A 121,896-nucleotide genomic window follows, 5' to 3' on the forward strand; every position below is an offset into this window, starting at 1 on the left:
GAAATGTAAGCACCGTTTTTTACTTAGTAACTTCTGCAGCAGGCATCTTGCTCTACGCCCATCATAACTCTTCCTATGGGTCACTTTGGAGTAGCATGTTACATTGTCTTCTTTCAACACAGACACACTTTATTCTCTTTTTAACTTTCCCTTTTCTTGGCCATGCTACCTAGCTTGCAGGATCTTAGTTCCCCTACCAGGGATCAAACCAGGGGCCCCAGCAGAGAAAGTGCCATCCTAAACACTGGACCGCCAGGGATTTCCTGACTCTACACATGTGTGCTCAGCTTCTCCATTCGTGTCCAACTCTGTATGACCCTATGGATTGTAGCCCACCAGGCTTCTCCGTTCATGGGATTCTCCAGACAAGAATGCTGGAGTGGGCTGCCATTTCCTCCTCCAGGGGATCTTCCCAACCCAAGGGTCAAACCCGCCTCTTCTGTCTCCTGCATTGGCAGGCAGGTTCTTTACCACAGTGCCGCCTTGGGAGTCCTGACTATATACATAGTTTACAAATTCAACATTTAGACTTCTCTTCCACAAAGAGCACAACTCTTTCATAATTGTCCTTAAATATACAGCTCTCATATATTTAATTATCCCATTTCTGTGGGATATACACTCACAGATAGTTCACTTTCCTCTTAGGTATAAGAAAATGACTACGCAAGAGTGATGTCAAGTGGCAACTGACATTCAGCTGCATCATCAGGTTTTCCTTCAGGAAATGATGAGGACTGGGGTGAAATAGAGAGTGCGTGCCCACCCACGCACCATTCCTCAGCTCTCAACAATTACTGCCATTTAGGAATTCAAGCCCCCCAAAATTCAGATTCATCATATAAAAATTCCCAATGTTTAAGTGTCACTAACATGGCTCAGAGGTTAAAGCGTCTGCCTCCAATGTGGGAGACCCAGGTTCAATCCCTGTGTCAGGAAGATACCCTGGAGAAGGAAATGTCAACCCACTCCAGTATTCTTGCCTGGAGAATCCCATGGACGGAGGAGCCTGGTCAAGGCTACAATCCACGGGGTCGCAGAGTCGGACACGACTGAGCGACTTCACTTCACTTCACCTCAACCATATTAGGATAGATTAAGTTATGCTGTAGTACAAACAAACCCGCAAATGTCACTGGCTCAGCACAAACTCAGACGCAGGTCAAGAGGATTCTCTTATCTGGGGACTCAGGGAGCCAGGATCCCTTGATCTTGTGATCCTGCCACCTCCATAGATGGTTTCCAAGACTACCACTGCCCGGAGAAAGAGATGCAAAATGCACACCAGCTCCTAAGTGCCTTGGTCAGGCAATGACGCACATCATTTCAATTCACAGTTCATTGATCATATAGAGTTGCTTGAGTCCAATGAAGACAGGGAAATTAAGGGGAGCAGTTGGATATTTGATGACCACTCATTGCCCCTACCATAGCAATTAGTTCAAAGCAAATGAACAAACAAGAAAAATCCCTGGGCATATCAAACAAAATACAAATGCAGTCTAGGATCCAATCCAGGGACTAATAATTATTTCGCAGTTGTAAACAACTAGGGCTTGGGACTTCCCTGGTGGTCCAGTGGCTAAGACTCCATGTTCCCAGTACAGGGGGCCTGGATTCAATCCCTGGTCGGGGAACTAGATCCCACATGCCACAGCTAAAGATCCTACACACTGCAACTAACACCCAAGACAGTCAAATAAATGAATAAATTTTTTTTTTTTAAAAAAACGAACTATGGTGGGAATGCAAACTAATACAGCCACTATGGAGAACAGTGTGGAGATTCCTTAAAAAACTTGAAACAGAACTGCCATATGACCCAGCAATCCCACTCCTGGGCATACACACCGAGGAAACCAGATCTGAAAGAGGCATGTGCACCCCAATGTTCATCGCAGCACTGTTTATAATAGCCAGGACATGGAAGCAACCTAGATGCCCATCAGCAGACGAATGGATAAGGAAGCTGTGGTACATATACACCATGGAATATTACTCAGCTGTTAAAAATAATTCATTTGAATCAGTTCTAATGAGATGGATGAAACTGGAGCCCATTATACAGAGTGAAGTAAGCCAGAAAGATAAAGACCAATATAGTATACTAACGCATATATATAGAATTTTAAAAGATGGTAATGATAACCCTATATGCAAAACAGAAAAAGAGACACAGATATACATAACAGACTTTTAGACTCTGTGGGAGAAGGCGAGGGTGGGATGTTCAGAGAGAACAGCATTGAAACAAGTATACTATCAAGGGTGAAAGAGATCACCAGCCCAGGTTGGATGCATGAGACAAGTGCTCAGGGCTGGTGCACTGGGAAGACCCAGAGGGATCGGATGGGGAGGGAGATGGGCGGGGGATCGGGATGAGGAACACATGTAAATCCATAGCTGATTCATGTCAATGTATGGCAAAAACCACTACAATAAAAAAAAAAAATTAAAAAAAAAAAACTAACTAGGGCTCAAAGAGATCATGTCTTGCCCAAACTACATAGCTAATAAATGGCTGAAAGTGAAAGAAGTGAAGTCGCCCAGTCATGTCCGACTCTTTGCGACCCCATGGACTGTAGCCTTCCAGGCTCCTCTGTCCATGGAATTTTCCAGGCAAGAGTACTGGAGTGGGTTGCCATTTCCTTCTCCAAATAAATGGCTGAACTAAGTCCATATTCTTTTTCCACACCATGCTACTATTATTGATTGAATAGTATAGATAGACATCCAGGCTTCCTAAATAACCCTTAAAACTCCTCTCTCTGGCACTAAATAGAATTTCACAATTAACAAGAACCTTATTGACTCTAACACGTGATTTGTATGTAGGCTTTGCATAGTCCAGTGGTTTCCACCCCTGAGTGAGCAGGAGAACAGCCTGGAGAGCCTGTTCAGACACAGAGTGCTGAGCCCCAGCCCAGAGTTTCTGACTCAGGAGGTCTACATTATATACTTTAAAAAAATCTTTTGACAACTTATTTCTTTATTTATTTTTGGCTGTGCTGGGTCCTCACTGCTGTGTGGGCTTTCTCTAGTTGCGGTGAGCAGGGACTACCCTCTAGATGTGGTGTGTGGCCTTCTCATCACGATGGGCTCTCTGGTTGTGGAGCATGGGCTTAGTTGCCCCATGCATGTGGGATCTTAGTTCCTGGACCAGGGATCAAGCCCATGTCCCCTGCAATGGCAGGTGGATTCTTCACCGCTGGACTACCAGGGAAGTCCCACATTAGACACTTTAATATATGTAGGCTGGCCTCAGTAAAAAGGTCTACAACATACTTCTTGCCAAAAAAAAAAATTTAATGGTTTTATAGTAATTCTAATTTTTATTTTTAGTGGGATACAGCTACCATAATTGTTTTATTACCTTGCATAAAAAATATCCACCAAAATAACCAAAAGTGATGGAAAATAAAGTTTCAACATGCACAGGTTTGTGCATGTAGGGGATACTAAAGTTGCTGCCAGAGACTTCCCTGGCAGTCCAGTGGTTAGGACTCCATGCTTTCACTGCAGAAGGCATGGGTTCAATCCCTGGTCAGGGACCTAAGATCTTGAAAGCTGCAAAGCACAGCCAATAAATAAATAAATACTACTTCCTGGTGGTGTGACATTGGGCACATTGCTCAACCTCTCTGAATCTGAGTTCTCTCCTCTATAAATGAATGGGTTGAACAGGGCTCATAGGGCTATTGAGGATTAAATAAAACTAAGTATGTATAGGGGACTCCTTAGATAGAAAGCATAAAACAAAGAACTACTATCATTCATCAGTGTAATCTGGAAAATACTTCTAAGAGGGACTTCCCCGGCGGTCCAGTGGCTAAGACTGCGGTTCAATGCAAGGGGGCCTGAGTTCAATTCCTGCGCAAGGACCTAGATCCTGCATGCCTCAACTAAAGATTCCCCATGCTGCAAGGAAGATCGAAGGGCCTGCGTACCAGAGCTAAGACCCAGAGCAGCCAAATAAATAAATAAATAATATTAAAAATAAGTATATAAAAGACATAAGTTTTTCATAAAAGAAGTCTGGACATATACAACATATGATAAAGTATATGATACTATATCAGTATATCCAAGCTGATACAGTAATTACACTATATCTTCTAGGAAACACTAGTAGTAAAGAATTCACCTGGCAATGCAGGAGATGCAAGGACGCAGGTTTGATCCCTGGGTTGGGAAGATCCCCTGGAGTAGGAAATGGCATCCCACTCCAGTATTCTTACCCAGAGAATTCCATGGACAGAGGAGCCTGGCGGGCTACAGTCCAGCGAGCTGCAAAGAATCAGACGTGACCGAGCACATCAACCCTAGGGCATAAGCTTTCATCTTTCTGTTCCACCATTCTTAGCCTGTGACCTCCCTTCTCAAGGTCACCTCATGTCCCAAGATGACTTCTAAAGGCCAATCATGATGTCCATGTCACAGACACCAGTTTGGAGGAAAGAGGAAAGAAGGATATACCACCTGGTTTTCAGAGACCTCCCTTTAGTCCCAAAGACATTTCTACCTACATGTCATTGGTGAGAATCTCCTACATGTCATTTATGAGACTCTCACAGCCTCTCCTAGCTACAAGGATACTTGGGAAATGTGGTCTTTCAGGCAGGTGTATTGTTCCCCAAGTAAAATTACAGTCTGTTATCAAGAAGGCAAGGAAGGGACTTTCAAGATGTTCCAGTGGATAAGAATCTGCGCTCCCAATGCAGGGGGCCCAGGTTCAATCCCTGGTCAGGGAACTAGAACATACATGTTGCAACTAACAGTTCGCATGCCACAACTAAGACCCAACACAGCCAAATAAATAAATAAGAAAAAAGGAAGGCAAGGGAAAGGATGTTGGGGCAGGCATTTCTGCTGCAGCAGCTAAATTATTATCATTAGGCAGCTGAATGAATGAACAAAGAGAGCTAGATTTATGATTCATGATTTAAGATAACAGTTAAGGCTGAGCTTCCAAACTTCAATGTGTATTGAATTACCAGGGATCTTGTGAACATGCAGATTCTTATTCAGAATCTCAGAGGTCAGGATGGAAATTTTATATTTCCAACAAGCTCCCAGATGATGGTCTATGGACCACACTTTGAGTGAAAGTGAAAGTTACTCAGTCATGTCTGACTCTTTGCGACCCCAGGGACTATAGCCTGCCAGGCTCCTCTGTCCACGGAATTCTCCAGGCAAGAATACTGGCATGGGTAGCCGTTTCCTTCTCCAGGGTATCTTCCCAACCCAGTGATTGAACCCAGGCCTCCCACATTGCAGGCAGATTCTTTACTGTCTGAGCCACCAGGGCAGGGCCTAAAGCATCATTCCTAACATTATTGGCACTCTCTCCAACAACTGGACGTAAACAGCTGACACAGTCAGAGCATTACATGCGGACCCGAGGGCTAGGGGTGTTTTGGCGCCTGGATTTGGAGTGAGTAGAAACTGGCTAAAGCAGAATGCAGTTTGCTTCAACTGAACCTACTATGGCAACTTTTCCCATAGAGTTTCTGCTCTGTCTGCAGACAGACTGAAATTCCCTTCAGCTCTGGGTTCCTAGGACACTGTGATAGGCTTGAATGATCTACCTCTGAACTTCTCGATACATGAGAAAAGTCAGTCTTTATTTGGGACTTACAGTCACTTCCCATGGAGGTGTTGGGCTGGGCTGGTGCCCCAGTCACAATAAACAGCAGTGACATTGGTATAATCCTCACTGAAGAAGCTCTCCGTGTAAATTGAGTTGTAATCGTGTGTGGCCTCAGTGGCTTCTTCCAGGAAGCTTGGAGTGTTTGACGCCACTGGAAAGCCTGTGTCTTCTCCAAGGACCAGTCAGGGGTGGAGTTTAAAGCAGTAGTGAATTCTACAGCAGTGGTCAAGTCGAGGGCTGGTGTGGGGAAGGTCATAGCCAGGGTGGCAAGGCAGAAAGGATCAGGGCTTTCCTGGGCATGGTGCAGAGGGTGAGTGTGGAGCGCTCTCCAAGGTAAGCAGGAACTCAGGCAGGCCCTCAGTGTGCTCCCCTTGCCAATCCTCTCTTCATTTTCCCCACTCTTCACCCCTTTCTTTCCCTCCTTGCATGGATCCCCATGTGTCCTCTTGCATTACCTTGAAAGCCCATCCCAGAGCAGTGATCTGCTTTGCCAAGCAGAAGACAGCACCAACTCATTGCATAATCCCCTCTGACGTTTTGAGCAGCTACTCTGGAGGTAGATGAAAATAAACCCCCTCCTTTTCAGTTTTTATAACCCATTCAGGAGTGAGAATGCTATTTTTAGGGCACAATCATCTTCAGAGCTCTTGCTGGCCTGGAAGGAGATGTCTCCAATGCTTTAGGGAAATGAAGTAGGTTCTCTTTTTCTCTTCCAGCCAGTGTCCAGAATGGGTTCTTTCTTTGTAGCAACAGGAAACAATTCATTGTTCATATCCGGCTGAGAGAGTTTCAAATCACTGGAAGTTAGGGTACTTTCCTGCTTTATGGCCTATACAGTAAATGAACTTGATCTCCCCAATTCCACCTTGGTGTGGGAGGGTAAAGGTGATGTATTTTGTTCCAAATGACTCAGCGTGTTGTCAGGTATGCACGGAGTGAGGTTCTCATAGCGAGGCAAGGGTTTTGGTGCATGAGGTTTATTAAGGATCAGAAGGCGAGAGTGGAGAAGAGAGGATGAGGAGACAGCGGAGCAGATGCTCATCGGCAGGTCTCTATTGTGGCTCCCGGGGCTTCATCCTCTGAGAACTCTGGAGGTCTGCTGGAACGTGTCTCAAAGACATCCCACTGAGGGCTGTGCATACACTCACTCCCATCCCTCAGGGACTTAGGGCTTAGCCTGGGGTACTAACCATCTGATGCCCCTGGCCTGCCCTAGAGTGGACTAAGCGCCCCACTTCCCAGGATCAGAGACCGTCTCAGCCAGAGAGATGAGGAAGCCCTCTAGGAAGGCAAAGGATGTGTGGATGGGACCCTGACGGCCCCTACGACGAGGGTCAGAGTCTGAGTCATAAAGGAACCACGTGACCCACATTTAAAACATACAGTACGGGGGTACTTCTCAGTGGTCCAGTGGCTAAGGTTCCACATTCCCAATGCAGGGACCTCAGTTCCATCCCTGGCCAGGGAACTAGATGCCACATGCTACTAAGAGTTCCCACGCCGTAACTAAAGATTTGCACACCACAACTAGATCTCACGTGCAGCAACCAAGACCTGGCATATCCAAATAAATAAATAATTGGTATATATACATACATATATATATACATGTATATACATACACACAGAATGGGAACTTCCCCGGTGGTCCAGTGTTTGGGACTCGGCACTTTCACTGCTGAGGGCCTGGGTTTAATCCCTGGTTGGGGCACTAAGACCCTGCAAACCTCTTGACCAAAATTAAAAACATGCACACACACACACACACACACACACACACACACACACAGTTTGAACTTCTGAATGACCATTTTTGCCTTGCAAGGCCTATTTGCTTTTGAGTAAAGAAACAGAGAATCTAGCTGTAGGTATAGGCTATGCAGCAAAAGCACATTGGAACTGAAACCTTCACCACATGCAGTTCCCAGCCCCCTTCTCCGGCTCCACCCAAAGTAAATGAGGTCACCCTCGCCCTGTGGAGTCAGCACAAGTCTGGGCAGAAGGCGACGACTGGTCGACACTCAGCTGAAAACCGAGACAGCAGCATTTGCAAGAGACAGGAAAGAACGAGGGCCTGGACTCCATCATCGCTACCTAGACAATTCAGGGAAGGATGCTCAGTACCTGAGATGGCCAGACAATGAAGCCCGGTGCGTCAAAGAGGTCCCGAGGATGTCTATGCCTACATCAGAGCTCTTGCAGACAAAGCAGAAGCCCCACAGACGCACTGTTTGAAATACGTCTGTTTTCTCTTGTTCATAAAAATAACACACACTTCTGGTAGTTGGAGAAAACTTAGAAAATATGAGATAGGGACTTCCCTAGTGGTTCAGTGGCTTAGACTCCGAACGCCCAATGCAGAGGGCTTTGGTTCAATCCAAGTATGGGAACTAGATCCCACATGCTGCAACTAAGACCCAGTGCAGCCAAATACATGAATATTAAAAAAGGAAATGCAGAATAAGGTAAAGAAGGGGAAAAAATCAACGGTAATTCATGTTCTGATCCTGTACAAATACATAAACAAAATAGATAAATTTATCAACAAATAAAGAAAATCAGATATTTTATAATATAATCATATATTAGAGCCATCTTTTTACATACACGGCTTTGTAGCCTGTTTTTCATGTAACATATCATGTTTTTCATGTAACATAACTGTGTGAATCTGAAAGTCACTGACAATTCCTCGCCATTTCTCTGCCATTTGAATCCTATTCCATCACCTGGATGGGCCATAAACCATTTGACTATTCTATGAATTCTGGGTGAAAACCTTTGTACTGGGGCTCTCCTGATGGCTCAGACGGTAAAGAATCTATCCACAATGTAGAAGACCCGGGTTTGATCCCTGTGTCTGGAAGATCCCCTGAAGAAGGGAATGGCAACCCACTCCAGTATTCTTGCCTGGAGAATCCCATGGACAGAGGAGGCTGGCGGGCTACAGTCCATGGGGCAGCAAAGAGTCAGACATGACTGAGCAACTAACACTTTCACACTTTTACCTTTGTGCCGACTGCCTCACCTCTGGGTATTTTGTCAGGATGTCCTCTCAGATGTGTGATGACAGAGTCAAAGGGAATGAGACCAAAAGTCTGCGGACTGAGCGAAGGGGCAGCCTCCACGCAGCCGTCCCCGGAGAAGATCTGTGATATACAGAGACAACTCCCCTGGCCATGGAGGTGCAGGCCAGGCAGGGTCCTCGAGCTTGCAGGTACCCTAGAGATGACCCCCTCCCACACCCTATTTCTTATTTTTCAGCCAGCAAACTGAGTCCCCAAGGGGTTAAGTCACTTGCAATTCTTGACCACTTTATAATGGCCAAGAATTGCAAGTGACTTAACCACTTCTGGCATTTCTGCCACTTCTGGCATATGTGTAAGCCCTCAATAAGCCTCTCTGAGAGCAGCCCAGATGGACCAGACTTGGCCAGGCCATCGGGCTCCGGACTTGGGTTGTTTATAGAAATTAAATTACATCATGACACGGAAGATGGAATGGCCAGGTGGCTGGCTGCCCAGCTAGAAGGAAGGCTATGTTCTTCCGGTGTTCAAGAGCCTGAAAGGGTACCTCCTTCCCCATCAGCTGACTACACATAATAGGATAAAATATCTCTGCCTTCATTTGGAAGAACCATGAGGTTTGGTGGAGTGCCTAGGAGCTAGAATAAATCAGAAGGAACACAAGGCACTGGATCAAACTGAGTCAGTGAAACCACGCTGGAAAGGCAAGTGCTTTCATGACCGCAGCTCATTCTTTCCTTGTTTGCTGAATGAAGACTTGAACTCCAGGTCTGGTGTGTATGGCAGACACTGTCAGAGACCTGCTCATATTCCCTCCACACACACAGTCCCCAAGTATGTTAACCACTTCCTACTACAAGCACCTGAGAAGTGTACCCAGAGGACTATATCTAGCTACAGGAGTCTGACTCAGACCCATCTGGACAGGCAGGATACAAGTGCAAGAAGTTGTCTCCCAGAGCAACTCTCAACCAATGACCAATGGGAGTTGGTGCTTCAAAACCCGTTTCCAGGACTTCCATGGCGGTCCAGTGGCTAAGACCTCATGTTCCTAATGCAGAAGGCTCAAGTTCAATCCCTGGTCAGGGAACTAGATCCTACATGATACAATTAAAGATCCCGCATGCCACAACTAAGATCCAGTGCAACCAAATACTTTTTATAAAACTGAATGAAGAAAGTGATGATGTTTGATTTCTGGAACTATACAATAAAAGGCACTAGGGTTTTCTCCTTCTCTAATGTCACACTTCCTGGGGGACATCAGCTGCCATGTTATAAGGATGCTGAAGGAAATCAATGGAGAGGTCTTTGTTTTGTGAAAATGAGGTTTCCTGTCAACAGCCAGCAAGGAATTAAGAACCTTCTGCTAAACAGCCATGCGAGTGACCCCTCTTGGAAGTGAATCCACCAGGAGCCCTACACAATGTCTTCATGCCACGTCATGAGAAACTTCAAGCCATAACTACCCATCTGAACCACTCTTGAATCTCTAACCAACAAAAATCGAGATAATAAATGCATGTGGTTTTAAGCTGCCAAATTTTGAAGAAATTTTCTACACAGCAATAGACAACTAATATAAACATTTCACCAACAGTGTGCAAACATATTTTTTTCCCTAAGATCCCAAATAATATCAATTCTTATTACTGTGTTGTAAATTTAGTAAGAAAAGTGGAATCTAAATAAACATGATTCCTGCTTTAAAAAAAACTGAAGAGACAAAACCCTAAAAAAAATTTTTTTTAAATCTCTGTTGCCTTGCAGGTAGGATATCTTTGTTCTGTACCATCTCACAAAGGTCCCAGTGGGAGTGGGTCCCAGACACCCACAGCAGTAACCTGCTCATTATCACATCCTACATTGGTTCACTTTCCTTCTGGTTTACTTTCCTAATCCCCTACCAGATCTCCTGTCATCACCTCCAACTCAAATCCTTGTGTCTGGAACTCCTGCTAGGGGAATCCAATCTAAGACAGTGTAGCCCTTTGAGAATTAACTATAGGAAACCTTGACATGAGAAACTTCAATCAGTGGAGTAGCCACAAACTGATACAGATGTTTAAATTGGCAGACAAGGACATTAAGATCATGATTATAACTGTATTCTGCATTTTCAAAAAGCTAGAGGAAAGATGGAACACAATAAGATCAGACATGGAAGATGTTTTAAAGCCCAATGGAACCTCTAGATATGAATGAGAGAGAGGAAGGTAACCCAAGATAAATATAGGTTATGAGCGAGGATCCCTGGGAGAGGTCAAATTATAATAGTAGGATTAGGTTCAGATACATAAAACAGGTGGAGAGTGGTAATTAGTAGCCCCTTAAGCAAGAGAGAAGCTTATTCCTCTCTCAACTAAAAGAAATCTGGAGGTAGGCACTGCATAGCTGAAAGGGGAGTTCCACTATGTGGCTGACTTTATTTTGGGGAGCTCCAAAATCACTGCAGATGGTGATTGCAGTCATGAAATTAAAAGACATTTACTCCTTGGAAGGAAAGTTATAACCAACCTAGACAGCATATGAAAAAGCAGAGACATTACTTTGTCAACAAAGGTCCGTCTAGTCAAGGCTATGGTTTTTCCAATAGTCATGTATAGATGTAAGAGTTGGACTATAAAGAAAGCTGAGCACCGAAGAATTGATGCTTTTGAACTGTGGTGTTGGAGAAGACTCTTGAGAGTCCCTTGGACTGCGAGGAGATCCAACCAGTCCATCCTAAAGGAGGTCAGTCCTGGGTGTTCATTGGAAGGACTGATGTTGAAGCTGAAACTCCAATATTTTGGTCACCTGATGCGAAGAACTGACTCATCTGAAAAGACCCTGATGCTGAGAAAGACTGAGGGAGGGAGGAGAAGGGGACGACAGAGGATGAGACGGTTGGACGGCATCACTGACTCAATGGACATGGGTCTGGGTGAACTCCAGGAGTTGGTGATGGACAGGGAGGCCTGGCGTGCTGCGGTTCACGGGGTCGCAAAGAGTCGGACACGACTGAGCAACTGAACTGAACTGAACTATGCCATCAGATTCAGTCTGGTCTGTCTTCCTTCCTTCCTTTGCTTTCTTTTGGCTGTGCCATGCAGCATGCAGGAACTTAGTTCCCTGATTGAACCTGTGCTCCCTGCACTGGGAACATGAAGTCTTAACTACTGGACTGTCAGGGAAGTCCCCATCAGCCTGGTCTTTCAACCCTACTATCCTGTGTGCATAGCTTTCATCCTCTCATGGCCCAAGGTGGTAACCAGAGCTCCTGCCACTACATCCACATTCTGGGCAGGAGAAGGAAGGAAGAGAAGATGAGCAAACAGGAACCTTTCCTAGTAGGTCAATTCCATTTAAGCAGTGTGTCTGGATATGACACAGAACTCTTCCATTTAGATCTCACTGTCTAGAACTTCTTCATGTGGCAGCCTCAAGTTGCAAGAGAACCTTACGATTATAAATCTTCGCTGCTAAAACCAAAGTTGTGTCACTAAGTAGAGAGGAAAGAACAGCTGTTGGGTCAGATAACCAGTATTCTCTGACTTACCAAGAAAGATCTGGACTTCCCTGGTGGTCTAGTGCTGGTTAACCCTATGCTTCTAATGCAGGGGCTACAGGTTCCATCCCTGTTCAGGGAACTAAGATCTCACATGCTGTATAGTATGGCCAATAAAAAACCTCCAAAAATCCAAGACTTAGAGATGTTTAATATAGACACCTGCGATGGGAAGGACAGAAAACAGAGGTTTGATGAATGTTTTAGAATAACCAAACCAGTTAGATCTCCACTTTGCATCTGCCGCATACATGTGGAACATAGGCAATCCAGACCAAAAATTGTTTAAAGCTCTCCATTAGCTATCATGGCTGAACACCAACCCAGAATGGCATAAAATAACAATCATTTACTATTTCTCACAATTTTATGGATTGGCTGCAGTCAGTTGGCAGCTAGCTCCCTGGGTCTGAGGAGGTCTAAGATGGCCTGGGGCCTTGGTTTGGCTGTTATTGTGACCCCTCTCCATATGGTCTGTCATCACTCAGTAGTCTAGCTCACACTTCCCCGAAAGGGAAGGTAAAAGCTGCAAGGCTTCTTGAGACGAAGATCCCAGAATGTGCAAAATATCACTTCCGTGGCATCAGTTAGCCAAAGCAACTCACGAGGCCAGACCAGGTCTAATAGGCAGAAAACAGACTTCATCTTTAGCTGGAGGAGCTGCAAAGCCATTGCTAACGGGGTACAGACACGAGGAGATTTGATTCATTGAGAACCAGCCTGTTAACAAGCTACTGTAGACTCTAAAGAAACTGAATAAACTGCCTGAAGGACTCTCAGAATGAAGCCATCCCCATTCTGGAATCTTGAGCTCTTATCACTTCAAGGCCTACTCCCTTCTTGCTCACTCTAGAGCAAAATCTACCACTAAACAAGTCCCTCCCACCTCACTTCTCAGCTGAGGATGAGGCCAAAAGTAAGAGCATGACATATACATCAGCAGACGGAATCAGTACCAACTACCTTGGAAAACCTATCCAGGTTCTTGGGTATGTACAGTTAACAAATGAAAAATAAAAAGACCAAGTCAAAGGAAGGATTAATCCCAGAGGAAATGGAGATAAATCAATAGAAAATAGAAGAAAGTGTAATCTAAAAAATAAACACAGGGAGCTCAAATCAGTGCTCTCTGATAACCTAGAGGGGTGGGATGGGGTGGGAGGTGGGAGGGAGGCCCAAGAGGGAGTGGACACATGTATACCCATGGCTGATTCATGTGGATGGATGGCAGAAACCAGCACAGTATTGTAAAGCAATTATCTTTCAATTAAAAACAAATTGAAAAAATATTTAAGAAACAAAAAAACGTAAGTGACTTCAAAGAGATTTGAGAAGCTATTATATTTACAAAACCAGAACACAGTACTGTGGGGAAAAGTAACAGTCAACAGCACAAGAAAAATCGTTGAAAGTATAATGGGAGATATAAAAAATTCAACAGAGAATCTGAAAGAAAAGGAAACATCCCAGGAAATGGAAGAAACAAATCAAAGAAATGAAAAATAGAAGAGATAATGAAGATAGAAAACCACCCTAGGAAGTTCAACATCTAAACAACAGGAAGTCAGTAAAGAGAGAAGATGGAAACCAAAGGAAGGAATTTATTAAAGAACTATGGAACAAAATTTCCTACAAAGATATACGCCCTTACTTTGAAAAAGCCTTCTGAGTTCCTGACATAGTAAGTTTAAAAAAAAAAAAAAGAAGTCTAGATACCAAAGGGAAACTTTAGAGGATCATGGAGTAAGAGAAGATACTAAATCCTCCTGGGAGGGTAAGAAACAGCAAGTCACCAATAAAGGAATAGTTGAAGCATCCAACTTATTACCAAATATGAAAGGTTTAGAGATTTTCTCTCTCAAGTATCCTTTCTGCCAAAGGAAAATGTGGTATATAGGACACAAGGGAACTCACCAAGGATTGCTATGAAAAGAAACTCCAGCTTATCAGCTGTTTAAGCATCCTGAAGACGAGTTCACCTCAGATCAAAGACAGCGAGCTCTCACAAGAATATTTTTAAGAAACATGGAATACATTTCAAACAACAGGAAAAGGAAGAAGCAGCTAAATGATATGTCATGTAGTAGAGAAAGCAAATGTTTGATCTTTCAATGGCAAAAGAGGACCAATTAGAAACACTAGAAAATAAATGTACAAGATGTATGAAGCAATGAAAACATCACAGCGTGATTCTGAAGAACTGGGAATGTAAGTGTAGTAGACATTGCACTAATGTTATTCCATTGTAGGAGTATATGTCTATACATTTTTCTGTTGATGGACTTTTGGTCTGTCTCCAGTTTGGGGCTATTGTGAATAAAGTTGCTGTGAAAATTCTTGCCTTTGTCCATGGTGCGGATCTCACTTCTCTGTATGTGTGTGTGAATCTCATTCTTAACTCAGGTCTTTTTCACTTGCTGTTTTCTCTGTCTGGACCACTTTACTTTTCGATGTTTACAAGATTGCCTCTTTGCCACAGTTAGCTGTCAGATGGTGGCAGGAGGGGACAGGCTAGCGGCTGGAACACTTGGGGGCTGGCTGAGCACTTCTTTCTCTTATAGTTCAGGGCCTTTCTGTGTGGTTTCTCTTTGTGTGCTGGTTTTATTAGGGGAGCCACTGGCTGAAGCCGCCAGCCCCGGCCAGGCACCACAGTAACCACTCGCATGAGTTATCTTAAACAGGAGGTCCTGGTAAGGAATCTGGAACTAACAAGCTACCACCAACTGGAAGAATTGAAGACAGGTCAAAAGGAGAGAGGAGACTCCAGTCCACATGTCCTACCAATCTCCCAGAATCCTTCTGTCTGGAATCTATCTTGGCTCAGTATGTGACACCAGGAAGGACCCTGAGTCACAGTGATTGGCCAGAGACAACCTGGAAACTAATCCCATCACCATAAAAGCTGCGACTGTGAGCCACATGGCAGAACATTTCTCCTGGGATCCCTTAACCTGCGGCTCTCCGCCCAGGGCACCCCTTCCCAATAAAGCCTCTTGCTTTGTTAGCACCTGCGTCTCCTTGGACAGCTCATTTCCAAGTGTTTGACAGGGGCCCACTCTTGGGCCCTGGAAAGGGTCCCCCTTCCTGCAACAGTTTGAGCTTCTTTCCAGCATGGCAGCCTCAGGGCAAATGGACTGCTTTTCCGTGGCAGCGTTATCACCTTTTATGATCTGGCCTTGGAATCACACAGCATTGTTTCTGCTATGTTCTTCTGGTTACAAGCAAATCACCCACCCACTCAGTGTAAGGGTAAGGAAAATACATTCTAGGTCTTGATAGATGAGTGATAAGAATCTAGGTATTGATAGATGAGCATGTGGAATGGGAGTTTTGTTTTGTTTTTGGTCTTGCAGCATTTAGGATCTTAGTTCCTGGACCAGGGATTGAACCTGCGCCTCCTGCAGGAAGCACAGAGTCTTAACCACTGGACCATCAGGGAGGTTCCGTGGAATGGGATGTATTACAGCCAATTTTTGGAAAATGCACTCAGCCACACTACCCATACTCTATGTGGTTTTTTCGTAGAACTTATCATTTTCAGATATTATTGTATTTCTTTCTTTGCGTGTGATCAACCATCTCCCTTTATCAAAATATATGCTCTAAAAGGTCAGGAACCCTCTCTTCATTATTCTCTATCCTCTCATCAGTCCCTGAATGGTGCCTGTAAAACTGAATCCTCCTAAAATCAAACTCTCCTGCTGAGTTTATAATTAATCTATCCAAAACTCCATTCCCTTTCTTGTCCTGACCCTGTTCCCCTCAGGATTAAAGCGCAGCAAACAAAGGGGAGGATTGAAACCAGGCAGGATCCTGTAGGGCCTTCCCATGCAAAAATGTCCCTCCATGGCTTCTGTTTCTTGTTTGGGGGGAAAAAAAAAAAAAGACTTTAGTCTCCTGGGCCTTCCCTGAGTTCCAAAGAGCAAGCTCAGGCAGTTAATGACTAGGACAAGAGTCACAGGACTCATAGTTCCTTCAGAAGGGATAGACACAGAAATCTGGTGCATATCTTACAGTTCTTCTGCAAAAGCTGACTCCCACAGAGGTGGACGGTGGTGACTGCATGCTGACCACAAGCACACAGACCCCAGAATAGTTGGAACCAGAAGACTGAGATTCCTGAAACATCACCCTGTTACCTCACCACAAACCAATCGGAAGGAGGTCCATGAGTTGCTCACACATCCTCCCGCCCTTAACACTGTCTTTAAAAACCCTCGCCTGGCGGGTGGAGAGGGAGGTGGGAGGGGGGATCGGGATGGGGAATACATGTAACTCCATGGCTGATTCATGTCAATGTATGACAAAACCCACTGCAATGTTGTGAAGTAATTAGCCTCCAACTAATAAAAATAAATGAAAAAAATAAAAATAAATAAATAAAAAGATTAAAAAAAAAAAAAAACCCTCGCCTGGGGTCTCCCCTGGTGGTTCAGTGGTCAGGGGTCTGCCTCGTGATGCAGGAGACACAGGTTCAATCACTGGTCCAGGAAAATTCCACATGCTGCAGAGCAACTACGTCCATGTGCTCCAGAGCCTGTGCTCCACAATGAAGAGTAGCCCCAGTCACCACGACTAGAGAAAGCCCACACACAGCACAGCCCCAAAATAAATAACTAAACAAATACAATTATCAAGAAAAAAAACCAAAACCTTGCCTGGAAGCCTTCGGGGAATCTGGGGTCTCTTGAGCACAAGCTCCCCCTTCTCCTTGATCAATGTCTGCAATAAACCCTCGCAAACAGTTTGCTGCAAACACTTGCTCATGTCTCAGCCACAGAAAAGCAGAGTGTGTCTTGGTCATTTACTGTTACACAACAAACTATCTGACTTAAAATTCACTGACTTAAAACGGTCACTTTTATCATTTTTCAAGAGTTCTGGGGGTCAGGGATTTGAGCAGACCCAACCCCATCACCTCTGCTCCGCCACCGTGACATCTGTTGGGACATAATGTCCACCACGTCCGATGTCTCAGCTCAGACTGCTCACGAGGCTGAGGGGTAGACAGGAATGGTTATGTTGGGATCGTGTGTCTGGGGCTTTAGCTTACTCTGGCTGATGAGTGACCGGCTTTTCTTCCACGTGGTCTCAGAGGTTTTCCCTCACATGGTCTCTCCAGCAGGGTGGTCACTCAGCTCGTGTGGCTGCACGGCTCCCAGGAACTTCTGCCTGGAACTCTGCCTGCGTCCTACTGGCTACAGCAAATCAGGGGCCCAGCCCAGATGCAAGGGGGAGGGGACACACCAGGCACGAACACCAGTAGGCATGGGTTATTGGTGGCCACCAATGAGTCAGCTGGATGGACATTCAAATTCTGGCTCCTCGGCTTGCTAGCTCTACATCCTTGGCCTAATTTCTACGCTTCTCTTAACCACCATTACCTTCCTTGTCTATAAAATAATCAGGATACAATTCCTTCTGGGCAGAATTACCCTAGGCATGAATGAGAAAAATGTGTATTATGCTGGACGTAATCACTGCATGGGGTTTCATAGGAAGAAGTGAAGCATTAGAAAGATGTGTAGGGGACTTTCCTGGTGGCCCAGTGGTTAGGACTCTGTCTTCCCAAAGCAGGAGGCACAGGTTCAATCCCTGGTCAGGGAACTAAGATCCTGCATGCCACGTGGCGAGGTAAAAAAAAAAATACAAGAAAGATGTACAAACCATAAACTTGACAGAACAGTAAGAATATAAGCTCTTGGTGACCTAAAGAAATCTTTGGGAGGACATTAGACTTCCAAGGAGCCAGAAGTTAGAATCTCAAGAAAATTAAAAAATACAGTGATTCCAGTATGGCTGCACTGGTGAAGAATTTCTTCTCTTTTGTCCTGAATTACTTTCTTCTCTTTGCCAACCTCTTGGCTGTATTTTAAATTTAGCTTTTCTCTTCTTAGCTCTCTTGTTGGCTAATTTCCTCTGCCTAGCAACCCCTTGTTCTATCCAAAAACCTGAAGCCTCACGAAGCCCCTCCCATGGTCATCCGCCTTCCCCTCTAGAAAAGAAATCTCTTTAAGCCTCGTCCCTATAACTAAGTCCTTTCTCCAGGCCTCCCGCCTTATCACTTCCACTGTGAGGCTCCTCCCCAAAGAGAGATTTCAGAGCAAATGACCTTTAACCCAATGAGAGGCCCCCTCCTGCAACCTACACTAATCTTCTTAGGTGTTAATATTTAGCCTTACCTGGTAATACCCAGGTGCCCACAGCCTCATCAGCAGAACCTTTTGAAATGTTTCCCTTGCTTCTTGCCTCTGCTCATTTGATGGGAGATTTCTATTCTGGCAAGAGGTCAATAGAAATGACAGCTCTTTTTCAGTAGAAAGAATACACTTTGTTTTTTGGCTTTTTTTTTTCTTTTTTTGGCTACACCACTTGGCATGTGGGATCTTAGTTCCCCAACCAGGGATTGAACCTGCCCGCCTTCTGCAGTGGAAGTGCAAGTCTTAACCACTGGACTGCCAAGAAGTCCTGAAAGGACACACTTTCAAAGTCAAAGATTTGATGACGGGGACAGAAACTGTTTCTCAGAAGTGCTCTGAGATAAGTCACAGGATAATTAGCACTTTATCAAAGGCATGTGATAAATGTACAGTGAGAAAGGTGATCAGTTCTCCCCCAACTTTACAGGACAGGTCTGGAGAGGAGCCTTAGTTCCTGCTTGTCTAAGACGCTTCCAGAAGATGGTGTTCCTGCTGATCTGGGGACCATGCTTAACCATCAAATGCTACTAAGTAGACAGGAAGGAGGGACAAGCTATGGACATCTTCCTACAACTCTAAGAGGCAGTAAGCCACCCTCCTTTTATCTCCAGGCATTTCCTTGCAACAAAAATTCTGGGCTTTGAGGACATATAGAGCTCTCTACCCACTGGGTAGTCTTCAGCGAATCACTTAACCTCTCTGAGACTCAGTTCCTCCTTTGTAAAGAAGGAGGTGGGGTTGGATAAACAATAAGGTCCTACTGTACAGCACAGGGAATTCTATTCAAAATCCTGTGGTAAACCATAATGGGAAAAAATATATTAAAAAAAGAAAGTCTATGGGGCTTCCCTGGTGGTCCAGCGGTTAAGAATCCGCCTTGCAAAGCAGGATACATAGGTTTGATCCCTGGTCAAGGAACTAAGATCCCTCATGGTGCTGCTGCTGCTGCTAAGTCGCTTCAGTCGTGTCCAACTCTGTGCGACCCCACAGACGGCAGCCCACCAGGCACCCCCGTCCCTGGGATTCTCCAGGCAAGAACACTGGAGTGGGTTGCCATTTCCTTCTCCAATGCATGACAGTGAAAAGTGAAAGTGAAGTCACTCAGTCGTGTCCGACTCTTTGCGACCCCATGGACGGCAGCCCACCAGGCTCTTCCATCCATGGGATTTTCCAGGCAAGAAGACTGGAGCGGGGGGCCACTGCCTTCTCCGCCTCATGGTGCAGGGACAACTAAACCCACACATGGCAACCAGAGAGGCCCCCACCCCTACACCACAATGAAGACCCAGGGCAGCTAAAACTAAAAACAATTTTTTAAAAAGAATGTTTATATGTGACTACGCTAAAACCTTTAACTGTGTGGATCATAGCAAACTGTGGAAAATTCTTAAAAAAATGGGAATACCAGACCACCTTACCTGGCTCCTGCAAAACCTGTATGCAAGTCAAGAAGCAACAGATACAACCGAACATGGAACAGACTGGTTCCAAATTGGGAAAGGAGTATGACAAGACTGTTTATGTTGTCACCTTGCTTATTTAACTTATATGCAGAGTATATCGTGTGAAATGCAGGGCTGGATGAAGCACAAGCTGAAATCAAGATTGCTGGGAGACTTATCAATAACCTTAAATATGCAGATGACACCACCCTTATGGCAGAAAGTGAAGAAGGACTAAAGAGCCTTTTGATGAAAGTGAAAGAGGAGAGTAAAAAAGCCGGCTTAAAATTCAACATTCAGAAAACTAAGATTATGGCATCCAGTCCCATCACTTCATGGCAAATAGATGGAGAAACAGTGGAAACAGTGACAGACTTTATTTTCTTGGGCTCCAAAATCACTGCAGATGGTGACTGCAGCCATGAAATTCAAAGATGCTTGCTCCTTGTAAGAAAAGCTATGACAAACCTACACAGCATATCAAAAAGTAGAGACATTACTTTGCCAACAAAGGTCCATCTAGTCAAAGCTATGGTTTTTCCAGTAGTCATATATGGATGTGAGAGTCAGACCATAAAGACGGCTGAGCACCAAAGAATTGATGCTTTTTGAACTGTGGCATTGGAGAAGACTCTTGAGAGTCCCTTGGACTGCAAGGATATCAAATCAGTCAATCCTAAAGGAAATCAATCCTGAATATTCATTGGAAGGACTGAGGTTGAGACTGATGCTCCAATACTTTGGCCATCTGACACGAAGACCCAATTCACTGGAGAAGACCCGGATGCTGGGAAAGACTGAAGGTAGGAGGAGAAGGGGACAACAGAGGATAAGATGGTTGGATGGTATCACCAACTCAATGGACATGAGTTTCAGCAAACTCCAGGAAATAGTGAAGGACAGGGAAGCCTGGCATGTTGCAGTCCATGAGGTCGCAAAGAGTCCAGACAGGACTGAGCAACTGAACAACAACATGTGTCCAGAGACATACATGTCACTTCGCTGCACGGCAGAGATCAGCACAACATTGTAAATCATCTGTGTTGGGCTCAGTCGCTAAGTTGTGTCTGACTCTAAGCGACCCCTTGGACTGTAGCCCACCAGGCTCCTTTTTCCATGAGATCTTGCAGGCAAGAATACTGGAGTGAGTAACCATTCCTTCCTCCTTCCCTACCCAGGGATTAGACTTGAATCTCATGCGTCTCCTTCATTGGTAGGCAGATTCTTTACCACTGAGCCCTACACGTCAATAAAAGTAAATAAAATGAAGACGTGGGTAGGGTTCATACCAGCCCCACTGAACTGTCTAGGGGATTTGAGACACAGCATGTAGGATGGCCCAGCAGAGTGTCTGGCACAGCTTGGTCCTCAGTGAATGGGGCCGAGCCTCACGACTGTAAGGGCAGAATCAAGAGACCTAAGCAAGAGCCTGACGTCTTCAGTTTTGCCATGTTCTTAGTGAGGATGTGGCTTTGTTTTCACACACCCCACATTAGTAAACAGCAGTGTTTGTGGGCGTGCCCCCGGTGCTGCACCGGCTGCTCTGCTTTGATGGGTGCCCTTGAGCCTCCTTCGGGCAAAATGAGGTAATGCTCTGGAGTCACGAATTGAAAGCCTCTTTCTCATGAGCTGTCACACCCTCTGATGGGAAGGTGTCTGTCATAAGACTGTTTTCCATTTACATTCACATGACACCTTTGCCATAGAGCCTTCTTCAGTGGCAGGAAATGAAAATATTTCACAGTTCTTATGGGTGCACGTCCATTTTCTTCTCCTGCACCCATAAAAGCATTTTGGGGGGAGAATATGCACTCCATTCCCAAGCCTCTGGCTTTCCCAGACGTCCTCAGCAAGCAGCAAGACCCGCAAATCCGTCAAAGGACTTATTCTGTTTGCGCAAACCTTCAAATTGCTTCGTGATAACCAGAGACTGCTCTGCTGACAAACAGGAGAGAGAGCCACCAGACTACTCTCTCGAGGTTTCTGCCTGTTTTGACTGTTGCATTTGACACCCACATGTTGTCTAACTTATACTGATGATTCAGCGGAAGCCACTACAAGCAAAACCAGTTGTTTCATGCCAGAGAACAGCCTTCGGCTGAGCTGACTTTCTATGATGAGGGCGGCAACTTGATTTCTGGAGGTGAAATTTCTAGCTTTCTCTCTCAACGGGCCTGGGAAGAGCATACAGTTGTATGGTTCATTCATTACTTTATATCCCCAAGTTTATTTCTCCTACTTATAGAGCTAATTTGTTTCACCCATGTAAAAAAAAAACTATATCATGAGCACATTTTCTCCTCATTTAAACAAAATTCTTAAACTGCAGTTGCTACACTTTCTAACGTAGATCAAAACTAGACAGTGGGAGGTGTAGAGTTGTTTAAAAAGAAAGGAAATCAATGGAGTAAGGCTGGATAGTGACTTGGGGACATCAAAGATACCAGGACTTCCCTGGTCATCCAGTGGTTAAGACTCCATCCTTCTAATACAGGGGTTGCAGGTTCCACCCCTGGTCACGGAACTAAGATCCCACATGCTAAATAGTGCAGCCAAAAAATAAAAAAGTAAAGATGATGCCCAAATAGTTCACTTCATTAGCTGGGAATATGTATTCACCAGCACAATATGTATTTCAGAAACCTCCTAAGTTCAAGTCGACTTAAGATTTTTACCTTAAAGCTATTTGATACTAATCAGTATATTAAATGTTTAATAAATAAAAATAGGCCATGAGATAGACTAATTAGTTGGGAGGACACTTTGATGAAGAAAAAAATATGAGCAGAAGCAAGAGGCAAGTAAATTCATTTTTCCTCCAGAGACCATACATATTCAAGAAAGTTGATAAAATCTCCCCATTTTCAAGCCTATGCTGTGCTATGGTTAGTTGCTCAGTTGTGTCCAACTCCTTTCAACCCCAAGAACTGTACCTGCAAGGATCCTCTTGTCCATGGGATTCTCCAGGCAAGAATACTGGAGTGGGTTGCCATGCCCTCCTCCAGGGGATCTTCCCATCCCAGGGATCAAACCCAGGTATCCTGCATTGCAGGAAGATTCTTTACCATCTGAGCCACCAGGGAAGCCCATATATTTACCCAAAGCATACAGAGAGATAGATAGATAGACAGACAGACTGCTGGATGGATGTTTGGACAGATAGATTCAAGGTTCTCTTCTTCCTACAGAGACCTGTTTGTTGAGGCAGCAAATATTTCTTGAGTGTCTAATCCATGCTGGGCTCTGAAGGTGCTGGAGGCTGTGAACAAGACAAACAAGTAACAGTTGTTCATTTCACGTGCTGACATAGGATAATATTAAGACTCTTCTGGTTACAAGAAACAGCGACTCTAGCAAATGTAAGCAAAAATGAGAATTTATTGGAAAGCTACTACTGGAAGACTTACACATGCAAGCCCTGGACAGGAGGCAGAAGCAGGAAATCATGGACCTTCCCCTTTGGGCAGTGATGTCATTACGGTGACTCAGCCCCAACAAGTCCCAACCGCTGTGTCTTTCAGTTCAAGTTTCTGAAGAGAGGAACTGATTGGCTCAGGTTGGGTGAGGCGTCTATCCCTGGTCCAATCAACCACGGCCAGAATGGCAGGTTCATGTGGTTTGAACCTGGCCCAACATACTTGAGTCTTCCCAGAAACTGAAAGATTCTATGAATAGAGCAGACACTCCAGTTAGCTTCTATATTTTGTAGCCCTAACATTTAAATAGGTTCAGGGTCATATTCAAAATATTTAACAACTGATAGGCAGATGTCACCTCCCTCATGGCAGAAAGCAAAGAAGAACTAAAGAGCCTCTTGATGAAAGTGAAAGAGGAGAGTGAAAAATTTGGCTTAAAGCTCAACATTCAGAAAACAAAGATCATGGCATCCGGTCCCATCATTCATGGCAAATAGATGGGGAAACAGTGGAAACAGTGAGAGACTTTATTTTCTTGGGCTTCAAAATCACTGCAGATGGTGACATGCAGATGGTGCAGCCAAGAAATTAAAAGACTCTTGCTCCTTGGGAGAAAAGCTATGACTAACTTAGAAGCATATTAAAAAGCAGAGACATTACTTTGCCAACAAAGGTCCATCTAGTCAAGGCTATGGATTTTCCAGTAGTCATGTATGGATGTGAGAGTTGGACTATAAAGAAAGCTGAGTGCTGAAGAACTGATGCTTTTGAACTGTTGGAGAAGACTTTTGAGAGTCCCTTGGACAGCAAGGAGATCCAACCAGTCCATCCTAAAGGAAATCAGTCCTGAATGTTCATTGGAAGGACTGATGCTGTAGTTGAAACTCCAATACTTTGGCCACCTGATACAAAGAACTGACTCCTTGGAAAAGACCCTGATGCTGGGAAAGATTGAAGGTGGGAGGAGACGGGGTTGACAGAGGATGAGATGGTTGGATGGCATCACCAGCTTAATGGACATGAGTTTGAGTAAACTCCAGGAGTTGGTGATGGATAGGGAGGCCTGGTGTGCTGCAGTCCATGAGGTTGCAAAGAGTCGGACATGACTGAGCAACTGAACTGAACTGAACTGATTTATTACGGATATGCTCCCAGGGAAGGCCATTAACAAAGTGGATGAGGACCTCCCTGGCAGTCAATGGTTAAGGAGGTATGCATTTGATCCCTGATCCAGGAAGGTTCCCTGGAGAAGAGCATGGCAACCCACTCCAGTATTCTTGCTTGAAAAATTCCATGAACCAAGGAGCCTGGCAGGCTACAGTCCATGGGGTTGAAAAAGAGTCAGACACGACTTTGCGACTAAACACCAACACATCACACAATCAGGGGTTGGGTGAATCCATAGATGTGGAACTGCAGGCTGACTACTGGACTTGAGCATCTGCAGCGTTTGGTATATGTGGGGGCTCTGTAGTATCAAGGAAGGAACAAATCATGCTTTCTTATTTTCTTAAAATTTTATTTATTTTTATTTTTGGCTGTGTTGACTCTTTGTTGCTTTGCTCGGGCTTTTCCCTAGTTGAGGCAAGCAGGGACTACCCTCTAGTTGCGGTTCACAGGCTTCTCCCTGCAGTGACTTCTCTTATTGCAGAACACGGGCTCTAAGCATGTGGGCTCAGCAATTGCAGCTCACAGGGTCTAGAGGCCAGTGGTTTTGGCACAAGGGCTTAGCTGTTCTGCAGCATATGGGATCTTGCCAAAACAGAGACTGAACCTTGAATCACAAGGCAGATTCCCAACCACTCGACCAACAGGGAAGCCCCCAAATCATGCTTTCATGATAATGAAAACTGAAATTCCCACTATCTGCTGCCTGCAAGCTGGAGATCCAGAAAAGCCAGTTGCAGTCAGAGTACCTGAGAACCAGAGGGATGGGTGGCATAAGTTCTAGTCAAAGGCCAAACGTCTGGAAACAAGGTATAAGGCCCGGTTCTTGGATAGAAGACTGACGGCCCAGCTGGAGCAATCCAACAGAAATGGAATTTTCCCTTCCTGTCTCTTTGTCTGCTTTTCTCTGTTCTATTCAGTTCCTCAACAGACTGAATGAGGCCCACTCACATTTGGGAGGGCATCTGCTTTGCTCTACCTACCTATTCAGATCCTAATCTCACCTGGATATATCCTCACAGACACACCCAGAATAATGTTCAATCAAATATACGTGAGAGTTGGACCATAAAGCCGAGCATCAAAGAATTGATGCTTCTGAGTTGTGGTGTTGGAGAAGATTCTTGAGAGTCCCTTGGACTGCAAGGAGATCCAACCAGTCAAGCCTAAAGGAAATCAGTCCTGAATATTCATTGGAAGAACTGATGCTTGAAGCTAAAGTTCCCGTACTTTGGCCACCTGATGAGAAGAGCCGACTCATTAGAAAAGACCCTGATGCCGGGAAAGATTGAAGGCAGAAGGGGATGACAGAGGACAAGATGATTGGATGGCATCACCAACTCAATGGACATGAGTCTGAGCAAGCTCCAGGAGACGGTAAGAACAGGGAAGCTTGGTGTGCTACAGTCCCTGGGGCTGCAAAGAGTCAGACACGCCTGAGTGACTGAACAAACAATAACAAATATCTGGGCCCCTTGTTTCTCCGTCAAGTTGACCCTTAAAATTAACCGTCACGATGCCCTCAGGGAAAGCTTGAGAGGGTAGTTTTACCCTGATCCCAGAAGGAACTCTGGGGTGTAAGCCACACTGCATAATTCTCCCCACCAGAGGCAAGGGAGCTGGCCTCTGATATCTCAGCACCTCACAGTCACTGTTTCACAGTCACGACAGACAGGGCTCTCCCCAGCGTGTCTGACTCTCTGTGCCTATGACTGAGCAGCTACAGGTGCTGGAAGTGAAACCACCTAGGAAGTCCAGTGCAGGATGGAGCCCTGACGTCATCCACACCAGTGGGATCCAAAGTGGTTCCAAAGTATTTCAACTTCCCTGGTGATCCAGTGGCTAAGACTCTCAATGCAGGGGGCCCGGGTTCAATCCCTGGTCAGGGAACGAGATCCCACACGCTGCAGCAAAGATTGAAGATCCTGCATGTCACAACTAAGACCGGTGCGGCCAAATAAATTTTTTTTTTTTTTCAAATAAATATTTTTTTAAATAATAATAATAAATAAATAAAAAGGGGGAACTCCCTGGCGGTCCAGTGGTTGGAACTTTTCACTTTCACTGCTGATGATTTCTTGGCTAGGACCCTGGTTGGGGAACTAGGATCTTGCAGGCTACGTGGTCCGGACAAAAAAAGAAAAATAAATAAAACAGTTGTAGTAGATGATTTTACCCCCAATCTTTTATAAATAATATCTACCCTAATAACATTAAGAAATGTGTTCGCTGTCTCTAGACTGTGCCTAGATTTTGAGATTCAAAGATAAATAATATATGCAGTGGATACTTGGGTTTTTTCCTCGGCTTCTAGACTCTAACCTCACTTTCCTATTTGCTGCCCCTACACCTGGGGTCTTAGTGGAAAGTTGTGGCAGCATCATAAAAGGAAGGTCCTTGCTGATCAGCTCCAACCCAGACCGAGGGCTTGAACCTCTGAGCTGGGGGGCGCCCTCTCCTAGAGTTTAATTGGGAGTGAGTAATACCTGGAGGAGATGGTCAGGAAGTCATTCCTTGCACGCAGCAGAGCTTGCTGACTACCCGCTTCTCGAGTGTGGGCTCTGCTGAGGTTCCTGACACGTGGCCTGGAACCCTCCTGCAGCCTAAGCACTACACCTTTTCCATGCCTGGCCACACACACTTGGTTCTCCATAGAATTAGCCATGTGATTTTTTTCAAAAACTCTCTTCCGAGATTTTATACACAAGTACCTGAACAAACAACTGTGTTTCTGCAAAGATTTTTTCCCCAAATATTGATGAAAAGATTCATCTATTAGGCCTGTTTCTCTGTCCAGCTCTTTATCTAATACCAGTTTGTTTACCTATGTGCCGTGACCTAGTTTCTAAGCATAAGGCTGAGTTACACAGGACTATTGTTTTAGGCAATGTTTATAGGCATTGTTTTCTTTTGTTCTTTGTGGATAAAATGTCTTAATAGCCATAAGATGAGAATCTGAAGCAGCAAAAATCAACAGCTTGAGTGATCTTCCCTCCATCTCCACTCTCAGCAGCACCCAACAAAAACATTCCAAACTGATTAGCTGATGCAAACTATTATACTCAGAATGGATAACCAACAAGGTCCTACTGTGTAACGCAGAGAACTATATTCAATCTCTCATGATAAACTATCACGGTTCAGAGAAATGAACATGAAACAGAATATATATATGTATAACTGAGTCAATTTGCCATGCAGCAGAAATTAACACAACATTGTCAATCAACTATACTGCAATAAATTTTAAAATCCCAAATAGATGAAAACCTATTTGCTTTGAAGACATGCAACAAAGGAACTGAAAGAAAAAGGAGTGAAATAGGTGTGCTAAGCAGGAGAGAGGCTTCCATTTTATACTTTTTTAAATCATAAAAGATGAACTCATTATTATCCTAAAATTTTTTGAGGCAGAAATTCAGGCACCTGATTATTCTATAAAATCAAAGTGACACCATCCTTGGAGAAACAGTTGCCTGGCAACTCGGAACAAAGGATTGTCTTAGATTCCTCTGGAATCTTGTGTATCTATTTTGGTTTTTCTGTTGAGCTCATTTCCCTCCCTACAACCCCCAGACTGAACAATTTTGGAGGAAAAATTCCACTCATAAGAAAGTCTTTTTTCCTCCAGAAGGTATTTTTAAGAAGTACAGCTATCTTTACGCAGTTGAATCACTCTATTTTCAGGACTGGTACATGAACACATAAGAAAAGAAAAAGAAAAATGCAGTAATACGTAAGAAAAAGGAAAATGCCAATTGAGAGGAGGTTTCAGCCAGAGATGTATGTTTTGAGGCTGAAAGCCAGACATCAGCTTTCTAACAGAAGGTATTAATTCAGAATCTCACCTAATACCAAAGTATAATTCAGCCAGTTGAGAGATGCTTTGCAAACTCCTACCTCTTTGTTGGAGCAAGAAGAGCTGTCTGGGTAAGCTCTTATTCACCAAACTCAGAAGCCCTACATCTCCCCTCTTCTGAATTAATGATGTAGTCCCAGATCTTTTTCCTCTCTTCAGTGAGATAAAGAGTAAGGTATCTGCATCCCTAATGATTCTTTTGCTTATAAGCAAGATAACCTGAGTGAGAGACCCTAGCAAAAGGGAAACTCCTGGAAGGATTAGGGTAACTCACAGAGGCCAACCAAATAGCTTGGGAGTGGGTAGGAACCAAGGTGCTAGAAGTTAAGAAGCAGGAACCACAGAAAGGTCGAGAAGGAGAAAAAGGCAAGCAGAAGCCCATGATGAAAACAGTGAACTTCACTTATCCTGGTAGTGCTCAATCAACATTCATAATCCCTGGCAGGGTTTAGATCAAAAGACCAAGCTTGCTGCCCCAAACCAGGGAGAGGAAGAATCTACTAGGAGGACCTTCCGCAAACCCCTTCAGCTTCTATGACGTAAGGGCATATAGATTTAATCACATACAGACAGTCCCCAGGGGCTTCCCTGGTGGTCCAGTGGCTAAGGCTCCAAGCTCCAGGGGGTCCAGGTTCAATTCTTGGTCAGGGAGCTAGATCCCACATGCCGCAACTAAGAGTTCACATACCCCCAGTAAAGATCCCGCCTGCTACAACTAAGATCTGGTGCAGCCACATAAACAAATATTTTTTTTTAAGTTAAAAAAAAATAAAAAGACTGGCCACAATAGGGTGATGGGAAGGTCATTTCCCAAAAAGAAACTCTGGTGCCATTTAGAAGGGAGAATGAATGCTAAGAAGCCAAAAAACCATTTATCATTGTCTTAGTTTTGTTCCCAGAAGCAGAAATGGAGGCAGGGATTCTTATACTCTTATTCTTCAAGAGACATCCTGAAGTTGTGCTTTCAGGAGAAACTTGTCAGAAAATAGGGGAAGCAGGATAGAGCAGGGAAAGAGGCTAAGCAAAGACGAAGTTTCAGGTGCGGTCTAATTGCAGCCTGACCACAGTTCTGGAATGTGAATGACGCCACAGACTTGTGCCCTTTGAGGCAAGGGGGTTCAGCTTTTATATCCTCATCTCAGTCACTGGCTGCACGATGCCCTGAGGCGAATTATTAATAGCACCTCCCAGGCATTTCCCAATAAGGTGGATCTCCCTGGCCAAGGATAATTCTCCAGAGAAGGGTATCAGCGAGAGCCATTAGCAGCATCACTGGAAACAGCTGGGCAAAGGGATGCTAACACAGCAAAGGACACAAGTGTCTACAACAATCACAAAAATAAAGGCAAGGTAGTTAGATTTGATTCACTACACCCACAGTCTCCCATCTGGAGACCTGGTGCAAGAATCCTGGGACTGCCATTTATTCAGATGAAAGGGATTGATTACTGTGGGACTGTCTCAGTGGGGATAATAATGTAATTAACAGAAAGATACCAGCAGAGTCCGAAGAGGTAAAAATTTCTTTACAAGAAAAAGATAATGACAATCCAATCAAAAAATAGGCAGAAGATCTAAATAGACATTTCTCCAAGAAGACATACAGATGGCCAAAAAGCACATGAAAAGATGCTCAGCATTCCTTATTATCAGGGAAAAGGAAATGAAAACTACTCAGAATGGCCATCATCCAAAAAAATCTACAAACAATAAAGGCTGGGGGGCTTCCCTGATAGCTCAGTGCTGAAGAGTCGATCTGCCAGTGCAGGAGACACAGGTTCGATCCCTGGTGCAGGAGGCTCCCACATGCTGCAGAGCCGCCGGGCCCGTGCACCACAAATGCTGAAGTCCATGCTCGAGAGCCTGGAAATCCCAACTACTGAGCCCAGATGCTGCAACCACCGAAGCCCTCATGCCCTAGAGCCCATGCTTGGCAATAAGAGAAGCCACCCCAACAAGAAGCCCTCTCAATACAACAAAGAGTAACCACCTCTCTCTCTGACCTCCACAACTAGAGAAAAGCCCTCGCAGCAACAAAGATCCAGCACAGCCAAACATAAATTAAATAAATAATTATTTTAAACAATATACTAGAGGGGGTTTTGGAGAAAAGGGAAGCCTCCTACACTAACGGTGAGAATGTAAGTTGGTAACAGGCACTATGAAGAACAGTGTGGAGGTGCCCTAAAAAATGAAAAATAGAGCTACCATATGATCCCTCTCCTGGGGGTATATCCGGAGAAAACCATAATTCAAAAAGATGCATGCACCCGGGACTTCCCTGGTGGCCCAGTGGATAAGACTCTGTGCTCATAACGCAGGGGGCACAGGTTCAATCCCTGATTAGGGAACTAGATCCCACATGCCACAACTGAGAGCTGGCTCAGCCTAAATAAGTAAATAAAATAGCCTAAATAAATAAATAAAATAGCCTAAATAAATAAATAAAATATATGTAAAAAAAAAAACAACAGATGCATGCACCCCAACAGTCATGCAGCACCGTCTATGACAGCCAAGACATGGAAGCAACCTAAACATCCACTGACAGACGAATGCATAAGGAAGATGTGGTACATACATATCACAAAATATTACTCAGCCATAAAAAGAACAAAATGATGCTATTTGCAGCAACACATATGGACCTAGACATCATCACACTAAGGGAAGCCAGACAGACAAAGACAAATGTCATATGATAGCACTCATATATGGAATCTAATTTTTTTAAAATGATATAAGTGAACTTATTTACTAAACACAAACAGACCCACATATTTCAAAAACAAACTTAGCGTTACCAAAGGGGAAATGTGTGTGGAGGGGATGATAAATGAGGAGTCTGGGATTAACATACAAACGCTACTATATATAAATTAGATAATCAACAAGGACCTACTAATACAGCAGAGCGAACTTTACACAACATTCAGTAATAACCAACATGGGGAAAGAATCTGAAAAAGAATGAACATATGCATATGTATAACTGAATCACTTTGCTCTATACTTGAAACTAACCCATTGTAAGCAAACACTGTAAATCAATTATCCTCAAATAAAATAAAATAAAAAAGTATCAGTCTTCACCAAGTAAATGGTGCAGCTAGCTACAAGATCCAGTGCATGAATTATTGGAATGAAACAGAAATCTACCTCAAGCCTCACTTTCCTACAAAAACATAACTCTTTGTCAATATAACTAGTTGTTATTAATTATGAGATAAAACAAGGTGGAAAAATATAGAACAATATTAGGAAAAATAAAAATGTCTGTCTTCAAATTGAGTAACTTTTCACCTTATCCTCTTAGGCCATTAATTGCCACTTTAACTTCACCTTGGTCTCCCTACTCATCTATAAGAATATTTAACTTTCTTCTGGTTTTTCAAGTTTCAAAAATGTTTTTAGCCTGCTATAGAGTTTTTACAGAAAATCACTTCTAACTCTTCTCCTGCTGATCCATCTAATAACCCTATTTAGGTTTTACTGGAGGAGGCAAAGTGTTAAGTGTTTCATCACCTCTCTAGTTCTAGACATTAATAACAGCTCCGTCAGAAAAATAAACCATTTTTTTTTAAAAAAGGAGAAAAAAAAAGATAAGCTTATGGACATAGTCAAAGGTCTAATACTAGTTCTAGACATTAATAACAGCTCCTTCAGAAAAATAAACCATTTTTTTTTTAAAGGAGAAAAAAAAAGATAAGCTTAGGGATATAGTCAAAGGTCTAATACTGAAGGAGAGTTAAAGGAACAAGATCACTGGAAAAAAGAAAAAAAGAAACTGACTTTCTAATGCACTGAACAAATGCATCAGAAAAAATATATAAAAGAAGTCTTACAGACCTAACAGAGAATTTGACAATAATTAGTGTTGTATGCATAGAAAACTAAGCGAACAAACAAAAACATGCTATTGTTAATTACAAGAAAAACAAAACTGTACAAGAAACATAACTATGATCAACAACATTTATAATACAAATAAACAACATTTCTCATTATGATTAACAACATTAATGAGCAAACATTTCTACATTCTCAGTGACCTAAATATAAATGTAAATAAAATGTCCCTGGAGGAACAGTGGATAAGAATCCATCTGCCAATGCAGGGGACATGAGTCCAATCCCCGGTCTGGGAAGATCCTACAGGGCATGGAGAAACTAGGCCCCGCGCACCACGATGGCTGAGCCAGCGCTCCAGAGCCCACAAGCTGCAACTACCGAGCCCAAGTGTCACAGCTACTGAAGCCTGGGCACCTAGGGCCTCTGCTCTGCAACAGGAGAAGCCAGTGCAGTGAGAAGCCCGTGCACCACAACGAAGAGCAGCCTCCACTCGCCACAACTAGAGAAAGGCCACGGAAAGCAACAGAAGATTCAGCGCAGCCAGGAATAAATGATTTTTTAAAGAAATCTTGGAGACACCCCTCTCTCTGTCCCTCTCTATTATGTATATTAATATATAATATACACCTTGTATTATATTATATATCACATAATATATATTTTATAGGTTATATATCATATATATTTGTTGTTCAGTCACATAGTTGTGTCTGACTCTTTGCGACCCCATGAATGGCAGCATGCCAGGATTCCCTGTCCTTCACTATCTCCCGACGCCATCCAACCATCTCATCCTCTGTCGTCCTCTTCTCCTCCCGCCTTCAATCTTTCCCAGCATCAGGGTGTTTTCCAAAGAATCGGCTCTTCACATCAGGTGGCAAAAATATTGGAGCTTCAGCTTCAGTGTCAGTCCTCCAAATGAAAGTTCAGGGTTGATTTCCTTTAGGATTGACTGGTTTGATCTCCCTGCAGTCCAAGGGACTCTCAAGAGTCTTCTCCAGCACCACAGTTGGAAAGTATCAATTCTTTGCTTCCCAGCCTTCTTATAGACACATACAAATACATATACATGTATAATATATATACACACACATATTTGGCCATTCATGTACATATATATGAGCTTTCCTAGTGGCTCAGATGGCAAAAATCTGCCTGCATTGTGGGAAACCCAGGCTCTATCCCTGAATCAGGAAGATCCCCTGAAGAAATGAATGGTTACCTATTTCGGTCTTCTTGCCTGGAGAATCCCATGGACAGAAGAGCCTAGCAGGCTACTGTCCATAGGGTCGCAAAGAGTCTGACACAGTTGAACAACTAACACTTTCACACACACACATATATATGTATGTATGTATATGCATGCATGCATGCATACACACACACACACACACAAGATAACAGTAGTCTTCACCCAGTTTTGGGAAAGAAAAAAAAAACATCTCCAAACATTGTCAGAATGTTGTCAGATGTTCCCTGAGGAGCAAAATCTGTTCTAACCCATTTATTACATTTTCTCTACTAGTGTGATGAGGATTTTATTTCTCTAACTTGAAACTGATTCAGAAAGCCATAAATTATGTCAAAATTCAATAAACAAAATATTAATATAATTATTTAGAAAGATACAACCAATAAAAGAAAAAACAAATTAAAGTATTAAATGCAATTGCTTCTAAAGAACAGAACTGAAGGACAAGGAGGGGTGATTTTGAACTTTTTAACATGCTTTTGTTGTCTTAATGTGTACATATATAGCTGACCAGGTAGCTGACCAGGTAGAAAGCTCCAGAGACAGACTCAAAATTCTTATTCTCATAAGAGATGAAAGAAGTGTTTATTCTGATATTTTTTCTAATCTCATCCAAACCATATTCTCTTGCATTTTGCCCAGAGGTAAGTGTGGCTGTCATCTAGCTTGAATTATATGCTTGTTTCTTTTCCAAGATGACTCTAATCTGCCTCCTCCCTAACTGGGTGGAGAACTGGTTTACCTAGTTGCAATTATGCAGCAGTCAGAGAAGACAGGAAAAAACACTCTGGTAAAGATTCTTATGAACACTGAAATAACATTAGAATCCCTAGATCTACATGGGTTGTCTCCTCTAAAACCGAGGTGGTGGAGGAGATGAGGGTGGTTGAGACTGCTTTGTGGATATGTGTCAATGCTACTTACTTTTCTAGATTCTTTCTCCAGTCTCCATCCACCCCATCTCCCTCACATTGTACCCCCAGTACTAGCTCTAACTCAGCCTTGCCTCCCCCCACCACAACAACTGAAGCAATCTTGGGACTGAATTTCTTATGTATTCTATGTTAAGTACATACTACATTTCGTTTATCCATGCATCTGTTGATGAACTTTGAATTGGTTCCACCTTTTGGCTATTATGAATAATGCTGTTATGAACTTGAGTGTACAAATAATTGTTCAAATCCCAGTTTTTAAATATTTGCGGTTCATGCCATAGAAATTGATGATACGGTCTGTGATTAACTTATTTTTATCTTTTTTTTATGATTAGCTGTTTGAGGAACAACCTACTGTTTTCCACAGCAGCTGTAACATTTTACATTCCCACCAGCAATGCACAAGGGTTCCAATTTCTTCATATTCTCACCAACACTTGCTATTTTCAGTCTGCTTTTTTTTTAATACTAGTCATTCCAAGGTGTACAAAGTAGTATGTTGTTGTTTCAATTTGCATTTATTTTCCCACTGGTAAGTGATATTGAGCATCTCTTCTTGTGCTTATTGGCCATTTTTGTATCTTCTTTAGAGAAATGTCTATTTGACTGCTTTGCCCGTTTTTAAAAAATTTTATCCATTTATTTGGCTGCAATGGCTCTTAGTTGTGTCATGCCAGGTCTTTTTTTGCAACTCTCTGGATGTGGTGCATGGGCTCAGCAGTTGCAGCTAGGGGCTTAGCTGCTTGGAGGCATGTGGGATCCCAGTTTCCCAAGCAGGGATTGAATTCGCGTCCCCTGCACTGCAGGGCAGATACTTAACCACTGGACCACCAGGGAAGTCCTCTTTGCCCACTCTTTTTTTTAATGCCAATATAAAGTGAAGCTTTATTCTTGATGATGTGGTCAGGTATCTTGGGTCAGATAACAAAGAAAAACATCCTCCTTCACCAATTTTTGAAATTATAAAATATTTTTTTGTTTGTTTGTTTTTTGTTAGCATTTTAAAAGTATATTTTTAATTGGAGGACTGCTCCCTTTTTAGTCAGGTTGTTTCTATGTTGCTGAGTTGTAGATACTCTTTCTATATTCTGGATATTAATCCCTTATCAGATATAATTTGCAAATATTTTTCCCATTCCATGACTTGCCTTTTCACTCTTTAACAACTGTCCTTTAATACATAAAAGTTTTAATTTTTTATAAACTACAATTTATCTATTTTTTTCTTTTGGTGTCCTAGCCATGAAATCATTGCCAAATCCACTGTTATATAGTCTTTCCACTATGTTTTCTTCTATGAGTCTTACAGTTTTAGCTCTTACATTTAGGTCACTGATCCATTTTGAGTTAATTTTTGTATATGGTATAAGAATAGGATCAAACTTTATTCTTCTGCATGTGGATATCCAGTTTTCCTCTTCTACCCTTCTGTTTCAGCTTTTTATATTTAACTCTGGCTTATTTCAAAATGATTTCGAAGTTTAATATTGATTAAAGGTCTAAATGAATTTTCTTTTCAAGTTATTATGCCATCTTCCAAAGCAATATCCTTGCCTTCCTCAGCCATTATTTTGTAAGCACTTTATTGAGATGTAATTCACCTACCATAAAATCTACACACTTAAAGTATACAATTCAATAGTTTTTAGTATATTCACAGAGTTGTACAACTATTACCACAATTTTAGAATATTTTCATCACCCCAAAAAGAAACTGTATACTTTAGCAGTCACCCTCATTTTCCCCGAACCCTTGCAGTCTTAGGCAACCATTCTCTATAGGCTTGCCTATTCTGAATATTTCATTATTATTTTGTAATAAAGAATAAGTTGTGGTTTTAGATAACTGACTAATTTCACTTAGCATAATGTTTTTAAGGGTCATCCATATTATAGCTTATATAATATTTCATTCCATTTTAAAAATAATTATTGTATTTATTATTATTCATTTTTGACTGCGCTGGATCTTAGTTGTGGAATGTGGGATCTAGCTCCCTGATCAGGGATGATCTAGGCCCCCTGCATTGGGAGCACGGAGTCTTAGCCACTGGACCACCAGGGATGTCCCTCAACACTTCATTCCTTTTTCTAGCCAAATAATATTCCACTGTAAAGATATACCACATTTCACGTATCCATTCATCAGTTGATAAGATATGTGTGTTGTTTTCACTTTTTGATGCTGCTGTGAACATTTGTGTATAAATTTTGTGTGCACATGTGTTTCAAGTTTTTTTGAGTATATACCCACCCAGGAGAGGAATTGCTAGGTCAAATGGTAACTCTATATTTAACCTTCTGAAGAACTGCCAGACTGTTTTCTGAAGAGGGTACACCATTCTACATTCCCACAGTGTTATTTCTCACATTTATTATTACTTTTATTATTATAGACCTGCTAATGGATGCAAAGTGGTATCTCATTGTGGTTTTGATTTTCCTGATGGCCAATAATGTTAACTATCTTTCCATGTGCTTATCAGTCATTTGTAAATTTTCTTTTACCCAATTATTTTTTATGTCTTCTTTATCATATCTATCTATTCTGTTCTTTTTACCTATCTATCCTTTCACCAGAACCATACCTTTCTTTCTTATCCTACATGTTTTAATATCTGATAGGACTATTCTCTGAACTCCACCCTCCTTCCATTTCCTTTACTTCTTCTGAATTGTGTTGGGTATTTTCTCTTATTAATTTAAGGGGGGACCTTTAGAAACTGACACATTACCATGCTAACAAAAGAGACAACTTTCTTAACAACCATTCTTTATATATTTCCTTACAGTATCCTGATGCCATTCATACGTGCTCTAAACATCCATGGTGACTTATACCAGAAATAGTGTATATGCAATTTGTGATTTTAATGAAATATTCCAATAGCTTTAGAAAAGCAAATGACACAAATGAGGTGTTAACTTGAGTCAATTGATACCAAGAGATAATGCTTGATTTGAAGAAAGAGGTTTCCTTGAAATATTTCTCCTAGTTGTCCCTTAGCAAAGGTAATTGCTTAGTAAGCGAGTCTCTGCATAAATTTCAATTCTCCAGCATTAGATTAAGCATGACAATTGGGATTCTCCATGGAAACAGTGGAGCAAGATGTTACACCTTCCAAAACACATAAAAATAATGCTCTCTTATTTGTTGCCTGGCAACAATGCTCCTTGCACTTATTCACAGGAAAATTTATTTTTGCTGATTGGTATAACTTTGGCAGGGAAAGGAAAGGAAAAAAATAGTTATTTCAAGAATCAAACATTGAGAGGACAGTTTAACCTTTCCCTTCTTTTAAAGACCCTTGTGAGGTCTTCATAACTTTAAATAACATAAAAGGCATATACCATACAAAAGCATAAAGCATAAAAATATAAAGGCAAAGTGAGCATGATCAGAGAGGAGCCTTCACTAAGAATCTTTGAGGGACTTCCCTGGTGGCACAGTGGATTAGGATTCACCTGCCAGTTTGATTCCTGGTCCAGGAAGATCCCACATGCCCAGGGCATCTAAGGCTTGCGCCACAACTCCACTGAAGCCCACACGCCCTAGAGCCCATGCTCAGAAATCAGAGGAGCTGCCGCAATGAGAAGCCCATGCACCGCAACTAGAGCGGGCCTGACTCGAGCAACTAGAGGAGGTCCACATGCAACAACAAAGACTCAGTGCAACCAGAAACTAATTAATTATAAAAAGAAAAAAAGAATCTTTGAGGACAAAAGGTCTTTGATTAAGGGACACACTAGATGAAGCCCTTGAGGCTCTCAAGCGGCGTGGGTTCAAGCTGCACTTCTAAGGCTTACTGACAATGGGGCTCAGTCTAAATTTCACTCACCTCCCATCCCAGTTGGTCCCGGTGGTAGACAGTAATTTTGTTCATGATTCTTTCTTCCCTCCCCATCCTCGCTATGGTTTATCATGGAAGAGAACTGGGGTGAGCAAAAAGTTTTGACCTTACATTTTTATACTACCTTAATATAACTGAAAAAAACTCCCAGTGAAAGATATGAAAGAATTAGTTAAGGGAAGCTGATGAAGATGGTGTGGAAACTGTAAGGTTCCACACTCCCAGATATTCCCTGGCCCAGACAATGTCTATATTAAGTGTATCTATAAATACACAGAGAAGGGCTGGAAGCACAGACACCAAAATGAATGAGAGTTACAAACAGAAAGTGGAATTTGAAAGAATCCTGATCTTCTTCTTTATATCTTTCTGTATTGGTTGAATCTTTTGCATTAAATGTATATTACTTCCCCCCAAACCAAGGAAGTTATTTTCCACACATAAAGGAAAAAGAATGCTACTGACCTCCACTTTTTCAACAACTGGTACCCCTGAATTCCCAAACTTCAGTTCTTCACTAATTCTTCCCCACTTTTTAGCTTCAGTCAGTCTGTGAAAACAACCAAGTGTAAAAGAAACAAGAGAACTTCCCTGGTGGTCCAGTGGTTAAGACTCTGTGCTTCCACTGCAGGGGGCCCAGAGTTCAATCCCTGGTTGGGGAACTAAGATCCCACAAGTCACGTGGTGCAGCCAGAAAGAAAAAAGTAAAGAAGGGGGAAAAAAAAAAAAAAGAGCTCTGCTCTGATTCCAGTTCCAGCCCTTCACCTCACTGTCAGGACCTCAGCCTCCAATCTGCAAAGGGAAGGGCTGGCCTAACTAGGAATTAGGAAGTTATATACCTAGAGAAGCCAAGGAGGGACCAATAACAGGAACCAACGGGGCTGTGCTGGACCCAGGAGCCGCCCAGCCTCAGGGAGGCACCACCGCAAGCCCCGAGGGGCCAGCTTTTCCGATTTATCCAGACACTGGAAATCAGGTTTTTATATGAAATCTCCCGATTTTTTAATACTAGCAGATACATTTTAAAACATTTTGGCGATTTCCTGCAGGCCAAATCAACCTGACCTATGACTCCATCTGGCACGTGGTGAGCTGACTCTGCGTCAGAAGCTCTTTAAGGCTCCTTCTTTCACGTTCATTCTGCTCGGGCGCCATCTAGGGACGGTGCCTGTCACAGTTCCCGGGAAAAGGACTTTTTTATTTTTGGCTACACCGTATGGCATGCAGGATCCTAGTTCCCCGACCAGGGATCAAACCCACTTCCCCTGCAGTGAAAGCACGGAGCCTTAACCACAGGACCCGCAGGGACGTCCTGAGAAACCTTTTTAAACAGATTGGTTAGAAGATCATTTATTTGTATGCCCGCCAAATTAATTTTTCTAAACGATTTCTTAAATGGCCTCTCAGGTATAATTAGAATATAATCAGATAGATCAAAATCATACATGACTTACACTTCATGGGGAACACAGGATTACACAAGTGAAGAACATTTATTTACCACATTCCAGGCGTTGTTCTGTTTTAAAGTATTTTATTTAATCCTCCCCATAATCCTATGAATTAAGTACTATTATTACCCTGATTTTTCAGATGGAGACACTGAAGCCCAGAGAGATTGTGCAGCTTACACGAAATCACACAGCCACTTATTGGTGAAGCTGGGATTAGAAAGCAAGCAGCCTTAGTCAAGAGGGTGTGTGCTTCTAGACTGAAGCTAGATTAGGGCATAACTGTTGTAATAGTCACTTTAGCTGCAGATGACAAAAACTAAAGCAAAAACAAGGCATGGTGGGGGTGGGAGGATTTCCGGCTATAGAAATATCTGGAGCCCAAACAATGGCATCTCTCCCCTCTCCCCCATGCAGTTCTGCCTTCTTCTGATTTGTCTAGTCTCAATAAGACACAGCACAAACATGCTACCTTCCGGCTCCACAAAACAATGGGGAAACAGTGGCTATTTAGTGAAAGGTCCTGGGGATAAACAGGCTCATGTTTTGGAAAACAAACAAACAAACTAGATCCTCACCTAACACCACATACAAAGATGAACTCCGACAGATTAAAGACCTACATGTGAAGATAAACATATAAATTTAAAATGAGAAAACGTGAGAGACTATGTTGAGAAGGACTTCGATGAAATTCAAACGCACAAGCCATAGGAAATGTTCAATGAAGAAGACTACAGAGAAAGCTAACATACAAATAACAAGAATAGAAGACAACTGTAATGTCTAAACCGATGGGTGACTAATATCTAGGATGTACAACAGACTCCTGTAAATCAACAACAAGAAGAGAAGGAATCCCACAGGAAAATGAGCAATTTATAGGAGACAAAGCAAAAAAGCTAACAAGCCTATGTTGGATGATCAAGCTCACTAGGAACTAGAGAAATACAAAAGGAAACAGCACTGAGAGTTCACTTTACATTTTTTTAGACTGGCAAAAGTTAGAAAGACGGATAATGCCACATGTTGGCTGGGACTGGGGGCAGAGGGTCCTGCAGGCCCTGCTGGCAGAAGGGGTACAGACGTTCTGGAGAACAGTTGGGCACTTTTTAGTGACTTAAGAATATACACACCTTGAAAGTGAAAGTGTTATTCGCTTAGTCCTGTCCAACTCTTTGTGACCCCATGGACTTTAACCCACCAGGCTACTTCATCCGTGGGATTCTCCAGGCAAGAATACTGGAGTGGATTGCCATTTCCTCCTCCAGGGGATCTTCCTGACCCAGGGATTGAACCCAGGTCTCCTGCGTTTCAGGCAGATTCTTTATCATCTGAGTCACCAGGGAAGCCATACACACACCTTGGGCTACAGCATATACACCCAGTTATATGTCCCAAAGGAATTTTCATCCTGGCCCATATGGAAACCAGGATGAGAGTATTTATCATAGTCGAGTTTGTGCTCACGGGACACGATGTGAGTGTTCAAGCTGCGGGAGTGAAAACACAAAACAGTCAAGGACTTCCCTGGTGGTCCACTGGCTAAGACTCCATCCTCCCAATGCAGGGGGCCCAGGTTCGATCCTTGGTCAGGGAACTAGATCCTTCACGCCACAACTAAAGAGCCTACAGCCACAACTGAGGATCCCGCCTGCTGCAACAAAGATCAAAGAGCCTACGTGCTACAACCAAGACCCAGCGCAGCCAAATAAATAAATATATTCGAACACACACACGCACAGCAGAGGCCCACCCAGCTGACCCCAGGGCAGAAAGCAAGAGAGACCCACAAGACAGGAGAAGTGCTATCAGGCCACACTTGTGGTGGCAACTGCTGGAAAGATGCGTGACAGCAGGATGGGGCAGCCACCATCTGGGGTTGCCAGACTTAACAAATTGAAGTCACCTTGTTTTTGCCTCTGAAAATGAACTCGGAGCTATGGATTTTTAAAACTTTTACTTACTTATTTATATCTGTGGTTGTATTACATGGCTTGTAGGATATTAGTTCCCCAACCAGGGACTGAACCTGGGTCCCCAGCAGTGAAAGCGTGAGTCCTAACCACTGGATCGCCAGTGAATTCCCTAAACCTTTTATTTTATTAAAAAAAATAAAAAGGACCAAGGAGCTCTATCCCCCTGCATGGAGAACCCACACAGAGGAATGATATATAATATCTGCACAGAGGTTCCCTCTTGGACAAGCTTTCCTAGGTGGTAATTGGATTCCCAGAATGCTAGGAGCCCAGCAAGGGCCTGGGCTGTGATGATCTTGCTCTTTAGGGACACTGGCGCTACCTTCCGTGTGTTTCTGGATATATAAATGAAAAGCATGAACTTGCCTGAGTTTGAACCGGCTCCACCCTTCACTATCTGTGAGCTCTCTGTGCCTGAGACATCGAGTCTCTAAGATGAAGATCAAAACACAACCTACATCATAGTTTTTTGGTGAAGAGTCATGAGTTGGTGGTGCTCTAAGTATTTAAACAGGGCCTGGTACCAGGTAAGGGCTATAAAAAAAAAGACTAGCCACTGTATCAAGACCACTTGGGATTTCTGCTTCTTGGCCCAGATTAAGCCAGATCTATTCTATATCTACCAACACCAGCTATCTCTGGTACTAATCTACTTTCATATTGTGCACACATACAATTCAGTCAAGCCAGCCTCCTTGGATGGGAGGGAAAACTAGTATGCAACCAGCTCCCGAGGGTTTAACAAAGCCAGAATCTGTTGTCTTTCTCAAATTCCCCCCAGGACAACATGTAATAAACACTATTATTAATATTATTCCTTTTTTAAAAATGGGGAAACTGATGAATCAAAGAATGATATACATAATGAAACCCAAAGCATTCTCTGACCTAAACCATTCCAATGTTTTCTTGGGTGAGTCTCCCAAGGCAATAGAAATAAAAGCAAAAGAAAAAAAAAAGAAAAAAAAAAAAGAAATAAAAGCAAAAATAAACAAATGGCACCTAATCAAACATACATGCTTTTGCACAGCAAAGGAAACTATTAAAAAAATGAAAAGCAAGCCTACAGAATGAGAGAAAATATCTGCAAATGATGCAACCAACAAGGGCTGACTATCCAAAATATACAAACAGCTCACACAACTCAACAGCAAAAAAACACAAACAACCCAATCAAATACATGGGCAAAAGACTTAAACAGAGATTTCTCAAAAGAAAACATACAGATAGTCAACAGGCACATGAAAAGATAATCCACATCACTAATTATTAGAGACATGCAAATCAAAACTAAAATTCTCACATCGGTCAGAATGGCATCATTAAAATGTCTACAAATAATAAATGCTAGAGAGGATGTGGGGAAAAAGGAGCCCATCTACACTGCTGACGGGAATGTAAGTTGGTTCAGCTACTATGGAACATAGTATGGAGGGTCCCCAGAACACTAGAATTACCATATGATCCAGCAATCCCATTCCTGGGCATATATTCAGACAAAACTATAATCTGAAAGATACATGCAACCCTATGTTCATAGCAACACTATTCACAAAAGTCAAGAGATGGAAGCAACCTAAATGTCTATCAACAGATGAATGGATAAAGATGATGTGGTACACACATACAATGGAATACTACTCAGCCATAAAAAAGAATGAATGCCATTTGCAGCAACATGGATCCAACTAAAGATTATCACACTAAGTGAAGTCAGGCAGAGACAAATGCCACATGATATCACTTATATGTAGAATCTAAAATACGACACAAATGAACCTATCTATGAAACAGAAACAGACTCACAGAGAGAACAGACTTATGGTTGCCAAGGAAGAGGGGGTGGGGGAAGGGTGGATTGAGAGTTTGGGGTTGGGAGATGCAAACTATTACATACAGGAAGGATAAACAACAAGGTCCTACTGGATAGCACAGAGTACTATGTTTATGCCTGGGATAAACCACACGGAAAAGAATACATATATAAAAATGGCCATGAATGTCTCTGGGGCTACTGGCTTCCCCAGTATCTGAACCCACAATCACCAGGACTACCATAAAAGGAAATCAAATGATGGGCTTACTAAGACATCGAAAGCATTATTTTCCATTTCCAAAGTTGTACTTGTTCCAGTCGGTGCTGAATGGGGAGGAAAAACTAGCATTAACCTCTTCATTAGTCAATCCTCCCCCGCCAGCCTGATTCAGCCCCCTAAACAATAGATATAATTACACTGAACAATTCTCTGTTTCCATGTCTAGACACAGAGCTTGCATTTGAAAACAACAGAGAACAGAAAAAGGAAAGCACCCCCTGTTTGTTAATTTTTTGTGTCAAACTTTTTCTCTGCTTGAATGCCTTTCTTGTGATCAGGAGATATATACTCAGAGTATCAGGCCTTTAAAAAAAAAAACAACACCACCTTTTTATAGAGGGATTAGTATCAATTTAGGATAAAAACAATATATTTAAACAGCCTCTAGTCTGAGTAGAAACAAGTCATTCTAAACCTTAGAAGATTCAGAAAATGATGAATGGGGACTTCCCTGGTGGTCCAGTGGGTAAGACTCCACAGTCCCAACGCAGGAGGCCTGGGTTCGATCCCTGGTCAGGGAAGTAGATTTCACATGCTGCAACAAAGATTTGGTGTAGCCAAATACAGAAAAGAGAGAGAACAAACCACCGGTTACCAGTGAGGAGAAGGAAGGGGGCGGGATAAGATATAGAGAGGGGATTAAGAGGTACAAACTACTATGTATAAAATAAAGCTTCAACAATTTATTGTATGGCCCAAGAATATAACCATTATTTTTATAACAACTATAAATGGAGCATAACCTTTAAAAACTGTGAATCGCTATGTTGTACACCTGAAACATATTTAATACTGTACATCAACTATGCCTGGGGGAACTCCCTGGCAGTCCAGTGGCTAGGATTCCACACGTTCACCGCTGTGGCCCGAGGTTCAGTCCTGGCCAAGGAACTAACATCCCACAAGTCTCAAGGCATAGTCAATGATCTTTTTCATTAAATTAAATTAAAAACAATTATGCCTCAATAAAAAAATTTTTTTAAAGAAAACGAAATGGAGGCCTAGATGAAAATAGCAGTTGTTATATTTGCCACAAACAAGGGCACCCATGTCTCAAGCACTGCTGGACCTGTGCTTTTGACCTTCTCATTGCCTCCTCCTGTCACTGTTTCCTTTATTTCTACATGAACTCTGACCCCTCCCACTGACCTGTTCCTTTTCATTTCCTAATATCATCAATTAACTAGCTTCCTTCTTACCCTGGGTCAGGGTGACAGTCTAGTTTACCTGGTGACTTCACATAGCCAAGCTCAGCCACTATCATTTTCATTGCTAACCTCTGGATAAAGCCAAAGCCTTATGTCATTTCTGCGTCGTGCAAATGAACTACTATCTGAAGATAAATCTGAGTTTTATGATCAGAAAACAAAAATTGTTTTTAATCCTACAAACCAGAAACGGGTGAGCCCTCAGTATCTTTTCCTGCCTTGCTGGTTTCTCACTTTCTATTTTCTCCCAAAATAAACAGAATACACACCAGCAGGGAACGCCCACAGTAGTTAGCTTGACTGCTATCTCTCACTGAAACTAACCTGTCTATCTTCCCCTCTCTTTTCCCTACTTTAAAATCCTCTGCCTTCTATAATATCCTTCTGGGGACAAAGTCCTTCCGAGTGTCCAGAGTCCAGTGCAGAGCCTTGACGCACACTGGAGGCTGAAAATGCTTTGAATGAAGAATGGCAGGGACAGGAAACACGAATCAAAACCACAGTGAGACAGCACCTCACCCCCGTCAGAGTGGCTATCATCAAAAAGGCCATAAATAACACGTGCTGGCGAGGATGTGAAGAGGGGAAATTCTTGTACACTGTTGCTGGGGATGTAAATTGGTGCGGCCACTGTGGAAAACAGCATGGAAGTTCTTCAAAAAGCTAATAATAGAACCACCATTACGATCCAGCAAAATTGCACTCCTGGGTATATATCCGAAGAAAATGAAAACACTAATTCAAACCCCAATGTTCATAGCAACGTTACAGCCAAGACATGGAAGCAAACTAAGTGCTCATTAAAAAAATGTAATGGATAAAGAAGATTTGTGTATATATATAATATATATGCATATATAATAGAAATATAAATTATATGATTCAGTTCAGTTCAGTTGCTCAGTCGTGTCTGACTCTTTGCGACCCCATGAATTGCAACACACCAGGCCTCCTATTAACAAATATAATAAATTAAATATTATATAATATAATATAAATTATATGTGCATATGTGCATTATATATTATGCATGTATTTTATATATATATATATATATATATATACACACACACACACACAATAGAATATGATCCAGCCATAAGGAAGAATGAAATTCTGCCATCTGCAACAATATGAATGGATGCAGAGGGCATTATTTTAAGTGAAATAAGTCAGACAAAGACATATACTGCATGTTACCACTTATGTGTGGAATGTAAAAAATAAAACAAACTAATGAATATAACAAAACAGAAACAGACTCTCAGATGTGGAGAACAAACTAGTGGCTACCAGCGGGGAGGGGAGAGCGGCGAGACAGGGGCTGGAGATTAAGAGATATGAGCTAAGATTATAAAATAAACAAGCCACAAGAATATACTGTATACCACAGGGAATATAGTCAATTAGTGTATAATAACTTTAAATGGAGTATAATCTATTAACATTTTAAATAACTATGTAGTCAACACCTGAAACTAACATAGTATTGTGAATTAGTGAAGCCCCTCAATCGTGTCCAATTCTTTGTGACAGAATGGACTGGGGCCTCTCAGGCTCCTTCGAAGGTCCACGGGATATTCCACGCGAGAATACTGGAGTGGGTTGCCCTTTCCTTCTCCAGGGGATCTTCCCAACCCAGGGATCAAACCTGGGTCTCCCACATTGCAGGCAGACCCCTTACCGTCTGAGCCACTAGGGAAGTCATTGTAAATCAACTATACTTCAATTTTAAAAAATTTCCTAAAAAAAAAAAAATAATAAAATAAAATAAACATTTCCTAATGGTAGGGATGTGAAATCAAGCAAGTCTTGTCTGTTTGCAAGTACACAGGACAAGCTACAGAGAGAGCTGGGTCTGATTTTCCAGCATTTGCTGCAACTGAGTGAAGTTCAACTGCTACAGTCACCATAGGAATTTAAACAGTAGCCAAGAGCCAGAACAATGAAAGTTACCCACAGGAGAAAATACCGACTTATCTGCATGTGCATGACTTACTATAGTAATAGCGCTGTCTTGGCCTCCTCGTACACGAAGTCCCCTACGTAGGAACCTTCAAGTTGCAAACTTTCAAAGATGCAAACATGCATCTGGTTCCAACAAGGAACCAGAACGCCTGCCAGTAACGTCAGGCATGAGTGAAACTGCAGCCTTCAGCTCTTCCATCTCCCACCGCCTCTCCCTCCTCCAGGCAGTAACTCTTCTTGCCTGTTCACTTGATGCCAGCCCCTGGATGCCAGGTATTATAGTGTCTTCCTGTACTTTTCAAGATATTATACTGTAAGGTTAAAATGTTTACTTATTTTTTTGTGTGTCTGTTATTTTTTATGTATTTTTGTGTGAAAAGTCTTGTAAAACTATTACAGTATAGTACTGTATAGTCAACTGTGTTAGTTGAGTACCTAGGTTAACTTTGTTGGACTTATGAACGCATTCTTTGAATGGAATCCATTCATAGGTAGGGGACTTACTGTACTGCCTAAACAAAAGGACTTGTGGTCCTATTGTTCTTCCCCCTTTTTATTGATAAACGAAAAGGCAAAGGTAGAAGGCATACTCCAGGTTGGCAAAGCTCTGAGACTGAACCACCTGGATTGAAGAGGAGAGACAGGAGGAGGAAACATGAGGTTGGCATGCACCAACCTGGCATGCACCAACCTCAATCTGGAGATTCAGAGAGAAACAAGTCACAGAAGAGACATTTCTACAGAAAGACAGTGGCTAATTCTTTCAACAAATACAGACTGAGAGAGCAGAGTGAGAGCCCACAACCAGACTCACTATGTAGCTACTCGTTTTTATCGTTCAGCCAAGCTCTTAAAATTCACATCGGAACTGGACCCACAATGTTTAAACCTGACACTCCAAGGGGAGGTATTATCTTGGTCAGACCAGTTCAGTTCAGTTCAGTCGCTCAGTCGTCTGACTCTTTGAGACCCCATGAACCTCAGCATGCCAGGCCTCCCTGTCCATCACCAACTCCCAGAGCCCACCCAAACCCATGTCCATCAAGTCAGTGATGCCATCCAGCCATCTCATGCTCTGTCATCCCCTTCTCCTTCTGCCCTCAATCTTTCCCAGCATCAGGGTCTTTGCCAATGAGTCAGCTCTTCACATCAGGTGGCCAAAATATTGGAGTTTCAGCTTCAGCATCAGTCCTTCCAATGAACATCCAGGACTGATCTCCTTTAGGATGGACTGGTTGGATCTCCTTGCAGTCCAAGGGACTCTCAAGAGTCTTCTCCAACACCACAGTTCAAAAGCATCAATTCTTCAGCACTCAGCTTTCTTCACAGTCCAACTCTCACATCCATACACGACCACTGGAAAAACCATAGCCTTGACTAGACGGACCTTTGTTGGCAAAGTAATGTCTCTGCTTTTTAATATGCTGTCTAGGTTGGTCATAACTTTCCTTCCAAGGAGTAAGTGTCTTTTAATTAGCCTCTTTTCATTTCATGTGGTCAGATAACACATTCTCAAAGCAACTGGGCTTAAAATGCTGAGCCGAAACATACAACAGTATAACTTGTGATGGGGTGCCACCTAGCGGTCAGTGGTAAATTTATGTTTTCAAGTCCGCTTATAGGCATGCGAAGTTGATTCAGTTTTGTCCGACCCTTTGCGACCCTATGGACTGTAGCCTGCCAGATTCCTCTGCCCAGGGGATTCTCCAGGCAAGAACACTGGGACGGGTTGCCATGCCCTCCTCCAAGGGATCTTCCTGACCCAGGGATTGAACCCACGTCTTTTACGTCTCCTGCACCGGCAGGCGGGTTCTTGACCACTAGCACCACCTGGGAAGCCCAAGATGTAGGTATGTAGGTATACACACCTGTCCCAAAGGTCTAAACTCACTCTGTCCAGTACATCTGTAATGAGAGCCACATATGTGGGAGGTGTATGGAGAGTCGGGGACCAGGTTCAAGGCCCATTCTGAGGTTTAGTGTGATAAGATCTTGGAATAGGTGCAGCAGTGGCTGTAGACATGGGCACAGGTTCCTCAAGAATGGACAGTGCAAGATGCGGCTAGGTTTTGAACCGGAAGGCCTGCACCCAGGCCGCTGATCAGGTCTAAGGATCTGGTGAATGATCCCCGAGACTGCGAGGCACTGAACCTTGGCTGCATCCACAGCTCTGAGTTCAGGAATGTCACGGACCAGGCTGTGTTTACTGAGGTTCGGCAGGGTGATGACCAGTCACGCTGAGGGTACCCCACAGCGAAATCCCATAGGATTTAGCTGCTGTGTTGGTGAGAGTCACCTGGCCTAGCACATCCCAGGCTGATACAAACACACAGAAGTCTAGGCCTAGGAGGCGCCGCTGACTTCCTGGAGGCTGACTATGACCCTGGATACCCAGACGTTCCATCTGCACCTCACTCCATCTCCAGCACACACATCTACGGTGAGATTGTTTAGGGTCTGAAGCTTGCACTTCTCTTCATCCCACAGAATGCTGCTGATCAACTAGCTTTTCTGACTGCTCGGTTCCTTCTGAATCCCCCAGGTAGGTAAAACACATTGGGTTGACCCAATGGATGACTGGGCTTGGCCTTCCTTCCCTTGGCGCCAACAACTAACATTTATCAATGCAGCCGACAAGTCCCAGGGAGGAAATGAGGCTGTCCTGTGTGGGTGGGGCAGAACAGCCTCCTCTCCATCACAGAAGGTCCAGGGACATTTAAAACAGCTGTTGACAGACTTCCCTGGCAGTCCAGTGGCTAGGACTCCTAGCTCCCAGTGCAGCGGGCCCAGGTTCGATCCCTGGTCAAGGAACTAGATCCCACACACTGCAACGAAGAGTCTGCATGCCACAGCTAAAGATCCCACATGATGCAAGAAAGATCGAAGATCCCCAGTGCCACGACTAAGACCCAGTGCAGCCAAATAAATAGCTATTTTAAATTAATCAATTAAAAAATAAAACAGCTGCTTAATGTTACCTCTTAATGGGCAATGGCCAAGCAGTCCTAAACACAAAGAAAGAACATGAAACAATTCATAACAGGGATTTACAGGTACTGACCTACCTAATAAATTGGGCATTCCTGAAGGAGGTTGACTGGAGTGACAGACAGCAGTTCTGGAAAGAAAAATGACCATGAGAGAGAAGTCTTGTTAATTTACCTAAAGAGTATCCGCATTTGGCTTTTCTTCCATTGGCCCCTTCTATTGACAAATTATGTCTGCACAGCTACTGTGCAATGGAAGACAAGGTTCATGTGTAAAGATGTTGTAAGACTGGTTGAAATACCAGAAAATTAGGAAATATCTCAATGATCATTGTGCAGGATTTACTAGATAAATCAGGACACACTTATACCATAGAATACTAAGTAACCATTGAGGAAAAGGTAGAGAAAACAACAAAAGGACAAAAATATATGAAAAAGAAGTTTTTAAAACACTCGATGAGCATGCGTGCTAAGTCGCTTCAGTCATGTTCGACTCTTTGCAACCCACCAGGCTCCTCTGTCCATGGAATTTTCCAGGAAAGAATACTGGGATGAGTTGCCATGTCCTCCTCCATGGGATCTTCCCAACCCAGGGATCAAACCCACGTCTCTTATGTCTCCTGTACTAGCGCCACCTGGGAAGCCCAAACACTGAACATCAGGCAATCCCTGCGGGACAGGAAACAAACAGAACTCTTAATATGGCCTGTCTGAAAGGAGTCATCCCCGCCCCTCATTCTCTCTGCTCAAGCCACAGTGAGTCTATGTTCATCTCTCACACTCAGTAGCATCCCTCCCATCACAGGCCTTTGCACCTGCTCTTCCCTATACCTTGTTCATTTCTACCTTTCAGATCTAGCTTCTTTAGGCTTTCTCTGAGTCTCCTGACTCCTGGACTAGGTCACATCCCCCAGAGAAGCACCCTTAGAACAGTATTTTTCTGCTCCTTCTGCTTCTCGTTTATTACAAAATATTATCTCATACACATGAATATACACATGAATACCAACATATTAACCCTGATGATATCACAATACCAACATTTCTAATATAAACTTACAGTTTTCATTCTATGTTCTTACAGGATTTAAGTAGGACTGTAAATAATGAAATAGTAACTTTAGATGACACAAGCAAAAATCAAATCAGATTTATCCCTTAGTTTCATTTAGAAACTGAAGCAGTTAGGATTAGTTTCAGCATTATGTGATAGAACATCCAAATTTACAATGAATAAATCTTGCATGCAACATATACATAAAGACAGTCTGGAACTGGTATGGAGTGTCTAAGATATCATTAGGAATGCAGGTTCTTTAAGCTTTACGCTCCTCCGCCCCAAAGACCTTGGCCTCAGGGTCTAAGATAGCTATTAGAGTTCCAGCCATCACATTTACAATCCAGACAGCAGGATGGAGAATTGGGAGAAAAGAGAAAAAGAAGACACGCAAACTACCTTTCAAAGCAGTAGTTATGTGGTTATACCTGGCTGCCAGGGAAAGCAGGAGAAGGGAGTGTTTGACAAGTGAAAATTACATACTGTATGACTTTGGGGTTTTTTGTTACAGTCAGTGTTTTCTTTTTTATTGGAGTATAGTCGATTTATAATGCTGTGTTAGTTTCCACTTACAGCAAAGCAAATCAGTTACACACATACCCACACTTTTTTAGATTCTTTTCCCATATAGGTCATGACAGAGTATTGAATAGAGTTCCCTGTGCTATACAGTAGGTCCTCATTAGTTATCTATTTTATACACAGTAGTGTGTATCTGTCAATCCCAATCTCACAATTCATCCATCCCACTCTCCCCTGACTGTATGACTTTGAAGATGAACGCATTTGGGGTAAGTGGCTAAGAGTCTCTACTTCAGACATGTTCACATTTTACATATTTTTACAGGTGGGGGGATGTGCGAGTCTCAGGAACTTAAGGCACTGATTATCAGGGGTAAGTGGTTGGAAAAGGGTAAAAAAGAGAGGACACGGGGGATGGGGCAGTGCACGTGAGATGAGGGCTACATCCTCAGGGTGGCTTCTTGTTCTAGAATCATGGTAATGTGGGTTGTGAATTGAGAATGGCTAGTAAAGGGTACAGGGCTTCTTTTGAATATGATGAAAATGTTCTAGAATTAGAATGCGGGGGTGATCGCACATCTTTGTGAATATATTAAAAACCACCAAACCGTGCACTTTAAATAGAATTGTGGGACTTCCCTGGTGGTCCAGTGGCTAAGACTCTGTGCTCCCAATGGAGGGGGCCTGAGTTCGATTCCTGGTCAAGGAACTAGATCCTACATGACAGAGCTAAGAGTTCACATGCCTCAAATAAAGATCGCATTGGCTGCAGTGAAGCTCGAACATCCCGCGTGCTATAACTAAGACCCAGCACAGTCAGATAAATACAAATAAATATTTAAAAAAAATAATAAATAAATAGGTGAGTTGTATGGTACATGAATTACATCTCAATAAAGATACTTAAAAAAATAAATAAATAGATGAGTTGTATGGTACATGAATTACATCTCAATAAAGATACTTAAAAAAAAAAGAAGCAAGGATAAGCAAAGAAACTGATGAACATCAGTTCAATTCAGTTCATTTCAGTCGCTCAGTCATATCTGACTCTTTGTGACCCCGTGAATCACAGCACGCCAGGCCTCCCTACCATCACCAACTCCCAGAGTTCACTCAAACCCATGTCTGTCGAGTCGGTGATGCCATCCAGCCATCTCATCCTCTGTCGTCCCCTTCTCCTCCTGCCCCCAACCCCTCCTAAGCTTCAGGGTCTGTTCCAATGAGTCAACTCTTCGCATGAGGTGGCCAAAGTATTGGAGTTTCAGCTTCAGCATCAGTCCTTCCAATGAACACCCAGGACGGATCTCCTTTAGGGTGGACTGGTTGGATCTCCTTGCAGTCCAAGGGACTCTCAAGAGTCTTCTCCAACACCACAGTTCAAAAGCATCAATCCTTTGGCACTCAGCTTTCTTCACAGTCCAGCTCTCACATCCATGCATGACCATTGGAAAAACCATTGCCTTGACTAGACGGACCTTTGTTGGCAAAGTAATGTCTTTAATATGCTGTCTAGGTTGGTCATAACTTTCCTTCCAAGGAGTAAGCATCTTTTAATTTCACGGCTGTAATCGCTATCTGCAGTGATTTTGTAGCCAGAAAAAATTAAGTCAGCCACTGCTTCCACTGTTTCCCATCTATTTCCCATGAAGTGATGAGACCAGATGCCATGATCTTAGTTTTCTGAATGTTGAGCTTTAAGCCAACTTTTTCACTCTCCTCTTTCACTTTCAACAAGAGGCTCTTTACTTCTTCTTCAGTTTCTGCTATAAGGGTGGTGTCATCTGCATATCTGAGGTTATTGATATTTCTCCCGGAAATCTTGATTCCAGCTTGTGCTTCATCCAGCCCAGCGCTTCTCATGATGTACTCTGCATATAAGTTAAATAAACAGGGTGACAATATACAGCCTCGACGTATTCCTTTCCCGATTTGGAACCAGTCTGTTGTTCCATGTCCAGTTCTAACTGTTGCTTCCTGACCTGCATAAAGGTTTCTCAAGAGGCAGGTCAGGTGGTCTGGTATTCCCATCTCTTGAAGAATTTTCCACAGTTTATTGTGATCCACACAGTCAAAGGCTTTGCCGTAGTTAATAAAGCAGAAATAGATGTTTTTCTGGAACTCTCTTGCTTTTTCAATGATCCAGAGGATGCTGGCAATTTGATCTCTGGTTCCTCTGCCTTTTCTAAAACCAGCTTGAACATCTGGAAGTTCACGGTTCACGTATTGCTGAAGCCTGCCTTGGAGAATTCTGAGCATTACTTTACTAGCATGTGAGATGAGTGCAATTGTGTGGTAGTCTCAGCATTCTTTGGCATTGCCTTTCTTTGGGACCGGAATGAAAACTGACCTTTTCCAGTCCTGTGGACACGGATGAGTTTTCCAAATTTGCTGGCATATTGAGTGCAGCACTTTCACAGCATCATCTTTCAGGATTTGAAATAGCTCAACTGGAATTCCATCACCTCTACTAGCTTTGTTCGTATTGATGCTTCCTAAGGCCCACTTGACTTCACCTTGCAGGATGTCTGGCTCTAGGTGAGTGATCACACCATCGTGATTATCTGGGTCGTGAAGATCTTTTTTGTACAGTTCTTCTGTGTATTCTTGCCACCTCTTCTTAATATCTCCCATGATATAATGAAGCCTTTAAAACTGATCTCGGGCCAGCTGTCAGGGCAGGTGACAGGTTCAGTCCTTGAACTGGGAAGATCCCACATGCCCCGGAGCAGCTCAGCCCGTGCACCACTATTGAGCCTATGCTCTAGAACTCAGGAGCCACAAACACTGAAGCCCAAGTGCCCTGGAGCCCACACTCCACAACAAGGGAAGCCACCGCAATGCCGCATCAGTCGTGTCCGACTCTGTGTGACCCCACGGATGGTAGTCCTCCAGGCTCCTCTGTCCATGGGATTCTCCGGGCAAGAACACTGGAGTGGGCTGCCATGCCCTCCTCCAGGGGATCTTCCCGACCCAAGGGTTGAAACAGCGCCTTTTATGTCTCCTGCATTGGCAAATGGGCTCTCTACCACTAGCGGCACCTGGAAAGCCCTGATGAGAAGCCTGCACACCACAATTAGAGAGTAGCCCCCGCTCGCCACAACCAGAGAAAAGCCTGAGCGGCAATGAAGGCCCAGCACAGCCAAAAATAAATAAATAAAAATCTAAAAATTACAAAAGTGATCTCTAGGGCACAGGAAATACTGACCATAAAGGAAGCAATACACCAGATCTCAAAGGAGGGATCTTCTATTGGACTCTAATTTCATCAACCAGTCAATGAAAGAAAAAATAAAAGGGGAGGAAACTGCTCTAAATTAAGAGGAACATAAGACTTAAAAGCCTTATAAGAAACACCAGAGACATAACTAAATAAAAGGGATCTTGTTTGATCCTGATTTTAAACAGAAATTATAAAGAGTATTTTTCTACAATAGAGGAAATTTGAGTACAGCTTGGTAATTGAATATTAAGGAATTATTTGAAATTTTGTTAGATGGGATAATGACATTGTGGTTAGGCAAGAAAGTATTTGGATATCCCTTTCGAGGTTGCATACTGAAGTGTTTAGAAGTGAATGGGTACGATGTCTGGGTCTTGCTTTAAAATATTCCAGCAGCAAAACATCAGAAGAGGAAAACAGTAGGCAAAACAAGTCCATGATGAGATGAAGCTGGGGGTGGACACACAGAATTTGTTACATTTTCAGCAAAACTCCATCTTATAGTGTGCAGCCCAGAGAAACTCTCATAATCGTGCACATGGGCAAGGGTGGGCTCTATGGCTATATTTGCAATTTTTTGTTCCACTTTTTGGGTTAGCCAAAAGGTTCATTCAGGTTCTCCCAATAAAATGAAAACTGGAAATGACTTAAGAGTCTTGTCCATAAGAGACAAATCAGCTAACGTGATGAGACGGTCCTGTCAGCAGTCACTTCCTGCTCCTCCTACTTGATGAAACCCCGATTTTATTGATCCCCCACATCAATCTTTTGTGGATGCATCACAATGAACCCAAGGCACACATTGGAATCTCTTTTGCCAGTAATTGATCCAGCGGTGGGCAGGCAACCGATTTGACCAAGGAGAACGAAGGGAAGATTTTGGTGAGAGGCTTCTGGGGACAATTCACTACTGCATTGATTTTGAGACACATTCTTTCATTTCTGAAATCGGCAGGCTTCTCACAATCAGTCTGTCAGAGGACTGCTATGGTGTGTCATTCCCCACGTGTGTGCAAACTTGATCCAAAAGCCTACTGGTTTGTGACATCTGGGAAGAGCCAGAAAGTGTCAGAACTAAAACCTACAGAATGGGACTCCTCGAGTTAACTGTGGTGATTCTGTGAGGAGATGGCTGTCCTGCCTGTATTCCTGGGAGCACAGAGAGTGATGTCTTGGGGAAGAAGACAGACAGGGAAGGCACTGAATTGAAAAGCAATTTAAAGTGGAACTCTGGTGGGAAGATGTTCTGAAAATGCCATAACTAACTTATATCACTTCTATTTTCTTGTTTTGTATGCTCAAGAGTAATATATAATATTTTTAAATTTTATGTCTTTGTCTCAAAGAGGTACCTTATAAGCATCAAATAAAAATTCTAAGGGATAAGAAAGGATTAAGTCAGGTTAATTGTTGGCGCTCTTTATTTTTAATAGTAAATTGATAGTATCTCGGGTTTGACGGAACGTGGTACCTACTTGATAGAGAATAAAGCTAGAAAAGGAAAATGCTTTGCCCTCTTTGTCTACTTCCTGCTTTGGGTACCAAGACAGGCAAGAGTATGATGCTCAGAGTTACGGCGGCTATCTTGGGACCACAAGAGGAAGACAGACAGAATCCCAGGGATGCCAAATTGCATCTTGACATTGTGAGTTACTGACCTACCACTGGAATAGTCTACCTACAGACTACTCATCAGTGAGATAATTAATGCCTTTTCCTGCTTTTTAAAAAAAATTTTGGCCACGCTGGGTAGCATGTATAATCCTAGTTCCCTGACCAGGTATCAAACCCACACCCCCTGCAGTCCCCCTGCAGTGGAAGCATGGAGTCTTAATCACAGGACCACCAGGAAAGCCCTTTATCATTTATGAGACTTTTATGTAGGGATCATACCACCAAACTATAAGCGATAATGATTTGGTGGAATACTGAACAGTAGTTAAAATAAATTATACATGTTGTTTAAGTATATATTACATGTTTATGATATATTTTGTATAAATATTATACATTATGAATATATATTTTTGCAGGTTCACTCCCTGGATCTGGAAGATCCTCTGGAAGAGGGCATGGCAACCCACTCCAGTATTCTTGCCTGGAGAATCCCATGGACAGAGGAGCCTGGCGTGCTGCAGTCCATGGGGTTGCAAAGAGTTGGACATGAGTGAGTGAACTGAACTGATGAATATATGTTTAAATCTTAAAAAATGCAGGGTTGGGTTAAAATAGTTTCATAATGGCCCTATCAGTGTGATGTTTATATAAAGTTGAATGAATGAAAATAAATTTTTTTATGCGTATATTATGTTTTAAACACGGACTTCAGGGACACATACCATCTTTAGAACAGTGGCTATCTCTGGGAAAGGAGTAAGGGAAATAAAATCAGGAAGGGAATATAAACTGAACTCATCTATACCAGTGATGATTTTCAAAAGAAAATGTGGCGAACATTGACACTGGCCAAATCTGAGTGGTAAATAAACATCATAGCATATTCTGTACTTCCCTATGTTCTAAAATCTCTCATCATCATGATAAAATTTTAATTACTCAATTTTCCCATATTTATAGTTGCAATAATCTTCCAGAATTCATGTTTCAGAGAGTAATAAAAATATGTTTAACATATTTTTTCTTCACTTGTAAATTGGAAATGTCCTTAAGGAAAAGAAACCACTGAGTCACTAAAAAAAAATTCTACCTAGGCAGTTTGACACAGAATCAGATATTGGTAATGTTTGTACAACTTTGTGAATATACTGCAAACCATGAAATTGTACATTTTATTGGGTTGGCCAAAAAGTTTGTTCAGTTAATAATGCATTGTTCAATAAGGGTCTTGGTGAAAATGAAAATGTGCCTTTCTTACTTAAAACTATGTGAACTTTTTGGCCAATCCAATAAAAGGGTAAATTGCATGGTATGTGCTTATATCTCAGTTTTAAAAATTAGATACCCAAAAACAATGACTTTTTATTTTTCACGCTTCTGGGGGTTGACTGAGCAGTTTTTCTGCTTCTTATAATGGGAGCTAGGATCACTCACCTGACTGCATTGACCTGGCAGCTGGTCTGGGTTGAAAGGTTCAAGAAGGCTTCACTGTTATGTCAGGAACCTCGGTGCTGGCTGTCAGTTGGGGCATCTTGGATCTCCTTCCCATAGTCTTTAGCAGGACAGTCTCACAGGATGGCAGGTGAGTATAAGAAAGGAAAAGTGGACGCTGCCATGCCTTTCAAGGGCTAGAACCAAAATTGGCTCAGGATCACTTCTGCATTCGGTTGGTCCAAGCAAGTCTCAGCTCATCTTCAAAGCGGGGAGAAGAGCAGTATGCGTCTATTGGGATGGGAGGAACTGCTGGCAACCATCCTTGGAGACAGGCTCCCACAAGTGACAAGGACCACATAGGTTTGAGGCACTGTGGGTACACAGTCAGACCATCACTCGCTGGACGTGAACTGACTCGTCATGGCTGGTGACACAGCAGAGGCCACCGACATTCTCCATCTCCCACTTCTGAATTAACTCTTCTCCCTCTCTGTAAATGAGGGAGAGCTGCCAATATTGAAAGATGAGAGAAGAGACCCGAGATGTCTTCAATACAGTCAAATTCCAGAAACTTTAAAGCTGAATACAGAGGTTAAGATAACAGTTGCTTATAGTCTTGTTACTTGGGAAAGTGGGTTAACATCTGGGCCTCATTTTCCTGATCTGTGAAATGGGTAAGGACCCACAGGGGGGACCACACATGAGCAAGTGAAAACTGGCTCTGCTGACAAGCCTGGAGACTAAGAAAGTGAGACACAATTCTGCTAGCAGAACACTCCCAGCTGGACATACAGAGCTCTCACAGGATACGAACATGTTCAGAGAAGCTTATGCCATGATTGTTGCGGCAACAAGACAGAAACAAAGCCCTCCACAAGAGCAACAATGATGGAACACCCTCTTCTTCTGACACAAGTGATGCTGCCCCTTGACCAAGGATAACTCCAGCCTTGCTCTAATCCTCCTGCCTCCTGGATAAAAACTAAGACTCTGGAACTCTGATTGTCTGCTTCCTGAATGCATCTAATTCCAAACTGCCAACTCACCAACTTCCCTAATCTCTCTTTAAAATCATCCAGCAAGTGCCCAAATTCTATCAATTTCCTGCCAATTCCGTTTTTATTGAGAGGCTCCTCACAGCAGCAAGATCAATAAACACTTCAGGTGTCTTTTTATGTGGGTTCTAACATACTCATCAAAAGACATACTAGAATATTCATATTGGCCTTATTGGGCATAGAAAAAATACCCAACTACTCAGCAATAAATGAATACCTCAATTATGATACATTTGTGTAATGGTACATTACGTAACAGTGAGAAACTAATGTCGCTCAACAACATGGTTGAATCTTGTAAGATGGAGCAAAAGAAGCCAAATTCTCAAGAAAATATGCTGTGATCCACTCTTATTAAGTTTTTTTTATTTTATTTTATTTTTTATTTTTTCTTATTAAGTTTGAAAACAGGTGAATAATCAATGGTGTTAGCCATCAGTTAGGAATCACCCTTGTGGGGGGGATGGGAGGAGGCACGAGGGGGCTTGCGCAGGTGGGTAGTGTCATCATTTCTCTGGGTGCTGGTTATGTGGATATGCTGAAATGATGAAAATTCAAAAAACAGTGTTTATGCTTTGTGTACTTCTCTGTGTATATGTTAATATGAATTAGAAGGGTTTTTTTTTTTAATGGGCAACCGTGTTAAAGGGACATGGAGTAAACCTGAAAAAGCTCCCAATTAACAAAGCTGAAACAATTTGAGCAACAAAATAATGTAGTATTTGGTTATAACCACAATATAAAATAAATGTCCATGTAAAGAGGATGTGGTTTACATAAGCAATGGAATACTATCCAGCCATTAAAAAGAATGAAATAACGCCATTTGCAGCAACATAAATGGTTAGTCACTTTCGTAATCTTTCTCCCTAAAACCTATTACCCTAGTCTCACCATGAAAAAAAATGTATAGACCCAAATCCAGGTCCATTCTTCAAAAGTCCTGACCAGTACTCTTCAAAGCTGTCAAAGTCATCAAGAACAAGGAAAATCTGAGAAGCGATCACAGTCAAGAACAGCCTAAGGAGGGAACTCCCTGGCGGTCCAGTGATTAGGAATCTGATGCCCGCCTAGGTTAGATACCTGGTGAGGGAAACTAACATCGCACAAGCCGCGGGGCATAGTAAAAAAAAAAAAAAGCCTAAGAATACATGAGTAAATTTAATCTGGCGTCTTGGACAAGATCCTGGAACAGAAAAGGGGCACTAGCTGAAAAAAAAAGTTTTTAAAAATTTTAAAACACTGAATTTAGTTAATAATAATATACCCACCGAGGTGGTTTCTCATATGTGACAGACGTACCTCCGTAGGGTATGTCTCGAATAATTATTCAAGCTCCTCACAACAAGATGAGGAGTACACAAGCTCCAAGTATCATCTGCAATTTTTATGTAAATCTAAAACTTCTAAAAGAAAATGTTTTATTTTGCTTTCAAACACGGACCTGCAACTGTGCCTGCTCACAAAGCTGTGAGAAATTATTACAGGTGTACAAGCCAAGTGCAAGGCTCAATGCTTAACACATAGATATGAGGTGTAGTTGTGGTTTCACGTGAAACAAGGGACAAGAATTCGCATACTCACCAATCGTGACCAGTATAAGCACAAGGGACCCTGTACAGCCCAGCCCGTCCCGCACACGCGCAGACGCGGGGGCGGGCGCACGCCGGCCGGCGCGCTCACGCCGTGGGGGCGGGGCACCGAGGACGCTGGCGTAGGGCGGGGCCAGGCGCAGTTCCCACGCCTGCCGCGGCGCCCGGAAGTAATGTGTCAGGGGACTCCGCGGGGCGGAAGCCGCGCGTAAGTGGAGGCGGTGGCGCCGCCGGGGCAGGGGACGCTGGTGTTGTTGTTGCTAGACGACGCGAACTAGCCTTCGTCACTTCCTTCGCCCGCCGTCTGCCCACTCCCCAGGCCGGAACCCAGGGGCCCGGAGCCGGGGTGGGCGCAGGCTCGTCCTCCGACGTCCAGGACAGCAGCCAGCTGGGCAGCTGGAGTGAAGGCCACGCCACCTGCAGGGAAGAATCCGAGCCGAGGCGGGAAGATGGCTGCAGACAAGCCTGCAGGTGAGGCGCCCGCGCCCGCGCGCTGGAGCGGCGGGAGCGGGCAAACCCTGCGCTGCTGCCGCGGGGCCCCAGGTGGGGACTTCGGGGCTACTCCCTTTGGGGCGTGCGTTTCTCTCCCTTAGATCCTCCCTCCGCCGCCGCTAATGTGAGTCTTTGGGCCCCAGGTTCAGTAGTTTCTTACCAAGTGCAACATGAAGCCGCTTCTGGTCGCCTTTGCCTTGCTCTGCCGAATATCTTTGGTTTAAAAAGCATGAATCCAGATGGCCGTTTCACAGACTTTTCGACTTCTCTCTGGGGAAGGCAGAGCAAGGAAACTTCAGCCCGGAGACGCAGCTGCCGTGATGCCCGTGGCTCAGGCTACGACGCTTAACCTGGGTGGCTTCGGCCACACCAGCCTGCCTGTGGTCAGTGACGTCCCGTGCAATTAACTTTGTGAAAATCACTTATTGAGATAGACATAACATTATCGTGTCTCACTTCGGTCTGTGCTCTCTGAAAGTGAAAGTGAAGTCGCTCAGTCGTGTCCGACTCTTTGCGAGCCCATGGACTAACGTAGCCCACCAGGCTCCTCCATCCATGGGATTCTCCAGGCAAGAATACTGGAGTGGGTTGCCGCTTACCTTCTCCAGGGGATCTTCCCGACCCAGGGATCGAACCCAGGTCTCCCGCATTGCGGGCAGACGCTTTAATCTCTGAGCCACCCGGGAAGCCCATGTGCTCTCTAGGGTCTTGTTATTTAGAACCTTTTTCTCCCTAGTTCATCAAGATTAACTAATCTCGACGGGTTTGTTTATGGATTACTACTCCACTCCTAGAATCTTCTCCATTGAGGAATATAAAATTCTTTCCTGCCTACCTCTGGGACGATCTTGGTACCTGTTTCCTGTAAGAAAATACTGTTCTCTGTGGCATCCATCCACGTTTTGTTGGAAGGCGCTTAAATTATAGGTTTTAGGAGTGGTCAACACAGACTTTTCACAATAAAATGTATATATTTTTTAAGAAGGAAAAGAAAATGTGCTGCAGGGTTTTTTAATTAGATCCTGATCTCAATAATTGACAAACTGGATTTGAAATTAAAGTGAGCCAATCCTGATACATGCATGTGTGATCAGGTGCTGATTCTTTTCAACCCCTTGGACTGTAGCCCGTCAGGCTCCTCTGTCCATGAAATTTTCCAGGCAAGAATAGTGGAGTGGGTTGCCATTTCCTACTTCAGGGAACCGTCCGGATCCTAATACAGGTACAGATAAGTAAAATCGTTAGAGCATCTCTTCAGTAATCTAAGAAAAACAAGAGAAAAGATCTAGAAAGTGGGGCTAAGCATTTAGAGCACGCTAGAGAACTTTAGGTAGGCTGGTCAGGAAAAGCCTCTCATGAGGTGATATTTGAGCCGACACCCCAGTGAAATGGAGTGAGCCTTATGGAATGGGGAGGGTTGGGTTGAGAGAAAGTTCCACGCAGGGAATAAGCTTGGCCTGTCCATGTCTGGACCAAGGGGACCAGCATGTTGTTGTTGATCAGTTGCTAAGTCACATCCTACTCTTTGTGATTCCATGGATGGTTGCCTGCCAGGCTCCTCTGTTCTTCACTCTCTCCCAGAGTTTGCTAAGATTCTTGTCCATTGACTCCATAATGCTGTCTAACCCTTTCATCCTCTGCTGCCCCCTTCTCCTTTTGCTTTCAATCTTTCCCAGCATCAGAGTCTTTTCCAGTGAGTCCACTCTTCACATCAGGTGGCCAAAGTATTAGAGTTTCAGCAACAGTTCACCAATGACTTTTCAGGCTTAATTTCCTTTAGTATTGACTGGTTTGAATTCTTTGCAGTCCGGGGGGCTCTCAAGAGTCTTCTCCAGCACCACAGTTTGAAAGCATGAATTCTTAAGCTCTCAGCCTTCTTTATGGTCCAACTGTCACATCCCTACTAGAAAAACCATGACTACTAGAAAAACCATAGCTTTGACTATACATACCAGTCTATCAATGCTTCCACTTTTTCCTCTTCTATTTCCTGTAAAGTGATGGGACCAGATGCCATGATCTTAGTTTTTTGAATGTTGAGTTTCAAGCCAGGTTTTTCACTCTCCTGTTTCACCCTCATCAGGAGGCTCTTTCATTCCTCTTTGCTTTCTGCCATTAGAGTGGCATCATCTGCGTATCTGAGGTTGTTGATACTTCTTCCAACAGTCTTGATTCCAGCTTGTTATTTCATCCAGCCCAGCATTTCACACGATGAACTTTGCATAGAAGTTAAATAACCAAGGTGACAATATACAGCCTTTTTTTACTCCTTTCCTAATTTTGCATGTCAGTTGCTCCACGTCCAGTTCTAACTGTTGCTTTCTGAGCCACATACAAGTTTCTCAGGAGACAGTTAAGGTGATCTGGTAATCCCATCTCTTTAAGAATTTTCCACAATTTGTTGTGATCCCCACAGTCAAGTACTTTATTGTAGTCAGTGAAGCAGAAGTTTTTCTGGAACTCCCTTGCTTCTTCCATGTTCCAAAGAACAATGACAATTCCATGTCTGGCTCCTCTGCCCCTTCGAAACCCAGCTTATACACCTGGAAGTTCTCAGTTCAGGTGCTGTTGAAGCCTAGCTTGAAGGATTTTGAGTATTACCTTACTTACATGAAATGAGTGCAATTGTACAGTAGTTTGAACATTCTTTGGCATTGCCTTTCTTTGGGATTGGAATGAAAACTGACCTTTTCCACTCCTGTGGCCACTGCTGAGTTTTCCAAATTTACTGGCATATTGAGTGCAGCACTTTCACAGCATCATCTTTCAGGATTTGAAATAGCTTAGCTGGAATTCCATCACCTCCACTAGCTTTGTTTGTAGTGATGCTTCCTTCCTAAGGCCCACTTAACTTCACATTCCAGGATGTGTGGCTCTAGGTGAGTGACCACACCATTGTGGTTATCTTAGTCATTATGACCTTTTTTGTATAGTTCTTCTATGTATTTTTGCCACCTCTTCTTAATCTCTTCTGCTTCTGTTAGGTCCATACCATTTCTGTCCTTTATCATGCCAGTCCTTGCATGAGATGTTCCCTTGATATCTCTAATTTTCTTAAAGAGATCTCTAGTCTTTCCCATTCTATTGTTTTCCTCTATTTCTTTGCATTGGTCACTTAAGAAGGCCTTCTTGTCCCTCCTTGCTATTCTCTGGAAGTCTGCATTCAGTTGGGTATATCTTTCCCTTTGTCCCTTGCCTTTGATTTCTCTTCTTTCCTCAGCCATTTAGAAAGCCTCCTCAGACAGCCACTTTGCCTTATTACATTTGTTTTTCTTTGGGTTGGTTTTGTTCACTGCCTTCTGTACAGTGTTACAAACCTCTGTCCGTAATTCTTCAGGCACTCCAGATCTAATCCCTTGAATCTATTCATTATCTCCACTGTATAAGGGGTTTGATTTAGGTTATACGTGAAAGGCCTGGTGGTTTTATCTGCTCTCTTCAGTTTAAGCCTGAATTTTGCAGTAAGGAGATCATGATCTGAACCACATTCAGCCCCAAGTCTTGTTTTTGCTGACTACATACAGAGTCTGCATCGTTGGCTGCAAAGAACATAATCAGTCTGATTTCGCCATTGATCATCTGGTGATGTCCATGTGTAGAGTCGTCTCCTGGGTTGTCGGAAAAGGGTGTTTGATATGACCAGCATGTTCTCTTGACAGAACTCTGTTAGCCTTTGCCCTTCTTCATTTTCACTCTGTGGCCAAACTTGCCTATTATTCTGGGTTTGTCTTGACTTCCTACTTTTGCATGCCAATCCCCTATGATGAAAAGGACATCTTTTTTTTTTTTTGGTGTTCGTTCTAGAAGCTCCTCTGTCCTTGGAATTCTCTTGGCAAGAATACTGGAGTGGGTAGCCATTCCCTTGTTCAGGGGATCCTCCTGACCCAGGGATCAGTCCTGGGTCTCCTGCATTGCAGGCAGATTCTCTACCATCTGAGCCACCTGGAAAGCCCATAGGTCTTCATAGAACTGGTCAGCTTCAGCTTCTTCAGCATCAATGGTTGGGGCATAGACTCTAGTTACTATGATGTTGGATGGTTTGCCTTGGAAACGAACTGATTACTTCGTTGTTTTTGAGATTGCACCCGAGTAATGCATTTTGGACTCTTGTTGACCATGAGGGCTTCTCAGTTTCTTCTGAGGGATTCTTGCCCACAGTGGTAGATGGTCATCTGGATTAAATTCACCCATTCCCATCCACTTTAGTTCACTGATTCCTAGAATGTTGATGTTCACTCTTGCCATCTCCTGCTTGACCACGTCCAATTTATTTTGATTAATGGACCTAACATTCCAGGTTCCTATGCAGACTTTACAACCACACACATCCATAGCTGAGTGTTGTTCCCATGTTGGCTCAGCCACTTCATTCTTTCTGGAGCTATTGGTAATTGCCCTCTGCTCTTCCCCAGTAGCATATGGGACCCCTTCCCACCTGGGGGGCTCATCTTCCAGTGTCATATCTTTTTGCCTTTCATACAGGTACTCATGTCCATGGGTTCTCCAGGCAAGAATACTGGAATGGATTGCCGTTTCCTCCTCCAATGGACCACATCTTGTCAGAACTCTTCACTGTAACTCATCGTCTTTGGTGGCCCTGCATGGCATGGCTTATAGCTTCATTGAGTTACAAAGCCCCTTCGCCACAGTAAGGCTGTGATCCATGAAGGGGAAAGCTGACCAGCATATCCCTTCTCCATTTAGGACATTGTCTCTCCCCAAGGTTTACCATTCCTACTTGTCCATATCAGTGCACTTGCCTGGAATGACCTTTTTAGCTCTGAAATCTATCTAGTTTTCAAGTCTTAACCTCCGTTATTCTTCTACGTAATCATTCTTTGGTTCACCAGAATTGAATGCCAAGCCCTGCCTTTGATGTTGAAGAAATGTATGTGACACAGTCCCTGCTTTTGACTATCTCCTCTTCAGTCTGTTAGAGACAGCCCTGAAATAGTGACACTCCTATTTGGGAAGAGCTATGTGATATGTGTCACAGAAAAATACTGTTTAGAATGATTTGGGACCTGTTGCTTTCATTGGTTTAAGCTTATAGCCCACCCTGTAGGAAGCTTCCTGCCTGGATAATGAGGTTGACTTTGTATTAAGTAAGTAAGGATAGATTTATATAAAACAACACTGGAAGCCCAGAAACTGAAACCAGATAATGTTGTGGTATTCAGTTCAGTTCAGTTGCTCAGTCGTGTCTGACTCCTTGTGACCCCATGAACTGCAGCATGCCAGGCCTCCCTGTCCATCACCAACTCCCAGAGTTTACTCAGACTCATGTCCATCGAGTCGGTGATGCCATCCAGCAATCTCATCCTCTGTCGTCCCCTTCTCCTCCTGCCCCCAACCCCTCCTAAGCTTCAGGGTCTTTTCCAATGAGTCAACTCTTCACATGAGGTGGCCAAAGTATTGGAGTTTCAGCTTCAGCATCAGTCCTTTCAATGAACACCCAGGACTGATCTCCTTTAGGGTGGACTGGTTGGATCTCCTTGCAGTCCAAGGGACTCTCAAGAGTCTTCTCCAACACCACAGTTCAAAAGCATCAATTTTTTGGCACTCAACTTTCTTCACAGTCCAGCTCTCACATCCGTACATGACCACTGGAAAAACCATAGCCTTGACCAGACGGACCTTTGTTGGCAAAGTAATATCTCTGCTTTTTAATATGCTATCTAGGTTGGTCATAACTTTCATTCCAAGGAGTAAGCGTCTTTTAATTTCTTGATTGCAGTCACCATCTGCAGTGATTTTGGAGCCCCCCAAAATAAAGCCTGACACTGTTTCCACTGTCTCCCCATCTGTTTCCCATGAGGTGATGGGACCAGATGCCATGATCTTAGTTTTCTGAATGTTGAGCTTTAAGCCAACTTTTTCACTCTCCTCTTTCACTTTCATCAAGAGGCTTTTTAGTTCCTCTTCACTTTCTGCCATAAGGGTGGTGTCATCTGCATATCTGAGGTTATTGATATTTCTCCTGGCAATCTTGATTCCAGCTTCTGTTTCACCCAGCCCAGCGTTTCTCATAATGTACTCTGCATAGAAGTTAAATCAACAGGGTGACAACATACAGCCTTGACGTACTCGTTTTCCTATTTGGAACCAGTCTGTTGTTTCATGTCCAGTTCTAACTGTTGCTTCCCGACCTGCATACAGGTTTCTCAAGAGGCAGGTCAGGTGGTCTGGATTCCCATCTCTTTCAGTAAATATTCACCAGTTTAGCCTACCCTGCCAGGCACTGCAAAGTCTCTGTCCTTAGTAATTAGGATTTCCAAGCTGTGAAAAATTGTGACGAGGGACTTGCCTAAGGATTCAGTGGTTAAGATTGCACGCTTCCTCTACAGGGAGTGTGGGTTCCATCCCTGGACAGGGAACTGAAATCTCACATGATGCATGGTGTGGCCCCCCCAAAAAAAAAATGTGAAGAGAAAATAAGAGGATAGAGGATAACTGTGAGCAGGGATCCTACTTTGAGTGGATTGATGAGAGGAGGAAGGGCTCTGTTAGAGACGACATTCGAACAAAGACCCTAAGATAAAGAGCCAGCCGACCGAATGGGGGAAGAAGGATACAGGTGGGAGGAGTATCTACTGTGCAGACCCCTTGGACAGCAGGAAGACCCCCTGGAGCATAAGCACCATGAGGACAAGCACATTTGTCTCTTTAGTCGTGTGCTACCTCCAGCTCCTAGACCAATAGCTGGTGTATCAAAGCACTCAACGTGTTCATAGCCTAGTAAGCGGAGGACGCATGGCAAGAGGCCAAGTTAGAATTGTGGCAGAGGCCAGCTTCTTCCAGCCTTATACAGGCCATGGAAGAAGGTGGAATTTCTTTCTAACTAAAGAGGAGCCTTAGAGATTTCAGCAGGGGCCTCCAGGATCTTTTAGTGGCAGCGTGTGAGATCTAGTTCCCTGACCGGAAAGAGAACCCGGGCACCCTGCCTTGAGAGTGCAAAGTCTCAGCCACTAGTCCATGAGTTCATGTTTTAAGTGATCCAGGTAAGAACTGATGAAGAGTTAGGAGCCTGGGGTGTGACATCAGACAGCCTAGGTTCATCCTGCTTGTGCCACTTATTTGTGTGACCTTGGGCAGATTTTAAGAAACCATTTTTTTAAGCCTCAGTTTTCCTGTGTGGCGAAAGAGAATGATAATATCTACTTCACAGTTTTGGAAAGAGGTTAAATGGGCTCAACGTAGGCCCTGGTTTTTAAAAATGCTGACCAGTGTTACTTTAGGGTAGGGGTTGATGGAGAAGAGAGGCAGGTGTGAGAATCGTTGAAGGAGTGAAATTGACAGAACTTGTGGATGATTGGGAATGCTTGGTGAGCATGAAGCCTTGCTACTTGAAAAAGGTTCTAAATTAAACCTGTTCTTCATTTGTAAAATGGGGTCCTAATAGTCTCTTAATTTATTCCTAGTAGCTTCCTGATTTATTTACCTCACCTGGTTATAGCTTGTGACGATCAGCTGAGGTAAGGTGTGTGTTTGCTGATTACGTGAAAAAGGGAAAGACGACCAGATGAGTAATTGGAAGTCAGGAGAAGAGTATTTAAAGATGGCTTTGAAATCTTGAGCCAGAATGACTGTAAAAATGTCAAGAAGACATGAATGGACCTGGTGACTGTCATATAGAGTGAAGTAAGTCAGAAGGAAAAAGACAGATATCATGTCTTAAAGCGTATATGTGCAATCTGAAAAAATGGTGGTATAGACGATCTTATTTACAAAGTAGAAATAGACACACAGACATAGAGAACCAAAATATGGACACCAAGGGGAAAGGAGGAATGTGGGATGAACTGGGAGACTGGGATTGACATATATATTCCTACTGATACTCTGTATAAGAAAATAACTAATGAGAACCTGCTGTCCAGCGCAGGGAACTCTGCTCTGCGGTGACCTGTATGGGGAGGCAGCCCAGAAAAGAGGGGGCGCATGTATACGTGGAGCTGATCCACTTTGCTGTACAGCAGAAACTAACAACATTGGAAAGCAGCTATACTCCAGGAAAGATTTTTTTTTTTTTAATGGTAGGAAGAACAAACGAAATGAGAGAACTTGAAGCCAAGGCTACTTTTATTTTATTTAAAACACCCCAACATTTTGATTGTTATTAAGTATATAAGGAAAAAAAGATGAAGTCCTCTATCACTTCTGCCAAGTCTCACTCTCCAGGTAACTGAGTTTGTGTGTTCTTCCAGACTATCCAAGCTCACATCAAATATATGTTCATACACACACACACACACACACACACACACACACGTGTCCGACTCTTTGCGACCCCATGGACTGTAGCCCTCCAGGCTCCTCTGTCCATGGAATTCTCCAGGCAAGAATACTGGAGTGGGTTGTCACCCCTTCTCCAGGAGATCTTCCCCACCCAGGGATTGAACCCCAGTCTCCCACATTGCAGGCAAATTCTTTACCACTTGAGCCACCAGGGAAAACCATGTATATGTGTATATGTATGCAAAAGAAGAAATAAACTGTGCAATGCTGTCTTGCCATTTGCTTTTTCCAAGGTCCAGTAAGGAATCTGTGTTTTTTTAAACCTTTTTATTTTTTAATCAAAGTGTAGTTAATGGAGTCTGTACATAGTTTTTAAGTGATCTACATAGGATATTTTAAGTGTTTTTAACATTTAAGAATTTAGTGTTATAATTCTGGAGAAGGAAATGGCAACCCACTCCAGTATTCTTGCCTGGAAAAGTCCATGGACAGAGGAGTCTGGCGGGCTGAAGTCCATGGGATTACATGACTGAGCATGTGTGCACGAGGGTGGAGGGAAATGGGTTGGTAGCAATAAAGTGGTAGAACTAAAAAAAAAAAAAAAGAATTTAGTGTTATAATTCCAACTTAAAATGTATAATTGAGTAAATAATTGACTTAGAGTTGTGATTGTAAATTTAAGCCGTTCTATATTATTGCATGCACATAATTAAAGAGTCACTGTTTTCATAAGCTTAATTTTTTAGATTTATAAGCTGTTTGAGTTCTTAGGAAATTTTGTATTTTCAAGTCAAAGGTTGTTCCTAAAATGGGTTATATTAAATTATTTAAAGTAGTTAAAATTTTATGTTTGAAAGGGTAAGTGAAATCAAACATTCATCACAGCCCTTTAAAATGAAAACTCCAAATAGGGTAAGATGTCTTAAGTTGAATGTGAAAGTTTGAGGAAAAATCTCAGCTTTTTGAATTCATAAATTAATAAGTATTAATATGTGAAAACTAGAGTAAATCTGTGCCCCCAGACTACTCTCAGGTATGAAAATAAAAATGCTTATCCGCGCTGGTGGTGTTCTGCTTTGCCTGTCTTCCCCAGTGTATGCTGATATTCCTGGTGCTTGCTATTCATTCTGTCCTTTATGTCTTCTGAGTTCAGGTCTGTGGCCTTGCTGGTCACCATGGTACTCCTCTGAGCTGTGGAGAAATCGGCCATCCCATGTAGGACTTTGCTAAGACACGTATACTGGTCCAGTGATAGAAAACCACATGTGAGGTTTGTGAACCTTAGCTGGATGGTGGCTTTGGTAAACCTGAATTATTTTTCTTTGAAATGGCATCCTTCTTACTTAAAATTTTCTTTCACAAAGGCATCAACACTGTTTTGCGAGTATAGCAGCAGACTTCGTTAGGCCTTCATTTCTTTTGTCTTGGCGGGAAACTTTTCTTTCTTGAACCTCATTGGAGCTCTATTTGGAAAAGTGTAACTTGTATGGAAGATGCTCCTCCAATCAGATTTGAATCATTAACATTCTGTACTAGAATCTGTCTGGGCTTTCAGTTAACTGACTTTTTTCAGTTTGGGGAAAGTGGTGTGTTTCTTTTCTACTTAGTTTAAACCTGATTGTTTGGTTAGAGATGAAGCCTGTTGGCTTAAAAAGCGTCAAGGTTTGTGTGCCAAAGAGCTCTGTACGCCTCCATGGTCAGCCCTGTTCATTAGGCCAGAGTAGAAGGAAGGTCAAGCTTATGGATGAACGGTCATATACTCTTTCAATTGGCAACGGAGACTATTTTTGGACAAATAAAGACACATTGTGGAACTATGTGCAGACTCTTTCTGGTAAGAAGTCAGTAAGTTACCTCCAAAATGAATGTTTTAAAGACTGTTCCTTGGAGATAACTTGAAAAGTGCATGAAGATAAGGAAAATAAAATTTGTAATCCCATTGAAATAGGATTTTTTTCCCTTAAGTTTTATCTTGAAGTAAAAGAATATAGGTAGAATAATGGCTGGTTAACATGTAAGAGGCTGTTTATGAGCTCAGTTCTCTAAAATGTCTGTTTCGGAGTCTCTTGTCAGCCTTTAAGTCTAGCTTATCAAAGTGCTTCTGTCCTTATTTAGAGGATTTTAGGAGATTTGCAGTTTCTAGGGGCTTCCCGGGTGGCTCAGTCTCCTGCCTGTAGTGCAGGAGACCTGGGTTTGAGCCCTGGGTAGGAGAGATTCCTTAGAGGAGGAGAGAGCAACCCACTCGAGTGTTCTTGCCTGGAGAATCCCATGGACAGAGGAGCCTGGTGGGCTCGTGGGCTCCAGTCCGTGGGGTCGCAGAATCAGACACGGCTGAAGTGACTACACCACCACCAGCACAGTTTCTGAAGGATAATGATAGCCGTAGCCACATGAACCAGTCTGCTTCTGGTGGAAAGTAGCGCTTGACTCGTCAGTGCCTTGGTGAATTGTCTTGTGTTTACCTCTGCCCTGTATTTATAAATCACAATTTATAAATGACGTTTGGACCCAGAAGCCCTGTTAAAGAATGCCATCTAATGTAGAGAGGCTGTATTTTAGAAAAAGCTGTGGAGATAACTTGATGGCAAACTAAGAATTTGGGGTATTTGGTTTCAACTTAGTGAACTTCTGTATGAGGGGAGATACATCAGGGTTCCTTTAAAAAATTTTTAAGTATTAATATTTATGTTCATTGTTAATATGATGACTATACCTAGAGTTGAGGTTCCATCTCGATCTAAACTCATACTTTGCTTTTTGGGGATCCTAAAATCCTGTGTCCTTATTTTTACACATTTTAAAGAAATTGGTTGGAGAAGGAAATGGCAACCCACTCCAGTATTCTTGCCTGGAAAAGTCCATGGACAGAGGAGCCTGGCGGGCTGCAGTCCATGGGGTTACATGACTGAGCTTGTGTGCACAAAGGTGGAGGGAGATGGGTTGGTAGCAATAAAGCTGTAGAACTAAAACAAACAAAGAAACAAAAAAAGAAATTGGTCTTTACTAATTGTGCACTTGAAAGTTTTGCCAGGCAGGCGTATTGTGTAAGCAGTTAACAGAAACTCACTGTTACTAGCTTTTTAAAGAAAAAGCTGTTTGACAGAGTCTTCTTAAACCAGTGAGCTCTCTTCATCAAACTATTAGTTTTTCCTTCCTGTTAGGACTCAGTTCTTATCTCTGTATGCAAAGTGAAAATGAAATACTAATTTATGTAACTAATTATCAGAAGTAACACTTCTTATAAACCCAAATACCAGAATACCTTTTTTTTTTTCCAAAGATTCTCGAGTATTCAGTTTAATAATAGGGGTTTCACAGTGATCTAAGGAGTTATTCACACTAAATCTAATTTCATTGTTTATTTGTATATTTAAAGTGCAGAAATAAGTATTTTGTTAAAGAAAAAAAGCCACAATGGAGTCCTTAGTTGTTCTGTGATAGGGAAAGTGGGAAGGAAGCTAATATTTAGTTACATCTCTAAGCAGAGAGACAGGTGGCCAAGGGGAGACTAGACTGGAAATGTGACTAATTCTGAGACATGTGTTTTCATTGTACCATGACGATAGGGAAACTGGGAGTCTTTACTGACTGCTGTTACCTGCCTGGCCAGGGCTTCCACACGCTCATCTCTCACACCAGCAAAGTAATGCTCAAAATTCTCCAAGCCAGGCTTCAACAGTGTGTGAACCGAGCACCTCCTAATGTTCAAGTCAGAGGGACCAGAGATCAAATTGCCGACATCCACTGGATCATCGAAAAAGCAAAAGAGTTCCAGAAAAACATCTACTTCTGCTTCATTGACTACACCAAAGCCTTTGACTGTGTGGATCACAACAAACTGTGGAAAATTCTTAAAGAGAGGGGAATACCAGATCACCTTACCTGCCTCCTGAGATCTGTATACAGATCAAGAAGCAACAGTTAGAACTAGATGTGGAACAATGGATCGGTTCCAAATTGAGAAAGAAGTACATCAAGGCTGTATATTGTCACCTTGCTTATTTGACTTATATGCAGAGTGCATCATGCAAAATGGCTGGATTGGATGAAACACAAGCTGGAATCAACATTGGAGGGAGAACTATCAATAACCTCAGATATGCAGATGACACCACCGTTATGGCAGAAAGCGAAGAAGAATTAAAGGGCCTTTTGATGAAAGAGGAGAGTGAGAAAGCTGGCTTAAAACTCAGTAAACGAAGATCATGGCATCTTCGTTCATGGCAAATCGATGGGGAAGCAATGGAAACAGTGACAGACTTTATTTTCTTGGGTTCCAAAATCACTGCAGATGGTGACTGCAGCCATGAAATTCAAAGACGCTTGCTCCTTGGAAGAAAAGCCATGACCAACTTAGACAGCATATTACAAAGCAGATACATTACATTACTGACACAGGTCCGTATAGTCAAAGCTATGATTTTTCCAGTAGTCATGTGTGGATGTGAGAGTTAGAGTATAAAGAAAGCAGAGCACTGAAGAATTGATGCCTTTGACCTGTGGTGTTGGAGAAGACTCTTGAGAGTCCCTTGGACAGCAAGGAGATCTAACCAGTCCATCCTAAAGGAAATCAGTCCTGGGTGTTCATTGGAAAGACTGATGCTGAGACTGAAACTCCAATACTTTGGCCACCTGATGTGAAGAACTGACTCAGCGGAAAAGACCCTGCTGCTGGGAAAGATTGAAGGCAGAAGGAGAAGGGGAATATAGAGGATGAGATGGTTAGATGGCATCACTGACTTGATGGACATGAGTTAGAGCAAGCTCCAGGAGTTGGTGATGGACAGGGAAGCCTGGTGTGCTGCAGTCCATGGGGTCGCAAAGAGTCTGACATGACTGAGCGGCTGAATTGAACTGAGGGCTTCCTAAAATCAGCTCTTTTGACACTGGGTTCTTTGATATGCTCCTGTTATCAAAATATACCAGGACTTCCCGTGTAGTCCAGGGTTAAGACTCCACACTTCTGCTGCAGGGGGCACAGGTTTGATCCATGGTCAGGGAAATAAGACCCCACATGCTGAACAGTGCAGCCCCACCAAAAAAGTACCTATGGTTTAATGAATTCTCACACATCCAGAAGCAACCCCCCCATCCCAGCCCTGCCACAGTCTCCATCTGATAGATCTTGCAGTCAGTCACTAGACCGCTTATCATACTTCTAAACCTTACATTAGTTTTAGACAGACACTTATTTATCTAATATTTGTTTTTATTTGTTTATTTGGCTACACTGGGCCTTAGTGGCAACATGAGAACTCTTGGTTGCAGCTTATGGAATCTAGTTCCTCCTCTGGGCTGGAAACCCAGCCTCCTGGATTGGGAGTGTGAAGCCTTAGCCACTGGAACACCAGGCAAGTCCCTAGGCAGGCATTTAAAAATAAAACAAACAGGCCGCGGCCACGCCTCCCCTGGCCGGGGCGGCTGGCAAGCTGGGAGTCGCTGGGCGCGGGGCTGCGGCGGCGCGCCTCTCACGGGCTCAGCTGGTGGACCGTCCTGGCGAGCAGCCACGAGCAGCAGAGCCCAGGGATGAGTGTGTCCAGGGAAGATGTGAGCGCCGCGCGGCTCCCGCCCGCCTGCCCCTGAAGCGCGCCCCCCGCCCCGGGCCCAGCATGCGCCTGTCCGTGCGGAGGGCGCTGCTGGCAGCCGGCCTGGCCCTGGCCCTGGTGCTGGCCGTCCACCTGGGGCAGCGGGTGCTGGAGTGCCGGGCGGTGCTGGGGGGCCTGCAGGGGCCCCGGCGGACCATGCGGCCCGAGCAGGAGGAGCTGGTGATGGTGGGCGCGGACCGCGTGGAGTACCGCTTGCCGCTCATCTTCGTCGGGGGCGTGCCCCGGATCGGCACCACGCTGATGCGCGCCATGCTGGACGCGCACCCCGAGGTGCGCTGCGGCGAGGAGACCCGCATCATCCCGCGCGTGCTGGCCATGCGCCAGGCCTGGTCCAAGTCGGGCCGGGAGAAGCTGCGGCTGGACGAGGCGGGCGTGACGGACGAGGTGCTGGACGCCGCCCTGCAGGCCTTCATCCTGGAGGTGATCGCCAAGCACGGGGAGCCGGCCCGCGTCCTCTGCAACAAGGACCCCTTCACGCTCGTCTTCCGTCTACCTGTCGCGCCCCTTCCCCAACTCCAAGTTCCTGCTCATGGTGCGCGCCGGCCGGGCCTCCGTGCACGCCATGATCACCCGCAAGATCACCACCGCTGGCTTCGACCTCAGCAGCTACCGCGACTGCCTCGCCAAGTGGAACAAGGCCATCGAGGTGATGGACGCGCAGTGCATGGAGGTGGGCAAGGACAGGTGCCTGCCCGTGTACTACGAGCAGCTGGTGCTGCTCCTCCGTCGCTCCCTCAAGCTCATCCTCGACTTCCTGGGCATCGCCTGGACTGACGCTGTCCTCCACCATGAGGACCTCATTGGCAAGCCGGGCAGCGTCTCTCTGTCCAAGATTGAACGATCCACAGACCAGGTCATCAAGCCCGTGAACCTGGAAGCTCTCTCCAAGTGGACTGGCCACATCCCTGGCGATGTGTTGAGGGACATGGCCCAGATCGCCCCCATGCTGGCCCGGCTCGGCTATGACCCCTATGCAAACCCGCCCAACTACGGCAACCCCGACCCTATTGTCATCAACAACACACACCGGGTCTTGAAAGGGGACTGTAAAACACCAGCCAATCTGAAAGGCTATTTTCAGGTGAACCCGAACAGCACCTCCTCCCACCTAGGAAGCTCGTGATTTCCAGATCTCGGCACATGGCTTTGTTTGCCAGAAGAGGAGAAACTGCATTTGAGTGGAAATCGGACCTCTAATCCAAGCATATTGCTTGCTATTAATCGCCAAAACAGGACTGCTCACGAGGAACGTCTTTGCATATATGTTTGCAAAAGCTGAGTCATTGGAAACTTAACCTTGAGATACTCTGTCTTAGGACAGTGCGGGGTAGAGAGCCAAGAGTGTGAAAGTAGTCCTGCTTTTGAAACTTAGGTTATTTTATATTCTTCCCCTCGAGAACTTTTTTTGTTTTTTAAGAAATGGACTTGCCGTCCTCCTCAATTCGCAGGACGGCTGTGGTGGCTTGTGTCTGGGTCAGGGCCTACCGCCTGTGCCTCTCCTGTTGACCCTTACTTTTGAAGTCAAAGAATCTATTTAAGAATTTTAATATATGAGGCTTTCTTTTATCCTTCCTTGGTTCTACTCAGTTTCACAGAGGAAAAAAAATTATATATATATATTATTTGAATAAACGGAACAAGGACTCAAAACAAACAAACAAAAAAAAAGTGATCAGTGATCATTATAAAAATTTAGACTGTTGTTGTCAAATGCAAGTTTGTGTGCCTGAGGCACAGTGAGGCCAAGCAAACCAAAGTGTCAGAATTTGGAGCAGAAAAAGGTTTATTGCAGGGCCAAGCAAGGAGAATGGGTAGGTTGCGCTAAAAAAACCCAAACTCCACCAACAGTTTGCAGCAAAAAGTTTTTGTAGGCAAAACCTGGGTTGAGAGCTGCAGGGTTTATGGCTTTCCTCTGATAGGCTGGTGGTGAGGTAACCAGAATCTTGTGCTTAGCCTGAAGTTACCATCCTCCATTTGGGTAGGGGCCTGAGTTCCTGCAGAAGAACTCAGAGATACCTATATTCATTGAGCAGGAACCAGGACCCTGCCCTGCTGTTTCTCGACTGCTCCATCTTCCCTGTTTACTGTTTGAATCTGCCCTTTGAACTTAAAGAAGATCTAGGAGTCTGAAGCTTTTTCTTACAAGCAAGAAATGGGACAGGATGTTGGGGGGGGGGGGGCGGGGGGAGGGGGCAGGATGAAGGGGAGGGGTCAGAAAGTTTTGTATCCAGAAAAGCACCATAGACAGAGCCCTCCTGGGTCTCACAGTTAAGAGCAATAGGAAGGAAAGGAAAATCTGTCTTCTGTTCTGCTCCCTGAAGGTAACCACTAAAAACTGGATGTTTATCCTTCCAAATTTTACTCTCTATATATTCAGAAATAAGTATCTGTGTATATATTTTTATAAAACATGGAGCTCTGTTGTATAAAACTGTTTGCAATCTGTTTCTTTTATTTAAGAAGATGTTGAGGATGTTTCTCCATGTCAACACATTGTAGGGACTCAGCTTTTAACAGTTGTTTAGTGTGACATTGTATTTCTATACCACGGTTTACTTAGCAGTTTTCTTAACTGAAGGGTGTTTATTTCTAGACATTCACTATTATAAACAGTGCTGCATTGAGCATCTTTGTGTATTTGTAGAGTGAATACCTGGAAGTGGGGTTGTTTGGTCAAGACGTTGTACATAGACAGGTATTGGTGATTACTTCCCAGGAGGTCTGACCAGTTTACACTCGGACTCAACAGGTGTTGTCCTTGAGTAGTTTAAAACTTGCACTAGCTGAGATTTTTGCATTTATTTGGGATTTTTTTTTTTAATAAAAAACTAATTTTTAAAACAGTAAATTGTAGGGCAGAAATAATTAATATATATGGAAACTTCTGTTAAGGAAGCTTTTTAAATGTATTAATCCTGGCTTTTCGATTTCTAAGCCTATGAAAGCCTTCATTGCCTGGTAATTACCTAATGAATTCTTATCAGTGTCATTTTCTCATTGTTAAATGTTACTACATTCTAACTGGATTATAAACTTCTTGAAGGCATCTCCCTTGTATTTATAATCTCTTTGTGTCTCTAGCGCCTAGCATAAGTTCTTAAATATGTGCGATTTGGGGTATATTGCTGTGGTGGGAGGCAGATCTGATTCTTTTTTTAAGACAAGAGTTATTTGTTTTTCTTTCTTTCTGGCTGTTCTGGGTCCTCATTGTTGCATGCAGGCTGTGTCTAGTGGCAGCCTGTGGACTCTAGAGCACTGGCTCAGTAATTGTGGTACACGGGCTTAGTTGCCCCGTGGCATGTGGATTCTTCCTGGACCAGAGATAGAACCTGTGTGTCCCCTGCATTGGTAGGCAGGGAAGTCCCAGATCTGATATTTTTAAGAGAGCACTTTATTCTCAGCCTGAATGTCCTGTAATCCTTATATAAGGATTTCCACAGCAAAGGGAGACATTTCTTAAGTTTTTGAAAGACTGCTTCATTCCTCACTTATAACGTTAGTTATCAAACTTCCCTGGTGGTTCAGTGGTTAAGAATCTGCACTTCCCATGCAGGGGGCAGGGTTTAATTCCTGGTCTGGGAACTAAGATCACACATGCCCCATGACCAAAAAATAGAAATAAATACAAAAAATACTAATTACTCATCGTAGTTGAGAAAGGTCTGACTTTGGCAACTTCAGTAGGAAGAAGACAATTAAGAGGAAGACTCGGGACACTCTCCCTGGACAGCTGTCACTTCTAAAGAACTGTCAAACTTGTGTATTTGCAGATCAGGGAGCAGAGAAGCATGAAGGGACAGGCCCGCCCTCTGGGGTCACTGATCAGGAGAAGGAGTTGGCCACCACTGCTTTCCAAGCTTTCGCAGTAAGAAATGGCTTCTCTTAATCTGTTCCATTTTCAGAATCTGTCAAGCACGAATATTTTCACCGTGAATTTATGATCTTTGTTCTCTACCAATTTAAGAGTTAGCTTCAGAGAGTAGGTTTAGGTTTAAATTTCTTTAATTTTAGAGTTTAAATATCGTGAAAGGAATGGGAATAATTTGAGCCATTACCAAGTTTTTGTGTTTCTCAAATAATATCACAATTTTTAAATTGATGTGACTATTACTTCATCTAGTGATTTTAGTGTTTTTAGGGAAATTATATCTTTGTAAAAGCTTTTAAATAAAGATGAATGAAATATATTTGGAAATGAATGTAAAGTTCTTAAAGTTGGTATGTGATTTTGTTTGTGTATTTTTGTTTTAGGCTGGAAATTACGATGTCTGTCTGCAGCATCTTGCCTGCCTACAAGATATAAACAAAGATGATTATAAAATAATTTTGAATACAGCAGTAGCTGAGTTTTTTAAAAGTAACCAGACAACAACAGATAGTTTGAGACAAACACTTAACCAGCTGAAGAATCAGGTAATACATACATGAATTTCATTATAAAATATTGTGGTGCTCTCTAAATTATGAAATAAAATTAGTTAAGTAAAATTAATGTGACTTTTTATTTGATATTAATAGCACAATTTCTAATATATTTGCAGCATTTGTATTAGTTTTATTTGTATACAATTCATTTTCTAGGAAATGAAGGTATGGTATGTGATTTTACTTTCTGTTGGGTTTCAAACTTGAATAGAATAAGCAAATATACAAAATCTGACTGAGCTTTGGAGTTTTGAGAAAGAATTAAAATAGAAATATATTGCCATATGACCCAGCAATCCCACTTCTGGGCATACACACCGAGGAAACCAGATCTGAAAGAGACACGTGCACCCCAATGTTCATCGCAGCACCATTTATAATAGCCAGGACATGGAAGCAACCTAGATGCCCATCAGCAGACGAATGGATAAGGAAGCTGTGGTACATATACACTATGGAATATTACTCAGCCATTAAAAAGAATTCATTTGAATCAGTTCTAATGAGATGGATGAAACTGGAGCCCATTATACAGAGTGAAGTAAGCCAGAAAGATAAAGACCAATACAGTATACTAATGCATATATATGGAATTTAAAAAGATGGTAACGATAACCCTATATGCAAAACAGAAAAAGAGACACAGATGTACAGAACAGACTTTTGGACTCTGTGGGAGAAGGCGAGGGTGGGATCTTCTGAGAGAATAGCATTGAAACAAGTATACTATCAAGGGTGAAACAGATCACCAGCCCAGGCTGGATGCATGAGACAAGTGCTTGGGCCTGGTGCACTGGCAAGACCCAGAGGGATGGGATGGGGAGGGAGGCAGGAGGGGGGATCGGGATGGGGAACACATGTAAATCCATGGCTGATTCATGTCAATGTATGACAAAAACCACTACAATATTGTAAAGTAATTAGCCTCCAACTAATAAAAATAAATGGGAAAAAAATAAAATAGAAATATATGAAAAATATTTCTCAGCATTTCTTATCATTCTTCTTTGAAGCTGGTAACTGTAAGCTAGTTAACAAAAGGCTAATTGTATTCTATAGGATCTACTCTGATTACCTACAAGAATGTAGGTAAGATGTGTTGCTGAGATATAATCTTACTTATAACTGAAAGATTTAATTAATAATAATAATGTTAAATTGTTTTAGCATTTTGGGTCAGGAAATGATTAATTGTTCAGATAGAAGCTATAATTTATATATGGTTTGGGACTTGCCCTGGTCATTGGTCTGGTCATGATAGCATCACACGGTTAGACCTTTGATATTGAAGGGGGCTGGTGGCAGACCTTCAGTGCTCACCGCACGGTGAGACCTTATGTAACTAAGAACTTCTGTCGGACAGCTCACTTATTCCTCCCAGCAGCCCGATGAAGTAGCTAGTACATTTTTTTTTCTCCTTTTGTAGACTTGAACGCTAAGGTCCAAATGACTTGTGTATTGTCCAAAGACACAAAGCTTTACGTAATAAGAGCCACGTGAACCCAGTTCTGTTTGGCTTTTGAGCCCCCGTGCTAAATTCATGAGTACCACCATGCTGGAGTGTGTGTGCGAGCCCACTCAGTCATGTCCCACTCTTTGAGACCCCACGGACTGTAGCCCACCAGGCTCCTCTGTCCATGGGATTTTTCCAGGGAAGAATACAGGAACAGGTTGCCGTTTGCCCCTCGAGGGGATCTTCCTGACCCAAGGATCGACCAGGGATCCAGCTACTAGAACTTGCGCCCCTAGAGCCCGTGCTCCACGATGAGAAGCGCCCGCTCCGTAACTGGGCAGTAAGCCCCGCTCTCTGCAACTGGAGAATGTCTGTGCGCAGCGGTGAAGACCCCGCACAGCCAGAAATTTACAACAAAACCTATAGGTCCTGTTGACAGTGAGGGAGATTTTAGATTAAAAATGTTGGCCTGTGTTCCTGCTTATTCATCAGCTTCTTGCACCTTTACTCTTTATTTTCTTACTGTTAGAACATAATCTCCTTTGATTGTTTCATAGGTACACTCGGCTGTTGAAGAAATGGATGGGTTGGATGATGTTGAAAACAGCATGTTGTATTACAATCAAGCAGTCATCCTGTATCATCTGCGGCAGTATACAGAGGCCATATCCGTTGGTGAAAAACTTTATCAGTTCATAGAACCTTTCGGTATGTCATCTGTCAAGAAATTTGCCTATCTCCTCATACTTGCAAAGGTCTGTGATACTTGTGTCTAGATAACCTAAATGAGAATCCTTTATGAGTGTTTAAAGAAAGAAAAAGCAGTGTCGGATTATCTTAATGGTTAGAAAAAATAATTCTATCACTTTTAGATGAATCTAGGTTTTTCTTGAACATCCTGCTGTTACCCCCACCCCACCCCAGTTTTTGAAGATAACTGTTGAAAATGCTGTTCCTGATTGGAAAGATTCACTGATTTTTTTTTTCTTTGTTCTTTTTTTTTCTTTACTCTTTAAACACTGCCTTAGCGTACCTGATCCTTTCTTTCTTGACTGCTGTATTAAGGAGGGAGTGTTTTGGAAGTGAGGAGGACAGGGTAGTATTTTATTTCATATATTGCCTAATTGAAATTCTTGTAGGTGATCATAGAGTAGATCCTACAGGATACAATTAGCCTTTGGTTAACTAGCTTACAGTTACCAACCTCACATAAGAATGCTGAGAAAAGTAAGGACCACTGCTCTGTGGTGGCCTGAATGGAACAGAAATCCAAAAAACAGGGGTATATGTTTAAGTGTAGCTGATTCACTTTACTATACAGCAGAAACTGACATGACATTGGAAAGCAGCTATACTCCGATAAAAATTAAAAGTAAAGTAAGGATACGGAAAGAAGAGGGAGTGAATAAAGCACCAGCAAAGCTGGACCTAAGAAATGTGTAGAGAGGGCGCTTGGCTTCTAGCCTGCGAGCAAGCAGATTTGAGGTGTCTTGTTCTCCACGGGGTCTTTCTTTTAAATTCAAAACACTAGTGTCTATTCTGGATTTATAAGTCCGTGACTGCTGTTACGGTCACGGTAGGACAGATGCTGCTTTGGGAAGATGCCAGGTCCCCGTGCCAACGGCTGGCTGGACAGCTCTCACCGTGGCTCCGGGGAGGCCTTTTCCAGGCTCTCTGCCGCCCCTCAACCCCGAGGACACTGTGCCTGGCAGACAAGGCATGAGTGGTGAAAGACCGTGTGGCCAGGGACCAGATATTTGCCCTGTAAAGCTGCAAATCACAGTTCTACTTCTGGGATGGCATGGATGTGTTTTCTCTCTGAAGCTGGTTTTTAGAATTTCCGAAACCGTTGTCGTCTGTACTGTGTGCTGTACTGTGAGCACAGAATAGCAGAAGGGGATGACACAAGCTAAGATGGTTGGACGGCATCACCAACTCAATGGACATGAGTTTGGGCAAGCTCCAGGAGAGGGCGAAGGACAGGAGAGCCTGGCGTGCTGCAGGCCATGGGGTCGCAAAGAGTCAAACACAACTTAGCAGCTGAACAACAAACACCAACTCCGTATTCAGATCCACTTTCCGTCTGTAAAAAATTTTTTTAACTTTATTACTTGACTCTTCATATAACATAAGTTTATTGAGCAGATGCTGTTTTGGAGTCGGAAGATAATAGTGAATGCAGTCAAGTCTTCACTTTCATTAAGCTTATCTTCTAATGGCAGAGAGAGCAATACAACAAATATGTATTGTGAGGTAGTTAAATCCTGGGAAGAAAGGCTAAAATGGGGTAGGAGGATTGACTGGGAATGTCGTTTTTCGATAAGGTAATTGAGGAAGGCCTGGAATAAGACAGTATTTGCAAAGTGGCTCGAGTGAAGAGGAGAGGTAAGCCTTAGCAATTGGCGGGGAAGCATCAGAGCCAGAGGTTGTAGTGTATGCAGAGGCCCTGCGGGGATGGTGGTTCCGGGGAGTGAGAAGACAGTGTCGCGGGGGCCCGGGGGAGCAGCACAGATGCGGCACTGTGGCCTGGGTGAGGACTGGCGGGTTCTCAGCTGAGGTGGGTAGCCCTTCTAGACCTGTGACCTTGGCACGTCAATGCATCACTTAGTCTTAAGTGGATTCCACCGTGGCCGCTGTGTAGGCGCAAGCCTGGCATCAGGAAGGCTTGTCAGGCCCAGGATCACACCCAGACCCCTTCACTGGAAGCATGGCGTCCTAACCCCTGACCACCAGGGGCTGCCCCTGAAATGTTCAGTTCTTGACCTTAGCAGCCTTTTTTTTGGCCTTTAATAAATTTTTGTTGGAGTACAACTAGTTGCTTTTCAGTGTGTTGGTTTCTGCGGTACAGCAGAGTGGATCAGCTGTACATGCATCCCCTCGTTTTCGCATTGCCCCCCATCTAGGTCCCCACAGAGCCCTGATAGAGTTCCCTGGGCCGCACACTGGCTTCTCATGGTTCTCTGTTTTAGGCATAGTACTGTATGCGTGTCAGTCCCAGGCTCCCAGCTCATTCCATCCTGCTGTTTTCCCCTCGGCGTCCATATATTTGTTCCCTATGCCCGTGCCTCTCTCTGGCTGCCTTCGTTTAGACCGTTGCCATTTATCTTCTCTTCAGAAAGGAAAGGAGAATGGTGTCCTGTCATATACCAGCTTATCCCTCCTTTCTTCACTGGTTCTTCTTCCTTGGAATTTTTGTCCTTACATTTTCCTATTGGCCGTTTCAACTTCTGGCATACTCCAGTCTACACCTTGTTCCTTTTGTATCTCTCATCACCTTGTTTATTTCCTCTATCTCAGTGCCTAGAAAGGAGGTCTGTTTTCCTAGAGTCACAGACCTTTTTAGGGTTAGAAGGAACAAGATCACCTAGTCCACCCCTGCCATCAGGCACGTGAAGTATTCCCTCCTCTTTTCAGGTCAGTCAGCTGAGTTTAAATAGTTCTGTGATGTGCAGAGGCTGTGCATCTGTTAAGTAACCAGGCTCTGGAATTAGGGTTTCCTTCTACCTAACATAATACTCCTCATTATAAGGGCTGATATTTGGTAGATACTTCATCAAAGGAATTTCAGGCACTAGAATCCCTGATATGTGAGGTCTTGAGAAGCCTAATGGGATGACATAGTTGATACTGCACTTGGCTTCCACACATGACTTTAGGGGATGAACACTCCTTTAAGTAAAAGACTCAGGCTTCGCTTTTTAGAGTTTTCCGTGGGGGAAATGGTCTGAAATATTATTTTGGATTGTGACTTTTCTTGTTTTTTTTCTTTTTTTACCCCCAGAAGAAAAATTTGCCCAAGCAGTGTGTTTTTTGCTCGTAGACCTGTATATATTAACCTACCAAGCTGAGAAAGCTTTACATCTTCTTGCTGTTCTGGAAAAAATGATTTCACAGGGAAACAATAACAAAAATGGAAAGAATGAGGTGAGTGTTCTGAGGTGATCAGACTAAAATGTAAAGTATGTTTAGTATTTGTGGTTACTAAGTATTATGTTAATAGGTTTATTGAAACATAATTCACGTACACAGAATTTATCCTTTTAAAGAGTACAGGTCAGTGGGTTTTAGTATACTCACATAATTGTGCAACCATTACCACTATCTGAATTCCAGAACATTGTCATCGCTCCAGAAAGAAACTCTGTACCTGTTAGCGGTCATCCCCATTCCCTCCTTCCCTCAGCCTCTGGTAACCACTGGTCTGCTTTCTTTTTTTTTTTTTTGATGATAGCCTTGCCATTACTTTTTGTTTTTTGGCTGCACTGGCTCTTAGTTGCCGTGTACAGGCTTTCTCTAGTTTCAGTGCTTGGACTTCTCACTGGTGGCTTCTCTTGTTGCAGAGCACAGGCTTTAGTATTTGTGGGGCATGGGTTTAGTTGTCCCACAGCATGAGGGATCTTCCCAGACTCTGGATCGAACTGGTATCCCTTGCATTGCAAGGCAAATTCTTAGCCCACCAGGAAGTCCCAAAGAAAGTTTTTTCTTTTTTTTTTTTTACAGAAGATTTCTTTATGTTATTTTTAGACTGTGGTGGGCCTCCATTGCTGTGTGCAGGCTTTGTGTAGTTGTGGGGAGTTGGCTTCAGTAGTTGCAGCACGCAGGCTCAGTAGTTGGGGTGGGCAGGCTTAGTTGCTCCAAGGCATGTGGGATCTTCCCAGACCAGGGATCAAACTGGCGTCCCTTGCATTGCAAGGCAGATTCTTCACCACTGAACCGCCCACAGAGGGAAGCCCACAGAGAAAGTTTTTAAAGAGGGAATGACATGCTCTGTTCTGTGTTTTAGGAAGATAATCAGTTTTGCCCAAGTAATATCCATGCTTTTTAAACCTAGCCCATCATTATACTCAACTGTGAGCTTCTTAAGAGTTTCCTGTCACGCACCCAAATGGGACCTGGGATTCAGAATCTTGAAAATGTTCTCTAGGTGATTCAGATTAGCTCACTTGTAAGTCAGTGATTTCAGTTATGGTCAAAAATATTTAATCTTGGTTAACTTTGTTTTACCACCCCACAGACCGGTAATAATACCAACAAAGACGGATCTAATCATAAAGCTGAAGGTGGAGCGCTAATAGAAGCTGCGAAGTCAAAGATACATCAGGTAGCGTAAAGTTTCAGAGAAGTTACACGTGACATGTATTTACTTGTAGTTATGAATGCTGAAGGATGTGATCACTGAAAACAATAAGTAATCAAAGACGTGTATGTTAATTCATTTTGAAGTAATAAAGTTTAGAACCACAGTTATCTAAGTATATTTTGCTTAAGGTGATAATGTAATATTATTTCGTTTAATTCTCTATAGAAAATTGAGAGAAATGGCCCAGGAACGTATTGGATGATAAAAATCAGTTTGTAGAATTTGAAAATTCATTGTTAGTTAGCCATATACAGTTTAAGGATTGGTAGGATTTTTGCTTGGAACTTAGATATAAATTTCATTCAACCATATTTTAGTTTTTAAAAGTGTATTCCAAGAGAGAAATTTTTTTAAAAAAATGTATATTCCAAGAGTACAGTAAAAATAGATTAAGATAATTTAAAAAAATTTTTTTAAACCCACTTTCACAAGTACCTGTTATAACTGTGTTGTGAATAGATTGGGTTTAGGTTTAATTTTCTTAACTAGAAAGTAAAACTTCCATGTCAATGTATGGCAAAAACTACTACAATATTGTAAAGTAATTAGCCTGCAACTAATAAAAATACATGAAAAAAAAAAAAAAGAAAGTAAAATTTCTTCAGCATGTGTAAATTCACCACAGTTCCTACATACTAGTGTTTTTCCTTTGACAGTATAAAGTAAGAGCATATATCCAAATGAAGTCCCTAAAGGCATGCAAAAGGGAAATCAAGTCTGTCATGAATACAGCTGGGAATGTAAGTTTCTTGACTTTTTTTTTTCAATTGGTAGCTTTTATGTCCCAAATTTTCTTATTTTCACCATAGTTATTTGTCAGTTTTAAGTAACTTACGTTCATTGTAGTGGATGGATATTGCCAGATAAAAGCCTTTATATTGAATTGTGAACTACTGATCATTCGGTGTGTATAATTTATTACAGTGTTTTTCTCACTTAAAACTGTAACAAACATTTCCCCCTTAGTATACTGCTGTCCAGAATTCTGTGAGCAATTTATCACAATTAACTTAAACATTTACTGTTATTAGATACTGTAGTATTTTTTTTAGACTATACTCAACACATTTATTAAAGGTAAATAATTTGGTTGTTGCCCAAACCTGCCCCTTCCAAATGATCTTTGGCTCGACATTACCTTCAGTTTGATTGGTGCTAAGAGTATTTGAGTTAAAAATACCCCTTCCTTTCCCTCCACCCCAACCCTGCACTGGTAAGTAGCCTTAAGACAGTAAAGAGACAGATACTTTTAGGAAAACTGTAAATTTAAAGTGTGAAGTCATAAAGAGGTACAGTTTATAGTAGGAAAAGTTCAGGAAAATTGACTCTAGAAATCTCAGGCAGGATCCAAATTAGCCACTGGGTCAGTTTCAAGGGATTTCAGAGAACATTGTAGCCGAGACCTGAGGGGTAGACTTGAGGCTATTATCAAGTCTTTTCGGGGAGAAAAGACATGAATCCCTTTCTTTAAGGGTGCCATCATCAGAGGGGAGAGATGAACAGGAAAGTAAATCATTGTTAGTCATACCCACAATCAGGGAAAACTTCAGGAGCGAATTTCAGGAGAAGCAAAAGCTGGTCTGTGATCCAAAACACAATTATTGTATTGTTGAAATAATCGCCGTTGAAAACAGGCATTCTGTTAGGAAATTTTTCCATTCATAAAATGACACCTTTTCCCCCCTACTTGGAAAAGCATTTAATTATTTGTATTTTGGGTTCCAATGAACGTGTATTTGTGTCCTAGAAGATAAGGGAGATCACCAGTCTATAATAATCATTAAGATGAAGGACCTAGTTCTGTTAAATTGGCTTTCAGTTAATAGTATAATAGATGAAGACAGTCATTGCTGTCTGCAAAGGATATGTTGCAGACTATATTCTTATTCATACATGTTGTATGTGTTTTTTTAGGTAGACATTTAATGATTCAGTTTGTAAAGTGCTGCCTGCCAGGTCTCATTGCTTCAGATTGTGAAAGCAACAGGAAAGTCAGAGACCATAGTTTTCACGACCTTGACTTAACGTGGTTCGGTTATGCCCTTGACCACGTTCTAGTGCAGTGGTGTGATTATGATTTCGCATTAGGTGTCTGAAAACAAACTGTAAGAAACTTGTGTTTTCTTTACAGTCTGCACCTTCCCTGTTTCTTAAGAGCAATTTTGAGTACTTAAGAGGCAATTATCGAAAAGCTGTGAAACTGTTGAATAGTTCAAACATTGCTGAGCATCCAGGATTCATGAAAACAGGTAAAAGAAAATTGTGAAATTTTGGTGTTTTCTTCCTGACTCTTCTACGCCTTGTTGCTTTTTGTTTTTCCTAGGCTGCTATTCAGAGTGACTTTTGCTCATTTTTTGAATGAAAATATTTTTTATTTCTGCTGCAGAAAATTCCTAGAATTTTCTGCTTCTTCTTTTTTTTTTTTTAAGAATTTTCTTTTATTACTTGTTTCCATTTTAAGAGATGCCTCACTTCTTCTCCTACATGTCTTTCACCTCAGATACTCTTTCGGTCGTTTTGGTTTTAATACCAGCTTAGAGATTGTGTCCAAGGCATAAGGACTTTGGGCTTTTGCTTTGGGAAATGAGAGACCTTTTAAGGAAATGAGATGACAGTGATTTTACTTTTTCCCTTCTCTCCCATAAAAGCAGTGATATTATGAAATATTTTTTAGACCATTATATTGAAAATATTTTTATAAATTAGGAATTTACTTACTGCTATCTATTCTTTCCTCTATTTAGAAAGCCTTAACAAATTGTTTAATATTAATAGTAAAATGAAAGGTAAAATTTGCAGCTCTCATTTAAGTTCGTGTCATTGCTGTTTTATGGAGAAGGAGGAAGAAAATCGGTTTATTCAAGAAATGAGGTTAAACTAGTGAAGATATTTTGGACTAAGTTCAGAATGCAAAAGATAAATAAATATTTGTTTCATCTGAGATTCTGTTTAGACCAGTGTACAAAACACACATGTAAACACACTCAGACCTTCCCCATTCACCCCTTTGGTCCAGTGGAGTCATAAAGGACAGAAAAAGGCAGTGTTTTCCATTATAATTCTCTCAAGTATTCTCCTTATTCTGAGTACCCATGTCTAATTCTGCTAAATTTTTATTTTTCATGTTTTTATTGTCATAATTTCCCCTCAGAGACCCTCTAACACCCAAACTGAAATGGTCTTTCAGACTAAAAAGATAATACACATTGCAGAAATTTTACCTAGGATTGTCTTGACGCTGATTTCAGAATTGATATTATCAGTCTTTAAAATGGAGCCAGACATGTAGTTGACTAGTCAACACTTATAATCTAATAGGAAGGATTTTATATATAGTTGTATACTTTATGTATTGATATTTTTCATCATATTTATTTTAAAATCTTTCATTTGCTTGCCATGTATAAAATTCAGTGTTTGCTGCTGATAAAGTAGGCCTGTTAGAGAAGATTTGGGAATAGTTTTTCTGAAATTGTTCATAATGCCACCCACAAGAAACAACCTCCTTTAAAACATATTTCTTACTCTTTTATTCTTCAGCCTAGATTTTTTTCTTTCTTAAATATTATCACTGCTTAATTTTAAGATAAAATTAAATTTAAATTAAAAATAAGTTAAATTTAAAGCAAAATGAAGCCAGCCTTTCATTTTTAGCATTAAGCATTGAATGAATATTCTGATTATTAATTTTATCAATCTAGTTTGGTGTTTTATATCATTGAGGAAAAGACAGACTGTCAGCAAATTGTTTAGGAATGTTTGGGAAACCATTTAGAAAAAGAAAACTAAAAAAAAAAAAAGAAAGAAAACTAAAGCTTGGATTGCTTTCATTACACCAAAATAAAATCCAGACACATGCAGGATTAAAAAGTAAAAATAAAATCATAAAGACAACAAAAGAAAACTTGGATGACTATCTTATTTTTGTGGTGAAGAAGCCTTGATTAAACATTATCCAAAATCTCAGAACCATACAGTTTAGAAAAGATGACTAAGTTTGACCACATAAAAATGTAAAACTTTTTATAATTAAAAACATAAGCATACACATACACACACTCTAACCAAGTCACAAGACAGATGACAAGCTGGCAGTGGGGGGGAATAATTGAAACACATGGGACAGAAGGTTTCTATAATGTACACACTAGCAGGTAACCAATAGGAAAACATCTGTAACCAGATCTTTTACATGGGTTAAGAACTAGGAAGAGGCAAGTGTACAGGATAAGAAATACAAATGCCCAACTCACACGGGAAGATAGATGCTCAGCCATCATCATAGTTAAAGGAGTGTGAATGGAAAGAAGAGTGGAGACAGAGTTGAACAAAACAAAGCAGGATTTTACACGTTCTATTTGCATGTTCTTTAATATACTTCTATCGCTTCTGTAACTTGCTTCTTTCCTCCCAGAACTGTTGTGTGGATGCAATTTGTACTTACTATGTTACTAATAAATACTTCTTGTCTTCTGCATTTTTGTATCATTTGCCTGTGGTTATTAAAAATGAAATCAGAAAAAGATAAAAAGGCTAACAAAATCAGTATGCTGAAAAAAAAAAATCAATATGCTGGATTTATTTATCACCTTTAATAAGAGATTCTAAGAGAACGGAGTTTACAGAATTTTCAGATGTTTTCCTAAATTTTGAATGCCTTGTAAACTGTTCTCTAGTGTCTGAGTGGCATTGAATAGAGAATTAACTCAAGCCCCAAAAGCCTGATTCTTGTAGGATGTGTATCAACAGTAAAATTAGCTTGTGGGCAAATTTGTTGTTTTTCTCAGGTGAATGCTTGCGGTGCATGTTCTGGAATAATCTTGGTTGTATCCACTTTGCCATGAGCAAGCACAATTTGGGGATTTTCTACTTTAAGAAGGCTCTACAAGAGAATGACAACGTCTGTGCCCAGCTCAGCACAGCCAGCACCGATCCAGGTAAGCCCACGGATGGCGGCAGTTTCTGTTTCACTGCTCGAGGAAAGCGTGATCTCAGGGAGCAAGTACCTGGTTAAAATGCATGTCATGTGTCCTTACATACACATGATCCTACCCCAGAAGTTGACTCTGGATTTTTAGTAGATATTGCTACTTTGTGTAGCAAGGTGTTAGGAATAATAAAGAAGTTCAAATTACATTCACTTTTTCATGGATTTGAAAAATCAGTAATCTCATGTGGTAATCTTATAAAGCAAAGTATTTTCCTAAGATTTCTTAACTCTGCCAAACTAGTTTGTTTTTTTTGTTTGTGCTTTTTTTTTTTAATTCATTTTGGCTGCGCCAGGTCTGACTTGCAGCACTCAGGATCTTCTTCATTGCCGCATGAGGTATCTCTTAGTTGAGGCATGCAGGATCTAGTTCCCTGACCAGGGATCAAACCCAGACCCTCCTACCTTGGGAGCGTGAGGTCTTAGCCACGAGACCACCAGGGAAATCCCTAAACTAGTTTTATTCTAGCCTTTTTTTTTTTCTTCAGGGGGTGTCATATGTGATATGGTTGGCAGCACCTGACAATCTTTAAGCAAATTTATGGAGTTTATCCCTTTATATTCTTGGTATGTGGATCCTTGATCTGAAGTCCTTAAAATCAGGCAATTGTGTAGTTTAAAGACTATTTAATTGATGAAAAATATATCCAAAAAATCACACACAGTCTCTCTCTCTCCTTTTTTTTGGCCACACCACATGGCTTGTGGGATCTTGGTTCCTCGACCAGGGATCAAACGGGCCCCAACAGTGAACGCGTCAAGTCCTAACCACTGGACTGCCAGGGAATCCCTCCTCTCATTTTATTATGGCCTATGAAAGAAAGGAGAAGAGGGAGGCAGAGGGGGAGATAGTTAGATAGCATCACCGCCTCAATAGATAGGAATTTAAACAAACTCCAGGAGATAGTGAAGGCCAGGGAAGCCTAGCATGCTGCAGTCCATGGGGTCACAAAGAATCAGACACAACTTAGTGATTGAACAGCTACAACAATGAAAATTAGAATAAGTGAATGAACACTAGTCATTGTAGGTATAGTAAATTTTTGTTTCCGTAGTAAAGTTCCCTAAAACCCTAACATTAGCTGAATACTTCTGGTTAAGAAAATACATGATGATCAAATGGCTGTGTTGTGCTTAGTCACTCAGTCTTGTCCGACTCTTTACAACCCCGTGGACTGTAGCCCACCAGGCTCCTCTGTCCATGGGATTCTCCAGGCAAGAATACCGGCGTAGCTTGCCACACACTCCAGAGGATCTTCCCAAGCCAGGGATCAAACCCAGGTCTCCCGCACCGTAGGGGGAGTCTTTAGCACCTGAACCACCAGGGAAGCCTCGCTGAACTGAAAGTGAAGAGGAGGGACATCTACTTACAGGCGCTAAGAGTTCAGAGAGGTAGTGTAAGGTTCATTGGAGTGAGAGAGGGTGCTACCTCTGTCTTTGCCTTCCTGGAACATCGTTGCCTGAGGAGTTGGCACACGAGAAGACACATCTCTGGCTCCTTGAGCACAGACAACTGAGATGCCTCTGGAGGATATGTGTTGGGTCGGGGGTGGAGATCATCATTGTGGTGGGAGGTGTTTACACCTTCAGATTGAGAATTGGGGTCCTAGGTGTCAGACAAGGTACTGGTTGAGTACTTAGTGAAGAAAGGTTTTCAGCGGAGCTGCTATTGTAAATGTAATGATTTGTTCTCATCTGCTTTTTATCATCAGGCAAAAAATTTTCAGGAAGACCTATGTGTACATTACTAACCAACAAGAGGTATGAGTTGCTCTATAACTGTGGGATTCAGCTGCTTCACATTGGAAGGCCGCTCGCTGCGTTTGAGTGTCTGATTGAAGCGGTTCAGGTTTATCACGCAAACCCCCGCCTCTGGCTGCGGCTGGCTGAATGCTGCATTGCTGCCAATAAGGGAGTGAGTCTCTATCTTTTTTGAACCCCCACCCCCACTTGCTGCCCCCTCCCCTTGCTGACTCCCAGGGAGTTTGTAAAGATAGTCTTCCGTTCCTTATCAGTTGGACAAAATTTAGTTTCGTAAAGTCATGTTTTCACTTTCTGGCTCTTGGTAAGAATGACCACATGTGTCAGCAGTCAACGTTGAAAAGTTGAAGCCATTCAGAAGGTCGTATCTGTTGCAGCAGTGGTCTGCTAGCTGCCGGGGCAGGGGCCACGCCGTCAGCTGGCGTGAAAGTGCTGTGTGTACCCGGTGATTAAACGCGGACTGCTGATAACACAGCAAGTGTGGAAAGAACCGTGTTAGGCTGTGTTTCCTCCAGTGCCCGCAGGTTTACTTCTGATTCGGTAGATGATGTGGAGTTAGTGGATTACCGGGCTTTTTCTCTCTGACACATGTCCATCCACAGTGGTTATGAGAAATAGACCAGTTTACACTAGCGTCCATGCCTAGATTATCGCCAAACAGTGGGTGACGAAAGCCTTTTGAATCTCAGGTTGGGGAGGGGTCAGTGGGCGGTGGGGGAACGACAGGTCGTATCAGATTCACCAGCTGTCTGTACCACCCCGTCTCTTAGCCACCCCCCGCCCTTGCTAGGCTCTAGGGTGTATGGCATCCAGAGGTTTTACCTGGCATGTCTGCCATGGGGAACAGCACTTCCTGAAAAGCACCTATAGGAACTAAAGGGATTAAAGAGGTGTGTCTGCCTGGCAGTTGTCACACTTGATACAAGCAATTTGATTTGAGTTTGCCACCACTGGGGGAAGAGGTGAATGTTGTCTTTGAAAGACTCTAGTGGGTTATTTCATTGTACTTTTCCTTCCTATCAAGAGATAGCTTTCTTAATGGGTAATTCTTAAATTAACTGATAAACAATTCTAGGTATAATTTATTATTATTTTTTTAAACAAAAGGGATCTCTAGAAATTGCTTATTCTCTTTAATGAGATGAATTTAATTAGTGTTGGAGGCTCTAGTGAGGTTTAATTATTTTAAAATGACTTATTTTTAGAAATGGTGCGTTTAGGATTGTCTGTCTTCTGTGGATTTCATGAGGTTTTTTTTTTTTCTGTCCTGTTTTCTTCTAGAAAATTGTAAATTTGTAAATTTTTAAAAAATGGCAAAAATGATTTGGTTGTGAAAACCTGGTAGATACCAGAACACTCACAATCCTGTGCTACTAACAGGAAATTTGCCATAAATAATTATATATCTTTGCACTTCTCCTCCTAGAACCTGAGGTAAAATCAGCCCCAAAATACTCTTGAGTAACATGAGAGAGGAAAATCCCAACAGGAGAAATTATAAACTCCAAATAAAATTGTGTAACGTTTCTTTTAATTTACTCAGGACAGAAGGGATGCTGGACAAAGTTTTACTTTCCGAAAATAAACTCATTTATCAATAAGCAGTAACTTGGTGATACCAAGGAGGTAATTTTGTCCTCATTATCTAATGCATGTTGTTTCAGACCTCTTTTGGCAGATGCAGGGTTTTTGTTTACCTTAGCAATGTATACTATATATAAGAAAATATTTACTAAATAAAAAATATAGACTCAGAGTATTTAAGAGAAGACTACTTAAAAAAATCACCACATACCATTTACTTTTCTGGATTTGTGCCATTTATTTTTCTGAGTTCTGAAAATTACTTCTTGAATGTGGTTACTGCCAAGCCACTATAAAATTATGAATATTTTAATCACATAATATTTTACATTAAGACTGTTCTGGCACGCTCTCTGGCTGTTGGTGTCCTATTGAATCTGTGGTCTGTTTTGTGGGTTTTTAGTCCCATCCAGATCTAGCCATCTGATCAGCTTCTGCAGCCTTAAGGATCAGGGAAGAGAGTATGGACAAACTGTTGAAAGGCCTTCTCTTCTGACCTGCTTCTAATCGTGGTTCAGAACACCTACCCTTTCTTTATTTTCCACTAGTATTCCTTAGCTGCCTCCTCAATAAAAAAATTAGTTCCAGTCACTTTTATTGTATTTTTTTATACGTCATGTAATTCTTTCTAAAATGAAGATACATGTAAATCCTTGCTTTGTTAAAAGTCACACGTATATGGAGGTAGAACCATGAGAAAGTTGTATTAGGGAGCAAGAAGTCACAGTGCAGAAACAACGCGTTGCGAGGTGGACTTTTTGCAGGGCAGAGTTATCTCTGCAAGTCCATGAGTTGTCTCCAGTTTGTCCCTGTGTGTGAGAATCTGCAGTACTTTATGAAATGCAGGTAAATCAGAGACTTAGCATGAAGGAGGGGACGATAAAGGAAGTTGGCACCACCAAGCTCCTATAGTGAGATTGTGTACTGTAGTGAAATATCCTAAAATATTTGTATATGTGCCAGTAGCTTTTACTATTTTCAGTTTAATGTTTACAGGGCTGTAGGATTTTAATTTCCTGGGAGGTGAGGATCGTGCCTATGATAAATGTTGACACATGTAGCTTGTTTGTGTATATGTTTTTGACACTGTAATTAATACTTTCAGTTAAGAAGGGAGAGATCTGTGTTTTAAGAAATGGAGCTACGTCCCTTCTCTCATTCACTGTGTTTCTGTGGCTCTTTGTTTCTTTAAGAAAGAAAATGCCCGAAGTGCCCCTCATATCCAGCATGGTGCCTAGGGCACAGACTGGTCCAAATAAATCATTCTGAATAAACACTTGAGTCATTTTTTTGTAATACATTCTTTTTTTATATTCTTTTCCATTATAGTTTTTCTTGGGATATTGAATATTGTTCTCTCTCCTGTACAGTAGCACCTTGTTGTTACTTGAGTCACTCTTGAATTGCTCTTTTGCCTCAGATTTATATCAGAGCTTATACTAATAAAGTGTAGTGTATGTCACTGACTTTTAGCCCCGTGTCCTCTCCTCTTCATTACCAAACATTTATCACCCAAAACACCACATTGGTGGATCTTAAGAAGGTTCTTAGAGTAATTGTGAAAGGTCCTGGGTTATTTTTCATACCTCATCTTACAATTCCATTAAATTAATTAGAAATTATTTGTGTTTTGTAGACTTCTGAACAAGAAACAAAAGGTCTTCCAAGTAAAAAAGGAATTGTACAGTCTATTGTTGGTCAAGGCTATCATCGTAAAATAGTTCTGGCATCACAGTCGATCCAGAATACTGTTTATAAGTAAGTATTTTGCAAAGAGAAAGTTTATGTGTTTAATACTATTTCATAATAGTGTTATTTATTTAAAAATATGGTTGGAAATTACCTCATAGGAGGAGCCACTTTGTAACTAGATTTTATTGCTGCTTCAACAAATAGACTGCTATGCATAGGTCTGCGGTGAATGTTCTTCCATACATGATTTTGCTTTGTTATATCCATGGGTGTTGAAGTTGTCCTATGAAACCCTGGTCTATTCAGTGCCATTATCCAGAATGTCCAGAAGAGGGCATCTTGTTGTTTCCTTTTTATATAGTTGATCACTGATGCTTTTCACTTAGTTATTATTTTCTCACAGTCCCAAAAGCTAATTCCTTAGTACTAGGAGAAAAAAGTACTGTTATATATATCAACAAAGGTAATATAAAGCTGTCTCATGTAGAAGAGCTTTTCAGTTGAAGAACTTTTAAATATGAACATCTTTATCTCTTACAAAGATTCCAGTTTGGATTTGCTACTATTTCTAAAGTAGTAGGCTTTGTAAAAAAATTTCTGCTTTGTCCAAAGTAAAATTGTTCACTGCCATTTAAAAGTTTTGTCAAAGTTTCAAAAACATATCTGGCACACAACATTTTGCTCTTTATTTCAACAGTAATACAGATTTCTTTCAAAGACAAGTTAAAACATCACTTCCCTACCATTTTTAAATTGTTACACCTTTTCACTTTTTTCTCCCTAATACAGCTGATTCAGCTTGATATATAAATCCAACAAAATTATATAAAATCTCAACAAAGTTATAAGACTGATAACATTACTTTTTCAAAAGGTAACTGTAAATAAGATATTTTCAAAAGCAAACATCAACCAAAACAAAGCTCAGATGTGAAAATCTACTTTTCCCCTTCTTTCCAGTTGTGATTGTACCTGTCCTGGCCTTCACTATGGTTTTTATTGTCTGTAACTCCCTTGTCAGATTAACACTGACATTGCGGGTATCCGTCAAGTTGTCCCTGAAGTTCCATTCCAGCAGAAACAACATGGTGTGTGTATAATGCATATACTTGCAATCTATTGCTTATATTTTTTACATCTTATATACAGACATACCTCCCTTTACTGCACTTTGCTATTGCTGAGTTGCACTTTGCAGATGTTGCTTCCCCCCGCCCCACAAATTGAAGGTTTGTGACAGTCCTGAGTGGAGCAAGTCTGTTGGTGCCATTTTTCCAATAATAGTTATTCACTTTATAATCTGTGTGTCACATTTTGGTCATTCTTGGCACTTTCTCAGACTTTTTCGTCATTATTTGTTATGATGATCAATGATCATCGATGGTACTGTTGCAAGAAGATTTTGACTTGCTAAAGGGTAGTGATAGTTAGCATTTAACAATTAATATTAAGACAGGTACATTGGCTTTTCTTTTTTTTTAGAGATGATGCTGTTGCAAACTTAATAGACCACAGCATAGTGTAGGCATTCCTTATATATCCAGTGGGAAACCAAAAAATTTGTGTGACTTATTTTATTGTGATGCTGTCTTTATTGTGGTGGTCTGGAACTGAACCCATGATGTCCCCAAGGTATGCCTGTGTGATATTTAGGCTTTGGATTCTTTAGCATTCTAACTGCTTGTATTACCATTTCTACCTGTCCAAGGGCAAAGCCTTTATCATTTAGTTACGTTGGTTTTATTCCTGATAATGGGGAAGTCTTATTTATTGTTGTCGTTTTGTTAGCTGACTTGGTTTTCTTCTTTTCAGTGATGGACAGTCTTCAGCCATTCCTGTAGCCAGTATGGAGTTTGCTGCCATTTGTCTCCGAAATGCCTTGCTGCTGTTACCTGAAGACCAGCAAGATCCGAAGCAGGAAAATGGATCTAAAAACAGTAATCAGCTAGGGGGCAACCCGGAGAGCAGTGAAAGCAGCGATGCTTGCAGGTATTCCGACTGCTTTGACCTCCCTCGGTCAAGTCTGTGGGTCTTCGTTAGTCAGCTTCCATCCAGTAGATAAGTTCCTAAAATCTGCAGCCGGAATTTCCAAAGTTTTCTGTTTTGAGTAATAGGAAGTATGAATGTTTAAGTATTTCTGGGAAATTCCCTGGCGGTCTAGTGGATTCCAGGCTTTCACTGCCGAGGCCTGGGTCAGTCCATGGTTGGGGAACTAAGATCCCACAAGCCACGCAGCTTGGCCAGATGTGTGTGTGTGTGTGTGTGTGTGTGTGTGTGTGTGTGTGTTTTCTTTTTCTACAAGAGAAAAATAAGGTGAAGGCTAAGTGAGGAGAGAATCTTGAAAGAGAAAAGTAGAAAGTAACAGCTTTTCGCTGCTATGACGAATCACTGCAAGTAATCCTGTTGCTGTCAGAGATGGCTTTTTTTTAAAAAAAAAACCTTTATTAAAATCAATACTTAAATCCCTAAAACTTCTCTTTTCTTATTATTTTGTGCCTTTTCTCTCGACATGCTGTAAACCACTGACCTTCAGGATATTTCTGATTTTCTACATTAAATGAAATATTACGGCAGTCTCTAGAAATTGGGGGGCTTCCCAGGTGACTCAGTGGTAAAGAATCAACACAGGTTCAGTCCCTGAATTGAGAAGATCCCGTGGAGTAGGGAATGGCCACCCACTCCAGTATTCTTACCTGGGAAATTCCATGGCCACAGAAGCATGGCGGGCTACATTCCATGGGGTTGCAACGAGTCAGACACGAGTAGGTGACTAAGCAGTGAGCGCACAGAGATTGGGAGAATTTTTTCTTGTAATAAAACAAACACCGTTATATGTAAAGAGCTCTTTTTTACATATGGCACCTTTAAACTCGAGTCTTCCATCTCAGCATCTTTTCTTAAGATGCTAAAAATACAACGTTTATTATAGAAAATTGGGAACAAAAATTGTGGAATTTTTTTCCCTCCATCAAGGGGTTATGCTTTACTATAGTTGGTAAAAGACAACTAGAAGAATGAGAAATTTGTAAAAATACTGGAATGGTTTCCTTTGTATAGTAGAGATATTGTTTTCTGTTACAGACTTTTTAAAGCAGTAGGGGAAAGAAGCTAATACATGGTATAGCTTTTTTTTTAAATTTCTTGGCTGCACTGTGGAGCATGTGGGATCCCAGTTCCCCAGCCAGGGATCGAACCTGTGTCCGCTGCATTGGAAACACGGAGTCTTAACCTCTGGACCACCAGAAAAGTCCCTATGCTACAGCTTTAACATGTTAGTGATACTGCATTACTAAGTATTTTTCAGTTTGATTCTTTTACACTTTTTTCATAAAAAATTGCATGAGAGTAGGGATAGGGAGATGAAACTTTATCAGTATATTTGATTAGTTGTGCTCTTCATAATTAGGACTCTATCTTTATTTTAGCAGTAAAAGCCATGATGGAGACAAATGCATTCCAGCTCCACCTTCTTCCCCATTGAGAAAACAGGAGTTAGAAAACTTAAAGTGAGTATCTAAACAAAATTAGCATTGCATTGGTCCTTTATTTTGTTAATATTATGAATTGCATTGATTAAGTGTCAGATATTAAACCAACCTTTCAATCTTGTGATTTAACCCTACTAGGCAGGATGCATTACCTTTTTAATAAACTGTTGGAGTGTTTGCTCCCATGCTCACAAGGAAAGGTGGTCCATGTTCTTCATTCCTATAGATGTCTTGTTTAGGTTTTAGTTTCAGGGTTATGCTGAACATATGAATGAGTTGGGAAGTAACTTCCTCTGTTTTCTGAGAGTTTATCTGATGTAGGTGCTGCTCCTTCCTCAGATGATTGATAGAATTCACCAGTAAAACCATCTGAGCTAGGGTCTTCTTTGTGGGAAAGTTTCAATAGTGAATTTAAGTTCTTCAGTAGTTAAATGCTATTCAGATTTTCTATTTCATCTCTGTTAGTTTGGGTAAGTTATATTATTGCCTGTGTAGATTTATAAACCCCATTGTATTTGCTTTGAACAGTCATGTTTATGTTGAAAGAAACAGAGCAATCTTTTATGTCTAACTACATGAGTACCATTTCCTGATGATTCTAATTTTTGTATAAAATCATTTCCCTTCAATCTGAATATCTCCCATCATAGTTTTTCCTAAGGTTTTCTGTTGTTTTGTTTGTTTTCCTTTTTAAATCTAAAGTTGTCTTCATTTCATCTTCATTCTTGGAGGATCTTTTCTTTGAATAGAAGTATTTTAGGTCTTGTTCTTGTTTTCAGTCAGCTTTTTCAAGACGTCACTGCATTATCATCTGGCCTCCAGTGTCTGATCTCAGCCATTGTGTTAGAGGTGCCATTTTTCTGTCAACGTGGATTGTCTGTATTTCATTAGACTATGATGAATCTAAGTGGAGTTTTCTTTGTTTTTAACCTGCCTTGGTGTTAGCTGACTTTCTTAAATCTATAAATTTATCTTTCAACAAATTTGGGATATTTTTGACCATCATCTTTTTATGTTTTGGATATAGGATTAATGGTTCAGCGTCTCTTTAAGAATGATTTCAATAATAGGACTGCAAATTAAAATGGAATGAAAGAGCCATCATTGCTTATGTTTTCACCTACTACGTTGCAAAAAGTGACAAGAGTACAGTTGAGACATTTATATATTGCGGTTAGCATTGTAAATTTTTGGAAAGCATTTCATTTCATCACATTCTTTCCAACAAACATTAGTGCTAATCTGGTGCTTGCTGCAGGGGAATCAGGTAAAAGAAGAGGCACTGCTCTTAGAAGCAGATGGCAAACACTTAGGAGAAAACGGCATTACTTAGTAGGCCAGTTACCAGGTGGTGGGATTTGGGGCGTGTCCTTTCTTCTTGTGATAATTTGATTACCCTAATAAGTGGGGAATGACTTCACTTTAAAATTTTACATTTCTTTGAATCCAAGGTGTTCAATCTGATGCCAAAGTTTATTGATCACCTATGTTACTTTTACTGTGAACCTCCTGTTGGTAGTATTTACTGTTTTACTAAGGAAATTGACCTTTATCGTTTGTCATATAACACTGTTTCTGGTATTTAGTTATAAAACAGAGTTTCATTTATTAAGTGTTGTATTTATCAATCTTCTTTACTTTTTTTTCCATTTTGTGCGATGTTCAGAAAGGCCTTCTTGCCTCCAAGATTTAAAGAATAATTTAGCCACATTTTTCTAGCACTTTTTGTTACACTGTCACAACCACCAATCTAAATTTTTGTTTCATCTAGAATTTATTTTATATAAGCTTAATAATGTAAGGCTCTCTCCATGTTTCATGTAATTTTTCATAGTACATTTGACTAATTTCATTTACCTTTCCAAATAAAGCTTTGGACAGAGCTATAAAATGCTAAGATTTGTCTCTAAATAGTTTACAGTTACATTTTTATAAAATAATATATATGTGTGTCTGCATGAAAAAAGTCTGGAGGGGAGCTGTGTCAGAACCTTCATAGTGGTGGGATAACTGACGATTTTTATTTTGTTACTGGAATATCTGTTGCTTCCAGCTTTTAAAACATGAAGTTACTCCATTAATCTTAATGAGTCTCTTCGGAGGAAAGACTGGCTGTGTGCCCTTTTCTGGTCATGTATCGTCAGATCAGTGTGTTGATGGCATGGCGTTGAGCGAGCTTAGGGCTCCAGGCACCCTGTTCAACAAAGCAAGAGCCTTCTTTTTTGGCTGCACTGGGTCTTTGTTGCTGCCCATGGGCCTTCTCTGGTTGCAGCGAGCAGAGACTCCACACTAGCTGTGGTGTCTGGGCTTCTCTTGTGGGGCACAGGCTCAGTAGTTGTGGCGGACAGGCTTATTCGCCCAGACCAGGGATCGAACCTGTTCCCTGCCTTAGCAGGCAGATTCTTAATCACTGAACCACCAAGGAAGTCCAAACAGCAGCTTTTTATCTCTTTATTCTGGCAAATTCCCACTTTGCAGTAATATAACCTCTCTTTCCTGGGTTATATATATGTGTGAATTTCCACTGTATCTTATTTTCAGGAAGAAAGCATTAATCTTCTTATTATATGAAGAAAATCTAAGCTCTCAAATTTAGTTAGAAATGAGTTGGTCATTTAAGGTTTTAGAAGCAGCTTGTTTTTTGTTGGGTTTTTTTTTAACTTAAAGGTAATTAAATGTTTTTTTCCAAAGTTTTATTTAAATTTTCTTGAATTCTTATTTCTTATATGAGTCAGAAGATAGCAAAAAAATAAAAAATACTATGACAAATTACTGGTGAAACAATGACGAACAAAATATACAAAAGAATATAGCTATGGAGTGAAATAAAATGAAATTTAAAAAAGAATCAAATTCCAACCATATAGCTAAAATAAACTCACTATTTTTGTGAGTGGAAATGTGAAAAAAACAAAGCAAATTAAGTAAAGCTAATCTAGGTTTGGTATAAAGTGGGCTGATGTAAAGGGGTAGATTATAAATTTCAGCCAAGGCTGTATTTGGGAAAATGCTTTAAATTTGCCCCCCAAAATGTACAGTTTTTTCCCCCAATATGCCTACTGTTTTCTACAGATGTCTGTGTTTATGGAGCCACCCACATTTCATATTTACCTCAGGGTTCCTCTGTCTTTAATAGGTTACTTTGTAGGGTAAAGAATCCAGGTAAGGTAAAGGCTCCGCAGTGTGAAGTAAATCTTGGCCAGTCCTCTCCATTGGGCGGCAGCTGACCAGCTTCCTCTGTATCCTTCCAGTGAGATTTCTCATTACCATCCCAGCATATATATATGGATTTTTACACTACAGCCATAGCGTTCCACACTGCTCTGTACCTTACTTTTCGCATTTGCCAGTGCATCTGTAGAGATTGTTTGTATCAGTACAGAGCTTGGTTTCATTCTTTCTAATGGGTGCATACAATTGCATTATATGGGCGCATACAATTGCGTTATATGGATATGACTATTTAACATTGATTTATATTTAGTTATAATGTTGTCAGTCTTTGCTGTTATAAATAATGTTGCAGTGACTATTGTTGTATACAGTTAAGGGGAATCCTTAATGATGAAGGTATTTGCAGCAATATTTAAGTTGGATTTCATTTTTACAAGTTTATTTGAATGAGTGCTAATCTTGGGATTGCTTTATGTGTGCATGTAATTTAAGACATTTCTGATCCCACACTGGTTGAACAGCTACAGAGTTGTATAATTTAAATTTACTTTCTGTAAGTGGCACCGAAAGAGAGACGGGTATGTGCAGGGTGGCATTCATCCCCTCAGAGAGTGTTGTGCCTTTCACAACTGTTTGCTTTCCACACATTCTAGCAGGGGGATTGGTGGTTTTCAGAGAGAAAAAAAAAAATTACTTCCCTGTTTTAGTGGACAGGGACAGAGGGTTTCCATAGGGAATTCCATCATCATAAAGTAAGGTAAGATGGGTTTGCTGATACATACCAACCTTTTTTTCTTATGGAGCAGATGGGAGAAGGGAAATGGAACAAGATGGAAGGAGCCTTAGGGTAGATTTATAAAAAGAACTGCTGGACAAGGACAGTAGTAACCGTAGTGTGGAGACAAATGGTGTGGGGGAAGGAGTCGTAAAAGATTTGTGTCGTAATTTTCAAAGCTATAAAAGCTCCCAGCGTAGTTGGGTGTGTTAGAGGGCAGCTCCGTGGCAGCAGCCAGCTGTCTTCTGCAGAAAGGAGGAGCCTGAGCACATTGGTTCTCTGTTGAGATCCTGGAATTGTCAGAGATTTTATCTGTTTCTAGCCTGAATTCGTTTATGTGATTGGAAACGTGTATGAGGAGTGCATAGTTTAGTTTTTATGGACTATTATATTTGACCCCTCTGTGCTCTAATACCCAAGACACCAATGCAAAACCTCATTTCCTCTTTGCCAGCATAACTAATATGCAGTAAATTATCATGACTGTTCTAATGACCACTTCTTACTGTATGGATTCAGATTCAGACAGAGCTTCTTGACTAGTTTCCTTTTTTTTTTTTTTCGTTTGTGCATGAATGAAGATTGGTTCCCCCAAAACAATCATTCTAACCAAGTTACGGATATATTTTCAGAAGGCATAGGATACCTGAAGCAATTGTGAAGTTCTGTATTAAAATCAAGGTAGCTTTCAGAAAAAAATATTCTCAAAATTAAAACAGAAATTTACCCCCCAAGCAGGAAACAGTCTCAGAAATTAATAGTTTGATCATGAGGCTCAAATGAATTTAGAGATATTGATACATTGGGTCAAGAAGGCATATATATAATGACACTGCAAGAATATTCCTTTATTTCCTGAATCACCCAAAGCAAAGCCGTTGGTTTCATACGAGTAAGAAGACTCATGCACAGACACGCATACTCAGTCTCCCTGCAGTCTTGTTAAAGAAGCGCTCTGACTTACATCATTCAAGTGAAAGGTGATTCCATTTCTCAGTTTTTGTCTGAGAGAAATGAAAATTTGTCCACGTGAGAATTTTAAAGCAGCTTTACTTTTGACAGACAAAAAGTAGAAATAGCCTCAGCATGTATCAGTGGGAGATTGGCTTAACTAAATTGCTGTCTAGGAATACCCTAGTGGTCCGGTGGCTGGGACCAAGCTTCCATCGCAAGGGGCAAGTGTTTGATCCCTGGTCGGGGAGCTAAGATCCCACATGCCACTCAGTGCAACCAAAAATTTTTTTAACTTAAGTAGAGACTTCCCTGGTGGTCCAGTGGCTGAGACTCCACACTCCCAGCGCAAGGGGCCCGAGTTTGATCCCCTGGTCAGGGAACTAGGTCCTGTATGCCGAAACTAAAGATCCCACATGCCCCAGGTAAGATCGAGTGAGGCCAAATTAAATTTTTTTTAAAAATAAATAAATAAATAAATTACAGGCCACTCTGTATATTGGAATACTACTCAGCTGTGAAAAGGAACAAGCTACTGAGGCTCTAGTCAACATGATGTAAATTTCAAAACATTTTGTTTCTTCTTTTACTCAGTGTAAGGTGCGTACTGTATGATTCTATTTATACCATTTGTAAGATAGGCAGAAGCTATACTAACTTATGTTCATAGAAATCAAAACAGTGTTTAGGGAATTGACTGGAAGGAATCTATCTTTGTGGGGTGAAAGAAATATTCTGTATCTTAATTGGACTGGTGGTTACATGTATATGTTCAAACTTAGCAAGCTGTACATTTAAGATGATGTATTTTAAGATGATATAAAAATCATACCTAACTTAAAATGTTTTAAGAAATTTTGAAAATTTTTAAAGTTCATATAACTCTAAATATATTCTTTGGGGAAATACAATTAACCATTAATGATTCATAAATGGTCAGTTTCTCTGACATATCACTCATGGGGTGACATGTGGAAAATGGGGCGTTTTAACAGCAACAAAAAACTCTCCTTGTATTTTATGTGTATTCCTTAGACCCTAAAGCCTCAGTATCTAAAATCACAATCACTCATCACTGGGCCCTGAGCACATGGGACATGGCTCGTGAAAGGTACACAGTTCAGATATATGATGCACACCAATTTCACAACTTCTAAAACTGTAATATATGTCAGTAATGTTTTGTATTGATTATGTTGAAATGACAGTTTAGATATATTGGGTTAATTTTAAAATAATGAAATTAATTCCACCTGTTGTTGTTGTTTTTTTTTAATGTGTCTACTAGAAAATATAAAATAACACTCATGGCCCAGATTACATTTCTCTTGGTAGAAATGTGCTGCCTCCAAGGTTTTAGAACCACTTGACGTATTTGTATTTTTTGATACCTGGCTTTTACCACTGTGTGATACTGTTCCTATGCCAGTTTTCTCACACATGCCACAAAATTTAGCCAAGTGTTTCATCAGAAAAATTCATCTTTAAAAGGCCTAACTCCCAAATCACTCTTATAGTGCAAAAACATGTACAGGGTTGATATTTTGGCCATATGCTTTGATTTAAATACTAATGTTACCACATGCATTTGGGAAATAATGATGTTCTTACACACTATACACACCCGATATATTATAAGGGTTGACTTTTTACAGTATACAACCTAATATATTATAAGGGTTGACTTTTTTTAAGTCAATCATTTATTGACTGTCACTGATAAATTGGCTGAGCAGTAAAGAATCTGCCTGCAGCACAGGAGTCGAGGGTTCGATCCCTGGGTCAGGAAGATCCCCTGGAGAAGGAAATGGCAACCCACTCCAGTGTTCTTGCCTGGAGAATCCTGTGGATGGGGGAGCCTGGGAGGCTACAGTCCATGGGGTTGCGAAGAGTCGGACAGTACTTAGCAACTAAACAACAAAATAACTGATAACATATTTTTAAAACAGCTGTATTGAGATATGATCCACATACCATACAATTCACCTGTTTAAAGTGTACATCCCGTGATTGTTGGTTTATTCACAGCATTGTGCAGTCATCACCACAGTCAGTTGCAGAACCCCGCACCCTTTGGCTGTAACCCCTTTCTCTTCAGTCCACTCCCCAGCCTTAATCAATCCACTTTCTGTCTCTAGATTACCTGTGTTGCACTTTCCCGTGAATGGGATTATGTAATATGCAGGTTTTATGACTGGCTGCTTTCACTTACAATAATGTTTTCAAGGTTCATTCAAGTTGTTGCCTGTATCAGTATTTCATTCATTTTTATTTCTGAATGATATTCCGTTGTATGGATATACCACATTTTGCTTATTCATTCATTTTGGGTTGTTTCCATCTTCAGGCCACTAGGAATAACGCTGCTCTAAACATGCATGTCCAAGTCTCTGTGTAGACATGTTTTTATTTTTCTACCTAGAAGTGGGATTGCTGGGTCCCATGGTAACTATCTAATTATTTAAGGAATAACCAGACTGTTCTGTAAAGTGGCTGCCCTGCTTTTATAATCCTACCAGCCGTGTATGAGAGTGGCAATTTCTTCACATCCACACCAGCACTTGTTGTTCATCTTTTTTATTATATGGATACATTGTCGTGGGTGTAAAGTGGTATCTCACTGTGGCTTTGATTTGCATTTCCCTGAAACCTAATGATGTTGAGCATCTTTTCATGTGCTTATTAGACATCTATATCTTTTTCTTTAGAGAAATGTTTATTGAAATCCTTTGTCTATTTTTTAAAGGGGTTAGTTGTCTTTTTTATTATTGAGTTGTAAGAGTTACTTATATATTCTAGGTCCAGGGTCCTTATAAGATATATGACTTGTAAATATTTTCTCCAATTCTGTCTGTGGTCTTTTCAGGTCTTTTGCAGGTGTTTTTGAATCGCAAATATTTTTCATTTTGATGAAGTTCAATTTATGTTTTATTCTTTTATTGACCGTACTTCTCGTGTCATATCAAAGAATCCTCTGCCAAATCCAAGGTCATGAGATTTACCCCTATGTTTTCATCTAAGAGTTAAATAATTTTATTCAGCACTTACATGTAGGTCTTTGATCCATTTTGAGTTAATTTTTGTATATGATATGAGGTAAGGGCTCAACATATTAATCCTTTTGCATAGAAGTATCTTATTAATGGGTTTCCCTGGTAGCTCAGACAGTAAAGAATCCACCTGCAGTGTGGGAGACCTGGGTTTGATCCCTGGGTTGGGAAGATCCTTTGGAGGAGAGCATGACAACCCACTCCAGTATTCTTGCCTGGAGAATCCCATGGACAGAGGAGCCTGGCGGGCTACAGTCCATGGGGTTGCAAAGAGTCCGACATGACTGAGCAACTCAGCACATCTTATTAATCGTAAAGAGAGAAGTCCACAAGGTTAGTCACATTAACATTTTATTGTTGCGTGCTATTTTAATAACTGTCATGGGTATGTACAAAGTATTATATGTTGCATATTACAGGACATTTTTATTATTCATTCTGAGATTGTGATACTAGAGAACTTTTGATTTCTTAAAGATAAATTAGAGGCTTCTCTAGAACCTGGAAAAAAGTATAACAGAACTGGAAAAGGGCAAGAAATAATGTTGGGGCCAATATGGGAAATGTCTGTATGAGAAAATCGGAGCAAAGAATATAAAAATGAAATTTCAATTTGTCTTTTTTTTTTTTTTTTTGCTGACACAGTTAATTTCAATTTTTTTTTTTTTTTTTAGTAAGAGACTCAAAATGGATAAAAGGAAATGTTCAGACCAAATTTAACTCGGCCCAGTTATTCCACAAGTATAAATTATGGAACCTTAATTAGTTCTTATAGACTTCTGATGTGACACCCAGTGAATTATTTCCCATTCAGTTAAAAGGGACCTCCCATGGCCCAGTGTTTATAAAAGAAGATGAGCCAAACAAATGGTGGATAACATAAATATCACAGGCAGTTTTAGTGTACTTAAGGAATCCTATTTCTTTTGGTCTTAGCCAAGTACTTCTATTGTAGTGGGAGAGACATACCTAAAACAAGATCGTGGCTAATAATCTCCTGACTCTCATTTTGCTCTTGTTAGGGACTCAGCCCCGATTCAGTCTTTTAACTGGGTCTGATCCTACTGAAACGTGTTCATCTAGTAAACCCCTCCAAGAAAGGGAACCTGCCGGTGGGACCCATCCTTCATCTTATCAGCAGCTTGTCTTCACATAGCACGATTCACATCTGAGTCCCAGGACCCCATTTAGATGAATGGTGATCAGATTAATCACAAGCCAGGGTTGGGATAATTCTTCACTGGTCTCCCACTCTGGAGAAACCCCACAGGGCTCCTGCTGACTTTGGACAAATCGTTTAACCCATTTGGGCCTTTCTTTCCTCTTCTGTCAAGTTGGATTGAGTGATTTTACAGTCCTGCCAACGCAGAAGATGCTGTGTCTGTGACGGTTGCATTTTATTTGCTGCCTGGGGTAGGACTGGATTCCTTGAGATGCTAGATTTGGTTGAAAAGGAAAACTTCCTCAGATTTTTTGAGCTGGCCTTCTCTTGGTATTGGATTTGGGGTGTGTTTATCAGTAAGGCTGTTAGTAACAGAACAGTTATTAGAAAGCGAAATGTTTACAGAAGACATGAATCTTCAAATTTTAAGAGCTGGAGTTGACACGTTTAACCTTTTCTAGATTTTTGTAGGTAAATGGAAACAGTTTGAAATGTACATTAAAAAAATTTTTAAATCCAGTACCATATTCAGTTTGTTAGAAGAAATTCTTTATAGGATGTTTTGAGCCAATTTTTCAAATAACGTGTGTTATGAGGTCACTTTGTGAATTTATTTACATTTGATAAATGGTGACTGACTGTACTTACCCGCAGTGTAGCCTCTTTTGAGGTGGGTTGAGCTGTTTGCCAGCAAAGGTCCGTCTAGTCAAAGCTATGGTTTTTCCAGTAGTCATGGATAGATGTGAGAGTTCGACTGTAATGAAAGCTGAGCGCCAAAGAATTGATGCTTTTGAATTATGGTGTTGGAGAAGACTCTTGAGAGTCCCTTGGACAGCAAGGAGATCCAGCCAGTCCATGCTGAAGGAAATCAGTCTTGAATATTCATTGGAAGCACTGATGTTGAAGCTGAAACTCCAATGCTTTGGCCACCTGATGTGAAGAACTGACTCATTGGAAAAGACCCTGATGCTGGGAAAGATTGAAGGTGGGAGGAGAAGGGTCTGACAGAGGATGAGATGATTGGGTGGCATCACCGACTCCAAGGACATGAGTTTGAGTAAGCTCCGGGAGTTGGTGATGGACAGGGCGGCGTGCTGCAGTCTATGGGGTCGCAAAGAGTCGGACACGACTGAGTGACTGAACTGACTTTGCTGTTTCAGGCACTTGGTTTAGATTCATTTTACCCACAGACTACATGGCTTGACACATTTTAATGCTCAGTCTTAAGTGGCTTGTTGCTGTAGTTTGGTCCTTTAAGGAAAAGATTTTCCCCGTTTGTCTCCTTTCTTTGTTCTTTTTTGTTCTGTTCTTTACCAAGGGTTGGCATTCTGTGGCTCTAGAGCCAACTCCTCCAGCGTGTGGAGGAGCGGGCAGGGTCGTATAGGATCCCCCGCGGTGGAGGGGTACGCGGCAGGGCGGGGGAAACCAGCACGTCCCTTCCCCTGAGGTATAGTTCTTCCAGTCTGATGACCTGTCAGATCCACTGAGCCGTTGGTCAAGCAGATCGGACAGTGACTCGAGGAAGTGGTGGGGCAGGGTGGGGCGGAGGGGAGGGGTGATGTCAGTATTTTAAGTTGCAGCTATCAGAAGTGAAGTGATTTCTCCGGAGCCAAGCGTCTTTCTGGTGTGACCAGTTTGCAGGAATTACGCAGCGTGGAGTGTTGTCTCCCAAGAGGAAATGGAGGGTGAGCAAGAGGGTGGTAAGAGATGCCTTAGGGTGGATGGGAAGGCACTCGGAGAAGAGGTATATGAATGCTAGTTTTAGTTTCATGCGAGGAAATGTACTTTAATGTGATGACTCTCGAGCAGAGAGTTTTGCATTCACGTATTCAAGTATTTTTTAATAGGGAACTTGCTTTAACAGTAGAATCTTTCACCCTGTTCCAGTTTGACACGCTGTCTCATAGGGAAAAAGGTAAAAACCGAGGAAAATCAGTTTTTACCTCGTACATCAATATAGTTTGGGAAGCAGAATCCTGCTGCAAGTCTTACATGACTGATTTCTGGACCCAAAGTGGGCTTGACAGTGGGCTGGAGCAGTAATAGCCCCCCTACTGTCAGGAGAGGCCGGGGCAGGCTTTTCCCAGCACGCCTGCCCGAGGCGAGGCCTGTCCTAGACTCTGGCCCTGGAGCCTGTGTCTGGGAGCCGGAGAGGAGTCAGCTTCATCCGCAAGGTGGTCTGCCACCTGGGCAGGTGGGCGTCTGGGGGCCTGGAGAAGGAGATGGACAATGTTGAAAACTGTTACTCTTAACAGTGACGGCCTGTTAAACACCTACGCAGACACTGAGAAATTGCTCCAGCCTTTGTGTAGAAAACAAAAGATGCAAGCTTCTTCTGCTTTTAAGGAGCTTATGTTTTGCCCTGGCCTTTGGCAAGAGTCACAGATGGAAACAGATATTCAGTTGTGTGACTGTCATTCAAGTACTGTGAGTTGATGATGGCCTAGGGCCTCTAGAGACCTAGGCCTTTATTTTATTTTATTATTTATTTATTCTTGCTTGCACTGGGTCTTCATTGCTGCACACGCACTTTCTCCAGCTGTGGCAAGCAAGGGCTATGCTCTAGTTGTGGTGGGAGGACTTCTCTTGTTGCAGAGCACTGGCTCCAGGGTATGCAAGCTTCAGTCGTTGTGGCACATGGGCTTAGTTGCCCCACAGCATGTGGGATCTTCCCAGGCCAGGGATCGAACCAGTGTCCCCTGCATTGCAAAGCAGATTTTTAACCACTAGACCACCAGGGAAGCCCAAGACCCAGGCCTTTAAAAGTGATTCTTTTTCTTCATAAGCAGTGCATATCTGACTGATGAATGAATGCTTATTGCCATTCAAAAATAAGACTATAAATAAACCAAAAAAGGAAATTAAGTCACCCTAATCTCACCACACAGAGCTAACCACTGAAGTGCTCCTGAAAATAGGAGATAACTAGCCAGTGCCTCCCTCCTTTGGGCCCTGGAGTCTTCCATCACAGAGGACTCCCCCTGGGGGTCACTGCCACGGGATGGCCTTGTTAGTGAAGACAGCTGTTGGACACATGAAGATGATTGTAGGCTTGTCAGGAAAATCCCTTTGGTAATGACACTACTTGCTGCTTTTAAGTGACTCCCTTCTATGAACACGGTTTAGATTTTAAATTATGTGCTCTGTAACAAAATGTAAACTTGTAACATTTCAATTAAATTCTGTTTTCTTCCTGTTTAAAAAGGTAGATTATGGGACTTCCCTGGCGGTCCAGTCGTTAAGGCTCCATGCTCCCAGTGCAGGGACCGCAGGTTCTATCCCTGGTCGGGGAACTAAGATCCCTCGTGCCACACGATGCAGCCAAAAAATAAAAAGAGCAATAATAAATGATAAAAAGATAGGTTGCATGTGTGTGTGTAGCTTTGTATGCACTAGAAAAATCATAATATAATCTATTCTTTATACTTTATTTTTAGGGCAGTCTTACGAACTGACAAAGAAGCAGCGTGATAGCGTGGGAGACCCATGAATGGGGAGCCCGTGGTGTTGACTCTTTGTCCTGACCCTAGTCATATGCTCCAAGCTGGAGAATATATTTAGTCACTTTGGATCTGAGTTTCCACTTTGTCATGAAACAAGGACCCACACTAGGCAATCTTCTCGCCCTTATCATCACAGCCTCAGGCCATAAATCTTAGTCTCCTCCTGCCAGTCTACTATTCTGCATTGTTAGGGGTTGAGGGGCTGCTTTTCCTTTAGTGGACAATTTTCTAAGGTTCCAGCAACCAGGACTGAGGCAGTGAGGAGGAACCAGGCTGCTTCTGAGTTTGCCCGCCTGTGGTTTTACCAGAGGGGCATTTCTAGTCAGAGAATTTCAGAGTACTAGAAAGCCATGTTGCTAGGATGGCCACATTCTTCTCAGACTGAAATTACACCCGGAGTGCACTTCATGATACACATATGTATTGTAATTTGTAAACATAACTCAGAACCCCGTATCTAATGTCAGGTCATTTGTGGTTGGCCATTCAGACCTCATTTCTATTTGACAAGGGTTTATTTTAAGATTGCTTTGTGGAGCGGTTGTTTAACATTCAAATGATCTATTAGTGTCAAGTCTTTAGCTAGACTCCTTTTAAATGAGCTGCCCGTTAAGTAGAAAACTAAACAGAAGTTTATGTTTCCAGCCCAACCTAGCAAAATCAGTGTAACTTACATTTTTTATCTTCACATTTATTCATCCTTTTTTTTTGGTCTTGAATATTCATTTAGGATAATAGTACCTATGTGAATGAAATTCTTTTAGTTACTGTTGATACTGTGGCTTAGCAAAAGCTGTAGACTTCTTAATAGTTTCAGAGAAGAACGCTTTACAGTAAGCTTAGCTTACTGTAAAAAAATGGATTTTTTTACATCCGAAAAAGTGGATTTTTCTGTAAGTTAATTGTTTCTTAGCAGAGTCGCAAATGTGCTTCCATAGCTTTATTTCTAGGATGTTAAAAGAAATGTTCTATGGGAGTAAGTTCCCATGAGGCAATTAACATTTTTTTTTACAGGCTAAGTATATATTGTTAACTCCAGCGGGTTATTTCGTGGGAGATGGGATGGAAGCCAAAGATGATTTAGGTCAACAGCTAAACTGAGCCTCGGGTGGTGGTTTGTACATCCTTCTAATTCTTAGCATTAGCACCGTGGCTTCCGCTCTCCTTGCCTGGCGTCCAGGTTGCCACACTGGCAGTCCGGGCCGTCCTTTCCTGTGTAGCAGACATCACCCTCGCCACCTGTGACTCGGGTCTCCTCGGCCCACGCCTTTTGTCTTCCAGATGCTCCATACTGGCCTGCAGTGCCTACGTGGCTCTGGCTTTGGGTGATAACCTTATGGCTCTGAATCACGCAGATAAACTTCTTCAGCAGCCCAAGCTGTCAGGATCTCTGAAGTAAGTGTGACTCACCCTGTGTGTTTGTTTTGTTTGGAGGGTTCCCGTGAGTCTGTGGTGCATATTGCCTCTCGGACTTCCCCGGTGGAATGTAAATTATCTTAGGGAAAGCAAAAAAGTTTCTTAGTTTGCTAATTTTTTGTGTTTGGTAGTGAAACTTTTTTTTCACTTGTTGCACCGCGAGGGTTATTGGAAACGGCATTTGCCATACTGTGCATGAGAAACCAGAAACTCTGGACCCTGTTTTCTGGGTCTGAGGGGGCACATTATCACATACTAGCTCCCAAAACAAGCTGAGTCCTCGGTGAAAAGACCCACATGAAAAGGAGTTTGGTCAACAGGATAAATCTGCTTTGAATTTAAAATATTTTCCCAAACAGCTGCACCATTTCCAGAGAACATGAGTCTTATTTAAACTCTTCAGATGCCTCTTCACTATTAATGTCATTGTCACTCTAAAATTTTCTAAAGCCCATCATCTTTTCTTTTATGAAAATTGAGTAACATGCAGCATTCTTTGAATCTTTGTATGATGCTGATGCTGGAAATTTTATCCAAGACCATGGGTACTCTGCAGAACATCAGGACAGTTGTTTTTACACCCTTCCTTTATGTACATAGTTACAATTTCCAAAATACCTTCTTTTCCCTTGCAGTGGCCTTTGTTTATAACATGCAACACTTAGAACTGTGAGGTCATACCCTGAGGAACAGTTCTGTAAATGTTTATTTTTGCCTTTTATAAAGGTATTACTTTATACAAGTATCTAAAGTTAACATCGATTGGGACTTCCCTGGCGGTCCAGTGGTTAACACCCCGTGTTTCCATGACAGCGAGGCACAGATTCGATCCCTGGTCAGGGAACTAAGATTCTATAGGGTGCACAGTGAGCCCCCCCCCGCCCCCCGGCAAAACAAAAGAGCATCCAGGAACATAGAGACTGTCACTATTCAAGTATGAGCGCTCCCGCTCTCCTGTGAGAAAATCTCGTCGACTCTCCAGGCCTGGAGGGTCCTGGGCTGGAGATCAAGGCAGTCGGGTTGCCTCTAAGGCACCCTCCTGTGGCCCAGCGCTGAGAAGTACCAGCCAGGAGCCTTGGCCTGTGCCTACCAGACACCCGCTGCTCAGACTATGCTGTGCCTGGCCATTGGTAGAGCAGAGTTTTGTGTGTGTGTTTATTTTTAACAGAAATGAAACACAAATCCTCGCTGCTTTTTTTTTTTTAATTCTCTGACATGGTCATCACTGTTGTCAAATAAACCTAATTAGATTCTTTCCTTGGCATTTGTGGGAGGGTTTTCAACCGCCTTTATCAGCTTCTTTCCTCTGAACATCAAAGCAACAACATTCTTGGGTTTTATGATTTCTTGAGGGATTGGCCAAGCCATGTCTGATCATTCCATCTATAATTCTCTTTAACCATTCTGTCCTCATCTTTGGTTCCTAATCACTAGGCAGAACCCCCATCTCTGCAGTGAGGATAAGCCTTTCTGCCTTAGACAGCCCAGGTACCACGGCCACTTTACCTTCATGTACTCGTCCGAAGGTCTGGGCTTTGGGTGTCCATGAAGGCATTTAATTGTTTTTTTGTTTTTTTTTTTTGTTGTTGTTTTTTAAAGTAAATTCACAGAATTTGAAGTGGTTTGAAGTGGTTCTCTGAATTTGTATGTTTATGGGTGGGAGGAGGGTATTTTTATGTTTTTATTTTTTTTGGCCTTGCCAGGGCGTGTGGGTTCTCAGTTCCCTGACCGGGAGTCGAATCTGCACCTCCTGCTTGGAAGCATGGAGTCCTAACCACTGAACCACCAGGAAAGTCTAATGTGTCTCTGTTTTGTAACAATTATTGGCTTATCGATTCTGGCTTAATGCAATTTTTAAAATATCTTATTTCAAAGTATATTTAAAGTTACTGATTTTTTTAAGTTGTCATTCCTGTTAGGGTATCTGGTGGGGAAGCAAAATAGAAGAGCATTACATATAAAATAGATTAGTAAGAACCTAATTTGTAGCACAAGGAACTCCATGCTCCGTGCTGACCTACACGAGAATAGAGTCTAGCGAACAGTGGATATATGTAAATGTATAACTGACGTACTTTGCTGTAAGCAGGAACTAACACAACGTTGGAAATCAACTCTACTCCACTAAAAATTAAAGAAGCGGGGGCATTACAGCTCCTGCTAGTTAGAAGAAAGAAATTGCTTAATAAAGAGATAGCTCTTAAGAAAAAAAGAGAGAGAGATGAGATGGCTCTTGGGAATTCCCTGATGGCCCAGTGGTTAGGACTCGGCACTTTCACTGCTGAGGGCCTGGATGTGATCCCCGGTCAGGGGATGGAATTCCACAGGCCATGCAGCACAGCCAAAGAAGAAAAGAAAGAGAAATGCTCTTGAGTGTGCATAAATCCCAGAAACTGGTCAAATTGGAAAGAGTCTAAGGTTTGAGGACTCAAGGTCCATGTGGACAGACTCAGTTGGGCCAGGCTGGCTAAAGGAGTTGGGGACTGAACTGGCCTTTCAGAGGAGTTAGGGTTCAGCCCGGCTTTGCAGCCCAGGAGGCAAGGCTGCAGGCAGCGCAGTGGGGTGTCCGCCCAGGTCAGGGACGGGAACAGAGGAACCTTTGGGGGAGTGAGATGTTGACTGAATACAGGAAAGCGGAACCCAACTGTGGAGAGCTTTTAAATCTACAAAAGTTTAGTTTAGTTTTGTTCTCAAGTAGAAAGAGTCATTAAGATTTTGAGCAAAGGTGTATTGTGTCTAAGGCTGTTTTAATTTTGAAAAATCAATCAGATGATCTTGGGGAAAATGGCTCAAAGCAAGACACTTGAAGAACCAGGTCCAGCTGACAGCAGCTGGACCCAGAAGAGAGGATGTGAAGGGGAGGAAGAAGTGAAGCTGATCCAGGGACTTCCCGCATGGTCCGGTGGTTAGGAATCTGCCTGCCAATGCGGGGGACACAGGTTCTATCCCTGGTCGGCAAAGATCCCACATGCCGCAGGGCAGCTGAGCCTGAAGCCCATGTCCTACAGCCACTGAAGGCTGTGTGCACCTCGAGCCTGTGCTCTGCAACAAGAAAGGCCATGCGTGAGACGCTCATGCCCCGCAGCTAGAGTAGCCCAGCTCGCCTCAACCAGAGAGAGCCCACATGCGGCAACGAAGACAGACCCAGTGCAGCCAAAGTTATACATAAAATTTAAAGGGGAAAAAAAAGACAGACCCAGTGCAGCCAAAGTTATAAATAAATTTAAAGGGGAAAAAAAAGACCCAGTGCAACCAAAGTTATAAATAAATTTAAAGGGAAAAAAAAACAAATTTGGGTTGATCCAACCCAAATCTAGTCTGGTGCCCTAGTGCCTTCTGACTGATCTGGCAGCACAGGCTGGAGAACCCTAACTCTGATCCTCCACTCCCAGGGCACATATCCTAGGATCTGCCACTTCCTTCAGAACTTCATCACTCCCTTATGGTGTTTTCTGTATACATAGAGGAGCATACATTTGTCAACAATATTTTAAATTTTTATTGAAATACAGTTGATTTACTGCCCACTTTATTTTTTTTTCCAATTATTTTTATTAGTTGGAGGCTAATTACCAAGTGATTCTTAACATATGTGAAATTTTTACATATACACCAGATTATTTTATACATTGGGTATTTTGGTGATGACCTATGTTTCAATTTGGAACCCGTTTTTTTTTCATTTCAGGTTCCTGGGTCATTTATATGCTGCAGAAGCCCTCATCTCTCTGGACAGAATCTCTGATGCTATTACTCACTTGAATCCGGAGAATGTCACTGATGTCTCCTTAGGGATCTCTTCAAATGAGCAGGACCAAGGTTAAGGAAGACATGTTTGATCAGAACTCTTCACCATTTCCACTGCCTTTCCATTGTAACTCAGGATGTATAGAAATTTAAGGGCACGGTTGTGAAGGGAAGGGAGTTTTAGGTCGGCAGTCTGTAGTTTAGGCTGTACTTACTATGTATTAATTGCTAAATTCTAACTTTTGAAACGCTGATGGTGTTAGAGCGATTCGTTTTTTTGTTTGTCTGTTTTTTAATATTTATTTATTTGGTTGTTTGGAGCCTTAGTTGCAGCATACAAACTCAGTTGCAGCATGTAGGATCTAGTTCTCTGGGGATTGAACCTGAGCCCCCTCCTTTGGGAGCATGGACTCTTAACCACTGGACCACTGAGGAAGTCCAGAACAATTTGTTTTGATTCTTATACTGTGTTTTTCTCTGTGGAGGGATTCCACAATCCCGGGGAGAGTAAAAACACATTCAAAAGTCAGTTTTAAATCATGGCTAAATTTTTGAGGGAGCAAGACTAGAATTTCCTTTATTCGAGGTTATTTCTCAAACTTGTGGTGGTGGGTGGGAGGTGGCATTCTCGAGTCTTTTATTAGAACCTGTGTGCTTAGTTGCTCAGTCATGTCTGACTCTTTGCGACCCCATGGACTGTAGCCCGCCAGGCACCTCTGACCATGGTTTCTCCAGGGAAGAATATTGGAGTGGGTTGCCATGCCCTCCTGCAGGTCATCTTCCCAACCCAGGGATCGAACCCAAGTCTCGCACATTGAGGGCAGATTCTTTACCATCTGAGCCACCGGTGTTATTCGAACCTCCACTACATAAAAAAGGAAATACTGTGACAGATTTCCATTTAGATTTCCATTTCATAAAGAAAATGTAAGTTTTTGGAAAATATACTCTTTTTGTCTGGCCCCCTCAGATTTATCTTCGTGTCTTTGTAGGATCAGACAGAGGTGAAAATGAAGCGATGGAATCCTGTAAGTAAGACATTTTGTAAAGACTTCAGTAGCCCAGACTGCTTCCCAAAGACTCGCCCTCGAGCCTCCGTGGCCTTCCTCTGTCCGCCCGAGGAGGATAGCCGGGTGTAAATCCTGGGCAGCTTCGCGGGCGGTGGAGGGGTTGCCTCCGTGCCCCCGGCCCGGCCTCTTCACGCGGGTCTGCTCTTCTCCCCAGCTGGGAAACGGGCCCCTCAGTGCTACCCCAGTTCCGTCAACTCAGCCCGGACAGTGATGCTGTTCAACCTGGGCAGCGCCTACTGCTTGAGGAGTGAGTATGACAAGGCCCGGAAGTGTCTCCACCAGGTGAGGCTGGGCCAGGGCCGGGCGTCCTGTGGAGCAGGCGCAGGGGGCTTGGGGTTGCTGGGCTCTGTCGTCCTGTTTGCATTCTGACGTCTGGTCGGTTTGTTAAACATGGGAATAGGACTCCTCCAGACATACTCTTTTTAAAAATGATTTACTTGGCTGTGCCGGGTCTTAGTTGCGGATGCAGGATCTTTAGTTGCAGCATGTAGGTTCTAGTTCCCTGAGCAGGGATCGAACTCAGGCCCTGCACCGGGAGCACGGAGTCTTAGCCACTGGACCACCAAGGAAGGCCCCAGACATATTCTTGCAAGGTACACAACGGACTGTTGCGGCAAATGAACCTAGGCACCTAATGGAGAGTTTTCCTGAAGATTTTAATCATCAATATTTCCAAAGATTGTTAACCACATCTATACCAGTGTTCAATCAAATCAGTAATGGTATTCCATATAGTTGAACCCAAGGCAGCTGTAAACCTTGCATACTAAAACAATAACATATCTGAGACATATTTTAAGTGAAAAGAACAAATAAATGCACAACAGTTTTTATGTAATCCTGTGTATGCATAAAGGATCTCTGGATGAAAACGCCAGAAACTGCTAACATTGGCTCCAGGAGAGGTGCTGTGTAGCTGGAGCACTGAGATGGGAGACTGTTCCCCGGACACCTGTTTGCTTTGTAGTTTTGAATTGCGTGAATCTCTGTCCACTCAAAAAGTTAAATTACAGGTACGCCTTTTTAGGAAGAAGGGTTCAAAAAAAAAAAAAAAGAAGGGTTCACAAAGTCAGTACCCAAGAAATTCTGCACACAATAAAAGTTCCTGGCGCCGTGTAACTGAACTAGACCTCTGACTTCTCCCACCCAGAGGGGCTGCATCAGCAGGTCTCGGGGGAACTTTTGATCAGGGCTCTTGAGGTCCCCTGCCCGTCCTCGGACCAGTCACAGGCAGGGACCCAACCTGTAGTAGGGGAATAGGTACTGCCATCGGGGCAGCCGCAGAGGGGTTCCACAGAACTGTAAAGGGCTCATCCTCAGATGCATTGTTCTTGGCAGTCCAGTGGTTAGGTCCACGCTTCCACAGTAGGGGGCATGAGTTCAATCCCTGGTTGGGGAACTAAGATCCTACAAGGCGCAAGGCACGGCCAAAACAAAACAAAAAACAAGCATAGGCAAGAGCTGGAAGAATCCCAAGCAGGAAAAGACCAAGAGGGAAGCAGCTCTTTCTCCTGTTAAGAACTCATTATGGATTAGGCAAGGGAAGATAAATATGTACTAAAAATTACATGTCTAGTTTAATTGGGAGGGATGAAGACAAAGAACTAGGGCCATCCGAGCAGAACTGTAGTGTCCCAGTGAGCTCGAGTAGGTTTGCTGACTCGACATTGGTAGGTTGACATTCTTTTTCTTTTTTGGCATTACTCGGAGTTTGTATCTTAAGCTACCGGTTTCTCATGGGTCTCTCTTTTGTTTTGAGTGAAGGCGGCCTCAATGATCCATCCCAAAGAGGTGCCCCCTGAAGCCATCCTGTTGGCTGTCTACCTTGAGCTACAGAATGGTGAGTGGTTCTTCTCTTGACTGTAGCCCTGCAGAGAGCCAGAGATTTTTGGTGTCTGCTCTTTCTCTTAGAAACGGAAAAGATGTTACCCATCACATTCTTCTAACCAAGGGAGTTTCTGGTATCTTGCAAATTCCTACTTCTTGCAGGTTAAGTGTATATCCCTTTATCTGTGAAAATGAAGAGTAGCATAACTTCTGACAATTATAATTAATCTCTGCTAATTAACCTTTCTCTCAGGAATCCAAGTAACTCTTAATTGAGAACCTGAGACAGAATGCAGTGGCTTTGGCTTGTACACCTTAGTGTTTAAAACACAGATGTCGTTAATAAGCTTTGCCGTAAGCCAGTTCCTGCTGAGGACTTTTTATTCAAGCCTAAATCCAGGTCATGCCTCTGGGGGCATATATGACCTAGAAGAAAGGCTGTGGGCCCTACATGGGAAATGGTGTGACGTAGAAGAGGAGAGCTGAATGGGAGAGATAAGGGGGGACAGAAGCATGAAGGGGTGTTCATCATACCCCCTTGCTGATCATGGAAATCCTTACAAGCCTCCCCTCTTTTTATTGCTGAAGAAGGTGCATTTTTATTGCTTAAGACGGCACCCAGCAGGCCTCGTCCTCCTGAAAGGCATGGCAGGGTTAGTGCACAGTCTAGAGCCCTTTTAAGTTCTCAAACTGGGCTCTACCTTAAAATAGAGGCAGAGTGTTTAACAATTCTGTCCCCCCGCTCACACGCTAAATTTCTTAAATCAGAATTTCCCAGGATGGTGCAGGGGGCATTGCGTGATTCTAGCGTGTAGCAGCGGTTGCAGACCGCTGCTCTTCTCCATCATCTTTTCCTCTCTTTTGAGACTTGATGGGCTTGCTTTGTTAGGTGGTGCTATTGTTACATGCTTTTTTGTAATGGGAAATGTTTTTATAGGTAATACCCAGCTGGCCTTACAGATCATCAAAAGGAATCAGCTGCTCCCTGCAGTGAAAACACTCTCTGAAATGAGAAAGAAGCCAGTGTTCCAGCCCGTCCACCCGATCCAGCCCATCCAAATGCCAGCGTTCACTGTGCAGAGAAAATGATAGTTTGCTCGTGGAAAACTGTTTACCTGAGACCCAGGGGAATATTTACAAGCCTTTTTAGTTGTATCACAGCAAAATGAATAAAAGACAGATGCTGAAGGGTGCTAGTTTTGAAGACACAATTTTGAAACAATTTTAACCCCTGATTTTTATTTTATTTTTTTTTTTAATTTTTTTGGCTGGAAGCTTACATACAGTTAAGGATTCACAAACTCATTTTCATCTGTTTTCCATATAATCTTTGCTGGATTATTCATTTTACGCCATTATGTGATATATCTGTCAAAGGCAATTAAAACACAGTCTTATCAGAACAGTCTTGTTAAATACATTTTGTCTTTTTCTCAGTGGTTACAGTATGTTGGCATTCGAGATTTCATGTTAAAGTTTTTTGTTTTTTTTTTATGTTAAAGTTTTAAAAATGGAGAGCACATCGTGAGCAGAGGAGTAGCCAGTCCAGAAGTTGCGCAGGGCAGAAGGCGGGGAAGGCTGCCATGTCATAAGCCTAGTTGTGACTAAAGGGGCCAGAAAATGCATCGTAAGACCCATAAGCCTAGTCAGGTTGGGTTAAGAAGTGATGACTGATAGGAATTAATTATGGCTTAAAAACTACAGATGAAGACAAACAACATTCAGGGCACTGGTCATGTTCACCCTCCTGTACCCTTAGGCAGAAGCACCAGTTAGGGAGTCTGTTAGCAGGGAGTTCATCACTAGTCTCTTTGCAGATGCAAAGGAGAACTTAAAAGCTGCTTTCTCATAAGAGACAGGTATGTGTTGCAGGATTGACCTGGCCAGAATTTGTCGATAGGGTCAATACATTAAACTTAAAAGCAGGAAAAACAAAACACGCTACACACTGACTTTGGA

At 42.2% G+C, this 121,896-nt stretch overlaps 1 protein-coding gene, 2 non-coding genes and 1 pseudogene across 4 annotated transcripts; all 4 read left to right on the plus strand.

The window, feature by feature from the left end:
- Window positions 1-30,585: 30,585 nt before the first annotated feature.
- Window positions 30,586-30,658, plus strand: TRNAM-CAU (transfer RNA methionine (anticodon CAU)). The gene has a single exon. It is a non-coding gene; the product is annotated as a tRNA-Met (tRNA).
- An 8,130-nt stretch (window positions 30,659-38,788) lies between these two features.
- On the plus strand, window positions 38,789-38,862 carry TRNAG-UCC (transfer RNA glycine (anticodon UCC)). Its single transcript has one exon. It is a non-coding gene; the product is annotated as a tRNA-Gly (tRNA).
- Window positions 38,863-60,565: 21,703 nt separating this feature from the next.
- CNOT10 (CCR4-NOT transcription complex subunit 10) lies at window positions 60,566-121,340 on the plus strand. Of its 2 annotated transcripts, none has more exons than XM_061127681.1 (19): window positions 60,566-60,867; window positions 78,503-78,597; window positions 78,984-79,145; window positions 81,168-81,318; window positions 84,392-84,534; window positions 85,625-85,711; window positions 86,407-86,490; window positions 87,882-87,999; window positions 90,538-90,687; window positions 92,450-92,652; window positions 95,719-95,840; window positions 97,587-97,763; window positions 99,203-99,280; window positions 113,159-113,272; window positions 116,982-117,112; window positions 118,033-118,068; window positions 118,265-118,392; window positions 119,875-119,950; window positions 120,875-121,340. In XM_061127681.1, exons 1-19 carry the CDS (start codon window positions 60,846-60,848, stop codon window positions 121,024-121,026), a joined length of 2,229 nt encoding a protein of 742 aa, XP_060983664.1. In that variant the 5' UTR covers window positions 60,566-60,845; the 3' UTR covers window positions 121,027-121,340. The 2 variants fall into 2 exon arrangements, with proteins under 2 accessions (XP_060983664.1, XP_060983663.1); XM_061127680.1 differs by having other exon boundaries at window positions 60,567-60,867; window positions 99,200-99,280.
- Window positions 74,548-76,380, plus strand: LOC133045553 (protein-tyrosine sulfotransferase 2-like; annotated as a pseudogene).
- Window positions 121,341-121,896: the final 556 nt, after the last annotated feature.

This window comes from Dama dama, chromosome 24 (assembly GCF_033118175.1).
Source record: "Dama dama isolate Ldn47 chromosome 24, ASM3311817v1, whole genome shotgun sequence".
In the NCBI taxonomy this organism is placed as follows: Eukaryota; Metazoa; Chordata; class Mammalia; order Artiodactyla; family Cervidae; genus Dama; species Dama dama.

Coding starts and splice junctions, on each gene's coding strand:
- CNOT10 (XM_061127680.1), top strand. CDS start 60,846: ATGGCTGCAGACAAGCCTGCAG. Junction 88,000..90,537: donor TCCAGGATTCATGAAAACAG/GTAAAAGAAAAT, acceptor TGTTTTTCTCAG/GTGAATGCTTGCGGTGCATG. Junction 99,281..113,158: donor CAGGAGTTAGAAAACTTAAA/GTGAGTATCTAA, acceptor TTTGTCTTCCAG/ATGCTCCATACTGGCCTGCA.